Source organism: Myotis nattereri (genome assembly GCF_964212035.1).
Source record: "Myotis nattereri genome assembly, chromosome: 11".
Classification (NCBI taxonomy): Eukaryota; Metazoa; Chordata; class Mammalia; order Chiroptera; family Vespertilionidae; genus Myotis; species Myotis nattereri.
In genome coordinates this window covers 28,554,783-28,656,852 of record NC_138086.1, presented here as the reverse complement: position 1 = coordinate 28,656,852, position 102,070 = coordinate 28,554,783, and the positions used below count along the sequence as shown (strand labels likewise).

Sequence of the window (102,070 nt, the reverse complement as noted above, 5' to 3'; positions counted from 1 at the left end):
CCCGGCTGGCAGCCAGCAACTGGCAGCCACTAGGGACCCTACCAGTGCTCGAATTTAGTTTGTTTTCAATTTTTGGTGATTGTGAATAGAACTGCTGTAAACATTTGCATACAGGTGTTTGGATGAACATTAGTTTTTTTTCTCCAGCAGTGAGATGGTTGAACCATGTGGTGTGTTTGGCTATGTAGGAAGCTGCCAAACTGTTTTTCTCAATGGTTGTGACATTTTGCATCCCCACCAACAATGCATATGAGTTACAGTTGTTCTCCATCCTTGACACAATTTGCCATTGTTTGTATTTTTTTACTCTAGTCATTCGATAGATTTGTCATGGTATCCCCTGGTTATTTTAATTTTAATTTCCCATGTGGATAATGATGTTGAACATTTTTCATGTACTTATTTGACATCTTAATTTCTTCTTGGTAAAGTGTCTTTTCTAGTCTTTTGCCTATTTTTTAATTCGTTTGTTTGTCTTAGTGTTGAGTGTGGAGATTTCTTGGTACATTTTTGATACATGGTATTTACTGGATATGTCGTTTGCAATTTCCCCCTCCCCCCCCCCCACCCCCTGTCTGTAGCTTGCTTTTTCACTCTCTAAATTGTGTCTTTTATGGAGCACAAATTTTTAAATTTTGCAAGGTTCATTTTTTTGTATTGTGTTTTGAATCTGACCTCCAGATTCTCAGGTCATTCAGACTGTGTATGTGGTTAAGTTGGAAAGCACACTTGTACCTTTCCTGTACAATGATGAGATTAGTAGTGTTTAGTCACATCAACACGCAGTTTCACAAAGACTACGATTAGAGAGGGCATTCCTAAATGCATAGGGTAGTCTGACATTGACTCATAATGGGAGTGTTGATGTCATTAAAGTTAATGGGAATACCTTGAGATGTGGAAATTTAAGTCTTTGAGAACTTCAATAATTTTTAGTTTTTGAATTTGTTTTCTACATTTTTCTGAAGAGCAATGATAAGGATAGTAGTTTGGAGGTAAAAGGCAATGGTTTTCAAAGTTTTTAAAAGATAGTCTGGTAAGAAACATATTATTTACCCTACAAATAGGCAAAGAGTGATCAAAGTTTACCAGAAAATACTGATTGAACCAACATTTGCTCTTTTATTTCATGCTATTTGCAGGCTAGCCCATTTAAAGTGAATTTACTTTTGGAAAAGACTCATATACCAAGAGTGAATTTGAATCTGTGATAGCATAACTTGCTTGAGAAGCTTTAATTTTTGTGTTCAAGTGTGAACTATTAATGAACAAAATTAAATTAAGCTCATCAAAAGGTGCGTTACGATGTTTGAGACAGTGTTTGATTATTGAAAGTATCCACAGAACTCAATTTACAAGTTACAGGCAACAAGCACAATATAGCAATGGCAGGAGAAGGGAATGTATTGGGAGAAGTCTGGAGATCTCTAGTACAGACCTTTCTTACCCTCCTATCACTGGGTTGCTTAGGATATACTTTGTCTTAGTTGTTTTTTTTTTAAATATGTTTTTATTGATTTTTAGAGAGAGAGGAAGGGAGAAGGATAGAGAGATAGAAACATCATTGATTGACTGCCTCTTGTGCAACCTGGGCATATACCCTGACCGTGAGTTGAACAGAAAACTGTAAGGGCAAGGTCTACGCCCTCCATCTTGCCCCAGGGTAAGGGCTACGCCCTCCATCTTACCCTGGATCCTCCATTTTTGGGCAGCCATGTGCTCAGCAAGGAGCTTCTTCCCGGAAGCCCAAGCCTCTACTAGCCACACCCAGGATTTCTTTAAAGTAACCAATGACAATCAAGGGAAGTGTGCGCCATAGATATGAGCACAGCCTGTGTAACAAGACACCGACTTGCGCCTGGCCAATCGGTAGGGCCCACAGTCCTTACTCTTCCCCTTACTCCAACCCCCCTATAAAACCCTTCTCCACACAGAGTTCTCTCTCTCTGCTGCTTGCTGCTGCGTCGGTGAGTGTGGCCAGGGGGCTGAGCTAGCTGGAATAAAGACTCTTTGCTTTTGCATCGGACTCGGCTGGCTCCCTGGTGGTCTTTTGGGGATCTTGAAATCTGGGCATAACAGAACCTCATGGTTCATGGGTCGACATTCAACCCCTGAGCCCCACCAGCCAGGCTGTCTTCAGGTTTGAACCACCACTGCCATGTGTATGAAGCACCTTGGTACCAGACAGCCCAAACCTGTTCAAGGTGTGCTCGTTGCCCAAGTGTCTTCCAGCGATATGACCAGCCTAAACTCTCAACCCTCCCCAAACAAGGTGTAAGTTAAAAATCCAATGACTAATACTAAACATTGCTGGTACATCTGCCCCCAAACAACTCACTGCCCTATGGTTACAGAACTTAATAGGTTCTGTAGTAATGTCAAAGTTCAATTATGCTGTGTGCAGTTCTGGAAATAAGCATTTTGTCCTTTCAAACCTGCTGAGATTAACCCATGCTCTACAAAGGGAATATTCAAAGATGTGGACAGACATAGACAATTTTTTCACACAGGTTAAATAATCAAGGTAGGGAAAGAGAGTTGGTGGGTTCAAAATGTCACAATTATGGATAGTGATATGTGAAGGAGAAGCAATGATGGCAATAACCTGTCTTATGGCCTTTAATTTATTTCATAAAATGTATTATAATTGTTTCCAATCCTGGGAGGAAAAAATTCTTTTAATACACAGTTATTTCTCTAGTCCTTTATTTAAACATGGGTATGCTTCTTTTTTCTTTTTAATTTATCTTAATTTTTCAAAGTATTACCGGTGTCCCTGTTTTTCCCTTCATTAACCCCTTCATCTTTCACCGGCCCATCCCCAGGCCTTCACAACACTATTGTCTGTGTCCTTGGATTATGCATATATGCATATAAGTTCTTTGGTTAATCTCTCCCCAACCACCTTTCCACCCCAGCCTTCCTTATGAGAGTTGTCTGTTAAACATGGGTATGTTTCTTTTAACCTGAAAAGTACATCATTGTTTATATGTATTTATATGAATATATTTTACCCAGGAAGATACACTTTAATTTTCATTTATCAGGCTTCTCCCACCCCTTTCCTCCTAAGCTTGGTGAACAAAAAGAGTTCATACAATCATTCCAAATTAATACAAATCTGGAGAATAAAAGCAAACCTGATTATTTTTATTTACTTTAAAAATAAATCTTAGTGGTACCTAGTAGTCTTTCCAGTAATTCAATTATAGATCAGTCATTAAAAGACATCTTAAGTAAAAAGATTTCCCAAGTTGTGACATTTGAAAGCCTCATCAGACTCTATATTAGGTAATGCTTTGATTTATAGGTAAAGGTTAGAGTGCAGCAAGGCAGTACAGGCAAACATGACAGGTTGGAGGGATGACCTCACAGGCTCAGGGAACTCAGGACCCATATTCACACACACCACATGCCATGTCTCCTGATTGAACCACCAAGATTGGTGTGCGGTATCTTAGCTCGGGCTAGAACACAAACCTGAAGTTCCCAGCATAGACTTTGATGACTCTGGCCACATAGTCAAGTCCAGCTAACTTAACTGCTTTGGCCAATTGTACACCATCAGTTAAAAAACTGAGCCGAACAACATAAACTGATGATCAAAAATCAATCCAGAGACATAGAAGCATCAAACAGACCATCAAACCTCAGAGGGAAGGCAAAGGAGGGTTGGGGGGAGTGATCAACCAAAGGACTTGTATGCATACATATAAGCATAACCAATGGATACAGATAGTAGGAGGGTGAGGGCATGTGCGGGGGGGTGGGAGCAGCCAGGGAGAGGTGAAGGGGGGAAAAAGGAGACCTATGTAATACTTCAAACAAGAACGAATTTAATTAAATAAAAAATGAAGAAAGGAAGGAAGGAAGGAAAAAAAGAAGGAAGGAAAAAAGGAGGAAGGAACAAAAGGAGGAAGAAAAAAAAGAAGGAAGGAAGAGAAAATAAGTATGAACCACAAAAAAAAAAAACAAAAACAAAAAGAAACCTGATCTGGGATGGAAGGGATTGCCAGGGGAGTTTTACCTTTTAGCCAATTGATCATAAAACTGTTCTCTTCTTGCCCAAGAGTCAATAATGTCATCCTGGAGACCCAGAGATAAAGATAGAGTTATTCTATCCCATCTGTAAATCAACTCTATTGTCCATATTGTCTTATTTTTCTGAATTTGGAGCCTAAATTTGGGAAAGACAAAGTCAAGTCTTTTAGGGAGAAAAGTTATAAATGTAAGATGAAAGAACCAGAGACAAGCACTAGTTATAGGAATTATTTTTTTTTTTCAGGCAGTATTTTAAAAGCACATCACAAACACAAACAATAATTGTTAAAATGAGTTAAATGGCCCTGGCCGATGCTTCTAAGTGGTTAGATCGTTGGCCCATGGACCAAAGGGTTGTGGGTTCGAATGCCGGTCAAGGGCACATACCTTGGTTGCAGGTTCCATACCTGGCCCTGCTGGTCAGGGTGCCTGAGGGGGCACAACCAATGGGTGTGTCTCTCTCACACTGATGTGTCACTCTCTGTCTCTCTCTTTCTCTCCCTTCCACTCTCTCTATAAATCGTGGAAAAAAATATCCTCAGGTGAGGAATAACAACAAAAAGATTTAAATGTATGCCAGAAATAATGACGGCTAATGGAATATTGGGACAATAAAATAAAATGTCTATGGTACAGAATAACTGAGTTATTTTACAGAAAAAATCTAAATTGTAACTTTCTTATTTGGTTCACTATAGATGTAATAATTTGTGATAAAGAATTTATCAATACTCCTTTATATGTAAGCAGTAAGCAGAGATATATAAATATACAACTAGTTAATAAACATAAGGGTTTTAATTTTAGTCTTAATATATAACAAATTTTTAAGTATCTATACTAATAAAATGGTAATGTGCTAATTAGACCAGACATCTTCTGGACATCCTTCCTGACAAAACCACGGTGATGGGGGCTGAGGCAGAGGCGGTTAGGGGTGACCAGGCTGGCAGGGGAGAGTAGTTAGGGGCGACCAGGCAGCAGGGGAGGGCAGTTAGGGGTGACCAGGCAGGCAAGCAGAGTGGTTATGGGCAATCAGGCAGGCAGACCAGTGAGTGGTTAGGAGCCAGCGGTCCCGGATTGCAAGGGGGATGTCCGACCTCTGGTTTAGGCCCAATCCCTGTGGGACATCCCCTGAGGAGTCCGGAATGGAGAGGGCACAGGCCGGGCTGAGAGACACCCCCCCTCCCCCGCTGCCATGCATGTATTTTATGCACCGGGCCTCTAGTTTTAAATAAAACTATATTTATTATATTGAATTTATAATCATAACTTGCAACAATTTCTTTGATAAATAAGCAAGCCATATTTATTATCCCTATATTTGTATTTTTATGTACCTATTAACATAGGATAGTCAACAATTTACAGTAATTTCTATATTTAATCAAGGTAACCAATCATTTCAAAGAAATTAAAAATTTTCTTATGACAGAGAAAACTAAAGGGTATAAACCTAAGAACTGTCACATTACTACTTTTTAGTGAACATAACTTATATAACTTATATAAAAATAAACAGCCTACCTAATAATAGACAAACATGGCAATTGATCATACCTTCGCTACGCCTCCCATTGGCTAATCAGCACGATATACAAATTAACCGCCAACAAAGATGGCTAATTTGCATACTGCAGGCAGGGCGGGACAGTGTGAGCCGCCAGTGCGCCGCCAACCAGGGCAGCCTCAGAAGACCCAGAAGCCAGGGCCCAGAAGACACAGCAGCCGGACTGCATTGCCGTGGGGGACATAGGCCGGGACCCTAAGACACAGCAGCCGGGTTTTCTTTTCTTTTTTTTTTTTAGATTGTGTAATTATTTATTACAAATAAATGGTGGTTTCACATCTGTCAAAAACGGGTCTTGTTTTTACATGTGTGTGCAGGTTCTGAATGTACAAGAAAGGGTCATGTGCTTAGTTCATCCATGCAAAGCTCACACGTACATCACTAAATACTTTAAAAATAGAACGATCTCTATTTGAACCAATCTGTTTAGATTCAGGATTAGTAAAATAGTATGAAACTAATGAAATACAGTGATAGGAATTAGGGAGTGTGACACTGATGGTTCTGGGCACGTGAACGGTGAGGGACCGAAGGGTACACATGGTCTTCCCTTCAGTTCTGCTGGAGAGATGAGCTCTGAGGGCTGGAGCTGCTCCATGCCCAGAGGAGGTGGGTGTGGTCAGTGGCTCTGTTTCAGAACTTCCTGCCAAGCAGAGACCTTAGCCGATGCACAGGAACCTTTTTACTCCAGAAAACAAACAGCCAGTTCCCAATGCACATGGGAAAACCAGTGTCCCCTCCTGTGCACGGCGTCCTGCTGGGGTGAGGGGGGAGGTGGGCGAGGGGAGCAGTGCAGAGTTGTTAGGCAGCTGGAGTGGGAGTGGAAAGGCCATGAAATGTCCAAAGTCCTGGCTATGCCCACAGCCTGGGCTGCTCCTCCAGGCCCTGGCTGAGGGATTAGGGATTAGGGTGGAAGACTTACAGGCTCAGGGTGGGCCATGTGTTAGTTTGGGGCAAATCCCTCAGCATTCCTGCTGCCAAGCCCTCAAAGGAATGAGGCAGAGGCACCCCTCACCCCCAAGACCCCTTCGTGGACTTTTAGCGTCTACGTGATTTTTAATCCCTTCAGGGAGACTTTCTATCCTGTAGTCCCATCCCACCCCACTGTTGCTGTTTGTCTGCCAGCTGGGTCGAGCATCAAGGGGAAGGGGGGTTTATACTCACTGAAAGACTACTGATCCTACCGGGAAACCAACCTATTTACTATACTGTTGTAAATATCATACCCTTTATATCCTGTATATTGGCTTCTTTTAAATAAAGTGAAATGTCTTAGAAAAAAAAAAAAAGGCAAGGCAGGGCGGGACCCAGAATACCCAGAGCCGCCTGATATGGTAGTAACTCTATCACTAAGCACTCTGAAAGTCAGTGGCATAAATGCACCAATTAAAGGACAGATTATGAGGGTGAATCAAATACAAAACCCACTTTAAATATAAAGACACATATAGATTAAAAGTAAATGAATTAAGCTGCAGCCTGTTTTGCTCAGTGGATAGAGCATTAGCCCGTAGACTGAAGGGTCCCAGGTTTGATTCCAGTCAAAGGCATGTACCTCAGTTGCTGGCTTAATTCCCAGTCCCTATCAGAGCATGTGCATTAGGCAACCAATCAATGTGTCTCTCCCTTTCCCTTCACTCTCTCTAAAATTCAATGGAAAAATATCCTTGGGTGAAGATTAACAAAAACAAAGTAAATGGATTAAGTCACATTAAAGAGATTATAAGAAAAATATATTCCAAATTTTGTTAGTTGTATAATGGTTATATTTAAATTATTAACACCTAAGAAATTGAGTGAAGGGTACATATAATATGCTGTAGTATTTTATAGGGTTTTTTTTTACATGTATGAGATTATTTCAAATTAAAATAGTAAAAAATTAATAAAATATTAATTGAAATGTATCTGCATTACATGAAAAATCTTCTAATTGCTTCTAGCATAATTTATTAAATTGTGCTAAAATTTACAAGGGTTCAATTAAAAAATACCTTAATTCTAAATGATATAATAGAAAATATATAATAGTGCGGTTATAAGCACTTATCTGAAAATACAAATTTAAAGAAGTGAATTTAAAGAAGGGATTAGCCAAAGAAAATATATGCACAACCCATGGACACAGACAACAGTATGGTGATAGCCAGAGAGAAGTGGGGGGCAAGAGCTGGGTAGAGGGGGGAAAAGGGGGGAAATAGGGACATCCTATATAATAATAATAAAAGGCTAATATGCACATTGACTGAACGGCAGAATGACCAGTTGCTATGATGTGCACTGGCCATCAGGGGCAGAGGCTCAATACAGGAACTGCCCCCTAGTGGTCAGTTCACTTGATATGGGGAGTGCCACTCAGCCAGAAGCTGGCTCATGGCTGGCCAGCGCAGAGGTGGTGGCAGGAGCCTCTCCCACCTCCGTGGCAGCACTAAGAATGTCCAACTAATGGTTTAGAACTGATCCCTTGGATCCTAAGCCTTTAGTTAGACATCCCCCAAGGGCTCCCTGGCTGCCAGAAGGATGTCTGACTGCAAGCTTAGGCCTGATCCTATGGGGAGTGGGCCTAAGTCAACAGGTGGACATCCCCCAAGCAGTCCTGGACTGTGAATGAGCGCAGGCTGGACTGAGGGACCTCCCCCACCTCCCCTACCCCCCGCCCCGAGTGCACAAATTTTTGTGTACTGGGCCTCTAGTTATATAATATGATTTTAAAGACATTTATACATACTCTTAATATTATGGAAAGAATGAAGTAACAATGTTTCAATTGCAGGTATTTTTCAACTGGGAAAATATTTTTTTCCTTGAAATCATGTACTGTACATAACTTTTTAAAACTTTTTTTTTTACTTTTGGAAACTTTTGCTGTTTGTAAGTATATTCCATATAGTCCTTTCTCTGTCTGTCAATTCTTACTATTGTGAGTTTTACACCATAGAAAAAATACAATGTGCTCTGCCACCCACTTAGCACCAGTTAGAGGTGTTCTATTCTTCTTTAATGATACTGAAGGTTTCCATGCTCAAATATGAGTCCCCATAGTTCTGCAGCATTTGGTGTGCTTAATGGTTATGTCAGGCCCATGGGTTTATCATGATTTAGTGAAGAGAATTTTACCTCAGGGGCTGAGGAGTCCCAGGGGAAGATGTGGTACATTTTGATCACCAAAAAGAAAAACTGATTCAATCCCAAGACTGCCCAAGACTATTCTGTTTATTTTGTCTGCTAGTCATTTTGTTGCAAACCCTGTAAAGATGGCCTCTACATCAAAGCCTAATTAAGGAGCAATAATAAAGAAACACTCATCATTATTAAAGTGACAGTTCTGTTTTGGTGGTCATCTATTGTTTTGTACACCTAGCACTCCTGCCATCTTCTTAAAGCAATCCTCCCTCCATCTTTTTGAAAATTTCTCCTTGACTTAGTTTAGTCATGTGCTTATTTTAGAGGCTGCTCAATCACAGTATCTTCTCCATTTCCCGACCAGTGTCACTTGGTCCAGAAAGTAGGCATGTAAAGTAGGTTGGGTCAATCAGAGTATTTCTTGAATTAAAAAAGCTCAAGTTGAGCCTGGTTGGCATGACTCAGTGGTTGAGGGTCGACTTATGAACCAGGATACCAGGGTTTGATTCCCAGTCAGGTCACATGCCCTGGTTGTGGACTTGATCTCCAGTGTGGGGTGTGCAGGAGACAGCCAATCAATGATTCTTTCTTATTGATGTTTCTATCGCTCTCTCCCACTCCCTTCCTCTCTGAGGTAAATAAAAATATATTTTTAAAAAATGTAAAAAGCTCAAGTTGATTTGTACATGATGAATCAAGCAGTGCAGTTCCTGCCACGAGGAAGAAGATGATCTGAGAGAATGTCACTGACAAACAAAGAAAAGCATAGACACGTGATGGAGAATGTCCTGACAATGCTTGTGCTCCATGAGTCAGACATTCCCCAAGTTCCAGCTCTTCTCACTGTTACATGAATCAGAAGACTGTGTGGAAGAGATCTTCTAAGGAGAAAGATGTGAAATGTAACATATAGAACATCTATTTGGTCAAAAACAAACCAGAGACATTTTTAGTAGACAACATAAAAGTGGACAAGGATTTGAAGATCTACAATATATTTTGTATTATATGATATAACCCATTATGTATGGTGTCACCCATATTCAGTAACTAAGACATTATTTTTTTTTTCATATCAGACTGGAACAATTTTGCCCAGTTGGAGAGCCTGTGGGTGAGCAGGCATTCTCATGCTTTTGACGATGAAATGCAAATAGTACACCCCTATGCAGGGAAATTGGGTAATATCTAGTAAAATCGCATATGCATTTACTCATTGATACAGCAGGAAGCTGTCCGTAGATATATAATCAAAAGCATAAAATTATATGTGCACTAAGTATTCACTTTCTAAATTATTCATATTTGCAAAACACTAAAAAGAATCTCAAAACTCCCCACTATTTTTCCGGGCCGCTTCCTGAGCCTTCCGTAGACCATTCCACAGTTGTATTAAGCCAGAAGCTTCTGGTTGGTGGTTAGACCATGATCTGTGTGGACCTGAGCCTATTAGTATCAGTTTTTCCCCAATAAATGTGACCTGCGGTCAGAAGCATGGTTATGTGGCATTATGTAAATCTGCATTTTCTGGAAGAAGTGCCAAAGTGTCCATTTCAGTGAGGACAAATACTGTCCTTTCTTTGATAGAAGGGGTCCAGTGTAATCAATCTATCACCAATAAAATCAAAACCGTTCTTCAGAGAATAAAGCAATATCTCCTGTTGTCTTTTGGGGTACTACGAAGTAACAGGTTCATTCTCTAACCATCTGTAAAACCAGCTGGTCACTGCTCATGAATTAGTGTTGACCTTTACTTTACACTAGCACTCTGATCACACAAGGTGGACAACTCTATATACTAGCCAGTGTTCTGCACTCCGGGAGGATTTTCCTTTACCTATATCTTCGGGGCTACTCTGGCGCAAGGCCACAGTGCAGCAGTCGTCTGCTTCTGTCTGGTGTTGGCCGATATTCATGCTAAATAACTGCAAACCAGGCCTTTGACTTCCTTCCTTTATTAAGTAGTCCTATGGAACTTCCCGTAATAAGATGTAGGTGTAGTGAAACCACAGAATGCAAGGATTGTTAACAATGGCGACCATTACCCTCCCTTGGCTTTAAAAGACAAAGAGAAGGAGTGATTCCTGAAACCAACAGAGTGATTGTGTTTCAGATTTTCTTTATAAAACTGTGTTTTACTTTATTATTTAAAAAATTTTTAATATGTTTTTATTGATTGTTTTAGAGAGAGAGGAAGGGAGAGGGATAGATAGATAGAAACATCCATGAGAGAGAAACATCATTGATCTGCTGCCTCCTGCATCATCTCCTAGTAGGGATCAAGCCTGCAACCCGGGCATGTGCCCTGACCAGAAATCAAACCAGTGACCTCTTGGTTCGTGGGTTGATGCTCAACCACTGAGCAACACCAGCTGGGCTAAAATTGTGTTTTATTATTTGTAGTTTGTCCTTTGAACCATCTACTGATGAAAACAAATGTCCATGCAAAGCCTTGCACACTAGTGTTCATCACAGATTTATCCATAAGAATACAAACTGGATGACTCAGCAATTCCACTTCTGAGAATATATCCAAAGAAACCTGAAACACTATATGTTTCAGGATATATGCACCCCTAAGTTCATTGCAGTGTTATTTATAATAGCCAAGATATGGAAGCAGTCCAAATGTCCATCAGTAGATGAGTGGATACAACAGCTATGGCACACACAATGGAATATTACTCGGCATTAAAAGGAAGAAAATTTTACTGTTTGCAGTAGCATGGATGGATCTGGAGAACATTATGCTCAGTGAAATAAGCCAGTCAGAGAAAGACAAGTACTATATGATTTCACTCATACGTGGAATTTACTGAACAAACTGAACCAACAAGCAAAACAGAGGCTCACCCATAGATAGCAGGCAGACAGCTCTGGAAGGGGCATGGTACATGGAGCAATTGAGAAAAAAACCCAGAAAGAACTCAGGGACATGGACAACAGTGTAGTATTGCAGGGGGAAGAGGTTGGTGGAAGTGGAAGAGTGTATAGAGGGGATAAATGCGATAGAAGAAAAAAAAAGGTATACAAAGCAGAAACAACAGAAAAGTACATTCATGGGTGGACTGATAAACAAATTATAACATATTCATGCAAAGGAATGTGTTTTGTTGCTACTCAGTAACAACAGGGAAACAATTCCTTACACAACAACATCATTGAATCTCAAAGTCATCATGCTCAAGGAACAGACACAAACGCGCACACATTTCATAATTCTATTTACATGAAACTCTAGAAAAGACAAAGCTCATCTACCGTGATACGCTGCTCAGTGATTGCCTGAAGTCTGGGATGAAAGGGTGGAATTCCCTGGGAAATGACACAAGAAATCTTTTAAGATGATGGAAATTGTTTCCTGTATCTAATTGTGGTGGTGGGATATATTTTGTGAACTATTACCTAACTATACTCTTAAATGGTATGCGTTTTGGTTATGGTATTGTTGTAAATTATACCCTTATAGCATTGATTTAAAATGTATTAATTACACTTTTAAGCACTTCTCAGAGGTTTATCTTTAACTCCATTTACCACTTTTCTGATTTTTATATCATTGTTATCATGTATTTTATACATATTTTAATAGCTCCCACATTATAGAGTTTTTTTGCTTTCAGTCAATGGTTATTTAGATTTCCCCAAATAGCCGATTTTGTGAAGTTTCCTTCCTTCCTTCCTTCCTCCCTTCCTCCCTTCCTCCCTCCCTTCCTCCCTTCGTCCCTTCCTCCCTTCCTCCCTTCCTCCCTTCCTCCCTTCCTCCCTTCCTCCCTTCCTCCCTTCCTCCCTTCCTCCCTTCCTTCCTCCCTTCCTCCCTTCTTTCCCTTTCCTGGCTTTACTAGCATTGATTGAGTTATTTCAGTTCATTTCTTTTTCCTTGCAGTAGTTGCTGTCTTCTATGTCACACCTTATTAAAGGTTGGGTGTTTATCCTTGTCTTGTCTTTATATTACGATTAGTCAGTAAACATGACATTGGTCTGGAACTCTGGAGCCAAGGTGAATCAATATACTTTTGAAGGCTCTTTCCATAACACCTGCTGATTATTGCAGTACTGTTGAAGAAGAAAATGCATTATTGCATAAAACACATTATAATGTGATTATTATTGATGTATCTGTCTCTCCTAGACAGTGAGCTCTTGGAGGTGAGGTACTAGCACAGCATAATGTAATAGAGGCTGAAAAAGTGTTGTTAAAATTCAGTTTGTATGGATGGTGTAGCCTGTAGATAATGAAGTCAAGAACTTCAGAGTTGGAATAAACTTTGTAAAGATACTGCAGTATTAATAGAATAACACAGTATAAATGTCCTAATTGCACCATTTGTTTAATGGTTTGGCACCCTTATTACAAATCAGTTGAGCATAGACGCATGAATTTATTACTGTTTTGTGGCACTCAATAACATTCCATTGATCTTCATGTCTGTTGTTACACTAATACCAAACTGTCTTGACTGCTTTGCTTCATAGTAAGTTTTGATATCTGTAAATGTGAGATTGCCTCATTTGTTCATTTTTGAGATTGTAATTGTTTTGGGTACTCATTGGCTCTTGTAATTCCATATGCATGTGGCGTTCAGTTGTTTCAATATCATTTGCTGAAAAAAACGATCATTTTGCCATTGAATTACCATTGCTCCTTTGTCACAGATCAGTTGAATATGTTTGTGCAAGTGTGTTTCTGGGCTCTCTGTATTGTTCTTTTGATCTATTTCTCAGTTCTTTCATCACTACCACACTCTCTTGATATTCACATATTTTTGACTTGCAACAATCTCTTCATTGGTGGCTGATGTGGTGGTAAAACCAAAGGATTTTTATTCGTGTGGCCTCATTTGTAAGAATGGACTTTACCATTAATTCTCAAGAAGTAATGAATTGACTAGTTGGGGAGGAGGAAGTAAGAGGGAGAAGATGTTCGTTTTAAAATTAAGTAAATGAAGGAGAACCAAGATGGTGGCGTAGGTAAATGCCAGTATACACAGCCCCCCTCAACCACATCAAAAGTACAACTAAAATTCAGAACGGTCATCCTTCAGAACTACCTGAAAGCTGGCTGAATAGAAGTCCTACAACTGGAGAAGTAAAGAAGAAAGTGCATTGAGACTAGTAGGAGGGCCAGAGGTGCTGAACAGGCTGGTATCGCACCTATGTGTGCTGTTTTCTTAATCGGGAGGGAGATTGTCTCTGTGCAGGCACCCTGTGAGGAGCAAGGGGTCCCAGCCCCACACCAGACCCGAGCCCAGGGTTCCAAAGCTGGGAAGAGAAGTCCCTGTAACTTTGAGCTTAAATACCAGTAGGGATTGTGGCTGAGTGACAGGGAGGCTGCTGGAGACCCAGGTGTTCTTTTTAAAGGGCCGGTATACTAACTCACTCAGGCTCCATCCTTCTGAGCCCCATCATTGGGGAGCTTTGGGGAACCCAGACACATAGGGGGATGAACTGGATTGTTTGGCATCAGTGCAGGAAATCAGGGGTGGATTTCTCCCAGATGCCAGTGTTTGCAGGCAGGGGTCATTGTTCCCTGTTGCAGAGCTGGCTGGCAGCCATATATTACTAGTAGTTTCCATCAGAATGACTCACATTGTTAGCTCAGTCCTGGTGATTCCCTGAGACCCTGCCTCATCCAATTTGCAGCCCTACCTAATCTGTTTGCAGCAGCTTTTCCATATGAATGGCCTGTCCTGGCTCAGGCTTCAAACTTCCCTAAAATCTCATACAAGCTGCCCCTTGCATCAGCGTTCCCAAAACCTATAAATAAAAGGCCCAAGTCCTGGCATTAGCACCAGCCTGCCTTGCTTCACAGCTGGACCTTGCCTGGGCACTTCCTAGCCCCATACAAATAGCAGCCATTTTCAGACCTCTCTGTAGCTTCTGCTGGGTGGCCCCAGGCAGTGTCTGACTTTGCACCTCTCTGGAAGCCCCAGAACCAGGTCACCTGGTGGAGAGCTTTAGAACATAGCAGATTACAGCTCTACATATCCACAAGTGACACACTCAAGGGATAGACTCAGTGAGCCTCAGAGCCCCACTGAAACAAGTCCTGCTCCATAGGAGTGTCTGCTGCACAACGGCTCTTCCATTGTAGTTGCAGCTGGTCCTTACAGCCAATTGGCCTGGAGGTCAACTCCTTCCAGGATCACCAACAGCAATCAAGGCTCAACTACAACAAGACGATGCACACAGCCCACATAGGGATGTACTTAGAGTGCCCTGCTCAGGTGTCTCAGGAGGCTGAACCACTAGGCCCTACAGGACACCTCTTGCAGAAGGCCACTCTAAGAATTCCAGGAGACCTAATACATAGAAACAAACACAAGTAAGCAGCCAAAATGCGGAGACAAAGAAAAATGTTACAAATGAAAGAAATGGAAGCAAGCAAACTACTAGATACAGAGTTCAAAACAATGGTTATAAGGTTACTCAAGGATCTGAAGGAAAGCTTCAAGGTACTCAAAAAAGAGCTTCAAGGGACTTAGTTAGACTTTCAGGGATTTTAGTGAAAATGTCAAAGACATAAAAAAAGAGAAGTCGGAAATTAAGCATATACTAACTGAAATAAAGAATAACTTACAGGGATTCACCAGTAGAGAGAGGATTCCGAGAATCAAATAAAAAATTTGGAATATGAGAAAGCAAAAAGCACCCAATCAGAAGAGCAAAAAGAAAAAAGAATTAAAAAATATGAGGAGAGTGTAAGGAGCCTCTGGGACAACTTCAAGCATAACAACATTCACATTATGGGGGTGCCAGAAGGAGAAGAGAGCAAGCTATTGAGAACCTATTTGAAGAACTAATGACAGAAAACTTCCCCTACCTGGTGAAAGAAATCGACTTAGAAGCCCAGAAAGCACAGAGAGTCCCAAGCAAGAGGAACCCAAAGAGGCCTACACCAAGACACATCATAATTAGAATGCCAAGGGTTAAAGACAAAGAGAGATTCTTAAAAGCAGCAAGAATAAAGCTGTTAGTTATCTACAAGGGAGCACCCAGCTGATTTCTCAACAGCAACTTTGCAGTCCAGAATGGAGTAGCAAGAAATATTCAAAGTGATGAATAGCAAGGACCTACAACCAAGCTTTCTCTATCCAGCAAAGCTATCATTTGGAATTGAAGGTCACATAAAGAGCTTCACAGACAGGAAATGGTAAAGGAGTTCATCACCACCAAACAAGTATTATATGAAATGTTGAAGGGTATTTTTAAAAAAATATATATTTATATCAATTTTATTTTATTTTTAAAAAATCTTTATTGTTCAGATTATTACAGTTGTTCCTCTTTTTCTCCCCATAGCTCCCCTCCACCCAGTTCCCACAATACCCTCTGCCCTTAACCCACCACTGTCCTCAACCATAGATGTATGATTTTTGTCCAGTCTCTTCCTGCACCCCCAGATCCTTTTCCTCCCGAGAATTGTCAGTCCCCTCTCTTTCTGTGCCCCTGATTCTATTATATTCACCAGTTTATTCTGTTCATCAGATTTTTGATTCACTTGATTTTTAGATTCACTTGTAGATAGATAGGTATTTGTTGTTCATAATTTGTATCTTTACCTTTTTGTTCTTCTTCCTCTTCTTAAAGAATATCTTTCAGCATTTCATATAATACTGGTTTGGTGGTGATGAACCCCTTTAGATTTTTCTTATCTGTGAAGCTCTTTATCTGACCTTCAATTCTGAATGATAGCTTTTCTGGGTGGACTAGTCTTGGTTGTAGGTTCTTGCTGTTCATCACTTTGAATATTTCTTGCCACTCCCTTCTGGCCTGCATAGTTTCTGTTGAGAAATCAGCTGACAATCGTATGTGTATTTCCTTTTAGGTAACTAGCTGTTTTTCTCTTGCTGGTTTTAAGATTCTCTCTTGGTTTTTGCTCTTGGCATTTTAATTATGATGTGTCTTGGTGTGGTCCTCTTTGGATTCCTTTTGTTTGGGGTTCTATGTGCTTCCTGGACTTGTAAGACTATTTCTTTCACCAGGTAGGGGAAGTTTTCTGTCATTATTTTCCCAAATATGTTTTCAATACCTTGTTTTCTCTCTTCTTCTGGCACCCCCATAATTCTGATGTTGGTATGCTTGAAGGTGTCCCAGAGGCTCCTTACACTATCTTCATATTTTTGGATTCTTTTTTCTTTTCCAGTTGGGTGTTTTTTACTTCTTCATACATCAAATCTTTGACTTGATTCTTGCGATCCTCTAGTCTGCTATTGGATTTCTGTATAATATTCTTTATTTTAGTCAGGGTATGCTAAATTTATAGTTGGTCCTTTTTTTCATATCCTCGAGGGTCTCACTAGACTTATTGAGGGTCTTACTAAATTTATCGGCGGTCTCACTAGACTAATTGAGGGTCTTACTTAATTTATTGGCGGTTTCTAGAAAATTCTTGAAAAACCTTAAAACCGTGGTTTTGAACTCTATATCCAGTAGTTTGCTTTCCTCTATTTCTGTCATTTGTGACCTGTTTCTTTGCCTCCACATTTTGGCTTCTTTCCTGTGTTGATAGAGTGGTTTTCCGTGCTAGGTGTCCTATAGGGCCCAGTGGCTTAGCCTCCCCAATTAACTGAGGTGGACACTCTTGGTGCACCTCTTTGTGGGCTGTGTGCACAGTCTTGTTGTGGTTAAGCCTTGATTGTTGTAGGTATCACTGGGAGGAATTGACCTCCAGGCCATTTGGCTGTGAGATTCAGCTGTGTCTATGGTGGGAGAACTTCTATGCTGGAGACACCCTTATGGGGCAAGACTTGTTTCTGTGGGGCTTTGGTGCTCACTGAGTCTGCCCCCTGAGTGTGTCCCTTATAGATCTGAGGAGTTGTAATCTGGATTGTCCCACTCTGATCACTGGGTACACTGGCACTTGGATCTCTAAGGAGGTGCTAATTTAGCCTCTGCCTGAGGCTACCTAGCAGGAGGTATGGAGAGATCTGCAGATTCCTCTTTGTTTGGGATTTGGAGGTGCCCATATGAGGTCCAGCTGTGAAGCAATGCAAGCTGCTGTGGGGCCTTTGGCCTTCTTTTGGATGATCTGGGTCTCTCTGGCCCAGCTGCAGTTTGTTAAGTAAATTTAGATAGCAAAGGGCCAGGTCATTCATATGCAAAAGCCTCTGTGCACAGCTTGGGTGAGGCGGGGTCTCAGGGAATCAACAGGCTGGAGAAAACAGCTATAGCTAATTCTCAGCCCTCCCCTAAGAGGTCCCGGGTGTCAGTGGCCTGTGGTAATCGCTGCAAGCCTCTCTGAGAGAAAGCCGCCCTCGATTTCTGCCCACTGCCAGACAGTCCAGTTTCTCCCCATATGAGTCTCGGTCCCCAGAGACTTGCCCGGAACTGGAGTCAGGACCGTCGGGAGCTTGTGTCTCCCTTTTGATTGAAAAAGACAACGGCATCCTCAGTTGCCAGCCCTTTCTATGTGCGCCTCTGTACCTCTGCAGTTTACTTCCATACCTCCTCTGAGTCTCAGTGTGCTTTTCTCTTTTCTTCTAGTTGTAGAATTTCCACTCAGCCAGCCTCCCTGTGGTTCTGGATGGTGTCCATTTTGTCTTTTACTTGTATTTTTGAAGTGGTTGTGTGAGGCAGAAATTTCCGGTGTTTACCTATGCCGCCATCTTGGTTTCTCTGAAGGGTATTCTTTAAGAAGAGGAGGAGGAGAAGGAGGAAGAAGAAGAAAAAAGAGGAAAAAATATATGAATAATAAAATGGCAATAAATACATATATATCAACAATTAAATCTAAAAATCAAAATTGCCAAAAAAAATCTAATGAACAAAATAAACTGGTGAATTAAATAGAATCAGAGGCATAGAAACATGGAAAGACTGACAAATCTCTGAGGGAAGGTAGAATTGGATATGGGAAGGGATTAATCTATGGACACATACAAAAGGGTAATGGAGGAATAGGGTGGAGCAGGATGGGAACCAGGTAGAGGGAGGGCAAGGAGGGGAGTTCAAGGGGGACATCTGTAATACTCTAAACAATAACTATTTTTTAAAAATAATTAAGAAATAAAAAAATGATAAAATATCAATGAATCCAATAATGGATTGGTTTTAGACTCAGAAAAAAAGACACACACACAAAAAAGACTGTCTACTCCATGGTATGTTGTTGCCCATTTTTTCAAATATTAATTGACTGTAACAGTGGGGGTCGATTTCTGGGGTCTCTGTTCCGTTGGTCTATATGCCTGTTCTTTGCCAGGACTAGGCTGTTTTTATTACAGTGGCTTTCTAGTATAGTTTGATATCCAGCATTGTGATTCCTCCAACTTTGTTCTATTTCAAGATTGCTGCAACTATTCAGGATCTGTTTTGATTTCATATACATTTTTTGGGAGTATTTGTTCTGGATCTGTGAAGTATGCTATTGTTATTTTAATAGGATTGTGTTGTATCTATAGATTGCTTTGGGTGGTATGGACATTTTAATGATGTTGATTCTTTTAATCCATGAATACAGTATATGCTTTGACTTGTTTGTAGCTTCTATTTCCTTTTTCAATGTCCTATAGTTTTCTAAATACAGGTCTTTTACCTCCTTGGTTAAGTTTATTCTTATGTATCTTATTTTTTTGTTGTTGCAATGGTAAATGGTAATTGTTTTTTAGTTTCTCTTTTCTGAGAGTTCATTGGTGAATAAAAATGTCATCAATTTCTGGATGTTGATTTTGTATCCTGCTACTGTGCTGAATTCATTTATTAAATTTGGTAGTTTTTGATAGAGTCTTTAGGGTTTTCTAAATACAATATCATGTCATTTGCAAATAATGATGATTTTACTTCCTCTTTTCCAATTTGCATGTCTTTTTTCTTTTCTTTTTGTCTGGTCATTGTGGCTAGGATTCCCAGTAATATGTTGAAGAAGAGTGGTGAAAGCGGACATTCTTGTCTTGTTCCTGGTGTTAGTGAAATACTTTTAGTTTTTGCCTATTGAGAATGATGTTGGCTAAGGGTTTGATGTATGTGACTTTTATTATGCTGAGGTTTGATCGTTCTATTTCCACTTTGTTGAGAGTTTTTATCAAAAATAGGTTCTGTATTTTATTGAAGGCTTTTTCTGCATCTATTGATATGATTATGTGATTTTTATCCTTTATTTTGTTTGTGTGATGTATCACATTTATTGGTTTGCAAATATTGTACTAGCCTTGCATCCCCAGAATAAATCCCACTTGGTCATGGTGTATGACCTTTTTCATTTATTGCTGGATCTGATTTGCTCATATGTTGCTGAGGATTTTAGCATCTATGCTCATCAGTGATATTGGCCTATAAGTTTTTTTATCCTATTCCAAAACCAGATAAAGACATAATATCTTTATCTGGTTTTGGAATTAGGATAATGCTGGCTTCATAAAAAGAGATTGAAAGTGTTCCTTCCTCTTGAATTTTTTGGAATAGTTTGAGGAGGAGAGGTGTTAGTTCTTTGAATGTTTGGTAAAACTCTCCTGTAAATCCATCAGGTTCAGGATTTTTGTTTGCTGGGAGTTTTTTGATCACTGCTTCAATTATATTAGTTGTTATTGGCTGATTCAGGTGCTCTGATTTTCCATGATTGAGTTTTGGAAGACTGTATGTTTCTAGGAATTTGTTCATTTTGCCCAGGTTTTCCAGTTTGTTTGCATATAGTTGTTCATAGTATTTTCTTACAATTCTTTTTTTTCTGTGGTGTCTGCTGTTATATTGCCTCTTTTCATTTCTGGTTTTATTTACTTGGGTCCTCTCTGTTTCTTTAAAAAAAAATTTACTTTTAGAGAGAGAAGAAGGGAGGAGGGAGCGGGGGAAGACAGAGAGAAAAGCACTGATGTGAGAAAGACACATTGATTGGTTGCCTCCCACAGGCGCCCTGACCCAGACAGGGAATCGAGCATACAACTGAAGTATGTGCTCTTGACTGGGAATAGAATCCACGACCCTTTGGTCCATAGGCTGATGCTCTAACACTGAGCCAAAACTGCTAGGGCTCTCTCTTTGATGCTTGATGTGTCTGGCTAAAGGTTGATCAATCTGCTTTATCTTTTCAAAGAACCATCTCTTGATTTAATTGATCTTTTGCATTGTTTTTAGTCTCCATGTCATTTGTTTCTGCTCTGATCTTTCTTTCTACTTCCTCTAGGATTTTCTTACTGTGTTCTTCCTTCTTGTATTTTAGTATGTTTTCTTTCTTTTTTTTTTTGATTTTTAAAGAGATAGGAAGGAGAGGGATAGAGAGATAAAAACATTGATGAGAAAGAAACATCATCGATCTACTGTCTCCTGCACACCCCCAACTGGGGCATGTGCCCTGACTAGGAATCGAACTGGTGACCTCTTGGTTCATGGGTTGACACTCAATCACTGAGCTGCACTGGCTGGGTTCTTTCTAAATCTTTTAATTGTAGTGTTAGATTATGTATTGGAGCTTTTTCTGGTTTCTGGAAGTAGGCTTGTAATGCCATGAACTTCCCTCTCAAGACTGACTGCCTTCACTGTGTCCCACAGATTTTGGGTTGTTGATGTACTTTTAACCTGGGGGAGAGGATATGCTTGTATATTTCCACAGGACACAGACTCACCTGTGTGGATTCCAGAGCGTCTAGTGCCAGCCGTGGGCAAACTACGGCCCGCGGGCCGGATCTGGTCCCTTTGAAATGAATAAAACTAAAAAAAAAAAAAAAGACCGTACCCTTTTATGTAATGATGTTTACTTTGAATTTATATTAGTTCACACAAACACTCCATCCATGCTTTTGTTTCGGCCCTCCAGTCCAGTTTAAGAACCCACTGTGGCCCTCGAGTCAAAAAGTTTGCCCACCCCTGGCTCTAGTCCGACCTTATGTCTCACCGCCCTCCGTGTCTGCCTCACCCTCCTCCTCCCCGGTATCATCCATATCGGCCGACCCAGAGGGCACAGCTGACTCCTCCCTGGACACGGACACCACCATCAAGCGCGACTCTGATGGACCCTTATATCCAGTCCCTCAATGCGCTGACACTTCAGGAAGCCCGTAGCCAGCGATGCCACCTGCTAGCCAGATCAACAAGGACAACCAAACCACCGACTTGGGGACAGCTGTAATCCTTGACTAAAGAGGCCAGCAACCTTCTATAGGAACAAGGCTCTGTGTGCACTCCATCCACCATGTTTATTGCTATGCTCGCTATCATTGCTTGTCAGTCTTCTTCCGAGTCTTAAACAACCCAATCCGAGAGGTGGCCGCTGATTTACACATGTTATCATTTAAAAAATAAAAAAGGCGGAATTTGCCAGAAGCCGGTCCATCCTTGCTGCTTGACACAGTCACTGCAGGGAAGAAACATCTGCACAGCATATGTTTCAAGGGACCTGGCGTATATGGCATACTGTTCTTAATATGTTTGCTCCCCTCCTTAGCGCTCTGTGTTTTAACCAAGGTCACATCTCCGAGAAAGGTTATTTCCCCAGGTGGGGATTTTTCCCTGAAGTTAGGGATTAACAGGACTAAGGAAGGGAATAAAACCCCTTAACTAAGTGCCAGGTAGGTAATTAATCACTTTAACTATGAACAATCAAGCTTAAACTACATAATCTTTACTTAGGATAATCTCCTTCAGTTACTTCCTTGTTGCTTAACAGAACAATGGAGTATTGACCTTGGAATGGAGATAACAAATGCCCTAACCTTTGGAATAGAATGGATAGGATTAAAATCAACTGGTATAAATACAGATGTAAAGGAGAATAAAGACAGAATCTGGCTGGAGAGCCTGGCTAGAACCTGGCTAGAGAACCTGGCTAGAGAACCTACCTGGCTAGGCTGCTGATCAACTGAACGCTGTCTCCATGTCATTCCTTCTTCGCAGACGCTATCCTCACCTTTGGGAACCCCTGGACCGGCTGGGGTTGGACAACAACACCCTAACTTAGCTCTGGTGTGGTGTCACATATAGAAATTTTTTGATATTTGCAATCATAGTAAAACAAATATTTATATTTTTGATATTTATTTTATATATTTTAATGCCATTTAACAAAGAAAAATCAACCCAAAAAATGAGTTCGCTTGTCACCTCTGACATGCGTGTCATTGGTTCGCCATCACTGTTCTAGTAGGTTGATGTAAACTTCTGAGGTTCCTTTATTGCGAAAGCATCAACCAGATCTCTGCCTCTTTCTGCACGTGGCATTTTTTTTTTCTGTTTTAGTATCTGTGTCCAAATTTCCCCTTTTTATAAGGATACCTTCATATTGGATTAAGGTCCACCCCAAAGACCTTATCATAGCTATTTGCTTTTGCAATGGCCTTATTTCAAAATAAGGTCACATTCTGAGGTACTGGGAGCTAGGACTTCAACATACAAATTTTGGGGATACAATTCACCCAAAAATAAATGGAAAGCTTGAGAGGAGTGAGAATGGAGGAAGAAGTGACATGCGGAAGCTCATATCAGACTGTCACTCTTTCTTGACCTTTCTGTTTTCTATCCTCAGCATCACTGTCATGACTAAGTGAGGATTCCCCTCTCCCAATTTTTAGAAATTTATATTTTTTCCCTGAGAACTGATGGGGATCTTTTTCTATTGCCTTTTTTTAAAAAATGGTTTGAGTCTTGGCTGGTGTGGCTCAGTTGGTTGAGCTTTGTCCCAAGCACTGAGAGGTCACCAGTTTGATTCTCTGTCAAGTGAAAGTCCAGGTTGTGGGTTTGATCCCATTTAGGGGCTTGCAGGAGGCAGTGGATCGATGTTTGACTCTACATTGATGTTTCTCTCTCTCTTTTTCTGTCTCCCCCTCTTTCTTCCTCTTACTCTAAAAATCAATTTAAAAAAATGGTTTGATAGGTATGGTCCCTCCTCCACCCCAGCCCTCTCAAAATACTTTGAAGTGATTTGACAAATGAGATCAGGACTCAAGTTTCTGTTCTTTCATTTTCGTTTCTGTTCTTTTTCTCCCCTCTCTACCCAGTGCTAAATGTGCAATATGAACTCGATCAAGGTTTTTTACTTGAATTGAATTCAGATGACCAGCCCACTACCCCTACAACAAAATGGAGATCCATGTGGTTGAGTAAGTTACCATAATTTATTAATATTTGTGAACAATACATTTTCCAGAGCACAGCATTATAAACATTAATATTAGAATCAGTGGAAATAATAAGTACAGATCAAATGTTTTTAAAGTGATAATTTCTCAGAAGTGTATATTTTCAGGTCATTGAAGATTATAAGCAATTGGTATGGACAAATACTTTTTATTTTTTAAAACGTATTTTGTGGACAAATACTTTTTAAAGACCTCTCTTGTTCTGTGAAAGTGACCCAATATAAATGAATAAAATATATTGCTTTAGTGAATTGAAAATAGATATATTTCTCTTGCAGAATTCTAATAATCTTCTTATTCACTTTGAAAACCTTTGAGTAAAATTACCAGTGATCTTTGGAACGTGCTTCATTGAAATTGACACAATTATCCCAGTAATACTTTAAACATGTTATAAAGCTTTTTTCAGTATGTTATTAAAAGCCTTCTTTTAAAATAGTTATCTTTGGACCGTCTTACAGTACAGGGTTTTATTTGTGTATGTGGATAGTCTCAAGCCATTTTGCATAATGCTGGCTGTATGATACATGGGGGCAGGAGTGATAGGCAGTGAGTGTGATCACCAGTTATGTGGAAGCTCATTCCCTTTACAGCGTGCAGGAGAAAACTAGCAGTTATCCATCCCGAAAGCTGGGTAAAATGAATAAAAAGTGATGGAAACCCACACCCACCACATCATTATGGCTTTGCTGACAATTTAATTATTTAATTCCAAACTATTATTTCAACAGATTTAAACATTTTTTTTCTTCAACATAGCTAAGTCAAAGTCACTTCTCTTATACAGAAGTTAAGCCCATCACCACTTCATCTGAGGAGAGTAAAACCCTTTTCACTTCCACGTGTGGGGGAAGCACCCAGCCAAAGGTCATGGTACACACGCAGGGAAAAATAAGTGCAGGAGCTCTCTGAAGTCAGTATTCATCATGGAATGGATAGTCAGGATGACCAGACCACCTGCCAAAACAAGGGAAAAACTTTCATTCCAAAGTCGCACAGCTGTATGTGTTACTAGCATCTTCTGACAATTTCAGCGACCACTCCGTCTCTCTGTTAATCATTCCTTAGGTTTCTTACCCACCTCCTCCCAGTTTTCATCAAGCCAGCACTTTTACTAAAGCCCTGGAGGTTTCAGTGTGTGTGTTTGGGCATAGAGGGGGCTGGTTGCCTCTACACCAACATTTTGCTCAGAACAAAAACACAGGAGGTGAGTGAAGCCTGCCTCTTTCCAACTCCTCCCTCCCTTCTGCTGTCCTGATAGAGGAACCAAATAGGCCTTCTCTTCACAGCTCTGTCACCAATCAAGGTCACCCTCTTCTCAGTACAGTGCTTCCTCCCCCTTCTCACTAGGCCTCCTGAGAGTTGATAGTTTGAGATATAGAAGGTGATGACCAGCAAAGGAAGTTTCTGCTATAATGATGACAGTGATGATGATGAACCTGTCTCTTAAATAGCAATAGCATAGTATTCATACAAGTACTATGAGCTTTCAATTAAAATACACATGGACACAGACAATAGGGTCGTGAAGGCCTGGGGCAGGGGCCAGGGCAGGCTAGAAGGGATTAATGGGGGAGAAAGAGGACATATGTAATACTTTCAATAATAAAGATTTAATTTAAAAAATTAAAATATAAATTAAAATAAAATACAGATTAAATTAAAACAGAAAAATGCTCTGAAATCCAGTCAAGAATAAACTGGATGAAAAACAAAAAAGACTCATGGCCCAACGTGCCTAAATAATACAATTTTTTGACCCACGGGGTCTAATATTTATTTCTCCTTGAGATTTTTCTATTCCTGGTATGATGAGTTATTTTTTCAGTGTTTCTAGAATTAGGCATTAAACATTTCAAATGTCAAAATAAGTAGTATTACCAACTAATTGTCTATGAAAATAATCAGTACATTGGTGGACTGACTACATCCTACTATCTCTTCCTAATTTAATATTTATTCAATAGAAACCATTTATTTTCCAAAGCTATTAATTAACCTACATGTTTTTTTATTTCTGAGTTTGTTTATTCCTTCATTTTTGCAGTTAGATGTCAAAATATTTTTCCCTGGAAAATTCACCGTAGGAAGCTATTTTATTCATTCAGAAATGGATTCAGAAATTTGATATTAATACAGTCACAGCAGTTTTTGATCTTGAAATACTTGGGGTCCAAAGTATCCAAAGTGTACGAATTATTTTTATGAGCATTTATATTGCTCAGTTAAAGAGAAGATTGTAAAGAGAAGATGACTATTCAGGTGATGTGAAGAACTGGAAATATTAATAAAGAATGATTAAGAAGAAAAAATTGTGCATATGTATATACATACCATGCATGTGTATTCACTTTTTATTTTCAAGGACCAATAATATTTAGAGAATAAAGGGCTACCTCATTAAATAACAAAATCTGGCAACATTTGAAGAAGTGTTAGGAATTTTACTTGTAGATGGATGGAGCTAGAATGGTGGAACTAGAAGTTTCAAATCTTATAGGTGAGCATTCATCTAAAACTAATTTCTTGATTAGTCAAAGAACATATATACATAGCCCATGGATACAGACAACAGTATGGTGATGGCCAGAGAGAGGAGGGGGTGCGGTCTGAGCTGGGTAGGTGTGGGTAAAGGGGAGGATGGGTACATCTGTAATAGTGTCAACAATAAATAAAATAAAACTAGTTTCTTGGCTCTCAACTTGATGCTCTTTCTACTACACTCCCATGTATCTGTCTCAGGAAGTATTTTTTATTGATTCGTGCATCACTTTGATTTTTAGGAAGAAATACATATGGTGTTTGAATAATTGTGGTGTGATTGTGTTAATTTGAATCGTATTATTTATACACTATGACTAAATTCTTCTTAAGGTCTTTAGCCTGCCATGCCTTAACCTGTCATAGGATGTGATATAAATGCCAGAAATCCTCTTTTAAATAAAAATGTAGATTTACAGGGAGTTCCTAGAATGAATGTAATTTACCCAGACCAATTTAATATTCAGAATATGCTGCCCAGTGGCCTTTAGCCTTGTGCTTTCTGTGGACATAGGTCCGGGTTCATAAGAGCCCACTTGGTGATGCTTTTCAATCTAACACCACCGGGTGGTACCTGATTAAGGATCCCCCAGAACTCACATGAGCAGACGCACTACGCGGACATCTGTATTCAAGGTTTCGATGCTCTTCATTTCTTCTGTAGTGAGAGAAAAGTCAAAGATCTGAAATAACAGAAATAAAAGACAGACATTTTAAAAGATAAGATATGGGTCAAGCTTTGGATTGTGGAGTGGGATCAGCAATTGGAAACATTCTAAGATTTATGAACATCTCTGAAAATGTCTAAGAGGAGTTGGTCTAGTGCTGGGGGTCCACCTAATGGAAGTGGATCCGGAATTCTCTTCTGCACTTTGTCTTAAGATAATTCTGTTAGGGACATCTTGCAAGAAATTTTAAATGCTGGGAAACAATGTATGTTCACAACATCTGAAGAATTCTTATTAATTCTGGATAAGACGCTGAACTTTTGATTCTGGACTTGAGCCTGTGTACACTTAAAAAATATTCCCTTATCTCTAAATTTGCTTTTGTACTTTCAAAAAACGTTTGTTTTGTCCTTTTAATCACTTCTCTCATTATTTAAAAAATATTTCTATTGATTTCAAAGAGGAAGGGAAGGGGAAGTAGAGAAATATCAATGATGAAATAGACTCTTTGATTGGCTGCCTCCTGCATGCTTTGCAGTGGTGATTGAGCCCGCAACCCAGGCATATGCCCTGACTGGAATCCAATTGTGACCTTCTGGTTCATAGGTTGATGCTTAATCACTGAGCCACACTGGCGGGGCTGAACAGTAAAGTTTTGAATCCATGAACACTTTTGTTTCAGATACCTCAAAATTTGTAGTTTTTGTTTTTGTTGTTGTTTGTTAATCCTCATCCGAGGATATTTTTCTATTGATTTTTAGAGAGAGTGGAAAGGAAGGGGAGAGAAACATCGATGTGAGAGAGACACATCAATTGGTTGCTTTCACATGTGCCCCTGACCAGAGCCTAGAATCACGCTCCTGACTGGAATCAAACCTGGGACCCTTCCGTCCCCAGGCTGATGCTCAATCCATTGAGCCAAACCAGCCAGGGCATAATTTGTAGTTGTTTTTTTAAAAAAATTTTGATGAGCCTACACATTAGCCTTGCAGTGGCTTTCTCTTTTAAGATGGCTAAAAACAGTGTCAATGACTTTTTACTGTGAGGAATTTGGGAAAGTGTTAAAATAGTGTCAGTAGTTGATATTACTGTCTAGTATTCTTTCTTCTCTTGGCTAATCACAGAATCCCACTTTTTCCTTTTATGAACTTCCCTTCCACCATCTAGTAGGGCTGTTTTTCACATGACCTCAACTCCAGCAATGAAATAGGGATGACTCTCTACTTAAGGATTAATGCAGCTGGTGACCTTACGTTGAAGCAAATAGTCATTTACCATTTTGAAAAACTAGAATTTTAAGTATTATGCTAAATCTACTCTGGAAAAACAAAGCTGGAATGATAACATGATTTGCTGAATGTTTTGAGCCCACTGTTGACATCCACTGTTCAGAAAAACAATAAATTTATTTCAAAATATAACAATGTATCCAGTCACTCAAGAACTCTGATGAAGATGTACAATGAGATTAATGTTTTCAGGCCTGCTAACACAACATCCATTCTGCAGCTTATGGGTCCAGGAGTAACTTTGACTTTCAAGTCTTATTATTTAAGAAACCAGTGGCCTGGTGCACGAAATTTGTGCACAGGGTTTGGTGTGTTCCTCAGCCTGGCCTGCACCCTCTCCAATTTGTGACCCCTCAAAGGATGTCCTACTGCCAGTTTACAGAGCTCGGGCCTAAACTAACAGTCAGATATCCTTCTCGCAATCTGGGACTGCTGGCTCCTAACTGCTCACCTGCCTGCCTGCTTGCCTGATTACCTCTAACCACTCTGCCTGCCGGCCTGCTCACCCCCAACTGCCCCCCCCCCCTGCTGCCGGCCTGTTTGCCCCCAAATTGTCCCCCCCCCCCCCGCCAGCCTGATCACCCCAAACTGCCCCCCACTGCTGACCTGCTCACCCCTACCTTCCCTCCCCACTGGCCTGCTCATCTGGTACTGTCCTCCTGCTGGCCTGCTCACTCCAAACTGCCCCCCCCCCCACTGCCCTGATCACCTCCAACTGAGCCCTGCTGATGGCCTGCTTGCCCCCAACTGGCCCCCTGATGGTCTGCTTACCCCCAACGGCCCCACCCCCCACCAGCTTGATCACCCACAACTGCCCTCCCTTCTTGGTCTCTAACCGCCTCTACCTCAGCCCTGCCACCATGGCTTTGTCCAGAAGAACATCTGGAAGGTTTCGTGGAAGGTCTCCCAGTCTAATTAGCATATTACTTTTTTATTAGTATAGATATATTTGTCTGTAAATATGGTTATGATTGCAGATATGAGTAGGACCAGGTAAAATTTTATAGAATGGGCCTTTTATTACAGACTAGAGGCCCAGTGCATGAAATTCGTGCACTTGGGGGTGGGGTTCCCTCAGCCCAGCCTGCCCCTCTCACAGTCTGGGAGCCCTCAGTGGATGTCCTACTGACGGCCACAGACTGGCAGCAGAGGCTTGGAGCAGGCGTCCTGTGTGTGTGTGTGTGTGTGTGTGTGTGTGTGTGTGTCTGTGTGTGTGTGTGTGTGTCTGCTGGGCGCCTGCCCCCAGCCACACCATGGAGGCTTGGAGCAGGCACCCCTCTGTGTTGATCTCTCAGGCTCCTGGCCTTCACTGTGTTTTTTTCTCTCCCTTGAGCTGTGGCCAGGATGGGGTGCTGCCTGCAGGCTGCACTTTCCTGCTCATGGGTCACTGGATCAATGCAGAGATGGGGGCAGGCCCTGCTGGGTGCTGCCTGTGGGGAACTTTCCTGCTCTTGGATGGCCATGGCGATCCCAGGAGCAGGCCCACCTAGGTGCGGGATGCCCTCTGCACTTGCCTGCTCTGGGATTGGTGATCCCAGAGCAGGCCCACCTGGGAGCAGGACACCCCCTGCACTTGTCTGCTCTTGGATGGCCATGGCGATCCCAGGAGCAGGCCCACCTGGGGGCCTCCCGCCCTCCGCCCTTGCCTGCTCTGGCGATCCAGGAGCAGGCCCACCTGGGGGGCCCCTCCGTCCACACTTGCCTGCTCTGGGATCGCCATAGGGTCCCAGCTGGCAGCAGGGCTTAGGCGGCACACATGGGTCCCGGCTGGGGCGGGGCTTAGGTGACACGTTCGAGCCGTCTAAGCCCGGCCGCACACGGGGCCCAGATGGCATCTGGCGCTGGCCAGCCCTGCTTGCAGTATGCTAATTAGCCGCCATTTTTCATGGCAGTTAATTTGCAAATGGTTCTGATTAGCCAGTGGGAAGCGTAGCAAAAGTACGGTCAATTACCCTATTTGTCTTTTATTAGATAGGATGGTTTGCCATGTATGCATTTTTTCTAAAGAAGTAAAAATTACTTGAAAAAATGTTTCAGGAAGACTTTGAGAAATTTACAGTATCTGCTTTTCTTCCAAGAAAGTTATCACTTTTATGCCAGAGTGAGGATTATTTGTATGCTTTGTATGTCAGCATTGGGCCACTGTGACTGGGGGCACTTAGCTTGATTGAGAGTAATTATCTTGCTCACTGGCTGGGGGAGGGTGTGAGGCAGCGGAGATAAATACTCGGTTCTGGATTATTCATAGATTGCTGACTTTCTGGATTGATTGTGCAAGTCCCTCCTTTTATTGATGTTCTATTGACAGACATCTACCCTGGAAGAGAAATGAGATGAAACTCTCTTTCTTTTCATTGTAAAAAGCATTTGAATTCCTAAAGTGTGATAAGGCCACCCAGCCATCCACAGTCAAGGTACACATTTTCATGGAGGATGTTCCCACTCTTGAATAAATTAAAACAATTTTTTTCTTTTAATTTAAACTTTCTTCTATAACTGTTTTCTTGTTACTTAAAAGCCAGTTTTTTTGAAACTACTTCCAAAGCTTTTCAAGCTGTATATGTCCTTGGAATGAATTTATAAATTAGAATTGAGCCCTGCCAGTGTGACTCAGTGGTTTAGCATCGACCTATGAACCAGGAAGTCACATTTTGATTCCAGGTCAGGCCACATGCCCGGGTTGTGGGCTTGATCCCCAGTAAAGGGCGTGTAGGAGGCAGCGGATCAATGATTCTCTCTCATCATTGATGTTTCTATCTCTCTCCCTCTCCCTTCCTCTCTGAATCGGTAAGAATATATGAGAGAGAGAGAGATAGAGAGAGAGAGGAGAGTATATATGTTTGTAAATAAGAAAACATGTATTTGATGCTCTTAGAAAGTCTTATTTTCTTTCATTAAAACTTGTGCAGTATAGGGAACTCCATAGATTTTCTTAATTTGAAGACAGTTAGAGGGAAAGGTACCAATTCAGAGTTCCTTGGGAAAATGTGTCACTTATATATTTTTTATGTTTATTTTTTTAAATAAAAAACTGAAATAGTTTCTATTCAGAAAATATATTTGGATCTAAGTATCTTCTATAATTTTAACCCTAAAATACCAACTTAAATATTTTTAAAATGGTTGGTATGTTTGTTTTTTTTAAATAAGTTAGGTTACTGGAGTTCTACATGTTACTGGATCACCTGGGGTAATTTTCTGATTGGAAAATTAAGAATTATAGTCAGAGGGGAGGAAATGAGAAGTTTTAAAGAACATATTCAATTTACTTTAGAAGCTGAACCTCTCTTATCATGTGACTTGTTTTGTATGTTTGCTAAACTATATTATCACATAAGCATTGCTGCTATTGTGACAAACAGTGACAGTTGATTCGGGTCATTTGAATGTCCACTGTCTGTTTTAATTTGTTCGTTTTGACTCTGTCATATGCTCAAACTTGAGTGGAATTCATGAGAACCTATTATTTTTGCCTGCTCCCTCCTTTACGTTGGAAATATTCTTTTTTACTCAGAGGGACCTTAACTTTGATGTAAGGAAATGTTTCCGTTGCCAACTGTTTTCTTCCTTGCCAAATAAGAGAGTTGTTGTGAACTCTTCAGTGATGCCTTGTGAGAGTCCATGGCCAGCTTGGCTTTCGTGGGTTCAAAGACTTGGAGGGAGGGCTGATGCGCAAATGATACACACAAGATGGAATATTAATTTTTATAATTATCGAGGGAACCAGAGAATAACTAAAGAAGTCGAGTTCTCCCTGTTGCTCCTTTCCCAGCCGCTTTTATTAGCTAGAATACACAATTGCCTTCAGGAATGCAAACAGACATATCAATGGTAATGTTTAGCAAACAGTAAGATTGCCAGGTCTTGGGGGAGTTTGCTTTAGACCACTGAGTCAGCATCAGGTAATAAAATGTAGATATTCACCCTGTGAATATCAAAAGGAGTCCTGGTTAGCCTTCTGCCAGACTCCTCACATTTATATCAATTACTGTTGATCTTGGTCTGCAGCAATGCCTTTCCCAGGATATTTGCAGATATGGTTGGGAAAAGTAATTTCATCCCCGACCTTTGCATGTCAGGTGCTGGGGTACCGGGGTGCCGCCTCGCCTGCGCCCCAGTTCTCCTATCCCAATGCGGCTCTCTCTCCCTTCGATCGCCATGGTGACCACTGGGCCGCAGGCCGGGTAGCACCTCTGGGTCCCTAGGGGTGCTGCCCGGCCTACGCCCTGGCTCTCCCTCTGATCGCCATGCAATCACGGGGCCAAAGGCGAGGTGGTACTTCTGAAGCTCTTGCCTGCTGCCTGGGTTTCTGATCACTGTTCTTCCATCCTTCCCCTTTCACCTCCCATCATTGTGCCTGCATACGCAAATTAACCGCCTTCTTTGTTGGTGGTTAATTTGCATATCGCCCTAAGTATCCAATGGGAAGCGTAGCAGAGGTACGGTTAATTACCCTTTTTGTCTTTTATTAGATAGGATATGTTTTGTAAGGCTATAACTGCTATAGGTAGGGATTCTTCTGATGGATCTGGACAAAGTAAATTGAAAACCTGGAAAGGATTCACATTTTAGATGCCATTAAGAACATTCCTGATTCATGAGAAGAAGTAGAAATATCAACATTACAGTAGTTTGGAAGAAGTTGATTCCAACCCTCACTGATAACTTCAGTGGAGGAAGTAATCACAAATGTGGTGGAAATACCAAGAGAACTAGAATCAGAAGTGGAGCCTGAAGATGTGACTGAATTGCTGCAATCTTATGATAAAACTTGAATGAACGTGGAATTGCTTTTTATGGGTGAGCAAAGAAAGTGGTTTCTTGAGATGAAACTTACTCCTGGTGAATATGCTGTCGATATTGTTGAAATGACAACAAAAGATTATTACAGAAAGTTAGTCTATAAAGCAGGGCCTGAGAGGATTAACTCCAATTTTGAAAGAAGGTTCGTGGGTAAAAATGCTATCAAACAGCATCACAGATGACAGAGAAATTGTTTATGAAAGGAAGAGTTAATCAAAATGGAAAATATTGTTTTTTTATTTAAAGAAATTGCCACAGCCACCCCACCCTTCAGCAACCACCATTCTAATATTTTTAGAATTTTAGCCCACCAACATTAAGGCAAGACCCTTCACCAGCAAAAAAATTGCGATTCACTGAAGTCTTGAATGCTGGTTAACATTTTTTTAGCAATAAATTATTTTTAAATTAAAGTATGTACCCTTTTTAGACTACTTAATAGACAGTATAATGAAACATAACTTTTATATGTACTCGGAAAGCAAAATATTTGTGTTAGCTTATTGCAATTCACGCTTTATTTTGGTGGTGTAGAATGGAACCTGTAATATTTCTGAAGTGAGCCCGTAATGTACAATCAGCAAAGCACTTCCACAAGTGCTAGCAATAGTTTTAAATTCAGCTAAAATTAAAAGCAGATATTGGCAGAGTGTGTCAGGGAGTTGGTATAAAATAAAATATGAAGGAATTACAAGTTTCTTTTTAGTCTAAACAAAATTCTTTGTTTTTTTGTTTTTTTGGTTTTTTTAAAATATATTTTATTGATTTTTTTACAGAGAGGAAGGGAGAGAGATAGAGAGTTAGAAACATCGATGAGAGAGAAACATCGATCAGCTGCCTCCTGCACATCCCCCACTGGGGAAGTGCCTGCAACCCAGGTACATGCCCTTGACCGGAATCGAACCTGGGACCCTTCAGTCCGCAGGCCGACGCTCTATCCGCTGAGCCAAACCGGCTTTGGCCTAAACAAAATTCTTTGAATAAAAAAATATCCTACTTTTTACATTTTCAGAAGCAGTTCTCTTACCTGAAAGTTTTCTTTGATCATTTTAGGGTCAAAGCTTTTAGGAATGACAACTATCCCTCGCTGGATGTTGAAACGCAAAGCAACCTGAGCTGCAGTCTTTTTGTACTTTTTCCCCAATGAGTTTAGAAGTTCATCCTCTAACATAGGTTTGAAATATGTACTCAACCTTAAAAAAATAAAAACATGCATGATATTTAGCTAGAATCAATGAGAAGCAGTGGTTAATCAATCCTCCTCCTCTGTCTTCCCATTCACCTGGTAACCTACCAGGACATTTCAGGTCACCTGTAAGCAATTTCTGTGATTGCCGAGCCCTCAATGAAGAGTTGTCCTTTGTGTGGGAAGATCAAGAGAGGCAAATTTATATTGCTGCCTTTTTGAGAAAGTACATATGTTTTGATGTGTCTTACAGAGAGGGCTGGAGTGAAAGAAGACATATGTGAGAAGGCAGGTAGCCTGAAGTGGAATAAGTAGAAATAGAACTCGTGGAATCATATTAAAGTAGAAAAATTTCTACTTTGGTCTGTGAAACACATCATAGTAGAAGTGTTGCCATTGAATACAGAGATAAAAAATTCTAAAATTTCAGAATTTAGGCCATAGAGGCTCTATCAAAAATAACTAAACTAGCATTTATGGATCACCTCTGTATTTTAGGCACTGTTAGGTAATTTTATTCATGTAGTATAATCAATTCCTATAACATCTAAGTGAGGAAGGTTTTATTAGCTCAGTTTGGATATATGGAGAATTACCTGAAGAGTTTAAGTAAGTTTCTTAAGATTACACAGCCCAATAGAATCATTTCAATAAATAAAATAATTCACATTAGCCTCTTACTCTACATCAAAGGAAACACTTTCTGAAGAGACATATAGTATTACTTACGAGCCTGGATCCCCAGATATCCCCAAAGGACTATATGCAACCATGAGAATGTCATGTTGTTGGCAAAATTCCAGGAGTTTTCTCTGGGTGAAATATGGATGGCACTCCACCTATGTGGTTGCATTGGAGAGCAGAGCACAAAATTAAGGCCTTGTAGATGAATGCAATTCTACATAGTTTAAAAAAACTTTAAATAAACTTCATTTTAAAGTATTATGGATAGTGAGAAATTCTAAATATTTTTCTTAACAAGGAAACTTACATTGTTTATATACTGGTGAAGTTAATTACAGCAAGGTTAGTAAGGGCACCATCTGTGAATTAATTATAAAATAATGGGGGGGGGGGGTTCAATTTTGTGTCCCTATCATAGTTTCAAACTTGAAATGCACAAAATCAGTTATTTATAATACACATCCTAGAAAATACAATTTCCATAACAAACAGTCTCAATGTTCAGATTAGTCTTAGTAAGTAGAAGCGACTTGTTACAGAAGCCCTCTGCTCTAGCTATCAGACATGTAAGAATATTTTCACAAGATGAAGAACATGTTTGAAACTAAATTTAAAGATAAATTTTATTTTCTTGGATGAGAGTTGTATTTATTTTTTTACATTCAACATTGAAAACAGTAAGTATGATACAGAGAGGACAGAGGCAAAATCTTTGGGAGTATCACTGTGGGTGCTGCAAACTGCTGAAGATGGGGCTTCAGAAGGGCTGCAGTATTGGTAAGCCATCTCTACAGTATTGCTGTGCTCTGCTTTCAGACACCACGCAACACATGAATAGGCTCAGGCTGTGATCTTCCAACAGGTCTTGCCTCCCTCGTCGGATATGTTTGTGAAGCTGATCAACATTCTTGTGCCACATGAAGCGACACACTGTCAAATTTTTGCTCTCTTTTTCATTTTGAGATAAAAAGTTACCATCTTTCTCTGTATATTTCTAAGAAACCTATTGTCATTTCAACATTTAAATGACAGACTATTGTTCTTGGGGGTGTAGGAAGGAGATGTGCTGGTGAGGGAAAAGGAGGAATAGAGGGATGGATGGAGGTCAGCTAGGAAGTCAAAGGTTGCTACTCTGTATACCTGAGAGCATATTGTATAGTGTTAGCTTAGGTGTCAGTTTGGAAGTGGTACTTGTAAAATAGCCACTCTTCTATTTTAGCTGTGGGCTCTAGTGATGATGTAGGTAATAATTCATTCTTTCTGTCATGGACTCATGCCAGACTTTTTAAGTTACTAAAAACACTAATTTCTCAGTGAGCCAAATCAGAGAAAGGGCGCTTTGGAGACAGTTTCAGGGGTTTAGCCCAGGTTGAGCTGCCTCTGGCCATTGCTCCCCTGATTGCAGGGCTCCTGCTGTCCCCTAGAGTTTAGGAGATGCATATCTGAGAGGGAAGAAGAAGGGGAAGGGAAAGGTGCTGGCATGTTCTCAGGAGGGGGAGCATGTCATCACACTTAAATTTCCATTTCTGTAATTACTAGCACAATTGCACATTTTCATATGTTTACTAATCTTGCAAATTGTCTTTTCCAAATTTCTATTCCTTACTTTTGCCCATTTTCCTGTTGATTCTTAGTATTCTATTTTTTCATTGATTTTTATTAGATTTTTAATTCACAAGGATATAAACCTCTTTTCTATTATATTTAAAAATACAATTATCAATATTTACTTGCTTCTGGTATTTTTACATTTAACATTTTTATACTATTACATTTAAAATCTTCTTTATAATTTTTCCATGGCTTACTTTTCTGTCCATAGCTTCAGAGAACTGAAATTCTTGTGTAGTATTTAAAATAACTTTGTCTTTCTCTTTAAATCGTGGGGACATTAATTTTGGAGTATGGTATGAGGCAAAGATCTATATTGTTTCCACATAACTAGGCATTTCCCCACACCATTAGTTAAAGGGTTAAATAGATTGTTAAAAAAACCCATCCATTTGACACTAGTTTTTCCTATTATATTTTGCATAAAATTTTTATTATACTTGGGCCTTGTTATTTTTTACTTATCTGTACTATTGGTTCTTGCACTAATCTTACATTATTGTAAAAGTCTATATATCTTTTTATCCACATAGTCCAGCTTGTTGTCATAGTATTTTCTTATAATTCTTTGTATATTTATGGTGTTAATGGTTACTTCACTGCTTCTATTTCTAATTTTATTTATTTGGGTCCTCTCTATTTCTTGATGAGTCTGACTAACAGTTCATTAATCTTGATTTTCTTTCTTTTTTTTTTCCTCTTTTTTTTTTATTATTAGTTAAGGTATTACAAATGTGTCCTCATCCCTCCCATTAACCCCCAACCTCCCCCCCCCCCCCCCCCGCCCCGCACACTCATGCTCCCATCCCCCTGTTGTCCATGTCCATTGGTTTGGCTTATATACATGTATATAAGTCCTTCGGTTGATCATTATGCTAAGTGAAATAAGCCAGTCAGAGAAAGATAAATACCACATGATCTCACTCATTTGTGGATTATAGAGAACAACATAGACTGATGAAAAGGGACAGACCCAATGACTGAGAAACAGCGATCAGGCTATCAATCCCCAGAAGGAAAGTAGGGGAGGGCGGGGGTAAGGGGAAGAGATAATCTTGATTTTCTTTTCAAAGAACCAGCTCTTGGTTTTATTGACTTTACTTTTTTTTTTTTTTTTTTTTTTAGCTACTATGTTATTTTTTTCTGCTCTAATCTTTGCTATTTCATCCCTTTTACTTACTCTGGGCTTTTCTTGTTTTCTTTCTAATTCTTTAAGTTGTAGGGTTAAATAGTTTATTATTTTTCTTGTTTTTTGAGGTAGGCCTAGTAGTGCTATGGACTTCTCTCTCAGGAGTCCTTTTGCTGTGTCCCAGAGATATGGGGTTACTGTGTTTTCATTTTCATTTATTTCAAGGACGTTTTTTATTTCTCTCTTGATCTCCTTGGTAACCCATTCATTGTTTAATAACATGCTATTTAGCCTCCATATGTTGGAATGTTTTGGGGTGTTTTTACTGTAATTAATTTCTAATTTCATTTCACTGTGATCTGAGAAGATGCTGGATATTATTTCCATCTTCTTGAACTTGTAGAAACTTGTTTTGTGTCCTAACATGTGGTCTGTCTTTGTGAATGACCCATGTGCACTTGCAAAGAATATATATTCTGAAGATTTGGGGGTGAAATGTTAACTAGATCCATGTGATCTAGTGTGTCATTTAGAGTCACGGTTCCTTATTAATTTTTTGTTTGGAAGATCTATCCGGTGAAGTAAGTGGGGGTGTTAAAGTCCCCACGATAGCTGTATTATTGTCTATCTCTCCCTTAAAGTCCTCAAGAAGTTTTCTTATATATTTAGGTGCTCCTATATTGAGTGAATATATGTTTACCAGAATTATATCCTCTTGTTGGATCTATTCCTTTATAACTATGTAGTGACCTTTGTTGACACATGTTATGGACTTCATTTCAAAGCCCATTTTGGCAGATATGAGTATTGCTACCTCAGCTTTTTTTTTTCTTTTCCATTTGGATGGAAAATTTATTTCCATCCTTTCACTCTCATCCTATTTGTGTCTTTTGCTCTGAGGTGGGTCTCATTGTAGACAGCACATAGTTGGGTCATGTTTTTGCATTTATTTAGCTACACTTTGTCTTTTGATTGGAGCATTTGATTCATTTTTATTTAAGGTTATTATTGATAGATACTTTTTTACTGCCATTTGTATTCTGTTTGCCTAGCTTTCTCTCTCTATTTCTTCTTCTCATTTCAGCAGTCCCTTTAGACTGGGGGTGCCACGGCGCAGGCAGGCACACTGGCAGGCAGCCGGGGGAAGGCCTTTCTTGCATTTCTTGCAATACTGTTTCATGGTGATAAACTCCTTTGGCGTGGTTTTTTCGTTTTTTTTTTTTTTCGTCTGGGAATCTCTTTATTTCACCATCTATTTTGCATGATAGCCTTGCTGGATATAGTCATCTTGGTTTCAGATCTTTGCTTTTCATTACCTTGAGTACTTTATTCTAGTTCCTTCTTGCTGGTAGAGTTTCTTTCTTTCTTTCTTTCTTTTTTTTTTAAATGAATGATTAGAGTTTTATTAATAACAGCCAAAATTCAGAAACAAAATAAAATATCCATCAGCTGAAGAACAGACAAACAAAATGTGATCATACAGTTGAATATTATTCAGGTACAAAAACGAGTAAAACAATAATAGATGCTACAACATTAAAACATGTTAAGTGAATGAAAACATACAGAAAGGCCACATATTGTATGATTTCATTACATTAGTTGTCCAGAATAGGAAAATTCATGTAGTCAAAAAGTAAATTAATGTTTACCAGGGGCTAGGGGGAGGGAAGAATGAATGTGAGTGAGTGCTAATTGGTATGGGGTTTCTTTCTGAGTGATAAAAATGTTCTGGAATTAGGAGGTAGTGATGGTGCACCATCTTGAGATACACTAAAAGCCACTAAACTGTTCACTTTAAAAGTGAATTTTATGGTATGTAAATCATATCTCAATTTTAAAAACCATATACTGGTATGTGTGCCCACATATACACATACAGGCATACACACACTGCTAATTTTATCACATATATCACTTGATTATTTTCAAGCAGCATAGAATTTAAAACTGAAAATAACAACTTTATAGTTCATGCAAACATCTTGTTATAGCAAATGAAAACTTGAGACATGGAGATATTAAATGACTTACCCCAAATCACATAGCTAGCTACATAGAAAATAAAAACAAACAAAAAATTACTTATGGTCTGAGCTCCTTCCCTTTTCTTACACAGGAATACTCCCCACTGTTTAAAAGCATGAAACAAAAACAAAGTAAAAAAACATAAAGTACAAAAAAAAATAAAACCCAATTTTATTCATGTTAGGTTGTTTTTTTCTTAAGTTGTAACAAATATCCTCTGTGGTAGATGTTAGTATTGAGAATGTTACCAAATCTGTGATCACTCTCAGAAAGTGACATTGAAAAATCCTAAGTGGATACAATCAATGCTGTGCCCCTTATCTTACAACAGTAAGCATCCCATATTTGTTTCCATAAAAAGACTAGCCTGAAAGAGAACATCAGATCTGCTCTCCACAAGGCACTATCTTTTCATATCAGATGGAGACAGAAGTTCTTTAAAGGACTTAAGAATGTTGAGAACACATAGCGCTAAGGGGAGCAAACATAACAGTATGCCATATACCCCAGGTCCCCATACACCCCATATGCTGTGCAGATGTTTCTTCCCTGCAGCGACTGTGTCAAGTAGCAAGGATGGACCGGCTACGGGCATGTTAGACAGCACGCATGGAGATGCGTGGACGGGAGGCTGGGGTCTGGTCAGCATCTTCAGCTGCCGGGAGGGTGCTCCCCCAGCACCTTCACTGTGGGCCTCACCATGGACCCTCCTCTGGCCGTCCCAGTCGTCATCTCTCCTTTCCTGTCTGCACTTCACCTGGGAGGCCCTCTTCTCGCCCCCGATGTTCACCTCAGTTCCGGACAACGGTGCATTTTTGCCGAGTCATCAACTTCATTTATGGGGGAAACTAACTGGGTTTTCTGTGACAAATGACCCAGACCAGAGGGTCGATGGCACTGACTGGTGAAATGATCACTAAACACATCTGGTCCTCCCCACGCTTGGCAGCTGCTCGGGGGCAGGTGAAACTCACTGCGGGACGAGGCCCATGTGACCACAACCCAATTGTGCTACCACCAGCGGGAATTCCAGCGTCAGCACAGGCTGTTGCCAGGAGACGGCGTGAGACCAGTGCGCAGGCTCTGTGCTCCCGTCGGTGCAAAAGGAAGCAAACCAGCTCCGAATGATCGGCACTAAGCGTGGTGGCCGGGTCTTCACCAGCCAGTGAACGCAGCCTCAAGGCTGGGTCTATGGAGCCACGCTCACCGCTCAGGGCTTGTTCCTGGATTGGATCGGCCGGAGCCTCTGTGAAGTTTTACCCACAGGACACAGCTGGCGGCCAAAACAAATCACACGAGAGAAACAAAAATGTCATCTTGACTTGCCTTCAGATTTGAAGACAGAGACACTATTTACAGCATCTGTGTCACATGACTGTCCCGTGGTCCTTCTCCGCTCCGGTCAGAGCTTGGTCAGCAGCAGGGCTTTCTGAGCAGTAACAGCTGATGTTTGTTAAGCGTGTTCATGCTGCTCACCCATATCCACCACCTTCCTGACCCCGTGGTGGGCGTGGCCGCGTGATCCACGACCTTCCTGACCCCGTGGTGGGCGTGGCCACGTGATCCACGACCTTCCTGACCCCGTGGCAGGCAGTGTGTGCCCCGTCAGTCCAGAGTCGGCCGGCAGGCCCTTTCCTCCGGCCACTGGCTTTGCCCTGGACCCGTGTGGGGACAGGCGACCTGGTGAAGCAGCGCGTGTCGGAACGTCGGGTCGTCCCCCCAATCTGGCTGTAATGGCGACCGGTGCTGGGCCTGTTCACCGGGCGCGTGTTGAGCCCACGCGGGGCACGGAGGCACTGTCCGCTCGGGAAGGCGCGGGTCTGGGTCTACATGGGACGGACTTAGCCCTTCTGGGCCCTGGGCCACGGTTCCATCGGCCAGCTGGCAGCCTGCGGGCTCCGGCTCCTGGCTCTCAGGGGCCTTCTGCGCCGCTGGTGACGGCTCTCCCGCAGCCATGACGGTGTGGAGCCCTGGCCCCGCCGCGGGTTTCCTGATCGCTGGCGTGGGTGCCACCCCGCCCGGGCCGCGCTGCGAGGCTCCAGCCCTGGGCTCAGACGCAGGACCAGCTGGGACCCGGGCAGGTCCTCACCGGGGAGCTGGAGGTCACGCCTCCACAGGGCCGCCCGCTGCTTAGAGGTAAGTGGCCCCTGGCACCCAGGAGGCATCTCATGGGTCATGGGCATTGTTCGGACTTGCTGACCGGCTGCCGACCATGCTGTCACCCTGCATCTCCGCGGACCTCGCACCACTGGGCTGTGGTGGCAGCGATGCCCAGAGACCCTCCGGTGCTGGGGGTTGTCGCGGGGCAGGTGAGCGAGCGGTGGAGGCGGCTCAGGTCCCCCCCACGGCCGGTCTCCCTTCCAGGCCAGGGGGTGCCACGGCGCAGGCGGGCACACTGGCAGGCAGCCGGGGGAAGGCCTCTCGGGTGGCCTGGCCTCCGCCTTCCCCAGAGCAGAGCTGATTGGCCTGGTGTGTCACCTGCCACCTGAGTCCCCAGCAGGTCACCTGACCTCCGGCCACGAGCAGGTCAGACAGTGACCTCCCCCCCTCACAGCTGTGGGCTCGGGATTAAGGTGGCGCCCTCCCCGCCCGGCCCTCACACCTGAGGCTGTGAGCCTCTTCGGGAGAGATGAAGGCCTGCCCTACAAATGCTATAGACCAGCGGTTCTCAACCTGTGGGTCGCGACCCCTTTGGGGGTCGAACGACCCTTTCACAGGGGTCGCCTAAGACCATCGGAAAACACATACATAATTACATATTGTTTTTGTGATTAATCACTATGCTTTAATTACGTTCAATTTGTAACAATGAAAATACATCCTGCATATCAGATATTTACATGACGATTCACAACAGTAGCAAAATTACAGTCATGAAGTAGCAATGAAAATAATTTTATGGCTGGGGGTCACCACAGCATGAGGAACTGTATTAAAGCGTCGCGGCATTAGGAAGGCTGAGAACTGCTGCTATAAACCATTGACCTGGTCCCACTTGATGCAACAGGGGAACGTCAAAATAGGTTACTGAGCAGTAAAATAAATGAATATGTAGATCGAAAAAAAAAAAGAAAAAAAAAAAAGAATGTTTTGTTCCAATCTCCCTCCCTCCCTCCCTCCCTCCCTCCCTCCCTCCCTCCCTCCCTCCCTTTCTTCCTTTCCTTCCCTCTTTTCTTTTTAGCAATCCGACTTTTCTAAAGTAGTCATCTCTTCTTGGGAAAAATACAATGGGAATGTACTCAGCATTTAAATAATTGGAAATTGATAGTCTTGTTTTTAACAAAAACTTAAAAAAGAAGAATTACGGAAAATAAGTACTGGGAAGAGCCTCAAGCTAGTAAAGTCCATGCACAAAAAGGCATGAATATTAAAATCTGGAATGAAGAAAGCATACATGGTGTCCAGTGAAGAACTAGATAACTTTCTAAATTTCTAGACTTTGCTCACTTGGAGGATTAACCAGTGGCTTCTGAGACCTGAACTCGAGGATCCCAATGCCAGCAGAGAGGCCTCAGGATATTCCTATTTTGCATCTGAGCCCATTACAGAGATTGCTGGGCTTTTCTACCTAGTGTATGTTTAAAACAGTTTCTGAAAACGAAAAATTGACTATTTACTCTCCACAGGGACACATTGATAGCTTTGTTTTCCTTCTTGCATCAGGTGCTTAAACGAATCAGAGCTAAAGTTCTTTTAGTCTCTAAAACTGAGAGAAGGATGCTTGTTTTGTTAATTATATTTGGAAGATTCCATAATAGTCTCAGAAATTCATCTAACTTTCTTTTCTCCTTTTAGCTCTGATATAAGTAGAAACAATTGCAGTATTTTATTTCTATTCTGGAAGTTCTGAAGTTGCATGCAGGCCAAGGAATTATAGTCCTGCCCTAATGTGACTCACACTAGCTTGTTCTGAAGAGAAACAGGCCCTTAAAATCCTGTTGGTCACAAATATAACCCATGTAGTGGCTCAAATGAAAAACCTGAAATTAATGGGCTACACAGTTAGACAGTCTCAGATCATGGTTTGAGGATTCTCTGTGAATTTGATTTGCTACACTTAACTCAATGGGGAGAATATCTATTTGCATTTAAAGATAAACAGAAAAAATAAGAAACTAGTGAAGTAATTGTATATAATATGTCTATAATCATTAAGAAGAATCGTAGAAACTTATTTCCAAAATATTTCAAGCTGATTCACAAGATAGGGTTTCTTGTTTGTTTCTTTTCTTTTTTTATTAATTAAATCTTTATTGTTCAGATTATTACATTGGTTCCTCTTTTTTCCCACCATAACTCCCCTCCACCCAGTTCCCACCCCACCCTCCGCCCTTACTCCCCACCCACTGTCCTCATCCATAGGTGCACGATTATTGTCCAATCTCTACCTGCACCCCCCCCACACCACTTTCCCCCCCTCCAAGAATAGTCAGTCCATTCCCTTTCTATGTCCCTGATTCTATTACAATCACCAGTTCATACTGTTCATCAGATTATTTATTCACTTGATTTTTAGATTCACTTGTTGATAGATGTGTATTTGTTGTTCGTAATTTGTATCTTTACCTTTTTCTTCTTCTTCCTCTTCTTAAAGGATACCTTTCAGCATTTTATATAATACTGGATTGGTGATGATGAACTCCTTTAGCTTCTTCTTATCTGTGAAGCTCTTTATCTGACCTTCACTTCTGAATGATAGCTTGGTTGTAGGTTCTTGGTATTCATCACTTTGAATATTTCTTGCCACTCCCTTCTGGCCTGCAAAGTTTCTACTCCCTTGTAGGTAACTGAGTTTCTTTCTCTTGCTGCTTTTAGGATACTGTCTTTGTCTTTTGCTTTTGCCATTTTAATTATGATGTGTCTTGGTGTGGTCCTCTTTGGATTCCTTTTGTTTGGGGTTCTCTGCGCTTCCTGGACTTGTAAGTCTATTTCTTTCACCAGGTAGGGGAAGTTTTCAACAGTGTCAAATGCTGTTTCTGACTAATTAGATCAGGCAAAGACTCAAAGCCTCCAGAGACCCATCTCTACCTGAGACTGACTGGATTCAGTCTTGAGTAGTCCTTAGGCAATCATACACAGGTGTGGTGAGGGGTTAACCAATTGGGAAATTAGAGCAATTGCTGCTTCCAATAGATTATTATTCTCTGTCTCTTTTAAAAAATGTATTTTTGAGGTTTCAGACAGGAAGAGTTAGAGAGAGAAACATCAGTGATAAGAGAGAATCACTGATCATCTGCCTCCTGCATGCCTCCTACTGGGGATTGAGTCCAAAACCCAGGCATGTGCCCTTGACCAGAATTGACCAGAATGAACCTGGGACCCTTCAATCCACAGGCCAATGCTCTATCCACTGAGCAAAACTGGCTAAGGCTATTCTCAGTCTCTTAATGGGCCCCAGAAACTCCACAGGTTGGGGCAAAAGATTTTTCAATAGGGTGGGTCAACTGTCTTCCCCCTAGTCATAAATGGCCAGGATAGCAAAGGTCTGTCTGAGAAAGATGACCTCCACAGGGTGAGGGAATGACTCAGCACAGGCAACTGGTGTGACTGCCTTCTGAGCTAATCCAGAGCCCCCAAATCTAGCTTCTGCTCACAGAGCTCCAATCCACTCTGCTCTCCCTCTGCTAGAGCCCAACGTGAGTGGCTGCACATTAAATTCTGTGCATTGGCCCTTTAAGATGGTGCCTGCATTTCCAGCCATTCTGGCTGGCAGACAGCAACCCTGCTGCTTTTCACAGCCAGATGTTATGTGGGCACCTTTTTTAGTTCTGGTGCTCTCTGCTGGGGGCCCACCTGGAGATTAGACCACATAGTTCTTAGTGGGAACCCCCCACTGCTGAGATATATCTCCAGAACTTCATCTGCTGTCTCTTAGAGCCCGTCCAGCCCTTCCACATCTCCACCCTTCCTACCATTCTCTCTGATGTCTCCATTTTCCATGCTTGGTTATCAGGGTTCTCTCCAGCTAGTATTCAGTTGATTTCTCAGGATGGGTTTTTTGTATTTTAGTTGCAATTCCAGTTTGGTCCTGGAAGTGGGTCTGTGTAGCATCCACTTACTCTGCTACCATTTTTAATCTCTTTTATTCCAACTGTCTTAATATTGGGCAGGTCTTGTTCCCAACATTATTTTTCTTCAAAAATTTTTGGGGGTTACTTTGGTCTGAATTTAAACTTTCAAATCTTTATTTGTTAATTTTTAAGAGACATAAGTTGAGAGAAGTTAAAAACTTGTCCAGGGTCTTTTTGTAGAGTGAGCACAAATCTTTCTGACACCTAATCCATGGTCCTTTATGTTAAGTAACTCTTGAAATTCCTTGTCACATCCCACCCTCTTGTCAGACTGTACCTGGTTGCAGACTGGCTTATACTTGAGTCTTGGTTTGTTCAGTATTAGCTCCAGCTGTCTGCGGTTAAAATGGGATACACCAAGAGATTTCACCAAGCCAGCATCTTTGCAAGCTTCCAAAGCCTGTGTAGAACAAATGCCATTGAATTTAGAAAGAAGCCTCAAAACAAGCAAGAATGAATGTTTAGAAGGTTAGTATAAATTCTTTAAAAAGGAAAGTCCCCAGGTATGTTAATAGTCATTCTGTGAAGAAAAAAATGTGGGGTGGACACAAGTAGGAATTGTTTGATTGTGGTATATTGTACACCATATCTTTCCCTTGTAATATATATAATAATCTTATTTCTTTTTTGTTTGTTTGTTTATAATGATCTTAATTCTTTAAATTTGTTGAGGCTTTCTTTATGGTATGGTACCTAATCAAGTGTCTTAGATGTGTAGAAAATGTATATTCTGTTTTTTGATGCAAATCTCTCTTCTCTTCTCTGTCTCTCACTCTCTCTCATACATATATGAGCTTTTCATGGCTTCTCAATAATTTATAGGATTATGACAGAAATCTCCCACTATAATAGTGAATTATCAATGTTTTCATGTATTTTATTTAAAAATTAAAAAAAACATATTTTTATTGATTTTAGAGAGAGGAAGAGGGAGAAAGAAACACCAAAGATGATAGAGAATCATTGATTAGCTGCCTCCAGAAGCCCCCATTCCCCCCACTGGAGATCTAACTGGCAATCTGGTATGGGCTCTGAGTGGAATGAAACCTTGACCTCTTGGTTCATGCTCAACCACTGAACTTCGCCCATTGGGCTCTACTTGAGAATATTTTCATATAATTTTTGTTTCATATACTTGCAGATATTTTATTGTGTACATATTTCAGCTGGTATTGCTCAGTAGTTGAGTACTGATCTATGAACCAAGAGATGACTGTTCGATTCCTAGTCAGTGCACATTCCAGATTTTGGCCTGGTCCCTTTGGGGGCATGCAGGAGGGAGCTGATGGATGATTCTGTCTCATCATTGATGTTTCTATCTCTTCCTCTCCTTTCCTCTCTCTGAAATCAATAAAAAAATAAATAAAAATAAACATGTCCTCAGGTGAGGATTAAAGAATAAAATAAAAAACTATGTTGTCAGATCCTATATAATAAAAGGCTAATATGCAAATTGTCCCCTCCGGAGTTTGACTGACCAGGAGTTGGACCACTCGATATGTGTGCTGACCACCAGAGGGCAGCGTGGAAAGAAGGAAGGCCCAGCTGGCAGCCAGAAGGCTCTGATTGGCTCTGATCGCTGGCCAGGCATAGGGACCCTACCTGTGGATGAATTTTGTGCACGGGGCCTCTAGTATTAATATAACTATACATTTTTTTCTAAGTATTAGACTGATAAGATTCCCCCCCCCATCCTTTAAATTTTAATATAAAATTAGGCTTAGCCTAATTTTTCACATGTCTTTATGTTTAGATGTGCCTAATTCTAATCTCTCAATTTTTGCCTTTTAGTGGGTGAATTTAGTTCATATTTATTGTAACTATAAATATATTTGGATTGTTTCTACCATCTTAATTTCCTACTTCAGTTTTTCCCACTTTTATGTTTCTTTTTAATACTTCCTTTTAAAAAGTTTATACCTATATCTTTCCTTTAATAAAGATAAGAACTTATATTCTCACACATTCCTTGATTTACCTTCACCCCAACATCTATGATATTAATAGTCTATGCAGAATTGTATTTCCTATTATAATAGGTATATTTTTCTCTTTTTATTTAGTATTATATAGTTTTATAGATAATAAAAACTATATCATATTTTATTTCATTACTTTCAGTTTATACACTTCTTGAAGCATCTTTTAGAGTTTTGTTCCTCTTATTTAGTAATAGTTTTCAGTGTTGGTCTTTATGTGGCAAAACTTCTGAGCAATGTGTGGATCAGAAAATATATTCATCATGTATCATTTTTGTCTTACAGTTTGAATATCTAGTTAAAGTTCAATGTTCTTTATTATTTGATACTTTGAAAATACTATTCTATTATCTCTTTTGCTGCTGATAATATAACAGAACTGATCAAAACAAAACTGATACCAATCCTATATAATAAAGAGGTAATATGTTGCCCTAACCGGTTTGGCTCAGTGGATAGAGCGTCGGCCTGCGGGCTAAAGGGTCCCAGGTTCAATTCCAGTCAGGGGCATGTACTTTGGTTGCGGGCACATCCCCAGTAGGGGGTATGCAGGATGCAGCTGATCGGTGTTTCTCTCTCATTGATGTTAGTAACTCTATCCCTCTCCCTTCCTCTCTGTAGAAAATCAATAAAATATATATATTTTAAAAAGAGGTAATATGCAAATTAACCCTCATGCCCTCACAAGGTGGCTGCCTATGAACAGGCTGGCAGGGGGGTTAGTGAGGGACGATCAAATGCCTGAACAAGCAGGCTGCATGGGGTGACCAGGCCGGCAGGGGAGGCAGTTGGGGGCAACCAAGGTGGTGGAGGGGGAAGTTAGGGGCGATCAGGTTGGCACGCAGAGGCAGTGAGGGTGATCAGGCCAGCAAGGCGGGGGGGCAGTTACGGGTGACCAGGGAGGCAGGCAGGTGAGTGATTAGGAGCCAGCGGTCGAGGATTGTGAGAGGGATGTCAACCTGCCATTTAAGCCCGATCCCGTAAACCGGCAGTTGGACTTTCCCCGAGGGGTCCAGATTGGAGAGGGTGCAGTCTGGGCTGAGGGACACCACCCCCCCCCCCCCACCCCTCCCCCGCCATGCAGGAATTTTGTGCACCGGGCCTCTAGTCTCATTATATACTAGTATGAATGACTCTTTTATTGCCTTTCCCTTTTCAGTTTTGTTAGTTTATGCTTCATGTATTTTTGGAGTTTTGTTATTAGGTGCATAGATGTTTAGGATTTATTACCTTTTTATTATAAAACAAAGTTCTTTATCCCTGGGAATAAAGAGGCTCTGGAATCTTTGTTGATATTAAAATAGCTACTCCACCTTTCTTTTTATTACTGTTAGCATAGTATATATTCTCCTGTCCTATAATTTTTTAAACCTTTGACTTTAAACATGTTTGTATAAACGTTTTTATTTAAAATGGATTTCTTGTATATAACATATAGTGGGGTTTTGCTTTTTGTCCATTCTGACCTCTGCCTTTTAACTGCATTGTTTTAAATATGTATATGTACTGTGATTATTGATATCACTGAGTTTAAATCTTTCATCTTGGTATTTGTTTTTTTATTTCCTCATCTATTCATATACCTTTTTTTTTTCTTTTCCTGCCTTGTCTTGGATTATCTTTTATTATTCCATTTTGTCCCCTTCACTGACTTGTTTGCTATACTCTGGAAGCATTAACATTGTCTTTATATTTGATATTCTTAAATTTCTCTATATTGTGTCTAGGTGTGGGTTTCCTTCTCTTCCCTCTTTGGTAATCTATGCTCATTCAATATCTCTGGTTTTTTTCCCTTTAACTATGACCTCTTTACCTTTTTCTTTCTTTCTTTCTTTCTTTCTTTCTTTCTTTCTTTCTTTCTTTCTTTCTTTATTTCTTTCTTTCTTTCTTGTTTTTCTATTATGTGAGTACTGAAAATTCTAAGTACTGTACATCCCTTCGCTTTTCTTTCATATTTAATTTTTTTCTTGTCTTTCCGTACTTCATATTGGGAGATTTCCTCATTCTGATCTTTCAGTTTGATCCCGTTTTCTTTATGTCCATTTCATATTTATCCCATCTATTGCATTGTGTTTTATTTTTCCTAATTATTACTTAATACTTGTTTTTAAAAATGTTTTCTTATTTCACATTGCTAATATGTTTTCTTATCACCTTTAATATATTAATTGGCTAATTCAAAAGTCCTTGGTTCTCTGTTCTGTTTATGTTGGGATCTGTAATTGAGATATGTTGTTTCTTTGTGAAATAAATACCTTGTTATTTTGAGCAATGAGCTTATTTTCTCCTTGGGATCCTGGCTAACCTGTCAGGCAGACCTTTAGAGGGAAACACCAGACTCCAAATTACTCAGCTCTGATGACATCCAGAGTGAATATATTGTCTCTTGTGTAGAGAGCCCCAAGCACCAGAAAACTAGTAGCTGCCTCTTCACCCCTCAAAACAACTCCACCCTTCAGGTCTTCAACTGTTACCTAGAGGGGGACACCCACTAGAAAGCAATGCTGTACTCATTAGAGTGTATTCCCAGACTCCAGAATTTGGAATGGGAGGGTAAATGCTGCATCTCTTCCTAAATCAAATAGGAATAATCAGGTCACAATTCAAAAATGTAATCTTTTAAAATGAAAGAATAAAAGGCTCTCTTGAACTTACCTCCCAAGTAGCACACAGATTTGTCTGGTGAAATATCAAATTGCCATTCTCATCTATAGGAAAAATTTCATCTCCAGGCTGAGAAAGTAAAACAAAAACAAATGTAATTCACTTTATTTATATCTGGGAATTGAAATGATGGAATTTGAATTGTCTTTAGGCCAATATACCCTAGCTCTGGGAAAGCGATTCAAGTTTAATTATTTATATCCTATATAATAAAAGCCTAATATGCAAATTGTCCCCTTGACCGGGAGTTTGACCACTTGTTACGACGTGCGCTGACAACCAAGGGGGTGGCATAGAAATGGTGGGTGTCGGTGACACAGTGGTAGCAGCTGGTGGCAGTGGAGACGCTACCAGCCCCGATGGGACCTGACAAGAGTGGGACCTCGGTGGGATGGTGGAGGAGGTGAGTGGATGGTGCCAGCAGCGGCAGCAGGGGACGAGGCTGCTGCCTGGCTCCCAGGCATTGAGGAGCCGGGTGAGAGGGGGGTCCAGCTGTGACTGATTGCTCCTCAGACAGTGACCAGTAGTGGCGGCAGAGGGTGGGGCCACTGTCCGGCTCCCAGACACTGTGGGAGCAGGGCAGGGGGCCCGTCCCCAATCAATTGCCCTGCAGGCGGGATGGTAGAGCAGGTGATGGGGCAGCACCAGGACAAAGCGGGGTGCCACGTGAGGCTGTGGGAGCTGCAAGGATGCAGGTGCGAGCAGGGGCTGTGAGGCTGGGGGCACGAGCTGGGGCCCAATCCCCTCAGGCCACACCAAGGGACCCCACCCATGCACGAATTTGGGCACTGGGCCTCTAGTGTTTATATAAGTATATAATAAAATTATATTTATATATATTTATTACTTTTATGGGACTGTCCAAAAATTCTTTCATTTTGCCAAAATATGTGACACATTAATCTCATTCTCATTATCCTATACTGGCATTCATTTTCTCTTTATTTATCAACAGATTATTGTTCTTAAGCCATGAGTTTTCTCCTAATTACAGAATTACTCATCAGAAACAGTAGAGCCCTAACCGGTTTTGCTCAGTGGATAGAGGGTCAGCCTGCAGACCCAGGGGTCCCAGGTTTGATTCCAGTCAAGGGAATGTACCTTGGTTTCAGACACATACCCAGTGGGGAGTGTGCAGGAGGCAGCTGATCGATGTTTCTCTCTCATCGATGTTTCTAGCTCTCTATCTCTCTCCTATCCTCTCTGTAAAAAATCAATAAAATATATTACAAAAAATAGCAGAGTTTGAGACTCAGTGTTTTGACAGGCCTTACCAAAGTTGAGGAGAGCAAGGCATGTTACTTCTCAATTCTGGCAGACTTGCTCACTGGTTTTTTTCCTTTCATTTTTGGGCCCTCCAGGAGTTCAGCATTTCTTTTTCCTACTTCACACCATAGCTTGTGTCAACTCCCCTTTTCTGGTTTTTGGGTGATCCTTTCCCAACTAAGGCTAGCCTGTATGGAACGTTATCTTTCAGATTTCTCTTTTTTGGCTGTATCTAAATATGGGACTCATTTCTTATGGGCTTAAAAATGGAATAGAGAGAAATGAAAGATGATTCCTAGGCTCCTTGGGTGGATATTGGTAATCATTTCCTGAGTTTGGGTTAGCAATCAAGAGTTTTTTATGAATATTTTGAGTTTGAAATGACCAAACGTTCAAGTGGCTATTTGAGAAGGCAGGTGAACAGAGAAGTCTCAGAAAGATGCTTAGATAGAGGACATGGCTGTATACAAAAGTTGGTAGCCCTTACATATAAAATAATAATCCTTGCAACTATATGAAGTCATTTATAGACACAGTGTGGCTCAGTAAGACAAGAATGCTGAGAATAGAAGTACTATTCTGGGCATAACATTTGGAGGTTGGTAGACAAGCTGCCAAAGAATCAAGAGAGCGTGGTATTATAGAAGTCACAAGAAGAAAAAGTGTACAGGAGATAATGGTCAACTGTGTCGAAAGATATCCTATATAATAAAATCCTAATAGGCAAATCAACGGAATAGCTGAAGGACCGGTTGCTATGATGTGCACCTAACCAGTAGGGGATAGACGCTCAATGCAGGAGCTGCCCCCTGTGGTCAGTGCGCTCCCACAGGGGAAGCGCCACTCAGCCAGAAGTCGGGCTCATGGCTGGTGAGCCCAGCGGTGGTGGTGGCCAGCAGACAGACATCCCCAAGGGGTCCTGGACTGCAAAAAGGTGCAGGCTGCGCTGAAGGACCCCCTAAGTGTGTGAATTTTGTGCAGTGGGCCTCTAGTCAAATAATATGAGGATACGTACAGTGTCTATTTGGTATGGTTGGCAGCATTGAAGTCTTTTTAGGATAATAGGAATTTTTATTGAAAATCAAGCAGTTGGACAAAATTCATTATATTTTTTTTGTCTGCATCTCACCTGACAAAACATTCCCCTCGTGGTAACACTTTCTTTAGCAAACACAATTTTGACTCAGTTTCCTCCCATCTCGCTTATTCCTCCATGCCACATAACCATTCATGCTAATCACCCTTTCTGTCTCTGCTACCCAAGCTCTTTGTACTTCTCAACACTGTGGGCCACATTTCCCCTCCAGTCTCTCTCCTTATTTCTTGCCTTTTGCATTTCCCATTTTACTTCTGCTCAGAATGGTTTTATGCCTCTATCATACACTGTGTTAAATATTTTTTACTTACCCTGATTTTTATTAAGTCCTTATCATTTCTGAACCCATGTTAGCTATTTCCATGATGTTCCTCTTAAGCTTCCATTGTGCCTACCTTACTCATCCCTCATCCGAATCATTCCATGGTCTTTCTCCCTCTACTCTTGCTCCTACTGTAAGATAGTATTAGAAGAATACTTCAACCCTCTAAAAATCCATGCTATTGATTCTCATTCCTGTTCGTCAGTAACTTCATTTGTCTTTTAAAAATGCCATTCCTCATCTAAAAAGCATAAGGCAGAAGGGGCTGTACAGTGTAGAACAAATATAAGATTGGCATCAGGGGATCCAGGATCTGGTCTCAGTCTGATGAATTTTAAACCTCAGTTAGCTATTTCATTGCCTTGGGCCTCAACCTTTTTCTTTTTTTGTGTGAACTGAAGCTATTCTGTATATTGGAATATATATTTCCACCTGAAGATTTTAAAACATTTTATTAGCTATAAAATGTCAGGCACTGTGTCTGTAATTTCACATATATAACACTAATGACTCCTCACAATACTTGGCAAATGAGTTAGTGTCATCTCCAATTTACCAGTCATTAAATTGAATGAAAGTTCAGGAATATCAAAGACAATATGCTAATACGTAATAAAACTGAAAGTCAGTCCCTCTTCTGTGTGACTCCAAAGTTCATACTCTTTCCACTGGAACATGGTTAGGTGATATGTAAAAGGATCAGGTCATAACTTGACCAAGTCATCTGGCTCACATGTGACAGAGCTGGGATGCAAACAAGTTGCCCTGATTCTGTAGCCCATGTTTCATACCACCATGCTTGCTACGTGACCTCTGATTAATGAGTGCAGTGGAAATCGGTTATTTTGCTTTCTACTATCCTTAGCCTTCTTTTAGAGAGGAGCTCATTGCACATTGTGTGGGCTGACCCAGCTCCAATTCTTGGCCACAGATGTCAGACACCAATGCCCTTACACAAAGATTAATCAGCAAAAGTTATGTGACCCAAGCAAGGCAGATCTGTGTTTTTTTTAGGAGGTTTAATGTGTAGTCTCTCTTCCTCTGAATTCTTAAGTTGTATTGATAAGGAAGGATTGCCATGTCAATGGGCATTTGCCATCATATAGAAAGAGATTTTTGAGAAAGGGCCATAGTCTAGATACATAGATTGAACTTCTGGATCCAGTCCTTTGGAATTAGGTATGCCTTTGAATTCTTAGTTCCATTTTTTGCTAATGCCAATTTGAGTTGGGTTTCTGCCATTTATAACAAGAGTTCTGACTAAAACAAAGGTGTTGGGTATGGCAAGTAATGAACAAAGAGTGTGGAATTGGCTAGGTCAGTATGGGATTGTGGATAGTGAGGATTCTCCATCTTAGAATTGGATATTCTTGCTATGCAATAGCATGGCATCTTGTTAAATTATTGCCTTGTTGTGTCTTGAGACTCTGACAATGGGCATACTAAGATTGGAGCTTTAGGAGACTTAGTAGGAAAACATTGGGTGTTAGAATTTGTTGGCCATTTTTGCAGTCTTCAGTCAGATCCTGAAGATATATAAATGTGTTTATTGCTACTTAGCTTGTAAGATGAGTGGTAAGATCATATTTTGCTAAAACAGGTACTTTCTGCTTCTAGATGCCTCCCCAAATGGCAGAAGTTCAGCTCTGAACCTTCTAGAGTTAGAAAAGTCTGTGTCAGCCAGGACAGGAAGGTAAGAATCCTAGAAGGAAATAAAATTGGACTTTGGGAGAATGCTTGTCCATTTCTCTCTGAAGACAAGACCTCAGGCCAGTGATGCCACACCCAACAATGGAGCACCATCCAATAGATGGAGACTGGGTGCGAAGAACGCGTGACCTGTGCCTCCCTGTTTTGTATTATTTCAAGTCAGAAGGGGCATTAAGCTAAGGACTGATCAGATGAGGGGGATAGGATATTTCTTTACTAAGATGCAGAAACCACAGGCTAAAGATTAGATACAGGAAGATTTCTAGTTTTAATTACTCTTTAATGGAGCTGACTGAATGTGAATTTACTGAAAGCCAAGCAAATTTTTAAGGGATATTGACTGTCCACGAAATCCCAAACTGACCATTGAAAGCCTTTGCTTAACCAAGGCCATTGTGAAGCTTGCAAATTTGTATCAAGGATGCGCAAGAGTAATCTTTCCCAAAGTCTCTCTTGGATGTTACCATAGAGAAGAGTCATTAAGGAAAGAGCTTCCAGAGAACGGAATAGGGGCAGCCAGGTTGCTTGTGTGAAGGAAATCTGGGCACCTCAATGACCAGTTTCATTTTCAGTCTCTCCTTTCTTAGAGACATTGGAAAGCAGTAGGGGTGTGTTGGTGGTGGTTAAATTAACACAGAGTCCATAGATTGAGAAAGTTTAAGGAAGAAGTGCATTTGAACCAGAGGAATAGCTATCACCATGATCTTGTTGCTGACCCCCCAAAAACGTGACCATTCTTTGGGTTATTTCCCTTTTTGGGGGTGGAAGGTGAGTAAGTTTTCAGTTGTATATATTATTTTGCATTATGTCATACAGGGATATTTTCATAACTATATGAGTGGGAAGAAGGGTGTGTCTGGATGCTGGACAGTTAAAATATGGAGTACCGTTTGGTGACTATGTGATGGATTGATGGAGAGAATTTAAACTACAATTGTAAAGACATGTTGTAATAAAAAGTGCATTGGATTCGGAATCAAGAACCATGAGATCCAAGCCTAAGTCTGTTACACATAACCTTTCTGGGCGTTTGTTAGGCTAGGTCAGTGCTGTCTGACCTACAGTAACAAAACGATAACATTCTGTGGTGCTAAGTAATGAACTAGCTTTGTGCACATGGCTGCTGGCTCATGGCTGCCAAAGAGCAGAGGCCAAACCTTTAGGTGTCTGAACTCACCTCAAGAGCCATGGGCGTTTCCATGATGTAAAGATCAACATAATCTAGCTGGAGGTCCTGGAGTGTCTTCTGCAGGCTTGGGAGGACTCTCTTTGGGTCAAAATGTGTACCCCACAGCTGAAAGAATAAAAAGGGGATAATTAATGACATCCACTCTCTTTAAAAGAAAAGGGTGTAGCTCTTTATTCTTTACAATGCATTCATTCATTTTACTGTATAAAAATGTTTATGCTGAAGTTTCATCTGAGTATAGGATAAGCTGATATAACTCTTGACACTCGTAGTATAACTTTATCAGACTATAATATCAGAACTGCCTTAGCTGATTTGGCTCAGTGGATAGATAGAGTGTCAGCCTGAGGACTGAAAGGTCCCGGGTTTGATTCCAGTCAAGGGCACATGCCTGGGTTGCAGGCTCGATCTCCAATGAGGGGCGTGCAGGAGGCAGCTGATCAATGATTCTCATCATTGATGTTTTATCTCTCCCTCTTCCATCATCTCTGATATTAATAAAAAAAATACATTTTAAAAATGAATATAATACCAGAATATGTATCCATATGTTCATTGCAGCTTTATTTACAATAGCCAAGATATGGGAGTAACCCAAGTGCCCATCAGTAGGTGAGTGGATAAGGAAGTAGTGCATCTATGCAATGGAACATGACTGAGCCATTAAAAAGAATGAAATATTGCCGTCTAAAACAGCATGGGTGGACCTACAGGATACTGTGCTGAGTGACATAAGACAAAATGAGAAAGGCAAATGTCATATGATTTCATTTATATGTGTAATCTAGAAAACAAAATAAATCAACAGGCAGCAACAGATAAAGACTCACAGATGCAGAGACCATTTGAATGGTTTCCAGATAGGACGAGAGTTGGGGGGATGTGTGAAAAACATGAAGGGATTAAGAAGTACAAATTGGATTTGTAGTAACAGGATAGTCATGGGGATGTAAAGCATAGCATAGGGAATCTATATGAATAAAAGCCTATGTGGTCGTCACACCCTCACGCTGTCACACTGTAACAATCCATCACCAGGAGACTGCATGTGCAGCAGATGCGTGTGGGTGGGTGGGGACTTGACGCTGTGTGGGTGGCATGGAGGCAGGTTCCGTGGCTCCATGCGGCGATGCCAGGGGCGGGACCCCTGGCTGTGGCCTACCTCTTTGGGGCAATCCATTGAGGAGCTGTGGATGGGTGGGTGGGGCCTATCTTCTTTGGGGAGATCGATTGTGGGGCTAATGCACTCTGTGAGGGCACAGGCCAGGCTGGGGTGAATTTCATGCACCGGGCCTCTAGTACAGTCAATAATATTGTAATAACTACGTATGGTCTCAGATGGGTACTAGACTTATTAGGGTGAGCACTTCATAAGTTATATAAATGTCTAATCACTGGGTTGTACACCAGAAGCTAATATAATATTGTACATTAGCTGTAATTGAAAGATAAAAAATTATTTTTAAAATAAGAATAATGGACCTAAAGATTCAGAGACTTTAAGATTCACCTGAACCACCGAGGACCTAATTTGGAGGCAAGTCTTCCTCTGTGCAGTGCTAATTTCCAACTGTTCGACTGTCTGACCGGTAGCTATGACATGCAATGAACACCAGGGGTAGATGCTCCAACTGTTAGCTATGATGCGCACTGACCACCAGGGGGCAGACGCTCAACACAGGAGCAGCCAAGCAACAGCAACTTGGCAGAGTGCCCTCCTATACTCTGGGACCCCTCGGGGGATGTTGGACTGTCAGTTTTGGCCAGATCCCTGCATGCCAGGCTGAGGGACCCCAGCTACTGGAGGAACCCCGCTCACTCAGCAGATGCCCTCTGAGCCTTGGCGCTGCCCCAGGTGTGGCTGGCGGGGGAAGGACCATAGGAGGTTGGCTCCAGGGCGTGTCTGGCCCATCTCGCCCAGTCCCACCCCACTGGCCATCTTCTAATTACTTTTCTTTCAATTTGCATGAATCCATTCACTGGGCCTCTAGTAAAACCTTAAAAATCCTAGAAGAAATTACAGGCAGCAAAATCTCAGATATCTCTCCTAGTAATATGTTTACTGATACATCTCCTAGGGCAGTGGTCGGCAAACTGCGGCTTGGCAAACGGCAGCTTGCGAGCCTCATGCGGCTCTTTGGCCCCTTGAGTGTGGCTCCTCCACAAAATACCGACTTCTGCACATGGGCCACGAAGTTTCAATCACACTGTACGTGTGTACCCGCATGTGGTATTTTGTGGAAGAGCCACACTCAAGTGGCCAAAGAGCTGCATGTGGCTCGTGATCCGCAGTTTGCCGATCACAGTGCTAGGGCAAAGGAAACTAAGGAGAAAATAAACAAATAGGACTACATCAAAATAAGAAGCTTCTGCACAGCATGAGAAACCATCAATAAAATGAAAAGGGAGCCCACAATATTTGGCAAGGATACATCTTACAAAGGGTTAATACCCAAAATATATTAGGAGCCCTAGCTGGTTTGGCTCACTCTATAAATTGTCGGCCTGCAGACTGAAGGGTCCCAGGTTCAATTCCAGTTAAGGGCACATGCCAAGGTTGCATGCTTGATCCCCAGGAAGGGACATGCAGGAGGCAGCCAATCAATGATTCTCTCTCATCATTGATGTTTCTATCTCTCTCCCCCTTTCCCTTTCTTTCTGAAAATCAATAAAAAATATATTTAAAAACATCAAAAAAAACCAAAATATATAAGAAAGTCATACAACTTAACAAAAGGAAGACAAACAATCCAATTAAAAAATGGGCAAAGGACCTAAATGGACACTTTCCAAAGTGGATACACACATGGCCAAGAGACATATGGAAAATCCTCAAAGTCACTCATCATCAGAGAGATCCAAATTAAAACAACAATGAGGTATCACCTCACACTTGTTAGAATGGCTACCATCAGTAAATCAACAAATAACAAGTGATGGCAAGGATGTAGAGAAAAGGGAACTCTAGTACACTGCTAGTGGGAATGCAGACTGGTGCAGCCATTATGGAAAACATTATGGAGTTTCCTCAAAAAATTAAATATGGAACTGCCTCTTGACCCAGTGATCCCACTTTAGGAATATATCCTAAGAAACCTGAAACACGAATCAGAAAGGATATATGCACCCCTATGTTCATAGCACAATTTATAAAAACTAAAGCCAGGAAAACCCAAGTGTCCATTAGTACATGACTGGATAAAAAAGTTGTGGTACATTTATATCATGGAACTAGAGGACTGGTGTACAGATTTGTGCACTGATGGGGTCCCTCAGCATGGCCTGTGGGTATTAGGCCAAAACTGGCAGTCCAACGCCACCTTCTGCTCCTGCCTCCCGGCCCTGCTTTGCCTGCCATGGGTTCACTCCCAGTCACTCCCGATCAGAAAAGGCTTGTGCCACCTTAGTGGCGCTTACCAGCCATGAGCCCAGCATCTGGCACCTGGCAATCAGCTGAGCAGGACTACCACTGTGGGAGTGCACTGATCACCAGGGGTAGCTCCCGCTTTGAGTGTCTTCCCCCTGGTGGTCAGTGTGCATCATAGTTACTGGTTGATCGGTTGGTTGCTTAGGCTTTTATATACATAGATAGATACCATGTGCCAGAAAAAGGATCCTTTACTCTTTGAGCAAGCATGGAGGGACCTTTAGCATATTATGTTAAGCAAAAAAAGCCAGTCAGAGAAAGACAAGTAGCACATGATCTCACTCATAAGTGGAATTTAATGAACAAAATAAACTAATGAACAAAATAGTTCCAGAGACATAGAAGCATTGAACAGACTGTTGAATAACAGAGGGAAAGCGAGGGAGGTTGGCTGGGTGGGAAGAGATAAATGAAAGAACTTGTATGCATGTGTGTGTTTGTGTGTGTGTGTGTGTGTGTGTGTATAGTTATATCTATCTATCTATCTATGTCTACACACACACACACACACACACACACACACAAACACATATTAAATCCATGGACACAGACAATAGGATGGTGAAGGCCTGGGGTGGGTGTTGGAGGTGGGCTAGAAGGGTTCAATGGGGGACATATGTCATTCTTTCAACAATAAAGATTTAATAAAAAAAAGAGTTATCTATGAACGAATTGGCACAAAAGAAGGCATAAAGGTTTAAAGAAACCTTTAGCAAATGCTTCTGTAATATGAACCATCTCTTCCTTTTCCTCCACTTCCCTAATTTTTGTTCTATAGACTTGGTTCTTTGCATATTATTTTAAATCTGTGCCCATGTATGAAGAAAGAGTTTTGCCCGAAGTTCACTTCAAGGGGATTATTAGTCCCTAATATCTTGGCAAGAATAAGGAATTTGGCAGTTGAAAATTCACTCCTCTTCGTGAGTCCAACTTTCTTGGGCAGAGAAAAGTGACATCAGGTCCATCATTAATATGAGGGGATGGAGGGTGAAGGGAAGCTCTCACCTTTCCGCAGTAGAAAATATCCTCTCTCTTCACCCTTCCTTCTGCTATCTTCTCTCTGATGGCCTCCCCCACTTCGTGCTCATTCCGGTAGATGTAGGCCCCATCAATGTGCCGGTACCCAACATCGATGGCGAACTGCACTCCTGCTCTCCAGCTCCCCTTAGGAGTCTGAAATAAAGGGGTTGAGGTTTGGGAGAAAAGAAATGAGTCTTTCATTTAGTTTAGACGGTATTAATCAGGACACTGCTGTAGAGTGAAAATGACAAATTCCCAATTCCATGCTGTTGTGATTGGAAGATGGTATCTAGAGGCTGGAGAAACTGACCTTCTAGGGAGCATTCCATCCTCAGTGGGAGACTCCATCCATCCCAGGTCTGCCCTTAGAGTTGTGGTTTCAGAGATGTGAATTGATCAGTGTGACTAGTGACAAGATATTTCATGGTTTCCATGCTATAGGAAGGCACAGTTCATTGACGTAGGTTCAGTTATAAATCAAAGGTTCGGGTAAACTGAGATATAGCCACAGAATGGAAAACTAATAGGTAGTAAAAAGGAATGAACTATTGATAGACACAGCAACATGGATGAATATCAAATAAGTATAGTGAAGAAAAGAAGCAAGACAAAAAAGAATGGGAACAGAAGATGGTGGCTGGCAGGATGGGCGTGAGTGAGTGAGGGGGTGAAAGGAGAGTGGATGTATGTAGTGTGTATGAGTGAGTGAGGCGGTGAAAGGAGAGTGTGTGGATGTATGTAGTGTGTGTCAGTGAGCGAGGGACAGTTAAATCTAGCAGGAGTATCAGAGGCTGGCAGACCAAGCTCTCCTGGGCAGGGAGCCCCTACCACTGCTTCAGGCACTCTCCAGCCTGTGGGGTTCAGGCACAGAGCCCAGACCATCTTGAAGGGGAGAGTGTCCTCCTCTAGGAAGTCATCAGCACAACCATGTAGGCTAGCTTTGGACACTTCCCATGACCCTGCAGCCACACCAGCCGAAGTACTGCTTCCCCGCCCACAGACCTGCAGACCTAAAGACCCTAGCATGTCCATCTCCAAGGGCTCACGGATCCTGCAGCAGTAAGTGCGAATTCTCCCTCCCAGGCTACTGACCTCCAGACACCAAAGTTGCGTTTCCACTGCACAGGCCTCCTGAGCCCGCCGCCTGGCTCCCGGGTGCCTCTGTGAGCTCCCGCTGAGTGCACTCATATCCAAACAAGGAAACACAGCTCTTACAACAGAAACTGGGACTTCGCCCTCCCCACCTGCCTGCCCAGAGACACCACAGTCGCGTGGCTTCAGCAAGTGGGTCCCTCTGAGCCTGCCACCCTGGCAGGCGGCTCCCAGGTATCTCCATGAGCCACCATTGGGTGTGCGCATATCCAACCAAGGGAACAAGGCCCCGGCAGCAGAAACTTGAACTTCCCCCTCGTTAGCTGCTGACCTCCAGTCACCGCAGTCGCACTGAGCCAGCGCACAGGCTCCCTGAGTTCGCTGCCCCAGTAATGTGGCTCTTGGGTTCCTCTCTGAGCTGCTACAAGGTGTGACCCGGGCTGCCGGCATCCAGTCCCCGCAGTTGCTCCACTCCAGCACGTGGGCCCCTGAGCCCACCGCCCCAGCAGAAAGCACCGGGGTGCCTCTGTAAGCCACCAGTGGGCGTGCATAGCTAACGAAAGGTGCACATCTCCTGAAGCAGAAACTGGGACTTTTCCGTCCCCAGGGCCGGCAGCACACATGATCACGCCACTCCAGTATGTAGACCCTGCGAGAACATAGCCCTGGCACAGTTCCTGGGCCCCTCAGTGAGCTGCCACTGGGCACGTGCATCTCCAACCAAGGGCATATGGCTCTCTCAGCAGGATCCATGACACCCCCCTCCCAGCTGCCTACCTCTGGACACCTTGGTGTGTTACTGAGGACTCACCTCCCCAGACACGGTCACATTGTTTCAGCCACAGACTCCCCATATTCCTATATCCCCAGCTGCTGGCTCCTGAACACCCTCATAATTGAGAGAGGGAAATCACTTTGCCAGAGTCACACTGCCTTAACCACAGACAATGGGATAGCCGCCCCCCACTGTCACGGGCTCTGGGACCCTCATAGTAAGTTGCAGAGTGATGCTACCCCAGCAAGTCACACAACACTGGCCAACGTCAGAGTACCTGAGCCTCAGGCCCCGAGACCCCTTCCTCCCACGACATGGACTGGGAACTCACAGTGAGCATGTACCTGTGAGACCTCAGGCAACCCTTTCCACAAGGGCCGGAACCATGATCATATCCACAACAGCTTGCACAAGGAAGCCATGGGTGAGTCACATTGCCAATCCGTGAATGAACTTCATCCACAAATCAAAAACTAACATTCAAGACCCAACTACCTCTTGAGAACCCACATAGCTCAAGTAGGGGGCTTCACTAGATCACCAAGCCCAGGAGACCTTAGAGACCACATCACTGGAACCCCCAAACCACCAACTACATAACACCACCTCCAAAAGGACCTGGGTAGAAAAGCAGTTGGATCTATGACATAGAAACAATGAAAACGTTACAGCAAAAAAATGGGGAGATAAAAAAACAATCCCCAAAGGAAAGAAAAAGAGGATCACCAGAAAGAGACTTAAATGAAATGGAGGCAAATAACAGGTCAGGGAAAGAATTCAGAGTAATGGTTAATAAGGATGCTCAAATGGCTAGATGACATGTCTAAATACACACAACTCAATGAGAATTATAAGGAGCTGAATGAGAATGTCACTAACATGAAAAGGAACCAAGAGGAAATAATGAATGACCTACCTGCAATAAAGAACACAATGGAAGACTTCAACTGTGGACTAGAAAAGGCTGAGGACTGCATCACTGAATTAGAAGACAAGGTAGGAAAAAACACACAAACACAGCAACAACTGGAAAGAAAACAAAAAGCAGGAGGAGAACCTAAGGGAGCTTTGGGACAACACGAAATGAAACATCTGCATAATAGGGGTACCAGAAGGAGAGGAAGCAGAGCAAGGAATAGAAAACCTGTTCAAAAAATAATGACAGAAAACTTCCCTGATATTGGGAAGAAAAAAACCATACAAGTCCAAAAAGCACATAGAGTCCCAAACAAGTTGAACCCAAAAAAGACCGACACCAAGACACATCATAATTAAATTGGCAAACATCAATGACAAAGTAAGAATCTTAAAGGCTGCCAGAGAGAGACAGAAAGTTACCTACAAGGGATCTCCCATTTAGAATAAAAACTGATTTCTCAACAGAAACACATCAGGCCAGAAGGGAATGGAATGAAATATACAGTGATGTAAAGCAAGGGACTGAATCCAAGAATACTATACCCAGCAAGGCCATCATTCAAAATTGAAGGTGGAAGCAGGAGCTTCTCAGACAAAAAAAAGGGCTAAGAGAGTTTATTACCAAGCCAGAAATGCAAGAAATGCTAAAGTGGCTGCTATAAAAAGAAGAAATAGAAAGGCAAGAAGGAACATAAGCATGAAGAATAAAAATGATGACAAACAAGTACCTATCAATAATAACATTAAATGTAAATAATTAAATGCTCCAATCAAAAGACATAGGGTAGCTGAATGGATAAGAAAACGTGACCCATATATTTGCTGTCTACAAGAGACCCACCTCAAAATAAAGGATTTACACAGACTGATAGTGAAGGGGTGGAAAAAAATTTTTCAGGCAAATGGAAATGAGAAAAAAGCTGGGATAGCAATACTTATATCTGACAAAATAGACCTCAAAGTAAAGGCCACAACAAGAGATAAGGAGGGCGACTTCATAATACTAAAGGGAGCAATTCAGAACTAGGAAATAACTCAGGTAAATATATATGCACCCAATGCAGGAGCTCCCAAGTACAGAAAAAAGACTTCTGGAAGATATCAAGGGAGAGATTGACAGCAATACAATCATAGTAGGGGACTATAATTCCCCATTGACACCACTGGATAAATCCTCTAAGCAAAAAATGAAAAATTTTTAAAAAAGCAAAGAAACAGCAATCCTAAATGACTCACTAGATCAGATGGACTTAATAGACATCTTCAGAACATTTCACCCCAAAGCTACAGATTATATATTCTTCTCTAGTACACACGGGACATTTTCAAAGATAGACCACATGTTAGTGCACAGGCAAGGTCTGTTCAAATTCAAGAAGGTAGGAATCATACCAAGCATCTTCTCAGATCACAATGGCATAAAATTACAATATAAACAATGAAAAAAATCAAACACTTGGAGGATAAATAGCATGCTATTAAACAATGATTGGGTTTAATAGCAAACAGATCAAAGAAGAAATAAAAAGCATCTGGAAACAAATTACAATGAAAACACAACAATCCAAAATCTATGGGACACAGTGAAAGCAGTCCTGAGAGGGAAGTTCATAGCTCTGCAGGCCTACCTAAAAAGAAAAAAGAAAAGGTAAATTATCTAACCTTGCAATTTATTTATTTATTTATTTATTTATTTATTTATTTAATATATTTTATTGATTTTTTACAGAGAGGAAGGGAGAGAGACAGAGAGTTAGAAACATCGATGAGAGAGAAACATCGATCAGCTGCCTCCTGCATATCCCCCACTGGGGACGTGCCCGCAACCCAGGTACATGCCCTTGACCGGAATCGAACCTGGGGCCCTTCAGTCCGCAGGCTGACACTCTATCCACTGAGCCAAACCGGTTTCGGCGAACCCTGCCATTTAAAGAGAGCAGCAAGAAAACCCCAGGGTAACCAGAAGGAAGGAAATAATGAAGGGGGTGTGTAGGAGGCAGCTGATGGATGTTTCTCTCCATAGAGATGTTTCTAACTCTCTATCCCTCTCCCTTCCTCTCTGTAAAAAATCAATAAAATATTTTTAAAAATCACATAATCATATCAATTGATGCAGAAAAGGCATTTGACAAAAACCCTGCACCCTTTTCTGATAAAAGCTCTCAGTAAAGTGGGAGTAGAGGGATCATACCTCAACATAATAAAAGCTTTATAGCAAAAACTAAAACCATTTCCCCTAATAAGAACAAGACATGGATGCCCACTTTCACTGCCCATGTTCACCGTAGTACTTGAAGTGCTAGCCATAGAGATCAGACAAGAAGAAATAAAAGGCATCCAAATTGGAAAAGAAGTAAAACTGTCATTATCACAAATGACATGATATTGTACATCGAAACCCTAAAGACTCCATTAAAAAACTACTAGACTTAGTAAATGAATGCAGCACTGTAGCAGTATACAAAATTAACACCTAGAAATCTGTGGCTTTTTTATATACCAATAATGAACTCACAGAAAGAGAAACTAAAATAACAATCCCATTTACCATTGCAACAAAAAAAAGTAAGATACCTAGGAATAAATTTAACCAAGGATGTAAAGGACCTGTACTTAGAAAATAACAGGATGCTGAAAAAAGAGATAGAAGAATATATAAACAAATGGAAGAATATACCCTGTTCATGGATTGGTAGAATCAACAAAATTAAAATGTCCATACTACCCAAAGCAATCTGTAGGTTCAATGCAATCCTCATTAAAATACCAACAGCATATTTCACAGGCATAGAACAAACTCTTCAAATACTCATATGGAATTTTTTAAAAGGGCCCCAAATAGCCACAGCAATCCTGAGGAGGAAAAACAATGTTGGAGGGATCACAATACCGGATATCAAGCTGTATTACAAAGCCACTGTTCTCGAAATTTCCTGGTACTGGCACAAGAACAGACATATAGACCAATGGAACAGAACAGAGAACCCAGAAGTCAACCCAAACCATTATGCTCAATTAATATGTGACAAAGTAGACAAGACCATACAATGGAGTCAAGACAGTCTCTTCAATAAATGGTGTTGGGAAAATTGGACAGATATTTGAAAAAAAAAAAAAATGAAACTAACCACCAACTTACACCATACACAAAAAGAAACTCAAAATGGATAAAGGACTTAAACGTAAGACGGGAAACCATAAAGAGTTTAGAAGAAGCCATAGGCAACAAAGTAGCAGACATGTGTCATAGCAGTATCTTCACTGATATAGCTCCTACGGCAATGGAAACTAAGGAGAAAATAAAATAATAAGACTACATCAAAATAAAAAGCTTCTGCAAAGCGAAAGAAACCATTAACAAAAGAACAAGAAAGCTCACTGCAAATATGGGATAACATATTGCCAGTGTTATCTTTGATAAGGGTTTAATCTCTAAAATGTACAGGGAACTCATACAACTTAACAAAAGGAAGATAAACAATCCAATAAAAAATGGGTAAAGGACCTAAATATAGTATATACAAAAGGCCAAGAGACATATGAAAACATGCGCAGTCACTAATCATCTGAGAAATGCAAATCAAAACAACAATGAGGTACCATCTCACACCTGTCAGAATGGCTATCATCAACAAATCAACAAACAACAAGTGCTGGCGAGGATGTGGAGAAAAAGGAACCCTCTTGCTCTGCTGGTGGGCATGCAGACTAGTGCAGCTACTGTGGAAAACAGTATGGTGTTTCCTCAAAAAATTAAAAGGAACTTAGATTTGACCCAGTAATTCCACTTCTAGGAATGTATTACAAAAAACAGAAACACCAATCAGAAAGGATATATGCACCACTATTTTCATAGCAGCACAATTTAAAATAGCTAAGATTTGGAAACAGCCTAAGTGCCCATCAGCAGATGAATGGATTAAAAAATGGTGGTACATCTACACAATGCAATTCTATGCTGCTGTCACAAAGAAGGAATTGTTAACCATTTGCAGCATTATGGATGGAACTGGAAAGCATTATGCTAAGCGAAATACGCCAGTCAGAGAAAGATAAATATCACATGATCTCACTTATTTGTGGAATTGTTATTTCCTTTCTGTGTTACCATGTTACCTTGATTGTTCATGGTACTTGGTGGGTTGTTCCTCTGCTGGAACATTTAAAACAGTGAATATCTTTCTTATTTAGGTACTGTCTTAATTTTAATTCATCAAGTTGATAATTAGAGGTCTTTGTTTTGTTTTGTTTTCAAGTAGATGGTGCTCTAGTACAAGCTTCTGTTTTCTCTTACCAATTCTACTTGCCCCTGGGGTGGGGGTGGGGGTCACCACTGTGGTCATGGGAGTTGCCACCTGGGTGATAGGGTGGTGAGTGCTCTGCTGTATTTTGTTCCTCTGGGTCTGGAGGCCTCACTACTATGGTATGAGGATGGGGTGGCTGAGGGGAGAGTTTGCTTTGTGAACCCAGTGCTCGGTTCCCTGGTTCCCTTCCTGTCTGGTGCCACTACACTATATAGAGCTGGGAGACCAGAGACATGTCTTTGCTTTTGCTACCAGGCTCCACTGCACTAAGGGAGGAGGAAGCAGGTTCTCAGGTGCCCATGCTGTTTCTATCCCTCTTACTCTCCACTGGGCCATAGTATGAGGGCCACACCCTGACTCCTCCACACGACCCCATTAGCTGGGGCCACAGGCTAGCCACGGTGGCTGTGGAACCACATCTGCAGACACCATCTCTGTTTTCTCCCTCATATTGCCTCCCCTAAGTGTTCCAATACACCCTCCTTCAGATGTACCAATGTGTGTCTCTCTCAAGCTTGCTAGTGTGTTGAACAGAGTAACTTTTATTGCATTAAAGATGTCTGATTAGTTGTAGATTTAAGGGCAGATAGACATAGGTCTATGTAGTCCACTATGGTGCTCTGTGATGACATTTTAAATATATAAAAATGTGTCTCTACAAACAGTTGGCCAATAGATAGATATATGAAAGGATGTTCAGTGTTACTATTCAACAGGGAACTGCAAATTAAAACCTCAATAAGATATCACCTCACACCTATCAGAATGGCTATCATCAATCCTATATAATAAAGAGCAAATATGCTAATTAGACCAAACAGCAGAACAACCATCCAGATGACTTTCCAGACGAAGCCAGGGCTGTGTGGGCTGAGCCCCTTGCACAAATTGTGTGCATCGGGCCTCTAGTAAATTAATAAACAAGTGTGCGTGACGATGTGGAGTAAAGGAAACCCTTGGGTGCTGTTGGTGGGAATGCCTATTGGTGCAGCTGCTGTGGAACGCAGTATGGAGTTTCCTCAAAAAATGAAAAGTGGAGCTCTGGCCAGGTTGCTCAGTAGGTTGGAACATTGTCCCATACACCAAAAGGTTTCAGGTTCGATTCCCAGTCAGGGCACATACCTAGGTTGTGGGTTCATGCCTTGGTCATGGTGCATGCAGGAGGCAACCAATCAATATTTCTCTCTCATCTCTCTCTCTCTCTCTCTCTCCCCCTCTCACTGTTTCTCTCTCCCTCCCTCTCTGTTCCTTCCTCTATTACTCTCTAAAATCAATAAATATATCCTTAGGTAAGGAAACAAAATTAAAAATGGAACTGCCTTATGAACAAATGATTCCATTTCTGGGGATATAGCCAAAGAAACCTGAAACATTAATTGGAAAGAAGATATGTACCCCTATGTTCATTTCACCATCATTTGTAATATCCAAGATTTGGAAGCAGCCCGAGTGCCTATCAGCAAACAAATGGATAAAAAAGCTGTGATACATTTATACAATGGACTATTACTCTGCTGTTGAAAAGAAGGAAATTTTACCCTTCGCAACAACCTGGATGGACCTGGAAAGTATTATGCTATGTGAAATAATCCAGTCAGAGAAAGATAAGTATCACATGATCTCACTTATATGTGGAATCTAATGAACAAAATTAACAAAAAAAAATAAAAACAGTCTTATAGATACAGAGACAAGATTGACAGCTGTCAGAGGTCACAGGGGTTGAGGGGCTGAATAAAAAAGATGAAGGGATTAAATAAAACAAAACAAACTTCCTCATGGACAAAGTATGGTGATTACTACAGGGAAAGGGGGGTGGAGGGAAGTAGAAAAGTGTAAAGGGATGATAAATGGTGATAAAAAGAGATGACTTTGGTTGATGAAATTACAATATTCATGCTGTATTATGGAATTATACCCCTGAAATCTATATAATTTTGTTAACTAATGTTACGCCAATAAATTCAATAAAAAAGGAAGTGAAAAAGACAAGAGCTAACGTAGAAGTGTGGTATTGACTATTAGCCTGAAGTAATATTTGGATGGTGTTTTGTTTAGTAAAGATTATGTCACAGAAACAAGCTATAGTAGTGAAAGTCTTTAATTATTCAACCATCACTAAAGAGACTTTTCTAAAAACTGAATATATGGTATACTCTTTCTTTGTTAAAAGTATTCTCCTTAGGAAGATAAACGATCCAATCAAAAAATGGTCAAAGCCTCTAAATAGACACTTTTCGTAATAGGACATACGGATGGACCAGAGACAGATGAAAACATGCTCAAATTCACTAATCGCCTGAGAGATGGAAATCAAAAAAACAATGAGGTACCATCTCACACCTTTCAGAATGGCTATCATCAACAAATCAACAAATGACAAGTGCTGGCAAGGATGTGGAGAAAAAGGAACCCTCTTGCACTGCTGGTGGGCATGCAGACTTGTGCAGCCACTGTGGGAGACAGTATGAAGTTTCCTCAAAAAATTAAAAAATGGAATTCCCTTTTGACGCAGTAATCCCACTTCTAGGACTATATCCCAAGAAACCAGAAACACCAATCAGAAAGGATATATGCATCCCTATGTTCATAGCAGCACAATTCACCATAGCTAAGATTTGGAAACAGCCTAAGTGCCCATCAGCAGATGAGTGGATTAAAAAATGGTGGTACATCTACACAATGGAATTCTACGCTGCTGTCAAAAGGAAGGAATTGTTACCATTTGGAACATCATGGATCGAACTGGAGAGCATTATTCTAAGCAAAATATGCCAGTCAGAGAAAGATAAATATTGCATGATCTCACTCATATATGGGATAAAATGATCAACATAATTTGATGAAGAAAAATAGATCGATCTAGAGACAAATGGTAGTGGAGGGGAGGTTAGAGAGCAACTAATGGATTTGTATGCATGCATATTAGCTTAACCAATGGACACAGACATTGGGGTGCTGGGGGCTTGCCCGGGGTGGGAATGGCTGGTGAAATGGGAGGGTCAATTGGGGAAAAAGGACACACATGTAAAACTTTAGACAATAAAAAATAAAATAAGATAAAATAAAATAAAGTATTCTCCCTGCATTGGCTGGAGTGGCTCAGTTGCTTGAGCATCATCTCATGCACCAAAAGGTAACTGGTCCACTTCCCACTTATGGCACATACCCAGGACGTGGGTGCATACTGTAGGCAACTGATCCATGTTCCTCTCTCTCTCTCTTCCTTTCTCTCTAAAATCAATAAAAACATATTTAAAAAAATATTCACCCTTACATGGCAGAAGCAGCAGTGGGGTGAACTATAATTACTAAGTTAGTAATTAATTACTAATTAATTTTAGCCTATCTGGATAAACTAGTTGGATATGTGGACATAAACAACAAACTTTATAATTTTTAAATGTATCATTAGAGAATTCTATATAAATTCTAACAGCTTTGTTAGGAAAATAAATTTTAGAGAGAAAAATCAGAAAGATCAAATAGAATACCATATATGGAGACTGAAATAAGTGATATGATAGGAGTGCAAAGATTTTTTTTCACAATTAAGGACAATGTCAATAAAATAAAGAGTTCTGTTTCCTAAAATGGCCAATAGCACCCTTCCGCCACTTGAGAAATGAGCAAGTCCTTAAGGATGAACTTTCTTTTTTTTTCTTTATTGATTAAGGAATTACATATGTGTCCTTATCCCCCCATTGTCCCCCCGCCCCACTCTTGCCCTCACCCCCCTGTTGTCTGTGTCCATTAGTTAGGCTTATATGAATGCATATAAGTCCTTTGGTTGATATCTCCCCCTTACCCCCACCCTCCCCTACCTTCCCTCTGAGGTTTGATGGTCTGATCAATGCTTCTCTGTCTTTGGAACTACAGGATATAACATATGTCCTAGGGCAACATATTTGTATGGTATTGTGCAATAAGTACAATACATGAGTCTGAAAACACAGTTGGAGTGATTCATTTTAGCATCACTCCCTTTGACCTACTTGGAAAATGTGTGCTTCCCATCCCTGAATTTTAGGCTCTGTGACTCTAAAGGTCCTAATTCACAGGGGAAATCAGCCTCCTTATTGTAAGAGTTCAGCATTCAAGGAAAGAATTGCCATGTTGGCAGGGGTAACATACCTTATCACAAGGGGATAGGTGAACCAATGATATACTCATTACCAATTGTGATTGTTAATGGACAAAGCAGCAGCCATAACTTGAGAGGGTAGCTGACTAGGGATTCAGACAACTCAGGGATGAGGATTTGGGACATAACACTAGGTAAGTCACCCAGATTAGCAGAGATATTGGCTAAGGATACAGGGAACTTAGAATGGGGATTCTGGGAGGAAGAGAATAAGTAGAAGTTACAACTGACTACAGCTTTAGTGGCAAGGGCCCTATTCATCCTGCTAACCTACCTCTTTAAAAATTTTCCCAGGAAACAGACCAAACAGAATTATGGAAGAGTTGTTCCCAGGGGTGAACTTAGCATATAAAAGAAATTGACAGCAGGGGTAGAATATGTCATAATGAACCCCATTTCCTCAGTCCTCAGAAGCATTGGCTGCTCATTACTCACATCTGGTTCCCTCTATGGATGACCCAGGGTATAAAGGCCTGATGCCCTGACCTAAACTCAGCACAACTCTGTGGCACCATTCCCATTCCAGAACTCCCTGTGGCATTGATGAGCAACTGCATTGCAGTTCAACTGTCCCCATTGCACACACCCTTACAGGCCTGGTCTCTGAGAGTACTCTCCAACAAGCCTCCTGCGTGCAAATCTCCTTCTCAGAGGCTGTTCCCAGATTTCCCAATTTAACACTTGGGTAGAGAAGCATTTCTTAAGCCACAGAAAGTACTAATGGTAAATTAAAAGAGTGCTAAATGTGAGCACATTAAAATTGGGAATCTCTGTTCATCAGAAGACACCATTCATTAAAAGAGTAAAAAGGTAAGTGGGAAGAGATATTTCCATGTAGATATAACTGACGAATAACACATATGCAAATATTTTAAAAATCCACTATAGCAATAAGAGAAGAGAAATCCAATTAAAAAAAAAAACGTTCGTGGAAGACACAGCCACTTTGCAAAAGATCTCCAAATGTCTAATAAAAATATGAAAAATTAATCTCATGTAGATTTAAAAGGAAGTGCAAATTAAAACCAGAGTTGCAAACATTTAAAAAATCAGCAAGTGTTGGTGAGAATGTTCCCTCATACTGTGGGCTCCTTGTTCATTTTGTTGATGGTTACTTTTGCTGTGCAGAAGCTTATTTTGATATAGTCCTATTTGTTTATTTTCTCCGTAGTTTCCTTTGCCCTAGGAGATGTATTTGTAAACATATTGCTACAGAGATGCATTTTAGACTGAACTAAAAGTGATCAAATATGAACTTAAAAAAAAATCACAGGACATAAACTCACTAATTTCATGTGCTTGAGATCAATAAAATAAGAAGCACCCTGCTGAATTTTAGTCAAGAAAGCAGAAAGGTCCCATTCTCTAATCCAAGATAATTTTAAATCACAAATTGATTTAGTTTAATGTTTGGCTCAATACTCATTCAGCCAAACAATAGCCCTTGGAAGTTGCTTTCAGTATTACAAAAAGTGAATCAATTAGATCCATTTAAAATATATTACAGATTATACTTTAGAAAAGTTTCTTATTAAAAAAAAAAACAATACAGAAAGAGACATAAAGTTACCAAATTAGGGTGTGAGTAGGTAGCAAACCCAATGATAGGAATGCTGTTTCCATCACTTAGAGGTATGCGGTGATCTCCTGCAGTGAGTTCCATCTTGGAGAGCCTAGGACTTCAGTTTTCTGGGAGTGATTCGGAACACTTTTGGATGGGAGTCCTAGGGCCTATTTAATCAAAGAAAGGAGGGCCAGAGGGAGGAGCAGTGGGAGGGAAGAGAGATTGACAGATCTATTTCTCAACCTGTTTTCTTCTGGGTTGTTTTGGAAATACTGAGATTGTCCTTTGAACTTTATTTGAGACATAAGAATACCTCAATTGAGAGTTTATGCTTATACCTCTGCAAAGAAAAGATTGAACAACAACAACAACCAAGGAAAGGAATCGAGTGGGGTTCTGTTAGGATGCTTTTGTTGCCAACTAACAGGTCTATCTCAAATTTTCTGAGAATATAAAGGAAATTTATTGGTTCATATTCCTGAAAACGTCAACATTAGGACTAGCTTAAGGTGAGTCCAGAGTAGTTCCTGTCCCAGAACTTCCCTGGAGATTCTGAGGCAGCAGGATTGGGCAGGGGTCTGGATTGCTACCACCTAGAAGTAAACTTGGAAACATTGGGCCAGAAGAACAAAGGAAAAGGCAGGATACAATTTCACACCCTCTGTCTCCTGGCTTTCTCAGCTGACTCTCCCCTTATCATTGAAAGACAGTAATCAGCCCTTGAAGTGACTCAGCTCCAGCTTCAGGTCCACTAACACAGAGCTTACCTCCTCCATAGCTCAACCATAACCCAGGAATGGAGTCTTTTTTGCCTCAATAGTCTTTTTTGGTTGAACCACCCATTGCTAAATCAATCAGAGTAGTCAAAGGAAATAAAAGACTGATTTGATTGCCTTAAGAGAATACTAGTAGAAGCCATTTCTACATGTGGAGTTGGGGTTAATCCAGTGGTTCTCAACTTTCCTAATGCCGCGACCCTTTAATACAGTTCTTCATGTTGTGGTGACGCCCTATGTCATTGTTAAAAAATTGAACATAATTAAAGCATAGTGATTAATCACAAAAACAATATGTAATTATATATGTATTTTCTGATGGTCTTAGGCAACCGCTGTTAAAGGGTATTTCAATCCCCAATGGGGTCACGAGCCACAGGTTGAGAACCGCTGGGTTAATCCCTCCTGGGAAGATTCTGGATGTTGTTAATGAAGGGGAAAGAAGTAGTAATTAGGGAAACAATGGTTATTTATTTTAATCTTCCTCTAAAGGACTGTGCAACAGTCCATGATGATGGAAGTGTCCTGAAGTTTGCCTGAAATTGAGTTACCCTCTCTCTAGGAAATTAATTCTTGCTAATATACACACAGGCAGTGGGCACAATAATTTCCACCAGTGTGGGGCAGTGTGGAATGTGGGCAGTAATGGTCCTCAATATCAGTTGTCAAATCAGTCCATCACTCATTGCCACCTTTGTGTGCTAAGATGTTAGCTAGAATGTCTCTTTATTATTGACTTTCTAGCTCTATGAATTTTAGCACATGTATAGATTTATATAACTACCATCACATGTAGGATACTGAAACATTCTATAACCCAGAGAATGCCTTCATGTCATTTCTTTATAATCACCCCCTCCACCACCTGCACCCCCTGGAGAAGTCACTTGCTGTTGTTCATTCCTATTGTTTTATCTTTTGAGAATATCATATGAATGGAATCATACAGTATATATAGTCTTTTGAAATTGCCTTCTTTCAGTCAGCATAATCTGTTTGAGATCCAACCATGTTGTGGCTTGTATCAATAGCTTATTTAGTTTTTATTGTTGCATAGTCTCCTATATAATAAAAGCACCGTATGCAAATTGTCCTCTCACCTGGGAGTTCGTCTAGGAGTTCGACCAGGGGGTTGGGCCAGCCGGCGAAGGGAGGGAGGCCCCAGCTGGCAGGGGTGGTGGCAGCAGGCAACTTGGGGAAGGGAGGGAGACTCTGGCTGGCAGCCGTGGCAGCAGCTTTAGGTGGCCAGGGAAAGAGAGGGAGTACCCGGTCAGCAGCCACAAGGGACCCTACCAGTGCACGAATTTCATGCACTGGGCCTCTAGTTACATTATATATTTGTACCACAGTTTGTCTATTTGAAGGACATTTAGTTTGTTTTCAATTTTTGGTGATTGTGAATAGAACTGCTGTAAACATTTGCACACAGGTGTTTGTATCAACATTAGTTTTTATTTCTCTAGCAGTGAGATGGTTGAACCATGTGGTGTGTTTGACTATGTAGGAAGCTGCCAAACCGCTTTTCTCAATGGTTGTAACATTTTGCATCCCCACCAACAATCATATGAGTTACAGTTGTTCTCCATCCTTGACACAATTTGCCATTGTTTGTATGTTTTTACTCTAGTCATTTGATAGATTTGTCATGATATCCCCTGGTTATTTTAATTTTCATTTGCCATGTGGATGATGATGTTGAACATTTTTTCATGTACTTATTTGACATCTTTATTTCTTCTTGGTGAAGTGCATATTCTAGTCTTTTGCCTATTTTTTAATTCATTTGTTTGTCTTAGTGTTGAGTTTGGAGACTTCTTGGTACATTTTTGATACATGGTATTTACTGGATATGTCATTTGCAATCCCCCCCCCCCCCCCCCCCCCGTCTGTAGCTTGCTTTTTCGCTGTCTTAATTGTGTCTTTTATGGAGCACAAATTTTTAAATTTTGTAACGTTCATTTTTTTATATTGTGTTTTGAATCTGACCTCCAGATTCTCAGGTCATTCAGACTGTGTATGTGGTTAAGTTGGAAAGCACACTTGTACCTTTCCTGTACAATGATGAGATTAGTAGTATTTAGTCACATCAACATGCAGTTTTGCAAAGACTACGACTAGAGAGGACATTCCTAAATGCACAGAGTAGTCTGACATTGACTCATAATGGGAGTGCTGACGTCATTAAAGCTAAGGGGAATACTTTGAGATGTGGAAATTTAAGTCTTTGAGAAGTTCAATAATTTTTAGTTTTAGAATTTGTTTTCTACATTTTTCTGAAGTTCAAGGATAAGGATAGTAGTTTTGGGGTAAAAGGCAATAGTTTTCAAAGTTTTTAAAAGCTATTCTGGCAAGAAAAAGTATTATTTACCCTACAGATAGGCAAAGAATGATCAAAGTTTACCAGAAAATACTGATTGAACCAACATTTGCTCTTTTATTTCATGCTATTTGCAGGCTAGCCCATTTAAAGTGAATTTACTTTTGGAAAAGACTCATTTGCCAAGAGTGAATTTGAATCTGTGGTAGCATAACTTGCTTGACATGCTTTAGTTTTTGTGTTTAAGTGTGAACAATTAATGAAGAAAATTGAATTAAGCTTATCAAAAGGTGCGTTACGATGTTTGAGACAGTGTTTGATTATTGAAAGTATCCACAGAACTCAGTTTACAAGTTACAGGCAACAAGCATAATATAGCAATGGCAGGAGAAGGGAATGTATTGGGAGAAGTCTAGTACAGACCTTTCTTACCCTCCTACCACTGGGTTGCTTAGGATATACTTTGTCTTAGTTTTTTTTAAAATACGTGTTTATTGATTTTTAGAGAGAGAGGAAGGGAGAAGGATAGAGAGATAGAAACATCATTGATTGACTGCCTCTTGTACAACGTGGGCATGTGCCCTGTTAGTTGAACAGAGAACCTCTTGGTTCATGTGTCGACATTCAACCCCTGAGCCAACCGGCCAGGCTGTCTTCAGGTTTGAACCACCACTGCCATGTGTATGAAGCACCTTGGTACCAGACAGCCCAAACCTGTTCAAGGTGTGCTCGTTGCCCACGTGTCTCCCAGCTATATGACCAGCCTAAATTCTCAACCCTCCCCAAACAAGGTGTAAGTTAAAAATCCAATGACTAGTACTAAACATTGCTGGTACATCTGCCCCCAAACAACTCACTGCCCTATGGTTAAGGAACTTAATAGGTTCTGTAGTAATGTCAAAGTTCAGTTATGCTGTGTGCAGTTCTGGAAATAAGCATTTTGTCCTTTCAAACCTGCTGAGATTAACCCATGCTCTACAAAGGGGATATTCAAAGATGTGGACAGACATAGACAATTTTCTCACACAGGTTAAATAATCAAGGTAGGGAAGGAGAGTTGATGGGTTGAAAATGTCACAATTATGGATAGTGATATGTAAAGGAGAAGCAATGATGGCAATAACCCGTCTCATGGCATTTAATTTATTTCATAAAATGTATTATAATTGTTTTCAATCCTGGGAGGAAAAAATTCTTTTAATACAGAATTATTTCACCAGTCCTTTATTTAAACATGGGTATGCTTTCTTTTCCTTTTTAATTTATCTTTATTTTTCAAAGTATTAGCGGTGTCCCTGTTTTTCCCTCCATTAACCCCTTCATCTTTCACCTGCCCCTACCCAGGCCTTCACAACACTATTGTCTGTGTCCATGGGTTATGCATATATGCATATAAGTTCTTTGGTTAATCTCTCCCCAACCACCCTTCCACCCCAGCCTTCGCTCTGAGAGTTGTCTGTTAAACATGGGTATGTTTCTTTTAACCTGAAAAGTACATCATTGTTTGTTTATATGTATTTATATTAATACTAGTAGCCCAGTGCACGAAATTTGTGTACATTAAAAGGGAATTAATTGCCCTAACCAGTTTGGCTCAGTGGATAGAGCATTGGCATGCGGACTCAAGGGTCTCAGGTTCGATTCTGGTCAAGGGCATGTGCCTTGGTTGCGGGCACATCCCCAGTGGGGCCTGTGCAGGAGGCAGCTGATCGATGTTTCTCTCTCATCGTTGTTTCTAACTCTCTATCCCTTCCTCTCTGTAAAAAATCAATAAAATATATATATTTTTTAAAAAGGAATTAATTAGCAGAGATATTTTAATATTGCTATTTTCCCTTTCTCTATAATAGAAGTGTGAGAGATGAAAGGAAATTAGTAAAATGTATATGAAAATAATATATAAATTTATTAATAAACTAGAGGCCCGGTGCACAAAAATTTGTGCACTTGGGGGAAGGGGGTCCTTCAGCCCGCCCTGTGCCCTCTCACAGTCTGGGACCCCACGGATGTGACCACTTGCTGGCTTAGGCCTGCTCCTCAAGGGATTGGGCCTAAGATGGCAATCAGACATCCCTCTGGCAGCCTGGCAGCCCTCGGAGGATGTCCATTTGCCAGCGGGGAGCAGACCTAAGGTGCAGTCAGACATCCTTAGCGCTGCTGAGGAAGCCAGAGATGCTACCACCACCACTGCTGTACTGGCAGCCATCAGCGTGGCTTGTGGCTGAGCAGAGCTCCTCCCTGTGAGAGCACACTGACCACCAGAGGACAGCTCCTGCATTGAGCATCTGCCCCCTGGTGGTCAGTGTGTGTCATAGTGACCAGTCATTCCCAGTCTTTCTGCTGTTAGGGTCAGTTTGCATATTACCCTTTTACTATATAGGATAGTGGCCTGGTGCATGGATGGTGGCCGGCTGGTTTGCCCTGAAGGGTGATTCGGATCAGGGTGGGGGTCCCGCTTGGGTGCCTGGCCAGCCTGGATGACAGGCTGATGGCTGTTTGCAGCTGGTCACACCCTCTTCAGGGTGGGGGTCCCCACTGGGGTGCCTGGCCAGTCTGGGTAAGGGGCTGAGGGCCGTTTTCAGGCTGGTGGGCGACTGAAGCTCCCAGCCTCTTTTTTCTTTCTTTTTTTTATTCTTGGATTTTTTTACCTTCTATAGCTGTCACTGGAGCTGAGAGCCGGCTCCAGCTCTGAGGCCCGGCTCCAGCTCTGAGGCTGAGGCTGGCTGAAAGCAAGTATCTGGAGTTTGTTTGGCTTCTATAATTGAAACATTGTTGCTGTCCTGCTCGCTCCAGCTCTGAGGCTGCGGCTAGCTGAAAGCAGGTATCTGGGTTTGTTTAGCTTCTATCATTGAAACTCTGTTGCCATCACTGGCGCTCTAAGCTCTGAGACCATGGCCGGCTGAAAGCAGGTGTCTGGGGTTTGTTTAGCTTCTCTAATTGAAACATTGTTGCTTCAGGAGCTCAGAGCCGGGCCGTGGCAAGCGGGGAACCATGGCTTCCTTCATCACTGGAGCAAGGAAGCCTCATGATCGCTTCAGCTGCGTGGCTGCCGGCCGCCATCTTTGTTGACAGTTAATTTGCATATCCTGCTGATTAGCCAATGGGAAGCATAGCAGAGGTATGGTCAATTATCATGTTTGTCTATTATTAGATAGGATATACAGTAACAAAAGGATATAACAACAACAAAGGCATGATATAAAAATGACAAAAACATGATATGAAAACAAGAAAAACATGATATACAAAAAATAGTGATGCAAACAATCACTGATAAAGTGATTAAACTTATTCTAATATCTCCCTGTACACCACATTAAGAGTGAAAACACTTTCAGAGTGCTTGACTAATTTCCCTTGTGATCAAGTACTTAGAACGTTAACTGTAACATCACATGCTCCTCAAACTCGAGAGAAAGCAACATATAATTGACCATGTGCAAAAATGGGTTCAGCTAGGAATATACCTACTTTGTCTAGAGTTTGTCCTTGTAATTTATTAATAGTCATCACAAATGCTGGCATCACGGGAAACCATCATCGAATCAATTTAAATGGGAGGCCAGTGTCAGATGGGGACAAATTAATTCTTGGAATCAGAACAGCCTCTCCCTCTGCAGATCCTATTAATACTTCAGTTTCAATAATGTTAGGTTGTAATCTTTTGATAATAAATCTGGTACCATTACAAAGATCCCATTTACTATTGAGATTTCTCAATAGATGATGATTGCACCCACTTTCAATTCTTGGCTTCACATTACAATCACCGGGGAATCTTTTTAAAATCCTGATTCCGGGGCCTCATCCTCTGGAAATTGTTTCTTTGTTATGGGGTGGGGCCACAACATTAGTAACAAAGAAACCGAATTAAAACTTTATTGTGGGGAGCCACTACCGTGTTTTGGACAGGTTAAAGTCTTGGACTGAGGAGAGTGCACAGTCCTCTCATTTCCACATGCAAGTCCCAGCTTGGAGGGCAGGGCCCTCCCAGCACAATTATAGCCAACAGTTGTAGTTGTAAACTTGAACCTATGGTCCGAACACGTGGCCCCACGTGCCTGAGTAATGTAGGCTTGATAGAGTTCAGGTGCATGTAGTTGAGTAGGATTGCAACCCAGGAGAATTTTGTAAACAACTTGGTCATGCCCTTACTTTGCCTCGTAGCATCTGCTATAAAATAAAGGCATGGCTGTGGGCATGGGCGCTGTCTCTTAGAGAAGCAGCATCCTACCAAGACCCGGCTTTCATTCTCTTGTCTGTCTTTTCTAAGCCTTTCAGCTGCCCCCACTCAGGTTCACCCCTGGCCGTGCTGGCGCAGCACACTCCCAGGGAAGCACAGCTCAGGGAGGGCGCAGCCCTTGGCAAAGGACCCTGGATTCAGTGGGTCCACACTCTGAGTGTGGGTTCCTGCCTCAAACCCTGCCCTTACAGAACAGCTCCAGGAAACAGCTCGGGGGAGGGCACAGCCGTTGCCAAGACAACCCCTGCAGGACTGACTTCCTTCGGTTGGTCGCCAGCCAGACCCCAGTCGTGATGAACACCACCAATGGTTTTTATATAAGTAGATATTTTACCCAAGAAGATACACTTTAATTTTCATTTATCAGGCTTCTCCTCCCACCCCTTTCCTCCTAAGCTTGGTGAACAAAAAGAGTTCATACAATCATTCCAAATTAATACAAATCTGGAGAATAAAAGCAAACCTGATTATTTTTATTTACCTTAAAAATAAATCTTAGTGGTACCTTGTGGTCTTTCCAGTAATTCAATGGTATTTCAGTCATTAAAAGACATCTTAAGTAAAAAGATTTCCCAAATTGGGACATTTGAAAGCCTCATGAGACTCTATATTAGGTAATGCTTTGATTTAGAGGTAAAGGGTAGAGTGCATCAAGGCATGCAGGCAAACATGACAGGTTGGAGGGATGACCTCCCAGGCTCAGGGAACTCAGGACCCATATTCACGCACACCACATGCCATGTCTCCTGATCGAATCACCAAGATTGTTGTGCGGTATCTTAGCTCGGGCTAGAACACAAACCTGAAGTTCCCAGCATAGACTTTGATGACTCTGGCCACATAGTCAAGTCCAGCTAACTTAACTGCTTTGGCCAATTGTACACCATCAGTTAAAAAACTGGGCCGAACAACATAAACTGATGACCAAAAATCAATCCAGAGACATAGAAGCATCAAACAGACCATCAAACCTCAGAGGGAAGGCAAGGGAGGGTCAGGGGGAGAGATCAACCAAAGGACTTGTATGCATAACCAATGGACACAGATAGTAGGAGAGTGAGGGCATGTGCTGGGGGGTGGAAGCAGCCAGGGAGAGGTGAATGGGGGGAAAAGGAGGCCTATGTAATACTTCAAACAATAACAAATTTAATTAAATAAAAAAGAAAGGAAAGAAGGAAGGAAGGAAAGAAGGAAGGAAAAAAAGAAGGAAGCAAGGAAGAGAAAATAAGTATGAACCACAAAAAAACAAAAACAAAAAAAACCTGATCTGGGATGGAAGGAATTGCCAGGGGAGTTTTACCTTTTAACCAGTTGATCATAAAACTGTTCTCTTCTTGCCCAAGAGTCAATAATGTCATCCTGGAGGCCCAGAGATAAAGATAGAGTTATTCTATCCCATCTGTAAATCAACTGTATTGTCCATATTGTTTTATTTTTGTGAATTTGGGGCCTAAATTTGGGAAAGGCAAAATCAAGTCTTTTAGGGAAAAAAGTTATAAACCTAAGATGAAAGAACAAAATATGAGTCCCCATAGTTCTGCAGCATTTGGTGTGCTTAATGGTTATGTCAGGCCCATGGGTTTATCATGATTTAGTGAAGAGAATTTTACCTCAGGGGCTGAGGAGTCCCAGGGGAAGATGTGGTACATTTTGATCACCAAAAAGAAAAACTGATTCAATCCCAAGACTGCCCAAGACTATTCTGTTTATTTTGTCTGCTAGTCATTTTGTTGCAAACCCTGTAAAGATGGCCTCTACATCAAAGCCTAATTAAGAAGCAATAGTAAAGAAACACTCATCAATATTAAAGTGACAGTTCTGTTTTGGTGGTCATCTATTGTTTTGTACACCTAGCACTCCTGCCATCTTCTTAAAGCAATCCTCCCTCCATCTTTTTGAAAATTTCTTCTTGACTTAGTTTAGTCATGTGCTTATTTTAGAGGCTGCTCAATCACAGTATCTTCTCCATTTCCCGACCAGTGTCACTTGGTCCAGAAAGTAGGCATGTAAAGTAGGTTGGGTCAATCAGAGTATTTCTTGAATTAAAAAAGCTCAAGTTGAGCCTGGTTGGCATGACTCAGTGGTTGAGGGTCGACTTATGAACCAGGATACCAGGGTTTGATTCCCAGTCAGGTCACATGCCCTGGTTGTGGACTCGATCCTCAGTGTGGGTGTGCAGGAGACAGCCGATCAATGATTGTCTCTTATTATTGATGTTTCTATTGCTCTCTCCGACTCCCTTCCTCTCTGAGGTAAATAAAAACATATTTAAAAAAATGTAAAAAGCTCAAGTTGATTTGTACATGATGAATCAAGCAGTGCAGTTCCTGCCACGAGGAAGAAGATGATCTAAGAGAATGTCACTGACAAACAAAGAAAAGCATAGACATGTGATGGAGAATGTCCTGACAATGCTTGTGCTCCATGAGTCAGACATTCCCCAAGTTCAGCCCTTCTCACTGTTACATGAATCAGAAGACTGTGTGGAAGAGATCTTCTAAGGAGAAAGATGTGAAATGTAACATATAGGACATCTATTTGGTCAAAAACAAACCAGAGACATTTTTAGTAGACAACATAAAAGTGGACAAGGATTTGAAGATCTACAATATATTTTGTATGATATATGATATAACCCATTATGTATGATGTCACCCATGTTCAGTAACTAAGACATTATTTTTTTTTTCACATCAGACTGGAACAATTTTGCCCAGTTGGAGAGCCTGTGGGTGAGCAGGCATTCTCATGCTTTTGACGATGAAATGCATATGGTACACCCCTATGCAGGGAAATTGGGTAATATCTAGTAAAATCACATATGCATTTACTCATTGATACAGCAGCAAGCTGTCCGTAGATATATAATCAAAAGCATAAAATTATATGTGCACTAAGTATTCACTTTCTAAATTATTCATATTTGCAAAACCCTGAAAAGAATCTCAAAACTCCCCACTATTTTTCCTGGCCGCTTCCTGAGCCTTCTGTTGACCATTCCACAGTTGTATTAAGCCAGAGGCTTCTGGTTGGTGGTTAGACCATGATCTGTGTGGACCTGAGCCTATTAGTATCATTTTTTCCCCCAATAAATGTGACCTGCGGTTAGAAGCATGGTTATGTGGCATTATGAAAATCTGCATTTTCTGGAAGAAGTGCCAAAGTATCCATTTCAGTGAGGACAAATACTGTCCTTTCTTTGATAGAAGGGGTCCAGTGTAATCAATCTATCACCAATAAAATCAAAACCGTTCTTGAGAGAATAAAGCAATATCTCCTGTTGTCTTTTGGGGTACTACGAAGTAACAGGTTCACTCTCTAACCATCTGTACAACCAGCTAGTCACTGCTCATGAATTAGTGTTGACCTTTACTTTACACTAGCACTCTGATCACACAAGGTGGACAACTCTATATACTAGCCAGTGTTCTGCACTCCGGGAGGATTTTCCTTCACCTATATCTTCGGGGCTACTCTGGTGCAAGGCCACAGTGCAGCAGTCGTCTGCTTCTGTCTGGTGTTGGCCGATATTCATGCTAAATAACTGCAAACCAGGCCTTTGACTTCCTCCCTTTATTAAGTAGTCCTATGGAACTTCCCATAAGATGTAGGTGTAGTGAAACCACAGAATGCAAGGATTGTTAACAATGGCGACCATTACCCTCCCTTGGCTTTAAAAGACAAAGAGAAGGAGTGATTCCTGAAACCAACAGAGTGATTGTGTTTCAGATTTTCTTTCTTTATAAAACTGTGTTTTACTTTATTATTTAAAAAATTTTTAATATGTTTTTATTGATTGTTTTAGAGAGAGAGGAAGGGAGAGGGATAGATAGATAGAAACATCGATGAGAGAGAAACATCATTGATCTGCTGCCTCCTGCATCATCTCCTAGTAGGGATCAAGCCTGCAACCCGGGCATGTGCCCTGACCAGGAATCAAACCAGTGACCTCTTGGTTCGTGGGTTGATTCTCAACCACTGAGCAACACCAGCTGGGCTAAAATTGTGTTTTATTATTTGTAGTTTGTCCTTTGAACCATCTACTGATGAAAACAAATGTCCATGCAAAGCCTTGCACACTAGTGTTCATCACAGATTTATCCATAAGAATACAAACTGGATGACTCAGCAATTCCACTTCTGGGAATATATCCAAAGAAACCTGAAACACTATATGTTTCAGGATATATGCACCCCTAAGTTCATTGCAGTGTTATTTATAATAGCCAAGATATGGAAGCAGTCCAAATGTCCATCAGTAGATGAGTGGATACAACAGCTATGGCACACACAATGGAATATTACTCGGCATTAAAAGGAAGAAAATTTTACTGTTTGCAGTAGCATGGATGGATCTGGAGAACATTATGCTCAGTGAAATAAGCCAGTCAGAGAAAGACAAGTACTATATGATTTCACTCATACGTGGAATTTACTGAACAAACTGAACCAACAAGCAAAACAGAGGCTCACCCATAGATAGCAGGCAGACAGCTCTGGAAGGGGCATGGTACATGGAGCAATTGAGAAAAAAACCCAGAAAGAACTCAGGGACATGGACAACAGTGTAGTATTGCAGGGGGAAGAGGTTGGTGGAAGTGGAAGAGTGTATAGAGGGGATAAATGCGATAGAAGAAAAAAAAAGGTATACAAAGCAGAAACAACAGAAAAGTACATTCATGGGTGGACTGATAAACAAATTATAACATATTCATGCAAAGGAATGTGTTTTGTTGCTACTCAGTAACAACAGGGAAACAATTCCTTACACAACAACATCATTGAATCTCAAAGTCATCATGCTCAAGGAACAGACACAAACGAGCACATATTTCATAATTCTATTTACATGAAACTCTAGAAAAGACAAAGCTCATCTACCGTGATACGCTGCTCAGTGATTGCCTGAAGTCTGGGATGAAAGGGTGGAATTCCCTGGGAAATGACACAAGAAATCTTTTAAGATGATGGAAATTGTTTCCTGTATCTAATTGTGGTGGTGGGATATATTTTGTGAACTATTACTTAACTATACTCTTAAATGGTATGCATTTTATTGTTGTAAATTATACCCCTATAGCATTGATTTAAAATGTATTAATTACACTTTTAATCACTTCTCAGAGGTTTATCTTTAACTCCATTTACCACTTTTCTGATTTTTATATCATTGTTTTCATGTATTTTATACATATTTTAATAGTTCCCACATTATATAGTTGTTTTGCTTTCAGTCAATGGTTATTTAGATTTCCCCAAATAGCTGATTTTGTGAAGTGTGTTTCCTTCCTTCCTCCCTCCCTTCCTCCCTTCGTCCCTTCCTCCCTTCCTCCCTTCCTCCCTTCCTCCCTTCCTCCCTTCCTCCCTTCCTCCCTTCCTTCCTCCCTTCCTCCCTTCCTCCCTTCCTTCCTCCCTCCCTCCCTTCCTCCCTTCCTCCTTCCCTTCCTCCCTTCCTCCCTTCTTTCCCTTTCCTGACTTTACTAGCATTGATTGAGTTATTTCAGTTCATTTCTTTTTCCTTGCAGTGGTTGCTGTCTTCTATGTCACGCCTTATTAAAGGTTGGGTGTTTATCCTTGTCTTGTCTTTATATTACGATTAGTCAGTAAACATGACATTGGTCTGGGGTGAATCTGAACCAAATCTGGAACTCTGGAGCCAAGGTGAATCAATATACCTTTGAAGGCTCTTTCCATAAAACCTGCTGATTATTGCAGTACTGTTGAAGAAGAAAATGCATTATTGCATAAGACACATTATAATGTGATTATTATTGATGTATCTGTCTCTCCTAGACAGTGAGCTCTTTGAGGTGAGGTACTAGCACAGCATAATGTAATAGAGGCTGAAAAAGTGTTGTTCAAATTCAGTTTATATGGATGGTGTAGCCTGTAGATAATGAAGTCAAGAACTTCAGAGTTGGAATAAACTTTCTAAAGATACTTCAGTATTAACAGAGTAACACAGTATTAATGTCCTAATTGCGCCATTTGTTTAAGGTTTGGAACCCTTATTACAAATCAGTTGAGCATAGACACATGAATTTATTACTATTTTGGGGCACTCAATAACATTCCATTGATCTTCATGTCTGTTGTTACACTAATAGCAAACTGTCTTGACTGCTTTGCTTCATAGTAAGTTTTTATATCTGTAAATGTGAGTCTGCCTCATTTGTTCATTTTTGAGATTGTAATTGTTTTGGGTACTCATTGGCTCTTGTAATTCCATATGCATGTGGCGTTCAGTTGTTTCAATATCATTTGCTGAAAAAACGATCATTTTGCCATTGAATTACCATTGCTCCTTTGTCACAGATCAGTTGAATATGTTTCTGCAAGTGTATTTCTGGGCTCTCTATATTGTTCTTTTGATCTGTTTCTCAGTTCTTTCATCACTACCACACTCTCTTGATATTCACATATTTTTGACTTGCAACAATCTCTTCATTGGTGGCTGATGTGGTGGTAAAACCAAAGGATTTTTATTCGTGTGGCCTCATTTGTAAGAATGGACTTTACTATTATTTCTCAAGAAGTTATAAATTGACTAGTTGGGGAGGAGGAAATAAGAGGGAGAAGATGTTTGTTTTAAAATTAAGTAAATAGAGGAGAACTAAGATGGTGGCGTAGGTAAATGCCAGTATACGCAGCCCCCCTCAACCACATCAAAAGTACAACTAAAATTCAGAATGGTCATCCTTCAGAACTACCTGAAAGCTGGCTGAATGGAAGTCCTACAACTGGAGAAGTAAAGAAGAAAGTACATTGAGACTAGTAGGAGGGCCAGAGGTGCTGAACAGGCTGGTATCGCACCTATGTGTGCTGTTTTCTTAATCGGGAGGGAGATTGTCTCTGTACAGGCACCCTGTGAGGAGCAAGGGGTCCCAGCCCCACACCAGACCCCAGCCCAGGGTTCCAAAGCTGGGAAGAGAAGTCCCTGTAACTTTGAGCTTAAATACCAGTAGGGATTGTGGCTGAGTGACAGGGAGGCTGCTGGAGACCCAGGTGTTCTTTTTAAAGGGCCGGTATACTAACTCACTCAGGCTCCATCCCTCTGAGTCCCATCATTGGGGAGCTTTGGGGAACCCAGACACATAGGGGGATGAACTGGATTGTCTGGCATCAGTGCAGGAAATCAGGGGTGGATTTCTCCCAGACGGCAGTGTTTGCAGGGGTCATTGTTCCCTGTTGCAGAGCTGGCTGGCAGCCATATATTACTAGTAGTTTCCATCAGAATGACTCACATTGTTAGCTCAGTCCTGGTGATTCCCTGAGACCCTGCCTCATCCAATTTGCAGCCCTACCTAATCTGTTTGCAGCAGCTTTTCCATATGAATGGCCTGTCCTGGCTCAGGCTTCAAACTTCCCTAAAATCTCATACAAGCTGCCCCTTGTATCAGCTTTCCCAAAACCTATAAATAAAAGGCCCAAGTCCTGGCATTAGCACCAGGCTGCCTTGCTTCACAGCTGGACCTTGTCTGGGCACTTCCTAGCCCCATACAAATAGCAGCCATTTTCAGACCTCTCTGTAGCTTCTGCTGGGTGGCCCCAGGCAGTGACTGACTTTGCACCTCTCTGGAAGCCCCAGAACCAGGTCACCTGGTGGACAGCTTCAGACCATAACAGATTACAGCTGTACACATCCACAAGTGACACACTCAAGGGATAGACTCAGTGAGCCTCAGAGCCCCACTGAAACAAGTCCTGCTCCATAGGAGTGTCTGCTGCACAACGGCTCTTCCATTGTAGTTGCAGCTGGTCCTCACACCAATTGGCCTGGAGGTCAACTCCTTCCAGGATCACCAACAGCAATCAAGGCTCAACTACAACAAGACGGTGCACACAGCCCACATAGGGATGCACTTAGAGTGCCCTGCTCAGGTGTCTCGGGAGGCTGAACCACTAGGCCCTACAGGACACCTCTTGCAGAAGGCCACTCTAAGAATTCCAGGAGACCTAATACATAGAAACAAACACAAGTAAGCAGCCAAAATGCGGAGACAAAGAAAAATGTTACAAATGAAAGAAATGGAAGCAACTAAACTACTAGATACAGAGTTCAGAACAATGGTTATGAGGTTACTCAAGGATCTGAAGGAAAGCTTCAAGGTACTCAAAAAAGAGCTTCAAGAGACTTAGTTAGACTTTCAGGGATTTTAGTGAAAATGTCAAAGACATAAAAAAAGAGAAGTCGGAAATTAAGCATATACTAACTGAAATAAAGAATAACTTACAGGGATTCACCAGTAGAGAGAGGATTCTGAGAATCAAATAAAAAATTTGGAATATGAGAAAGCAAAAAACACCCAATCAGAAGGGCAAAAAGAAAAAAGAATTAAAAAATATGAGGAGAGTGTAAGGAGCCTCTGGGACAACTTCAAGCATAACAACATTCACATTATGGGGGTGCCAGAAGGAGAAGAGAGCAAGCTATTGAAAACCTATTTGAAGAACTAATGACAGAAAACTTCCCCTACCTGGTGAAAGAAATCAACTTGGAAGCCCAGGAAGCGCAGAGAGTCCCAAGCAAGAGGAAACCAAAGAGGCCCACAGCAAGACACATGATAATTAGAATGCCAAGGGTTAAAGACAAAGAGAGATTCTTAAAAGCAGCAAGAGAAAAGCTGTTAGTTATCTACAAGGGAGCACCCAGCTGATTTCTCAACAGCAACTTTGCAGTCCAGAAGGGCATAGCAAGAAATATTCAAAGTGATGAATAGCAAGGACCTACAACCAAGCTTTCTCTATCCAGCAAAGCTATCATTTGGAATTGAAGGTCACATAAAGAGCTTCACAGACAGGAAAAGGTAAAGGAGTTCATTACCACCAAACAAGTATTATATGAAATGTTGAAGGGTATTCTTTTTTTAAATTTTAAATATATATTTATATCAATTTTATTTTATTTTATTTTTAAAAAATCTTTATTGTTCAGATTATGACAGTTGTTCCTCTTTTTTCCCCCCATAGCTCCCCTCTACCTGGTTCCCACCCCACTCTCTTCCCTTACTACTCCACAGTCCTCAACCATAGATGTATGATTTTTGTCCGGTCTCTTCCCGCACCCCCACAACCCTTTCCACCCAAGAATTGTCAGTCCACTCCCTTTCTATGCTCCTGATTCTGTTATATTCACCAGTTTATTCTGTTCATCAGATTTTTGATTCACTTGATTTTTAGATTCACTTGTTGATAGATATGTATTTGTTGTTCATAATTTGTATCTTTACCTTCTTCTTCTTCCTCTTCTTAAAGAATACCTTTCAGCATTTCATATAATACTGGTTTGGTGGTGATGAACTCCTTTAGCTTTTTCTTATCTGTGAAGCTCTTTATCTGACCTTCAATTCTGAATGATAGCTTTGCTGGATAAAGTAGTCTTGGTTGTAGGTTCTTGGTATTCATCACTTTGTATATTTCTTGCCACTCCCTTCTGGTCTGCATAGTTTCTGTTGAGAAATCAGCTGACAATCATAGGCGTATTCCCTTGTAAGTAGCTGTTTTTCTCTTGCTGCTTTTAAGATTCTCTCTTTGTCTTTTGCTCTTGGCATTTTAATTATGATGTGTCTTGGTATGGTCCTCTTTGGATTCCTTTTGTTTGGGGTTCTATGTGCTTCCTGGACTTGTAAGACTATTTCTTTCACCAGGTAGGGGAAGTTTTCTGTCATTATTTCCCCAAATAGGTTTTCAATACCTTGCTCTCTCTCTTCTTCTGGCTCCCCCATAATTCGGATGTCGGTATGTTTGAAGTTGTCCCAGAGGCTCCTTACACTATCTTCATATTTTTGGATTCTTTTTTCTTTTCCAGTTGGGTGTTTTTTACTTCTTCATACATCAAATCTTTGACTTGATTCTTGTGATCCTCTTGTCTGCTGTTGGATCTCTATATAATATTCTTTATTTTAGTCAGCGTATGCTTAATTTCTAGTTGGTCCTTTTTCATATCCTCGAGGGTTTCACTAGACTTATTGAGGGTCTCACTAAATTTATCGGTGGTTTCTAGAAAATTCTTGAAAAACCTTAAAACTGTGGTTTTGAACTCTGTATCCAGTAGTTTGCTTTCCTCCATTTCTGTCATTTGTGATCTGTTTCTTTGTCTCCACATTTTGGCTGCTTCCCTGTGTTGATAGCATGGCTTTGTGTGCTAGGTGTCCTATAGGGCCCAGTGGCTCAGCCTCCCCAATTACCTGAGGTGGACACTCTTGGTGCACCCCTTTGTGGGCTGTGTGCACAGTCTTGTTGTATCTAAGCCTGGATTGTTGTTGGTATCACTGGGAGGAATTGACCTTCAGGCCATTTGGCTGCGAGATTCAGCTGTGTCTATGGTGGGAGAACTTCTATGCTGGAGACACCCTTATGGGTCAAGACTTGTTTCTGTGGGGCTTTGGTGCTCACTGAGTCTTCCCCCTGAGTGTGTCCCTTATGGATCTGAGGAGTTATAATCTGGATGGTCCCACTCTGATCGCTGGGTTCACTGGCACTTGGATCTCTAAGGAGGTGCTAATTTAGCCTCTGCCTGAGGCTACCTAGCAGGAGGTACAGAGAAATCTGCAGATTCCTCTTCTTTGTTTGAGATTTGGAGGTGCCCATATGAGGTCCAGCTGTGAAGCAATGCAAGCTGCTGTGGGGCCTTGGGCCTTCTTTTCGATGATCTGGGTCTCCCTGACCCAGCTGCAGTTTGTTAGGTAATTTTAGATAGCAAAGGGCCAGGTCATTCATATGCAAAAGCCTCTGTGCACAGCTTGGGTGAGGCGGGGTCTCAGGGAATCAACAGGGCGGAGAAAACAGCTATGGCTGATCCTCAGCCCTGCCCTAAGAGGTCCTGGGTGTCAGTGTCCCGTGGTAATCATTGCAAGCCCCTCTGAGAGAAAGCCACCCTCGAGTTCTGCCCGCTGCCAGACAGTCCAGTTTCTCCCCATATGAGTCTGGGTCCCCAGAGACTCGCCCAGATCTGGAGTCAGGGCTGTTGGGATCTATTGTCTCCCTCCCGATTGAAAAAGACAACGGCATCCTCAGTTGCCAGCCCTTTCTATGTGTGCCTCCGTACCTCTGCACTTTACTTCCATACCTCCTCTGAGTCTCAGTGTGCTTTTCTCTTTTCTTCTATTTGTAGAATTTCCATTCAGCCAGCCTCCCTGAGTTCTGGATGGTGTCCATTTTGTCTTTTACTTGTATTTTTGAAGTGGTTGTGTGAGGCAGCACTTTCCGGTGTTTACCTATGCTGCCATCTTGGTTTCTCTGAAGGGTATTCTTTAAGAAAAGGAGGAAGAGAAGGAGGAAGAAGAAGAAAAAAGAGGAAAAAATATATGAATAATAAAATGGCATGCCTCTGTATCACTTAGCTGCTTTTCTGGTGAGTCCTCCTTTTCTTTCCTTTAGGGGTTTCTTTGTCTACCCATGTTTATTCTCACTGACATATCTAGACGTTGAGTCGTTCAGTGGCTAATCCCTAGGTGACAGTGGCTCCTTGGGCTGTGGTTTCTCCTCGGGCGGTTGCGGTAGCAGCTGCTCCTCATTTGGCAGCAGCTCCTCTGGTGAGTACTTTTCACAGCTTTGGTGGCTCTTCTGGCTGGTGGGGGGAGGCTTCACGTACAGCTGCTGTTCCTCAGAGGGTGTGGTGATCAGGAGGCTGCTGTTGCTTGGATCTGCTGCATTGATTTAAGGGCACATAATACAACACAACAAGGCACAACATACCAGGCCAGTATGTTTTATTTTTTTTTTATTTTTAAAGAGATAGGAAGGAGAATGATAGAGAGATAAAAACATTGATGAGAAAGAAACATCATTGATCTACTGTCTCCTGCACACCCCCTACTGGAGTTTGACCCCACAACTGGGCCATGTGCCCTGACTAGGAATCAAACTGGTGACCTCTTGGTTCATGGGTCGACAATCACTGAGCTGCACTGGATGGGCTCTTTCTAAATCTTTTAGTTGTAGTGTTAGATTATGTATTGGAGCTTTTTCTTGTTTCTTGAAGTCGGCTTGTAATGCCACGAACTTCCCTCTCAAGACTGACTGCCTTCACTGTGTCCCACAGATATTGGTTTGTTGTGTGTTCATTTGTGTTTGTTCCCAGGAAGTTTTTATTTCTTTCTTGATCTCATTGGTAACCCATTCATCTACACTAATAAAAGAGAAAAATGGTAATTGGCATACGGCGCTATCCTTTTCATTGGTTAATCAGGGTTATATGCAAATTAACTGCCAACTAAGATGGCACTTAACTGCCAACAAAGATGGCGGCTAATATGCATATGTAGGCACAATGCAGGGAGGCGAAAGGGAAAGCAGGAAGAAGCCCCCTGCCACTGACAGTGATTGGAAACCCAGGGGGGAGCTAAGAAGTGGGAGGCAGGGCAAAGGCGGCCCTAGGGCTGCCTTTGCCCTGCCCCCCAGCCATGATCAGAGAATCAGGCACCTTTGCTTCCCTGGCCAGTGATAGCAGGAAGTAGGGGTGGAGCCAGCGATGGGAGCTGGGCACGGTCGAAGCTGGCATTCCTGGGAGCTAGGGGTCCCTTGCCTGGGCCTAAAGCAGAGCCCACGATCGCGGGGCCGCTGCAGCTGCGGGTCCCCGCTGCCCGAGCCGGATGCCTCAGCCAGAGGCATCCTGCAGGGGCAGGGGCGGAGCCCGCGCAATCGCGGTGACCCCTCCTTCCCCCCCGCTGCCACTGCGGGTCCCCGCTGCCCGGGCCAGATGCCTAGGCCAGAGGCGTTAGGCCTGGACAGGGGCGGAGCCTGCAACCACGGGGAGCTGGGGGTCCCCTACCCAGGCCTAATGCCTCGGCCAGAGGCGTTAGGCCCGGGCAGGGGCAGAGCAGGAGATCGTGGGGAGCTGGGAGTCCCCTGCCCAGGCCTAATGCCTTGGCCAGAGGTGTTAGGCCTGGGCAGGGGCAGAGCCTGCAACCGCGGGGAGCTGGGGGTCCCCTGCCCAGGCCTAATGCCTCGGCCAGAGGCGTTAGGCCTGGGAAGGGGCGGAGCCTGCAACCGCGGGGAGCTGGGGATCCCCTGCCCAGGCCTGACACCTCTGCTGGAGGCCTCAGGCCTGGTCAAGGGGCCGATCCGGTGATTGGTGATCGGAGGATGATGAGGGTCAACTCCTCTGGCCGAGGCATCAGGCCTGGGTGGGGGGCAGAGCCGGGGATTGGAGGGATATGATGGTCCCCTTGCCCAGGCCTGAGGCCTGGGTCAGAGGCGCCAGGCTTGGGCGGGGGGTGGAGCAAGCGATTAGAGGGAGATGGGGGTCCCCTGCCCAGGCCTGACGCCTCTGCCAGAGGCCTCAGGCCTGGGCGGGGGTCAGAGCCAGTGATCGGGGGGAGATGGGGGTCCCCTGTCCAAGCCTGACACCTCTGGCGGAGGCGTTAGGCCTGGGCAAGGGGCCGATCAGGTGATCGGAGGGTGATGGGGGTCTACGCCTCTGGCCGAGGCATCAGGCCTGGGCAAGGGGCAGAGCCAGCAATCGGAGGGGTCTGGGGGTCCCCTGCCCAGGCCTGACGCCTGGGCCAGAGGCATCAGGCCTGGGCTGGGGCAGAACCAGTGATGGGGGGAAATGAGGGTCCCCTGCCCAGGCCTGACGCCTCTGTCAGAGGCCTCAGGCCTGGGCAAGGGGCCAATCCTGCGATTGGAGGGTGATGGGGGTCAACGCCTGAGGGCTCCCAGTATGTGAGAGGGGGCAGGCTGGGCTGAGGGACACTCCCCCCCCCCCCCACACACCCAGTGCACGAGTTTCGTTTACCGGGCCCCTAGTTGTTTAATAACCTGCTATTTAGCCTCCATGCATTTGAGTATTTTTTAAATTATAGTTGATTTCTAGTTTCATGTCATTGTGATCCGAGAAGATGCTTGGTATGATATCAGTCTTCTTGAACCTGGTATAGACTTGTTTTGTGTACTAACATGTGGTCTGTCTTTGAGAATGTTCCATGTGCACTTGAGAAGAATGTATATTCTGCTGCTTTGGGATGAAATGTTCTATAAATATCATCCTATCTAGTGTGTCATTTAAGGCTGCTATTTAATTGTTGATTTCTTTGTCTGGACGATCTATCCAGTGATTTCAGTGGTGTGTTAAAGTCCCCTATTGTGACTACATTGCTGTTAATCTTTCCCTTAAAATCCATCACTAGTTCTTTTTATATATAGGGTGTCCCCCCAAAAATGTATACACACACATTGAGTAATTATAAAGGCAGTATTTATCAAAGTACATTTCATTTTCAAATTGAGCTATCAGCTGTTAAAATGTGTATACATTTGGGGGGGGGCACCTTGTATCTGGGTGCTCCTGTATTCGGTATGTACATGTTTACAAGGGTTATATTTTCTTGTTTGATTTATCCCTTTAGTGTTATGTAGTGACCTTCTTTGTCTCTTTTATGGCCTTTGTTTTGAAATCTATTTTGTCAGATATGACTTGCTACCCTCGCTTTTTTTCTTCACTTCCATTTGCATGGAATATTTTTTCTATCCTTCACTTTTAATCTAATGAATTTTTTGTTTTGAGGTGGGTCTCTTGTAGATAGCATATATACGGGTCACGTGTTTTTATCCATTCCGCTATCCTGTCTTCTGATTGGAGCATTTAGTCCATTTACATTTAAGGTTGTTATTGATAGATATTTATTGCCATTTTAATTTTCCTTTTGCCTATGTTCCTCTCTCTCTTGTTTTCTTCTTTTTAAAGTAGTCCCTTTAACATTGCTTGCAATGTTGTTGGTGGTAATAATGTACTCCTTTAGCCTTTTTGGGGGGGAAGGGGTGTCTGGGAAGCTCTTTATTTCACCTTCAATTTTAAATGATAGCCTTGCTGGGTAGAGTAATCTTGGATTTAGGCCCTTGCTTTTCATTACTTTGAATACTTCATACCACTTCCTTCTGGCCTGAATTATTTCTATTGAGAAATCACCCGACAATCTGATGGGAATGCCCTTGTAGGTAACTTTCTGTCTCTCTCTTGCAGTCTTTAAGATGCTTTCTTTGTCTTTAACATTTGTCATTTTAATTATGATGTGTCTAGGTGTGAGTTTCTTTGGGTTCATCTTGACTGTGACTATCTGTACCTCCTGAACTTGTGTGACTTTCTCCTTCACCAGGTTGGGGAAGTTTCTGTCATTATTTCCTCAAACAGGTTCTCTGTTACATTTTCACATTATTCTCCTTCTGGTATCCCTATAAAATGGGACTTATTACATTTTCTGTTGTTCCAAAGTTCCCATAAACTGTCCTGATTTTTCATTCTTTTTTTCTATTTGTTGCTCTAATTGGGCATTTATTTCTACCTTGTCTTCCAAATCACTGATTTGATCATGGCTTCATCCAATCTACTTTTAATTCTGTCCAGTGTATCCTTTCTTTTTTAAAAACCATGTTTTTATTTATTTCATAGAGAGGAAGGGAGAGGGAGGGATAGAAACATCAATGATGAGAGATCATCATTGACCGGCTGCCTCCTGCATGTTCCCTACTGGGGATTGAGCCCACAAACTGGGTATGTGCCCTGACCAGGAATTGAACTGTGACCTCCTGGTTCATGGGTCGATGCTCAACCACTGAGCCACACTTGCTGGGACTTCCAGTGTATTCTTGATATCTGATATCATATTCTTTATTTCTGATTGGTTCTTATTGATGGTTTCTATATCATTTTTCATTGCTCTTGTAGCTCCAATAAGTTTCTTGGGATCTATCCTGTTTCCTTTTCTCCTTCTGGTATTGTAATCATATGCCTGTTATACTTAGAAAAACTTTTATTTATTGATTTTAGAGAGAGAGAGGAAGAGAGAGAGGGAAAGAGAGAAACATCAATTTGTTGTTCTACTTATTCATGCACTAATTGGTTGATTCTTATATGTGTCCTGATAGGGGATTAAATCTACAACCTTGGTCTATTGGGATGAGGCTCCAACCAACTAGCTGTCATTCAGTTCTTGAAGGGTACCCTTCCATTGTGTGAACATAGCACAAGTCATTTATCCTTTTGTCAATGGCATTTAGTTGTTTATAGTTTTTCCCCTATTATTTATATCACTGATGGAGAACCTTTTGAGCTTGGCGTGTCAGCATTTTGAAAAACCCTAACTTAACTCTGGTGCCGTGTCACATATAGAAATTTTTTGGTATTTGCAACCATAGTAAAACAAAGATTTATATTTTTGATATTTATTTTATATATTTAAATGCCATTTAACAAAGAAAAATCAACGAAAAAAATGAATTTGTGTGTCACCTCTTAAATGCATGTCATAGGTTCACCATCACTGATTTATATACTCTTATGAATACTTATTCATGTTTCATAGTACATGTGCAAGACTTTTGCTACTTAAACAACAAGGAATTGCTAAAGAGAAGAGTATATAATGTTCTAATATAGTAAAAATTTTAGAAAGAGTTCTGGTTTCCAATCCAGCATGATGAGTATTAGAAGAAGTCTTCATTCTCATTCACATGAGCAAAAGCTGAACAAGCTGAAAATCAACAACTTTTCTTAGATCTATCCGAGAATTGAGGTAACAGGGCAAATCTCTGTTATTGGGGAGACAGGCAGGTACAGACAGATTATTGCAGTCAAAACTTCTGCAGGAACAAGTACTGGGTAGGAAATCCTAAATTGTAGCTAATGAATTATTGCAGGCTCAATGTGGATAAGTTTGAGAATTAAAAACTCCAGGTGGGATAGCAGTCCCAGGGAAGTTCCCACACTTCTGTGAGTTTCACCTCTAGAAACCCAACCAAATTCTCACAGTAAAGGTCAAAGGCAATTCCTCTCATGCTTCCGGCTGGGAGAAGGGAGGAGTACCCTGTTCTTAATAAGGCGTCATCTCAAAAGAAACTTTCTTTATTAGAGCCTAACATTTCACCAGGGTTAACAGACCTGGGGAAAGGAAAGTACCCAACTCCAGTCCCCTCTAGCCTTCATATCCCACCTAAGGGGGAGAATAGATGGAGAGCATTTGTGAATGTCATAGCTCAGGGCATAACCTCACTAAAAGTCTGAGACCAAATTATAGGACTATAGATAGCTAGTTTCCCTCCCCCCCCCCCCCCCCCCAATCAATGGGACTCCTGTGTGATAACAGGATTACAGCAGAAAGAACTGGAAGTCTCAGACTTTACTTAAAAAGAAATATTTAGGGAACCCAAAAGACAACAGGTGAAGCACAATCAAGGACACAAAGAAATGTTAGCATCATGTGTTTCGCAAGGAACACAGTTTATCTTTACTTGGTGAGAGATAACTCTTCTTTCCTGGAGAATGCAGGTAATTAATGTAAGAATTTCAGTATCACCACCTTACAACTCCCATTAAATAATCAATTTAGGTAAACATCACAGTGGTTGGGAAAGCCTCTACATCCAAGTACAGTAGGCAACAAGATAATTTGCACTATGTCAAACTATCCATCAACAAGAGAAGCATACCCTTATATCAGTGTTATCAGGCAATTACCACCTTAGTGGAGCAATGGATCTTAATAACACCACCACCTGCCATTTTTTTGCCTACTGAGAAGACGGCATGAATAAGTCATCCCTCATTAAAAAATATGTTTTTATTGATTTCAGAGAGAGGAAGGGAAAGGGAGAGAGGGATAGAAACATCAATAATGAGAATCATTGTTTGGCTGCCTCTTGCACGCCCTTTACTGGGGACCGAGCCTGCAACCCCGGCATGTACACTGACCAGGAATAGAACCATGACCTCGTAGTTCATGGACAAGGCTCAACCACTGAGCCATACGGTCGGTCAGTCCTCACTTTTTTGGGCACTCTTGTCCAATACGTTTAACTTGAATCTAACCAAATCTTTTGACCCACCTTCCAGTTTACAGGTTGTTAAATTACCATGACTATATATTATGGGTGATTCTGATACTGTTGTAATGAACTAGTTATTACTAACAGAAAAGGGCCCTGGTCAGTGTTTCTCAGTGGTTAGAGTGTCACTAAAGGTTAGAGTGAACCTAAAGGGTTGTGTTTCAATTCTGGTCAAGGGCACATACTTGGGTTGCAGGTTCTCTGCCCTGTTGGGGCACATGCAGGAGGCAACCAATTGATGTGGCTCTTTCACATCAGTGTTTCTCTCTCTCCTCTCTCCCCCTTCCCCTTCCCTTCCTCTCTCTCTAAAGTCAATGGAAAAAATATCCTCCAATGAGGATTAACAATAACAACAAAATAACAGGAAAAGAACTAAGGGAAGGTCAGATATTATAGGCATGTCATTTGGGCAGCTTTGCCAGGAAGCTACAACTTTACACTCCCTAGGGGTCCAACCAAAGGGAGATAGATACATGCCCAGTCAAGCTGGGGGTGACATGGGGAAGGTGCTTACTGTCAGACACACTTGAGAACAAAGATCATTGTCCAGAATAGGCTTGGCCACTACAAGGGTGTGAAATTTGGGATATTTAATCCCCTGAACAAAGGAGTTCATTCTCTTGTGCTTTTACTGCTCTTAGGACGTGTGTGGCTCTGGGTTTGTGGGACTCCCCTCGTGTTTGTCCGCATGGCACATGGCCATGTGGACCCCACACACAATGGACTAATGGACTGCAACTAGCCTGATACTGAACTGGACCAGGCTCCAACATGGAAAAGAAACCCTGAACACTGGATTTGTTTCTAGCTCTACTGAAACCCCAGCTACGCTCCTTTTATGACTGGACTAAGAAATGGGATTTTGGAAACCTAGTTCTACGCAAATAAAAATCACTCATTCTCTCATGTGAGTCTCAGAAAATTCTTTTTCTTAAGATATTGTAAGGACTGTACCCCCAGCACCCATTGGGAAAAAGACCCTCTACTTCATCCAATAACAATTCTATAGGCTGGCCTTGTCTCTCCATAAAGTGAATGCTATGAAAAAAAAAAAAAGGTAGGAGAAATGATACTAAAAACGCATGACTAATAAATACAATATGTGAATATTGATTTCATCCCGACTTAAAAAAGAAACTATGAAAGATAGTTTGGAAAACTGCAAACATTTGAATATTAATTAGATATTTGGAAATTATTGATAATTTTTAAATGGCATTGTAGTTTCACTGGTTTGTGGTAGTGAAAAAAGAAACCTCTGTGTAAAAAATAACTCTTAAATTCAGGTTAGCAAGTAACAAAATTTATATAATTCTAATGTATAAAGAAATTATTTTTTATTCAAAAGAGAAATACAGAATTTCATACTATTATTTTATTTATTTTTTAAAATATATTTTATTGCCGAAGCCGGTTTGGCTCAGTGGATAGAGTATCAGCCTGCGGACTGAAAGGTTCCAGGTTCAATTCCGGTCAAGGGCATGTACCTGGGTTGCAGGCACTTCCCCAGTGGGGAATGTGGAGGAGGCAACTGATCGATGTTTCTAACTCTCTACCTCTCTCCCTTCCTCTCTGTAAAAAATCAATAAAATATATTTTAAAAAGTATATATATATTTTATTGATTTTTTACAGAGAGGAAGGGAGAGGGATAGAGAGATAAAAACATCAGCTGCCTCCTGCACACCACCCACTGGGAATGTGCCCTCAACCAAGGTACATGCCCTTGACTGGAACCGAACCCAGGACCCCTCAGTCCACAGGCTGACACTCTATCCACTGAGACAAACAAGTTAGGGATTGATACTATTATTTATTTATTTGTGTTTTTTTTTTTAGAAAGAGAGAGGAAGTGGGAAAGAGAAAGAGAGAAAGAAACATGGATTTTTTTTGTTCCATTTACTTATGCATTCATTAGTTGCTTCTTGTATGTGCCCTGACCAGGGATTGAACCCACAGTCTTGATGTATTGGGACATTGCTCTAAGGAACTGAGCTACCTGGCTGAGGGTTAACATTTCATACTATTTTTTTAAAGCAGCTTTGTCTTCCCTTATCTAACATCTAGTGCCTTAAGAACTGTTGTTTTTTTTTATTGCTTAAAGTATTACAAAGAGTATTACATATGTCTCCTTTTTTTTCCCCCGCCCTTGACAATCCCCTAGCCTCCCCTACCCCCCAGTGTCTTATGTCCATTGGTTATGCTTATATGCATGCATACAAGTCCTTTGGTTGATCTCTTACCCACCCACCCCCTGCCCTCCCCCCCTCCCCGGCCTTCCTGCTGTAGTTTGACAGTCTGTTCGAGGCAGCTCTGCCTCTGTATCTATTTTTGTTCATAGCTTATAATGGTCTTTATTATCCAGAAATGAGTGACATCATGTGGTATTTTTCCTTCATTGACTGGCTTATTTCACTTAGCATAATGCTCTCCAGTTCCATCCATGCTGTTGCAAATGGTAAGAGTTCCTTCTTTTTTATAGCAGCATAGTATTCCATCGTGTAGATGTACCACAGTTTTCTAATCCATTCATCTGCTGATGGGCATTTAGGCTGTTTCCAGATCTTAGCTATGGTGAATTGTGCTGCTATGAACGTAGGGGTGCATATATCCTTTCTGATTGGTGTTTCTGGTTTCCTGGGATATATTCCTAGAAGTGGGATCACAGGGTCAAATGGGAGTTCCATTTGTAGTTTTTTGAGGAAACTCCATACTGTCTTCCATAGTGGCTGCACCAGTCTGCATTCCCACCAGCAGTGCACAAGTGTTCCTTTTACTCCACTTCCTCTCCAGCACTTGTCGTTTGTTGATTTAAGAACTGTTTTTATGTATTTTGTCTGGTTTGTCAGATTGGTTCAGGAAGGAAGTTAAATAAAGTCTCTATTGTCTGGCCGGTGTGGCTCAGTGGATGAGCTTCGATCTATGAACCAGGCGATCAGAGTTTGTTCCAGATCAGTGCACATACCAGAGTTGGGCTCGATACCCAGTGGGGGTCATGCAGGAGGCAGCCAGTCAATGATTCTCTCTCATCATTGATGTTTCTATCTCTCCCTCTCCTCTCTGAAATCAACCTATCCTTTTGGGTGTCCAAGCTGCAGTGTTCTTCTACAGCCACATGGTGGCAATGTTGTAGAGATGAACAAAATTTGTGGCTACTTAAGTTCCTGTTCTTTGTAGTTCAGATATTTTGTTTTGTAACCCACGCCATCATTCTTTTAATATTGTTTCTGTAAATGATGACTTGTAAATTCTCATGTAGTTACTGATAAATAGCCCGTATGCTGAAAGGATTCTAGGAGCTAACCTCAAAGGATGTGGGCTCCAGCCTGCAGGCATTTTGGCTCTAGGAGATTTGCTAAACCTTCCAGGAAAAAAACAGATTATGAGGAAAAACAGACCATCACGTGACCAGCTTTGAGATGGTTATCAGAGCAGACTGTGCTGACTCCAAGGTAGCACCTTTAATGAGAGCCCACAAGCCCTTCAGGTTTCCTTCCTTCTGCCTTCCCCTCCCCTGGTCCTAAAAGCCCTGCGTGTACTCAGATGTTAAGATGGTCTTTGTGGTGAGAGTTCCCCATCTTCTCAAGCTTCCAGCTCCTGAAGTAAGGTGGTTTCCTTCCATCAGATCCTATTTCT

At 41.5% G+C, this 102,070-nt stretch overlaps 1 protein-coding gene across 1 annotated transcript; it reads right to left on the bottom strand.

Moving 5' to 3' along the window:
* Positions 1-24,713: 24,713 nt before the first annotated feature.
* LOC308526865 (aldo-keto reductase family 1 member D1-like) lies at positions 24,714-73,378 on the bottom strand (the record flags this gene model as incomplete). The annotated part of the gene is made up of 9 exons (XM_081102116.1): positions 24,714-24,756; positions 26,941-27,023; positions 34,128-34,293; positions 35,016-35,125; positions 46,087-46,209; positions 50,444-50,521; positions 56,024-56,140; positions 60,468-60,635; positions 73,286-73,378. The coding sequence occupies 9 exons, from the start codon at positions 73,376-73,378 to the stop codon at positions 24,714-24,716; spliced, it is 981 nt and encodes a 326-aa protein (XP_080958242.1).
* Between the last annotated feature and the right edge of the window lie 28,692 nt (positions 73,379-102,070).